This window comes from Elaeis guineensis, chromosome 12, assembly GCF_000442705.2.
Source record: "Elaeis guineensis isolate ETL-2024a chromosome 12, EG11, whole genome shotgun sequence".
NCBI lineage: Eukaryota > Viridiplantae > Streptophyta > Magnoliopsida > Arecales > Arecaceae > Elaeis > Elaeis guineensis.
The window spans coordinates 3,870,814-4,014,992 of NC_026004.2; the positions used below are offsets into that span (position 1 = coordinate 3,870,814).

Below are 144,179 nucleotides of genomic sequence, written 5' to 3' on the forward strand. Positions count from 1 at the left end.
GGTTAAGGGTATTGGTAGCTCAATTAGGTCTAGTTTGAATGGTTGATCAAACCGAATCAAATGTTAATTAGAATTAGATCAAATATGCTCATGACCAACCCAATTAGTTATAGTTTAATCGGATCGATTAACAGTCACATATTATTAATCAACTTAAGACCTAATTAGGCTCACTGGATCAAGTCCAGATCAATAGGCTAACCTGATTGATTCTAATCAACCAATTTAGTATCTAAGGCAAGTATGTAGATGGTGGTTATTTAATTGATTTCGTTATCTGATCTGATCAATTCATTGATATCTAAGAAAAGTAATGGGAGGATCCCCATATATCTTAACTTATCTGACCATTTGGAGAGATTATATTTCGTATTAGGTTACTTGTTGATTCGAGCTAGCCTATGCCACTAGATTAGTCATAATCATTATGACTAATTAAGGAAGAGACCTGAATCTAAATCTTCTCAATCAAATATGAAGTTTAACGGTCTTCCACCGTTGTAGAGATGCGAATGCCTTCCTGGCATTGATTGTTCTCAACTGATCATAGTGGTTCAGTTAAATCGAGAGGATACAACCATTCTATGACATTAGATGTCTCGGGATAAAGATGGGGTCAGACCCAATAACTATTAGGTGAGGGACCCAATGAAGATTTTGCACTCGCTGGTGTACGGTGGGTCTGATTTAATTAAAAAATATGTCAATAATTGTTAGGTGAAGCCACAGGACTTAGAGACTGAACTTGCTACATCTTGCTTAGTGATTCAATAGATAAAGTATTGTCCACTCATCGGTTCATGCATCACCAATAACTATTAGATGAGGTGCACATGGATCAGTGGGAGCACAGTACCCACTAGAAACTGGTCACGTATATATTTTCGTTTCTCCACTCGAGGAGTGTGGGAGATTCGTAGAAATAGTGGGAGCCTTGTTTGCTTATTAAAGTCCCTATAACAAATATATACAAGTACAAACATCTAATTAAAATTTATTTTTTTCTGTAGTTAATTAATCATGTCGAGTTCAAATCTTCTAGTCCGAATTATTGATACAAATAGGTTGACCGAGATCAACTACAAAGACTAACTTCAAAATTTATTCTTAATTTCAAAAAATTGACTCATGCCTAGATCAGGAGATGTCTGTATTGCCGGCTCGTCCATCCCCTGATCAATGAGCTACACTTGACAAGTGGATTGACGAAGATAACAAGACTAGGTGCTATATTCTTGCATCCATGTCCAATGATCTTCAGTGTCAGTATGAAAATATGAGGACTGTCAGACAGATTCTGACTCACCTGCAAGAGTTGTATGGTGAGCAAAGTCGTACGACTCACTGTGAAGTCTCTCGTAGATTTTTTAGAGTGAAAATACGTGATGGACAGTCCATGCACAATCATTATCTGATAATGATCAAGGATATTGAGGAGCTTCAGAAGCTCGATTTGGTGATGGACAAAGAACTGCAATTGGATCTGATCCTGCTGTCTCTTTCTGGTTCATATGGGTAGTTCATTATGAACTACCATATGAATAAGATTGATTGCATCTTGCCCGAGTTGTTGAACATGCTAGTAATAGCTGAAGACACCTTGAAAAGTTTAAAGAAAATGATTTTTACATAGAGCAGATTTCTTCCAAGATAAATCTACTAAAAAGAAGAAAAACAAAAAGCCTATGAAAAAGCAAAAGACCAAGAGCAGGGAGAAGAAGAAAGCTCCAAAAAAAGGCCAACGACAAAGAAAAATATTTTCACTGTAATGTCGAAAGCCAGAGAAGAAACTATCCTGCATACCGAGCCACAGTGAAGAATAAGGAGAAGGATGCCCCTTCTAAAGGTACGTCTGAATTGCTCGTTATTGAAACTAATGTAATAATTTTCTCTTCTTCTAGTTAGATTTTAGATTCTACTTTGAGTGCTCATTTGTGTACTTCTATGCAGGGTCTAGAGGAAGTTAGAGGACTAAGAAAAGGCGAAATCACTCTCCAAGTCGGCAATGGGGCAAAAGTTGTTGCTGTGGCCATCGAGACCTACTCTTTAAAGCTATCATTAGGATTTAGTTTATTTTTATAAATTATTATTTTGTATCTATAGTCAGTAAGAATTTGATTTTCATTTTTGTATTGGCACAAGATAATTTTAATTTTCATTTTAATAAAGATCTGTGTTCAATTTATTTTAAAAATAAAATTATTGCACGTACCTATTTGATAGACAGTCTTTATCATTTGTATATAGATGTAAGTGTAAACGTTAACGAGCAAATTGTGAGTGCCATAGAATCTAAGAGACTTAAAGATAGGATTAGCCAAAAGTATCTATGGCACCTTAGGCTAGGCCATATTAGAGAGAACAGACTTAACAAATTGAAGAAAGATGGTCTTGTTGGGCCATTGACTTTCGAGTCTTATCCAATTTTTGAGTCTTGTCTTCAAAAAAAGATGGCCAAGCTATCCTTTGTAGGACAAGAGAAAAAGGCCATTGATATATTAGCCCTAGTTCACATTGACGTGTGTGATCCATTTGATGTACAGACCATGGATGGCTATATCTATTTCATAACCTTTACTGATGACTACTCACGGTATGAGTTTATGTATTTGATGCACCATAAATCTGAAGCTTTTGAAAAATTCAAAGAGTTCAGACATGAAGTAGAGAAACAAACTGATAAACCCATAAAGATTTTTTTATCAGATCGAGGAGACGAATATTTGAGTGAAAAATTTCAGACTTATCTTAAGGATAACGGTATAGTTTCACAATAGACACCTTCAGAGATGCCTCAGCTCAATGGGATATCCGAAAGAAAGAATCGAACCCTATTGAATATGGTCTGATCCATGATGAGCTTCACAGATCTTTCAATTTTTTTCTTGGGACATGCGTTGCTTTCTACTATTCATCTTCTGAATCAGGTTTTCTCTAAATCTGTTCTTACCACACCATTCGAGTTATGGTATGATAAGAAGCCTAGTCTTGATTATCTCAAGATTTGAAAATATTCGGCCCATGTCAAGTAACAGCAGGTGGACAAGTTAGAGACTAGGTCACTTAGAGCTTGTTTTATAAGATATCCCAAAGAATCCATGGGGTACTATTTTTATCTTTTAAAAGATCATAATGTGATTGTGAGCCATTATGCCATCTTTTTGAAAAAGGAGTTTATCTAAGACAGAGGCAGTGGGAGGAGGATTGAGCTCGAAAAAAAGATTTTTGAAGAGCATCGAGTCCAAGAGCTTGAACCCATTAGTGAGTCAGTTGATGTGGTACTTCCTCCATCTCGTAGATCTAGTAGGATCTTTCATCCTCCTGAAAGATACTTAGATATTTTTACAGAAGATTTAGAGAAAATATTCTTTGTGGGAGATAGAAACACTAGAAATGATCTCAAGACCTATGATGAAGCGATGTTAGATGTAGATTCTGAGAAATGGATGGAAGCGATAAAGTCAGAAATTGACTCTATGCATTCCAACCAGATTTGGACTTTAGTAGATTCACCTGAAGGTATTGTACCCATTGATTGTAAATGAATCTACAAAAAAAAAATTAAATTAGATAGTCAGATAGAGATCAATAAGGCAAGACTAGTAGCGAAAGATTATAGTCAATACGAAGGCATTGACTATCAAAAAATCTTTTCGTCAGTAGTTATACTGAGATCTATCTAGACTCTGCTTGCTGTTACAGCTTACTACGATTACAAAATCTAACAGATGGATGTGAAAACTGCCTACCTAAATGGATATCTTAAAGAAGATATTTATATAGAGCAGTCTATGGATTTCACATCCAATGATAGTGATTATAAAATCTTCCAGGTGTAAAGATTCATTTATAGACTTAAGTAAGCATCTTGGAGTTGAAACACCCACTTTAATAATGTGATCAAATCGTTTGATTTCATCAGAAATAAGAAGGAGCCCTTATAATGATGCTTATTTTTTGCATACTTATAATGATACTCTGCAAGCTTTGCTACAAATTAAGGAATGGATGGCTGAGATAGATCACTATTTTTTTTTATTTTTTTGGTACAGACAAATCACTCATACAAATCTTGTATGAATACATCAAAAAAAGTCAGAAAGCAAAATGCCCCTAAATGGTCTAGGGGCCATCCTCACGTCCATCCAAAGCATCTTGCTAGTGTGCTCTGCGACAAATGCAGTCATCCAATTTGTCAACATTTTTACCTCTATGAAGGTATGCTTGATATCTAGTGTGACACACCCAGCCAATAAGATCAAAAGATCCTGCAAAAGGGGGTGGGCAGTGATGTCCCGTATACACCCCTGAATCCAAGCCACCACTATAGTCGGATTACCCTTAATGACTAGGTGATCAACATGTAGGATCCATCGTGCATAGATAATCCTAACCCATGCATATGAAGCTCTGCACCAAGAACAATGGGCTCAAAAAGAGATAGCTACCCCCCACCACCATAAGTCTAGACGAAGCCGATGCCACCATATCGATTCCTGATACTTCCATCGAAGCTGACCTTAAGACACATCGGAGGAGGAGGCTCCTAAGAAATAAACACCCACTGGGGTACTATTTGAGCAGGGTGAGAGTCTCAGATCATTGGATATCTCGAGGTCATATTACTTATCTCCGTTGCCAGTGCAAAGGTCCTTTCCAGAATAAATCTCACCGACCATCTCCTACACTCAAATACTAGGCTATTCTTGGACAGCCAAATCTAATTGGCAATATAGGCAATATGAACACTACCCACCTTGGTCACCACAGTCTCGGTGCTCCACCTGAGCAAGTCCAGAATGGTCAGGATCGAAGCCTTGGTCTGAGAGATAAGATGGAGCATACTGGCCAGATGCCAAATCTATCGAGTCCTCATACACAAAAAGAACGTGCTCTGTAATCTCATCCTCCAAATCGCAGGACGGACAGGCTGTCTCGATATCCATACCTTTGTCCCTCAAAATATCCCTGGTCGGAAGCTATCCCCAAGCAACCTTCCATAGAAAAAGAATAGAATCTCGGGCACACTTTGGTTCTTCAAATCCAACCAACATCTAACCATCTAGTGGGCTCTCTCCAGCGACAACTAGTAAAAGTCAGCTGTCACCACCCTCGAAGAGCAGAAGGACCTCCAAACCATGATGTCCTGGGTACTATGTATAGGAAGCCCCAAAGATTGCATGCGCTTTGCCAATTACTCTCCAAAAAGTTCGGCCACCCTCACTGGGTTCTAGCCCCTGCCATCAAGGTGAAAAAGGTCGCATATCCTAATCGAGTCTCCCATTTTAATACTAATAAAGGTCAGTTACCAACTCAAGGATGGATCGGTGATCCACAAGTCTAGCAGGAGGTTTGCAGATTGGCTATCCACCATAAGCCATCTTATCTGAGAGATTACATGAGGGGCACATGTGCAGATCTCTTTCTATAGGAAGGAGCAGCTCCAACTCATATCTCACCCCCCTTTCTACCTGTTGACCATGTCTCATACCTGGCTCCATCATTATACATCACAAGCTGTCGGAGTCAAGCAAGAATCTAGCTGCATATCGAGCAAGCAGAGCCTCTTGAATGGTAGCTAAGGACTAGATATCAAGATCACCATCTCTTAGCGATTGGCACATAATATCCCAGGCCAATATGTACACAACATTACCATCTGGATGCAAGCCCCAAAGCAAACTCGAAAAGTATCACTCCAACTTTCTTGCTAGGGTCTTGGGCAAGACTATGCTAGAGAGAAGGTAAATAGAAATAGAGCTAAGAACCGGCCTCACCAAGGTAACCTTGTCCATCATCAAAAGATCTATAGCTTGCCAGCCCTCCATCCTCTCATGAATTGCCTGCTCCACTCCGACCCACTCAGCCCTCCTCAGCCTTCTGCCAGTCATGAGGACTCCCAGGTATTGTAGTGCCCCACTATGCTCTACAATGCCAGGTATATCCCTAACTATGTGCCGCATCTGAGCTAGTGTCCTTGGGCTAAAGTATAAAAGGGATTCGAGAAGATTCATCTTCTAGCTCGATGTAGAGCAGTACTCCTCTAGAATAATCCTAAAACCAACCATATTTCGGATAGAAGCCAAACCCACCCGCAGACAGTGATATGCAAAAAAGTAAATACAAAATTAGCTGAGCCCCCGAAGCTGGAACATAAGGGTCCAACGCCAGCCTTTGAACCGCAGTGCGCAAGGCTCGCAAAAGAGTATTAGCATAGAAATGAAGAAGTAAGGGGATAGGAGAGCAGAAGAAGCCTAAGGGCATCCCGTTAATAAGGATGGCAAAGGTGAGACTGATAATACACACCATAATCCAGCATCCAATAAGGATGAAACCCATACTCTACTAGAGCCTGCTCAAGGAATTGCCAACTTATGTGATCATAAGCTCAGTCCATATCTAATTTAATTGTCATGAGACAGCATCGAATGAGAGTATGACAAAGATCATGCATAAACTCCTAAGCAATGAGGATATTGTTGGAAATACTGTGGCAGCCAACAAACAGCCCATGCTTCAGATAGATCAATTGAGGAAGAATCGACTTCATCTTAAATGCCATCGGCTTAGCACAGAATTTGCATAGAGTCGTGCACAATCTAAGAGGTCTAAGATAGATCACTGTTTGATGTCGGATGTATGCGTAGTTAATCAGAAGGTTTTTTATTTTTTCTTTAAGGGCGACTTGTTGAGAAGATTGTTCATAGTTTTCATTGCGATTTTGCTTAGGCTTCGAGCTTTTAGATACGCTTTGTAGAATCATGAATGAAAAACAAAGTTCATTTGCATTGCAGAGGAAAAGGAGCGAGCGTATTCTTTCTACTATGTTGCAGAACGCGGCCAAAGGTGGGCTGCCTAATTGGGTCCGTCGTCATAGAACTGGAGCATCACACCCAATTCCAATTGGGGACCGAACCTAAGCCGACTTATTGGACTGGTGTTCGGGCACCTAACAACTGGGTCCGTATCGTTTGCCCAGGACCGCCTCGCGGTCTAGGCCTAGTCCTGGCGGGAATGCACGGCGAAGATTTGCTCTCCAGGAAGTTTCATTCCACCATCCGACCAAATGAATGGCTGTGATTCTATCATATGCGCACGTGCCGATTTGCTCAGAACCGGACACCCTTGGGCCACGAACACAACGCCACCGATGATCATCGGCCCTCCAAAGTCGATCCAACGGATAACCCATCATCGATGCGTCCTCGAGCCGTTTTTCTTCACCTGCCTCTTCCGTCTTTGCGCCACCACCTTCTCATCTATCATATGCTCTTCTGCAAGCCTGCTCCGATCGCTTTGGTTTCACAAACCCTAGATCCTATTTTTCTCTCTCCCTCGCTGCGATCCGAGATCGAAAAAGTTTAGACCTTTAGATTCTTTTGTTTCTTGATTTCACCCATGACTTAGCTCGGATCAATCTGAAAATCCCGATTTCTTGATTTTTCTTCCGTTATTTAATAAGAAAGGCTCCATCTTTCGATCCAAACTAGAGAAGGCGTTGTAGGTGCCATATCCGACCGGTCGGATGGGGAGACTTGCGTAAAGGTGAGAGTTTTGAGCCTCTGATCCGATCTTTCATTCAAGATTTTTTGAGGTCCTTCTCCTTTCTTGTGGTTCTCTTTTTAGAAATATGGTATCTTTGTTCTGGAGGAAATTAGGGTGTTGAGGATGGTAACGGAGAGTTCCGTCAAGATGGCGCCAGCAACCCTAACGAATGGGAATTTCGATGATTTCGAGAAGGATCTCGAGGCTTTGCTTCGTGAGCAGCAGCAAGGGAGAGCTGCTTTCGATCAGGAGCGGGATGAGATCAATATCTTCCGGAGTGGCAGCGCTCCTCCGACGGTGGAGGGTTCAAGAACCGCTTTTGGGAGCTTGTTCGGGCACGCCGGACTTGCCCAGACCCGCCTCTTTGATGGCCAGGATGGCGGAGATGTGCTGTCTGAGGATGAGATGCGATCGCATCCTGCCTATTTATCCTACTATTACTCCAACGAGAATTTGAATCCCAGGCTTCCTCCTCCCGCGGTCTCGAAGGAGGACTGGCGTGCGGCACAGAGGTTTCGTGCTGGTTTGTTCGGAGGGATTGGTGATATGAGGAGGAAGGAGTCGGGCGATGGTGATGGGAGCAGCAGCTCTCTCTTTTCTTTGCAGCCGGGACTCCCAGTGCGTGATGCGGAACGGGGGATGGTTGAGCCAAGTAGAGGGGTGCAGCAGAAGCTGTCCCAGCAGCAGTCAGCGGAGTGGCTCGAGCGGGGCGCGGATGGGCTTATTGGGTTGCCAGGCGTTGGGTTAGGCACAAGGAGAAAAAGCTTTGCAGATGCCCTGCAGGTCCTTTCCCCTTCTTCTTCCTTGCCAGAAGTATCGCATTTTATTATATATGTGATTTTTGGCTTATAGCTGAATAACTTAATAATAAGCTATCTTCTTCTATTTTAATGATAGGCCATCTTCTGCTTTTTATAGTTGGGAAAGATAATTCTGTTACAGGCTAGACTGTTGACTGATTGCACGATCTGTATTATAGGTGTTAAGATTAAGTTTCTTGCAGTCGGCTTCTCTGATGGAAACTAGGATGAGTGAAATTAAGATATATTTGAGACTGATGGTTTTTGATATGTGAAAATTTCTTTGCATGTCTGTGAGGCTCTAGGGAGCACTTGTTTCTGTTGGTCGCCTGAAGTTGCATGGTGTCCTATTCTTTGTCGCTTATGTTTCTTTCCTGGAATATGTTCTGGTATATTACTGTCCATCTTGGATATTTTTCTTTGTCTCAAAGATAGTTGTTGATAACACCATTGTGGATAATTTTCTTGAAGTCTCAAAGACAGGTATTGATTATCACCATTTCATTAGTGTCTTATCATTTAATCTACCATTGTAATTGGTTGCCTTTTTTTTTTCCCAATGCCTGCTTTTTCTGGATACTTCATTTTAATTCTACCGATTTTACTCCCTTATTTTCTAAGGCTTTCTTTTGTTATTCCATTCTTGCTTTTAGCCCTATTCTCATTATAACAGTTAACACTTTGTCCATTGTTTTTTCATTTTTTATTCGTTCAAAGTTTCTTTTTAAGTTCAAAGAAAAATGGAATCCCAAAACTAGGGTCTAAAATTCACTTTGTTTTATATTAAGTTTATGGGTTTTTAGGCCATGAGTTCTCTTTCCAGTGTTTGTCTTTGTGCAAAGCTTCCTGTTTCTCTAGTTTCATAAATGGTACAGATTTCTTGTCTGTTGGAACTTGTTCTTTCCCCCTATAAATTGGTTTTCTCCCATTGGGAAGTAACTTATCCATCTTCTGATACTTTTCTCCTAGTAGAGTTCCACCTTAGGCAGACTCTGAAGTAGTTCTATTTTCTCTCTTCTGATATATTGTTTCATTATTCATGGTGATATGTGATTGCCAAATTAAAGTAGTAATCTTTGCTAGTGACCATAATATTGATTGCAAAATGTGAGGATGTATCCCAATAGTATAGGAATGAAATTTTTCTAGTTCCTCTTGAGAAAGTCTATATGCTCCAGGGACAGCATCAAAGACATGCACACCTAACAAGACTCATCAAAATCTTCTATCTTATTCTATTATATTTTTTCCAAGGTTCACAATCTCTGTGTTGGACCCTATATTGGTAGCTTGATGATACAGTATTGATACGCTAGATACGAGGGTCAGTTTGCAATCTTAGTATGGTACTGATATGGAACAAGGGGGCCGGTATGAGGTGGTCCACATTGGTATGGCAAACTTTGATTTCTTCTATCTGGTTGACAAATAATTAATCGCAAAAAGGCTAAAACACTATCTAGCAACGTCATCATCAATCTTACTTGGACACATAACATGGATGTCAAATTGTCAAGTTTCCGAGTGTCCGGAAGAACCCAATACAAGGATCTTCTAAAATTTGGATAAAGGGAGATGCATGTATCTTATATATGTATGTTTCACCATATACTGATGTGTTAGACCTGTGCATATAACAAATAATCTTACATATGCTGCTTATGTTCATAAACATTAATAAATTGGTTGCTAATTATTATGTTAGACATAATAACTTCCATGTAGAATTGCCAAAGGTGGAAATATAATGATGATGGCATTATGATTTGATAGTATGTAGTGTCATGAAGTGTCACAAGTGTCGAACATGTAAATAACCCCAAAACCAGAATCTCCAGGTAAACTATTCCTCAGCAAATATCATCTGCCATGACACTCGTTTAATGCCAAATTCAAGTTCATTCATGACAAATTTAGGCAGGAAAGAGCTTAGAGATAGCTACTACTGGCGCATCTTTTCCTAGAGCCGACCGTAGTTATTTCTCTTGGAAGCCTATTATGTGCTTTGAAACTGTAGCTATAAAATTTCCACAATATTTATCCACTGGTTGTCTAATGAAGAAACCACCTTCAAGATGTAACTTCATAGCTAAATTGTGGTTAGATATTGTGTTCAGGCACTGATTTTTTTTTTATCACCACCTTTAATAACTTTCTTGGTTGCCTAAGTTGCATAATAATTGGTGGAAATTTGGGCAGGCCACAATTCTCATCTCCAAACATGTAGATTTTTCCTTGTAACTAGAAAAACTAGTTAGCCAAATTATAACTTATGTATTCCTGACATATGGCTTCACATATGTAGTGGCTACTTTGCCTTATGGTTGAATATTATTTTTATATATTTTTGGGGTGGTTGGATGCTGGTTCTGCTCTCCAAAGCATTGTAGAATCCCAAAAAGAGTTATACAAAAATCTTATGAAAGTGTCCACAATTAAGTCATGCTAATATTATGCTTTGGTATTTTTTCATCAGTAGCTTAAATTAATGAAGAAAGCTTTGCCTGTGGACCTGGGATACAAATGCCAAGGTAGGGATCCAGATGTTGAAAAGTGAAATTGGATTGCATACTGTTCAAATGTTAAGTTTTCCTTCCTTTGTGATAGAATAGAATTGTAACTGTTTAGTACAGGCTCTTGCATTATAGCTCCATCAGCAAGGCAATATTTACTGGACTACATTTCTGTTCTGCAACATTCTTCCCTCAATGTTTCTCCTCGTTTTTCCTTTTTGTTTATGTTTCACTCTTTCCATCAAAAGCCAAGCTCTCTGAAATGAAAGCTGTCTCAATTCTCTTGTTCTTGAAAAGCTTCTTGATCCATTCCCCCACCTTTTGCATTTTGATGACTTCATTAAAAACAGTATTTTGTATCAAACATGCTAAACATTAGTTTTGTTTTGTGCTGCTGTTCGACTCAGGAAACACTGCAGTACAGTTGGCTGTGTTAGTTGCTTCAACCATGTGGCTAGACCACAAGTTTGACTCAATGGTGCTTCAGATTAACCTTTTGCTTTTGATTTTCACTTTATTCAATTCTTTTTCTGCATGTTATCTGGATCTTAGTGTGATTTTCCATAGTTTTATTCCTATGTTGGCTTAGTAACACGTGCCGGTTCTGAACTGAATTTTACCATTAGTTTGGATAGTTTTGATATTTTATATCATTGATCATATGAAAATTGTTTTACTTGCAGGAAGAACCTGGCCACCCTACTTCTGTGTCTCCGCATATTTCACGCCCAGTTAGTCGTAATGCTTTTGACAATGTTGATCCAATAGGAGTTCCTGATTTGCATCTAACACAGCTTCATAATGCAGCAGACACTATAGATGGCTGGCAATCTGGAGCAACTTCCTCTGGTCTTGTTAGGGTCCAAAGTCTTGGTTCATCAATTTCTCATTCCTTTGCATCTGCTGTTGGATCTTCTCTATCCAGAAGTACAACACCTGATCCTCAATTAATACAGAGGGCCCCAAGCCCCATAGTTCCTCCTGGAGGAGGAAGGATCAGTGATAGTGATAAAAAGACCGTAGTTGGATCAAATGGCTTAGGTGGTGTTTCCTCTTGTTTGACTGATGGTGGTGATTTGACAGCTGCTATGTCTAATTTAAGCCTATCCAAGAACCAAATAGCAGATGGAGAAAGTCATGTTCAAGGACTGCTTCATCAAGAGTTTGCTGATCAATCTGAATTGCTGTTCAATGTGCCTAGTGATCATAGACAATATCTGCAGCAGAAAATCACAAATAAGTCTGAGGCAGAATCACTAAAACCTCCATCTATTCCTTTTCTGGCATACAATGATCTTTCCAAGAAAAATGGTAGTGTAACAGATCTGAATTCACCTAAATTAACTTCAAATGGACAAATCAACTTGCCAAAGCAATCACCATATCCAAATATTTATAAGAAAGCAGTTTCTATTGGTTCAACCAGTTCCACAGGCTCTAATAATCCATATCAGAACTCTAATATGGCAAATGTTGACTTCATTGGATCTAATTCAAAAGCTTTTTCTGTCAATCATGGAACACCAACAATGTTGAACAGTCATCTTGATGCAGGTAGACTCCCTCCTTCCCCCAAACCCTATGAAATTATAGTTTGTGCTACTTCTGTGACCCTAACACCTGTGCATATGCTTTACTTTTGCAGGTGTAACAGTAGCAGGAGCTGCAGAAGGACCATATCTGAATATAAATGGAAACCAAGTGGGATCTGGTTTCCAGTTACCAATTATGGACCCCCTATATGCACAATATCTACATAGCAGTTCTAATGCTGCCATACATGCTGCTGCAACCTTGGATCCTTCTTTAGGGAGGAACTATCTTGGTACTTCACACATGGATTTGTCCGAGTATCAAAAAGCATATCTTGGAGCATTGCTTACGCAGCAGAAATTGCAGTATGGCATGCCATTACCTGGAAAATCTGGTAGCTTAAATCATGGCTTCTTTGGCGGTCATGCTTTTGGTCTTGGCATGCCATATCCGGCAAGTCCACTATCTAGCTCTGTTCTCTCTCCTTTGGGCTCTGGGAGTCCTGCAATGCAAAATGAGCGTTTGTCACGTTCCCCCTCCTTCATGCGAAGTGCCGCTGTTGGATCCATGGGATCATGGAACCTAGAAAATGGTGTTATGGAAGAGAATTATGCATCATCATTGTTGGAAGAATTAAAAAGCAACAAAACTCGATCTTTTGAACTCTCAGATATTGTAGGTCATGTAGTTGAATTCAGGTACTATTTTGTTGTTCCCATATATACTTTCTCATTTTACATGTCAGTGAAAGTGATTATGGGTGGATATTTGATTATTGTATTCTCCTTCTCTAGTGCGGATCAGTATGGAAGTCGTTTTATTCAACAGAAACTTGAAACTGCCTCAGTCGAAGAGAAGAATAAAATTTTTCCTGAGATACTTCCTCAAGCTCGTGCTTTGATGACTGATGTTTTTGGAAATTATGTTATACAGAAAGTATGTTGTCTTTATTTTTTACAGTTAGCTACATACATTTATAACTTAAAAGTCTGAACTTGTGGATCATCACTTGTATTGGCAGTTCTTTGAGCATGGTACTGAAATCCAGAGAAAGCAGCTAGCAAGTCAACTCAAGGGCCATGTTTTGCCTCTCACTCTTCAAATGTACGGTTGTAGAGTAATTCAGAAGGTTGGGTCATAATCCTTGTTCTGCTATGAAATTCATTAGTCTTGAGTTTTGACTAGGATGTTCCAACAGACATGCTTCTTTGTGATTTCCAGTTTGCTTGAAGCTCCATTTGGCTTATGTTGTTTCTGAGTCATCTTTTACTCTTAATCATATCTGCTAAGTGTAATTTGTTTATGTCAATAGGTTTAAATGTCCTGACTCAAGCTATTTTATCACTTGTTGCTAAGTACCGACTTCATTTCTAACAAGTCACAACATTTAGTTATTTATCAACCTTTTGTCTTAATATAATTGCTCTTCCTGTGCTAGTGTAAATGGTTTTAAAATTTGTAAATAATAGCCTGTATGGTGGCAGGTATTGGATTTCAATTAATTAAAAATCTTGAGATTTTTGTTTGTCAGGTACTTCTCTGTTATAATCTATCCCTTCATAGAACTAGGATTTTGCCATCTTTCAACTTGTTAATCTTCCAAAACCCAATAAAAGGACCCAAAAAGAGGCCAAAATGACAGGTTAGGATATGACTGCAACCACGTGAAGTGCCCGATGCATGGAAGATGGTCCTGCATCACTAGCTTTCTAATTTAAACAACATTTAGATTAATATTTTCAATTTAGCAGTTTTAAAGACTCCCTTGGTCATCCTTTGTCTCTTGGAGCTTCCTTTCAGGGTAGAGGTAATACATCAATAACTTTAACAAGTCTTCGGCATTGCTTTTATTGTATCTAATTGTGAATCTTGCTTTGCTTAGTTCCTATTGGTACCGTCCATTGTTTTTGATGCAAACTGTTGAGTGGTGTTGCATGGTCTCTTCAAGTTAATTATGATGAATGAAAGATTTTTAGTAAACTTGCATGCACAATGGATGTAAGACTAAATAATAAAATATTAACTTCTACAAATTTAAATTAATTTTCTTAGATTACTAATAGCAATTAAGTATAATTGATTAGAAGTGTTAAAAAGTATTAACAATAGCATTTTGTGCTCATAAGATATTTCCTATTAGTATTTTGTGTTGCATGACGTCGGGTCCTGGACAAGCAAGATGAAGTCCCATGTTCCTTTGCACACACAACATCTTGAGTACTTGGAATCATGTTCAACGCTGTAATAGACTGCCCCTTAGCATCTTTGGCTCCTGCCTATGTTCAATTATATACTTGTTACTCAGAAGCATTGACAGTCTATGGGAATGAAATAATTGTGCTTTTGAAAAGAACGAAAAATAGAAATAAAAGAAAATGAGAGGGAGTATAGTGAGTATAGTGGCTTCTATTGATGTCTGGTTTCTTCAGTCAGTTAATTGCTATGTAGCATCGGTACTCCTATTTCAGGCATGTACCAGCATTGGATACGTTTTCGGTGCGGGTATGTTTCTGATGTGGCACCGATACTCCTATCTCTGCATTTTTAAGATTGCAAGTTTATCCCTTGATGAATCAGATATGGAGAAGTTTTTTGCTGATGATGCAGAGAATGAAGCAGCTGAAACTATTATCTTTTGATTATCAAGACTTACTATTTTGATTTCTTCTACTTATTTAGACTGCTAGTTTTTTTCGTTAATTGCAAATGTTTGTTTGTTTTTTATGATGATACCTATAAATTTAGTTGAGATTTGAGAACTTAATTTTATTGATATTCAAATATTATATATATCATTCAGTTTTTTTATATAATATTTATATTAATATTGGAATATTATATATATTCAAATATTAATAAAAATATAAAATATTTAGCCGTACCTGTTTCGTGGCTTTTTCAATTTTTTCCGTATCGGCGTACTCATATCATAAAGGACCCGTACTGCATACCGGTATCTATGCTTCCTAGGTTAATTGTTGACTAAGAATTTATGGAATGGCTACTTATGGTTATATGTATAATGCCTAGTTGTATGGCCTTATGAATTATATGAATGGTTTGCCAGCTGTCCATCTAAAGCTTCTGGTTCTTGGTTGTCTTAACTTTTCGAAGGCGGCAAGCACCTAGGCATCGGTGTGCAGATGTGTATGCTCATTCATTTACCCCTAGCATCATGTGCTTTCTGAACTTATATTCCATTCTACACTGATGAAATCTGCATTTTTCCATCACTAAACTTCTTTTTTTTCTAGACAACTACAACCTGAAATATTTCCTTTATATCGATATTCATATTGATTTATATTCATATTGATTTTTAAATAAATGTGCATGTGTATCTAATGTTGGTAGTTGCATGTTCTACTTGCTGGTGGCATACCATACCGTATTGTGCTGAACTCTTACCATTGCTTGTGTTCTGTGGTTAATTGTGTCATGCAATACTATTTCTTTACATGATTTTTCCTACTTAATTATGCTTTAGATCAATAATGGGTCCTGAGACATCTGGTATCACCTTGAGGAAACTCAGTTGTTTGCTTTTCTGCAGGCATTAGAAGTCGTTGATGTAGATCAGCAGACTCAAATGGTGTTAGAGCTTGATGGATCAATCATGAAATGTGTTCGAGATCAGAATGGTAACCATGTAATCCAGAAATGCATCGAATGTGTTCCCCAAGAAAGAATCCAGTTTGTTATATCATCATTCTATGGGCATGTTGTTGCACTTTCCAGCCATCCATATGGTTGCCGGGTCATTCAGGTGCAACAATTACTTATCGTTTATAGATCCTATAAAATCCCTTCATTCATTCATTTTTCTCTAATGATTTTGTTCTTTGATGGATGTTTAATGCTGGCAGAGGGTCCTGGAGCACTGTAATGATCCAAAAACACAAAGCATTATGATGGATGAGATCCTCCAGTCTGTGTGTTCTTTAGCACAAGACCAATATGGAAATTATGTCATTCAAGTAGGATCTTTTTCCCTTCTTGCTTGATATGTTTGTCTTATTGTTTCTCTGTATTCTGTTATCGGAAAGAACATTTCTCTTAATCAAAGGTTATATTGGCTGGGTTGTTTTTTTAGCTTCATGCTTTACAGTAAGGTTATCATGACAACATCAGTTTGTTTCTTCTCTGTCTGTTTTTTATATTGATCACATGTTCTCCACATTGTTGCTTTGACATGGAGATTACTTTATCTGGGACAGGATGGTGAAATTGGTTCTACCGTTCCTTGTGTAAGCTGACATATTGATGATGCTAGCCAAGTTTGTCATGCTGTCTTGCTTGCTAGAACACTAATAATTTTATTGAAGTTGTACAATCAAGCGGCATATGACTAGGATCATAGTAGTTTTCTGCTTTCCTTGAAGTATTGTTAACTATTAATCCTTCATAGGGCTTAGTAATGTTGCTTTCATTGCATAAATGGTCAGGTCATTGTCATCCTAACCAAACTAGCTGCCTTTCTCTGTCATTATTTGCTGGGCGTTCAGTTTTAGTAGTTTTCATGTGCTCTTTCGTCATCCACATAAATGGTCCACCATCGATAGTTTATCAGATGTATAGAGAAGCAAGGTCTACAAATGAAGGTTCAATTTCCAGAATGTCTTGACCACTTCTTTGAAACAGGATCCTATGGTTAAGAGCCATATGAATTAGCATTCAGATTTGCAGAAGCTGAAGGGTGGTGGGATAGAGAGGAAAGAGGTACAAGAAGTAAAGATGACTCGGAGTTCTATGTACCTGCATTTGCACATGAAGATATATGTGTAATAACACAACCATGATCAACAAGTGTTTTTCAACTATGTCAGTGTTCATTTTATATAGATTAACTTACAAATAAATCACTTGTGTTAATAGCGTTAAATTAAACTATATTATTTATATATCGGAATACCATTTGAATTAACTTATATATATCTGAAAGTTTTGAAGAAATGGGTTAAAAAACCTTCATTATGTTATTTGGGGTTATCAAGATGATTCTTGATAACAGATAGTGAATCTAATGATTTAGATTTCAACACTAGCTTAATCACAGAAACACTTCAGCTAATGTTATGCCCACGTTTACTAGACTGAAGTTTAAACCTAACAGCAGAAATACTAATAAAGAGAGATCGGGAGGGATTCCTTATTTTCATTCTCCAACCACAATAATGTAATATATCAGACTATGATGGCACAAGCATAAATATAATCTATTAGGGGAAACTCTTCTTTTCTGCAGCCATTCATTGAGTTAAGATAGTGGCTGCTCAACTTTGGAAGGTTGAGGTTTTCCTTGAATGGTTAAATCTCACTCTGAAACCTGTAGAGACATCTGATTCTGCATTCATGCATTTCTGAATTAAGTGAGCAATTTGCTTCTCTGGTTTCATATGTATGGAGAACTGTTAAGTAGGAGATATATTGGGTTGAGAAAAGTCAAAAAATTGAATTATTGACAATTCAATATGTTTTGACAGTTCCTTTTGTCCACGACACTAATTATGCATCTAACTTCGCAAGGTTGGTTCCTGTTTATTTTAGCTGCAAAAATTACCCTAGACAATGTAATGGGGCCAAATTTTTCTATGTTTTTGGTATAGCTTATTTTCATGTACAGGTTTTATTCAGTAGATTGTATTTCTGAAACAAGTATCTGTTGAAAGGATTTAGATCCAAAACTTTCTCACACAAATTGATCAGTTGTCTGTTTGGTACATTCAAAATCTGTTTCTATTCAACAGTTACTTCGCCTCTTAAAGTCCTGAATCTCGCAGCCTTTTTCATTGATCATTCTCCATGTTCATGGTGGCTCGTTTTTGTTGCTTCTTAGAAGTATCCTAATATAAACACTGTTGGCTTGCATAATGTAGAACATAATCAACTATGACGTGTGAACCTCAGAACCGATTATAGCTATATTTTGTTGCTTTTCAAGGTTATGTTATTCATTAGTGTTGGTTATTGTTTTATAGTCTGAGGTGCATGGTATTTTGCTCTCTCTCTCTCTCTCTCATGCCTGGGCATGCATGATAGTTATTTGAACTGTTTGATGCACAAGATTTTGACTTCTTGCTCATGGTTTGTTCCATGATTGTAGTACCTTTTCTAGTTGTGTCGTTTCTTACAAGTGCTTGTCAATCATTGTGTGGGAATTTCAGCATGTTATGCTTCAAGCTATGGTCTGCCGTACTGACCCCTTACCACCCAGTATGTGGCTTATCATACCATACTAGTATTATACTAGTATACTGTCTCATACCATACCAGCACTTAGTATGTTGTCTCGTACCGTACCGAATTATGTACCGACACTATAATAGAATGATAGTAGTAAGGGATCCAGTACCGAGACGGCGAACCTAGCTTCAAGCCTCTCTTCTTTCAATACTTGCCATGATTGTGCATCAGTATTCCTAACAATCTAAGTATAGCCATTAGGATTGTTTTATTTAGATAATATTCATTTGGGGTGTTGACTAACTTGGTTTTCCTGCTTGGTTACATTAGCATGTTCTGCAACATGGTAAACCAGAAGAACGGTCTGCTATAATTAGCAAGCTTACCGGGCAGATAGTAAAGATGAGCCAGCAGAAATTTGCTTCCAATGTTGTTGAAAAGTGCTTGACATATGGGAGTCCAGAGGAACGCCAACTCCTAATAAATGAGATGCTTGGTTCAACCGATGAAAATGAACCCTTACAGGTACATATTGCAATCTTTTATTGGGAGCAGTTATAGATTGCCAATTTTTAGAATGATATCTGTATGAGAATGCCTTAGTGCTTGTTTTTTTATTATTAAGAAATATCTTATTTTATAGTTGTGCTTTGATCGAAGTTGGTGTCACAAGACCATGGTTTGGAGTATTTTGTAATGTCAACTTGTCTTTGAGTCACCCACCCCACGGAAGCCCATTGCTAATGTTAATTGAATGAAAGTTTTTGTAGAACTTGTTATCTTTCACAAACAATTCTTCAGCTATTTGGAGCTACCGGTGTGTGCGTGTGCTTGTCGGTGTGCACACATGTGCTTGTGTTTGCATGCATGTATGATATTTGATCAGCAACAACATGCATATCTGAGGCTATTTGATAGTGTTTTTCATATGTTCTCTGTGTAAACTAGCAATGTTTGTTAGCAGTAGCAGCCACCTGGGAGACTTTCTAGTTTATCATGTATGCAAGGGCCAAACTTTCCATTTCAAAGGTCATTTTTATATTCAGAATATAGTTTGACTGAAATCTGTACCATTTTCTAGATATATTCTAGCTTATCAAAGGTTTAGGTTTCCTAATATGCCTTTTACGACCCTTTATCTATCTTTACATGAAAGTCTAATAGTACTCAACATTACCATGTTACAGTAAGTTGTGCATGTTTTGTAGAAAATTCTACATTGAAAATTCTACATTACTTGAGCCTTGACTAGACTTGCCTTACAATTTAGCAATGTGGTCCTCATCGCTGGAGGATACACTCTTCCTTCTGGTTGAATGATTGTCAAAACCCTAAAGCACAACCCTCGTACACATGCTGATTCAACCAAGCAATGGAGATCTCAACCTTGACTGGCCTGGAGTTACGTGACAATTGCTCCATACCATTGGACCTTACACTTCTAATTGAAAGATAGGAAAAAACCTAAAGCATGTATACCCAAGTTTCAAAGCAGTGCAGTTCGCAATGATGAAGGGCAACAAGAGTGCATTAAAGCTCCACCAGCAAATCATTTACTGGTATATTCTCACCATTGCAACGACATCCATGTAAGAGAGCTTGAAAAACATAGGACATTTAAGCTGGCTGCAAGCTAACCAGTTGTGTCAAGATCTCGACACCTCACTTCACATGATGGTTTTGTTGATAGAAGTGTGAAGTTACATTGGGTTTTTATTCACGCCCTGCAGTAAGCTCAATTTTGTTCTATCCAATTGCAGAAATCAAGGACTTGCACCTGTGGCTAAGGAAGAAGTATATAGGCCTCTTGGTTAGTTGTGGCTTTAATCTCTCGTGCTGCAGCTCTGAAACAACAAGATGTTAAACAGTTGTGCGGATCCTTATTAAAAATAAGCTGGTTTGCAGTTCTATGAAGCCACTGTGATTTATCACTTGAAACTATATGCGAGTAAAACTCGTAGCAAACCACCTTATTCTAATAACTTGAAAAAATAAACCTATTCTGGTCAAGATGCTTGTGTAAGCTTGTAATGTGGTTGCTTTGTCAGGAGAAGATGACAATATCGAGTCTACTGCAGTTTCGCTTGAAGCTCTAGATAGTTTTTTAATACAATTTAACAAATACATTCACGTTTTTTTCTGAGAAACAAGCTTAATCTGCTGCAAACACCTATACGTAATTTTGTTGTGTGATAGTGGATTAGTTTGCTGGAAACGTGCAAACTTGGACTGAGAGAGAAACTAGAACAGGGAAATGAGGTCATCAGATTATTTTTATGCTTTTGCGTCCTCACAGTCTCTCTTAGGCTAACATAATGAATGTTACTTGGTGAAAATGGTGCCCTTATTCTGGCAACTGATTGGTTTGTTCACTTAACGCATATGGTTATTATTATATGATAACAACAAAAATATGGTAATTCTATCTCGTGTAAGTAAATCTCAGCAGCATACCAGTGGTTTTCGTGCTCTGGTCGTTCACAAATTTCACCCTCCAACTGATAAACTTGAATATTTGAAATGGCTTGACAGGTGATGATGAAAGATCAGTTTGCTAACTATGTTGTACAGAAGGTTCTTGAGACCTGTGATGATCGAAACCGTGAACTGATCCTTTCACGCATTAAGGTTCACTTGAACGCCTTGAAAAGGTACACGTATGGGAAACATATCGTTGCCCGTGTTGAAAAGCTTATTGCCACAGGAGGTAACTTGCTGACTAAAATTTTTTGACCACTCGCACTGCATGGTCTGTGTAATCAACAGTCCCAGTAACTACTGTCTTAAATTTTTAACTGAAACACGTATGTTTTACTCTGCAGAAAGGCGCATTGGGATCTCTTTGCATTCTTCATGAGAAACAGCAGGAGTTAAAGTGATGAAACTTTTGTACAGATAATGAGGCTAGCTTTACCAGCTACTTAGTCTTTCTTTTCAACGTAAAATGGGAAAGTTTGTCTTGTGGCGTTAATGTAAATAAATCATAGGCCTGTCTAAATAAGAATTTTGATTCTCTTTATGTATATTTGCTCCTATATTCAAGTTACACCTAAGGCAACAGCAATGCCAGTAAAAAAACATATTTAGGTTAGGAGATGGAGAGCAGAGGCCTGTAAATGTTTATTATCATTGAAGTGAAAGGATACGTGAACTGCTGTAAAGATAACAATGTCCGATGGAACTACTGTGAAGTGCGGGATGCTGTTTTCTTGAGGTGGTGCCTGCATCTATTGGAAGATATTTGTCTCTATGATTTGCGTCTTTGTTCCCTTTTGCTGGTGATTCAGGAGGTTAATCTTTGCATGGCAATTCTTGGATAACTGGTTCAGACCAGTCAGTTCTGAAATGGTGCAGTGGTTTCATGAATGTTTAACAGGATTTTGACAAATTATAATGCTTACATCGGGTCAAATTCCATTTGAAAGATTGATGTGCAATTTTCCCTATGCTTCTGAGTTGATATTAATATAGGTTACTTTCTTCAATGTTTACCCCATCTATCATTTGAATTTTTGTATTTTAAAATTCATAAAAGCAAACAATTTGGATGATGACTTGTTTTTGACGAGCTTTCTTAATGGGGTAGATTATTTGTAGTTATTTTTGTATTATTTTAAGAAAGTCGTTTCCACTCGCGTTTTATTACTTAATCGTGCCTATGGTCTGACCAGAGCCATTATGGATGCTTATTTCTGCAAAACTGAAAAGTATCGCATGACTTATTTTTGCATCAATTTCTCTGTTAGCTGGAATATCATGTTCACGATTTTATCCACGCTTTTTGACGATCATTTAGCCAAAGAGGACTCGAGATGCCTCTAATGTTGGAATTGCTTGGGTTTAACTTTCAAGGGCGGGGTTGGAGAATTTCTTGACTCAGGATGCCATTTTCTTTTAAAAAGTGCGCAGAGGCCCGTTTCCTATTGTTTTTTTTTGCTTTTAGCATTCAAAAACCCAAGAAACCAAACGGAATGCATAATAAGATATTTTTGTTTTTTTGAAATTGTTTGCTAAATCTTTGCACTTCTGATGGTAAAGGCAAATGCTGTAAATCTTCGTGTGATATTTCATCAAGGATACCAGATACACCCTAAGGTTCCAAGGAATCATCACTAATTAGGTGAACTGAGTAATGGCCGTTCCGCATTGTACTACTTCAACTTTTGGATGGTACTACTTCAAATGCGCCCCGTCGTCTATATTACCACATGATTCTCTTCAGTGCAGTAATCTCCAGACGGAGTGAACGGCGTGACCAGGGACACGCATCATGCATTGCTTTGCATTATGAACCTGTACACCAACCATTAACTAGACGGACCACCAAGATAGCAAATCTTTGAGGCGATGGACCACCTAACTGCATGCTCATACATATCACCCCATTGTCAGTAGAACATTCCGAGAATCTTCCTCCCTCTTTCGGCACAACAGAGAGCTACGTGATAAGGTGATTGGAACCCGGGAGAAATGCCACAGAAGAAAACCGAAAAGGCAGACAAGATATATAAATACATAAAATCTTCTACAACTCATGCACCCATTTCAACCAGCAAAACAGGACAGAGTAACTATCTCCTCAGGCTTCCAGAGCTCGCTCTACAAAATCCTCGTCAGGCTACCTACCTCTGAGGTGCTACTGAAAGGACCGGCCCCCTGTACATCGACCCAGACTCACCTACAGCCGAAATGCTTTGCGTCCGGCCTTGGAATCTCAAAGAGTCACTCAACGAACGTTTCCTCATTTTCATGTCCGAACTTTTCTCAGAGAGCAGGGAGTAGGAATATGGCGGTTCAGTGGCATGCTCACTTATCTTCAAGAAGAGATCAAGATTGTGTTGGTACTTCTCTTTCATTCCCGAGCTGTCCACTGTTCTCTTTTTCTCATCTGCTAGTTTCCTTTCATTGTTTGGGCCCTCATCATCGTCCGACCAGTAACCATTCTCCAGGCCATCTCGCATGGCCAAGTCATCATACTCCTCATCAGACTTGGTTGAGTTCTCATCAACAGAGCCTTCCATCTGTGAAATAGAAATCGATCAAAGACTGGAAAGATCACTCACACAAAAGAATTGGTACTCCTTCGAAAAGGTTCAAATAATGTCTGGCATGTCCATCCAAAGCACAAAAACAATTAAAAGAATTACGCAGGCAAGCCAATCATTTGCACTGAAATGAAAGGGTGAAAGTTGAATTTAACAAAAGAAGCACATGTTAATTTGCAGTCACATAGTTCATTATTTTTTGATCTCAAAGCCCTGTACGGTTGAATATCTTATTATTTCATATCAGTCCTGTAATAATGGCTTCCTTTTTTTCCCTCTCTTTCTGTAATATTGGTCGTGGTACATACAACAAAAAATAAAAGCAGACAATCCAAATATTCTGAACCACTTGAAATAAGCTAATGCATAACAAAATAAAAGGTCTTTTTGAGTTCTTACCTCTTCATGGATCTCCTTGTTGTCACTTAGGTCCTCATCACTGTCCACATCAGGTGGATCATCAGCTTCTTCTTCACTACCAGACACTGACTGTTCCTCCTTGAGCTGGAAGATAAGGATAAGAATTAGCCAAAAATGAAGACAAACCTATTATTCCAGGTACACAATATACTTTAATAATAAGATTACGGGCATACTCACATCTTTCATGAATATATAAATTATTACTGCCAGATGAATGATTAGATTACAATTTAACAATCTTAACAAAAATTTGTTTAGAGTCATAACAAAAATTTGTTTAGATCTTAACAAAAATTTGTTTAGAGTCAAAACAAATGGCATTTTAACTTATTGCCAGCACACACTTTAACATCTCAGTGCATCAGTAAACAGGAACCTGAAATGCTGTGACAGTTTTTTTTTTTTTTGGTTATCCAGAAAATTCTATGGCTTCTGAATTCTGATAGTGGGTAATAAGTTTTCCAGGGGACTTCAGAAGCCTAGATAAAGGGATGAAGATAATGTTTCATATGCAGAACTGAAACCACCCAAGAAAGGTGAGCACATTCCTTGAACGATAAGAACTGGGGTAGCTGACAAAATAGGAATTTCCCAATTTGGTTGAGAGCATCAAGTTTAATGTATATACCATAAGGCAAATAAAGTAGTCAAATTGGCCATAAACATGGGAAAATCCTTAGTGCTTAAATGCCTACGAGCACCACCCTCGTCTGCCTAATCTACAACAGTATTTTGTTTTGATGCTTCTGCTAGATGAATTGAAACACAAATGTAGTGCCAGAAAAAGTTCTCTTAATCACAAAAGGATGGGGAACTGCAATTATATCTCAGGCAGAAAACTATGATCGGCTGCCTAAACAGAATCCCTGGCTTTGTCTATGTAAATATGCATTATGAAATCATAGAAGAAAAAACTTGACAAGATTGGAGTGAAGAAATCATTCTTATCATCAGGATTAAAAATGGCTCAAATAAACCAGAATAAATTCCATAGTTCACGAAAGTGTTCACCAGTATGTCATTGATCATCATTAAAAACTGTCTTCATCCTTTCTTACTTAGCTCAAATATGCATTCAGGACTAAACTCAGACAATAGAACATAGCTCCAGTTGGCTTCAATGAACTAGAAATGAAGGAAAGTCAAACAACATAATATGAGTTTTGCAGCAATCATGCTATCATTCCACCAAGAAAATCAGATAATCTTTGGATTAAATTATTGGTAGGTTTCTTTGCAAGACTAACTGCAAGTCAAGAATTTTTTCCCAGCCAGACAGTATACTAGAAATAATAAGAGTAAGATATACCTCTTTAGCAGGTCCATCTGACATCTTTGGAGAGCTGCAACAGGAAGAATAATATCTACTACCAGTATCAGTGCCATCAGCCCTCGAGTCATCAATGCTTCCTGTATGACTTGTACCCCCAGTATCACTTGGCCACGCACTGATCCCAAAATTACCAAACTGAAGATTAACAGGCTCTGCCTTCCCAATCTGCAAGGGGCCATACATAGGGTTTCCCACAAATTTCTCAATGCCCTTTCCAGATGTGGCCTTCCCATGCCCAACAGACTCGACAGGCCAAGCCTTGGCCACAGATCCATCTGTATTAACAAGCGCCATCAAATGCCTAAAAGACCCCTTCCTCTGGATCAATTGAAACATTCCCTTGGAACTCAGAGAGTTAGCAGCACATTGGTTTCTATGCTCTTCATGTATTACAGAAACTGTATTAGTAGTTGGATCATACAGCTGCTCTCCTGCCTCTCGTCTACGTAGGCAACCAAACACAGTCGCATGAATGGCTGCCACACTACGGTCAACATTTGTATTATTTATTTTTGGCACCAGATGCTTGTCAGCTCGATTGCAGAGATACTCCTGAATTTTTCTGATATTGCGGATGTACTTAACATACTTATTTTTGGCTGGATCCAGGGTCATGTATTTTGCACGTACTGCAAATCGTTCCATGTGTTTGTCCTCGTTTGTAATGTAAATCATGAAAGGAATAATTGAAGGATGCTTCTTCATGAGTCCCATCTACGAGATGAAAATAAGATAAGCCATCAATTAGCAATTAAAAGCAAAAAGAAATCAAATACAACATTTGAATGAGCTTATGCATGTATACTTCCATGCCCTTATATCAGACCAAATACACTTGAGGTGGAAATAAGTCCAACAGGACAATTTCCCAATAACTAAAACGTGACAGATATATCATCCAAAGGGACTATATAAGGAAAAAAAGGAAACCAACCTGTTGCATGAATACCTACCACAAAATTGAGGCTTAGGTGGACACCCTCAACAACAACAGATTCTTTTCGCTCTTCCCATGCGGTGATCAACCGATCAAGGCTTTCGATAACCATTTCACTTTGTGCTTTGAATCCCTCAATAGCCATTTGCTTTTTGCCAATCAACTCAGTTCCAGAGACAGGATCTGTGGATCGACCATCAGATTTTTCATTTAAAGTAAAATCAGATAATTCCTCTTTAACCATCGGGTGAGAAACAACATCATGTTTTTTTGCTTTTCGTTTAGCCTTTGCTTCAGCAACCGCCACTGGATCTAAGCATTCACCAGCATGATATGTTGAAGCCCAAAGAAGTGGATTTTGCTTTTCATCCACAAAGCTCCTCATCATGTGGCGTATCGAATCAGTCGAAATTACAGTTGTGACACCCAATCTGCTTCCCTGTTTGGAAATATTCATGGACTCTAATCAAGTCTAAACATACAAGGAATTTCTAAATGCACTCAATTATTCCAACATTTTGCTTGTCTAGGATTGCATATGTATCTAAAATTTGCGAAAAAAAACCTGCCTATAACAAACATGTACTGAAAGACATGATGAAATCTGCAGCATAACACAAAAAATAAGAAAGAAATGAAAGGGAAAAAAAAACAGAACTACATCAGATATAAGGCCCTATGCAGGGAACATGTAAATCAGTGCCAAAGAGTATTGTTTGCAATACACTAAAGTTGGAATGACAACTGATAAAAATAAGTAATCACGACACCTACACAAATCAAGTCCCTTTTACCCCCTTGGTTTGGACAGTATACAAGTTCACACTCCTCACGGTATAAAAAATAAATGAGCCTCTATCTGAAGCTTGTCTTTGCATTCAAAATCTAAAGAAATTAATAAAACTATGAACAATTAACGAGGTAGAGGTACCCAGAGGTGGTCCATACAACCTATATTTCTGCAAGTAACCCTATCCTGTAAATGCTTATGCTCACACAACTTAATATGATGATTGGGTGGCAAGCATATAATGGCCTGGAAATGAAGATTCAAGAAACAAAAATAGACAGTGCTGCTAAAGATATCCATTAAGAAAGACAAACTTTTATAATCAGGATAGCTCTATTAGGAACTTATAGGGGTGTATAGGGAGCAGTCACGTAGTGATGACCCCAAAAAGCAGCCTACACCAAGCAGAATTAGCGGAATGGGGCAGAAAACAAAGCAAAATGCCAGTCTGATTTGTTTTTTGACTAAAAGGAAACAAAAGAAAAAAAATGATATTCGGAAACTGAACCAAAGTGCAACTGCTAAATCAAAACATTATTTCCAGAGATAGTTTTAAATGTGTATAGATATGCAAAAATTCTAAAAATTCTATATTATAAGGTCATATGCATATACCAGCAAAGCTGACAAAGTAGACTTGCCACACCCACTTGTGCCACACAAAAGAACTGTCACAGATTCCTTTCTTTCACGAATTCTACAAAAAGGGGGAAAGAAGTAAGTAACAGGGATCGCATGAAAGTAATTCAAATACAACATGTAAAAAAGTAAAGCAGCCAATATGATGCAGCAAAAAAACGTTTGTTAAGCCTAAAACTCAAATACACTTTGTGCATTAGTTAATCAGAAGTATGGAACATGGTACGTTGACTGTAGAAGGCATCCGCTCTGAACTTTGCAGCAAAAGGCTTTGAATTTAGTCAAACTCAACACAGCATGCCAAACAAGTCAACGTTAAAGAAGGCATGCCAACATCACTACATGTAAGATCTTTATCTATCAGAAAATTTCAATGTTGGCGGCATCAACAGTGAGAGAATTGTTTCACACTACATATGATCTTGGTCCAACCAAATAGGACTTTTAAGTAATCAATTCAGAAAACTGTAACATGAGTGTTGAAAATATGGTTCTCAAAATCGTCCTGAACCGGTCAGTTCGGGGCGTGCCAAACCAAACTGACGGGGAACCAGGATGGTTCCGGCAAAGAAAACAGCACACACCGGTGCCGGGGAAGAAAGAGAGGGAAATAAAGGGAGAGAGAGAGAGGAGAAGAGGGAGAGGCCGATGGCCCTCTATGGAAGTCGGCAATGGCCCTCTGTGGCCGCCGAAGGGTGGCGGAAGCCATCGTGGCTCGGTTCGCCCGATGGGGCCGCCACAACGAGCGAGAAAGAGAGGGGGGGAGACCACCAGAGATGGGAGGATGGGACGGCGAAGAGACCATCGGAGGTCTCTAGGTGGCTACCATGGCCACCGGATGGCAGAAGCGACGCAGGCGGAGGCGCAAAAGCGGTGGGCGTCAGCCTTTTTTAAAAGGGGAAGACGAACGGTGAAACTGGCACTCGGTTTACCGGCTTCATTGTTTTAGGATTTTTTTTAAAAAAGTTTAAAAATAGTGAAGTCGGCACTCGATTTGCCGGCTTTACTATTTCAAATTTTTTTTAAAAAAAATCTAGAAACAGTGAAGGCAAATCCATTGCCAGCTTCACTATTATCGAATTTTTTTAAAAAAGCCAGTGAAACAGGAACGATCACCCCTATTTCACGCCGCGGAACCGCAGGCGGCGTTTACGCCGCCCAATGACCACAACGGCCAGCCGGAGGCCCTCTGACGGCCTTTCCGGCAGACCCCCTCCCTCTTTCTTTTCCTCTCTTTCCCTCCATCGGTTCGCGTCAGTTCGATCCGGTACAAAATCATACCGGATCATGTCGCCGGCCGACCAAAACGGCCGCCGGTACCGATATTCAAAATCTTGATAGAAAATGAAGACTTTGTTGCTGCAAAAGGCACCGTCCATAATGTGTGCTTATGCATATGTGCTAGTAGAAACATGGAACGGAACAGGGAGATCTAAATCTCTTATAATAAGTATGACCTCCTGGTTGTTAGCTATCCTTGCCAACTGTTTTACAAAATAGATGCATATATAGAATCCTCAACAGAAAAATGACTGACCAAAAAAACAAAAAAAGAAAAACAATGGTCAATCACCTATATCTGGAGGTTTTTCTTTTTTATTTTTTACCTACATATGAACTTCTAGGATGGATTTATCTATGCAACAATTTTGATAATTTATACTCTCTTTTTTCATGCTTCCCCCTTGCTTATGTTCTTTGCATTTTTAAAGGCTCTACATTCCATATTATGAATCTCCATCCCTGTTGAATTAATCTTGAGCAGCAACCCTACAATTGCACCTCTAACAAGTACCAATAGTATGGAGAGGCTTGAGGATAAAACTGGATAATTCTGTTAAAAGGCCTGTGTAGTAAACAGGAACACACCCTGACTTTGAAGAAAGTGCCAGGTAGCTTCTCCTTTTGCATGTGTCAAGTTTCCTTTTTACCATTATGCCTATCAACCATTCGATGGATCCAAGATTGCCACGATTGGCTGCTTAGGCCTAAAAGATCCAGCCTAGTCACTTAGACAACCTAACCACCAGGGCAATTGGCATTTTTTATGTGAGGCAGCCACCCAGGCGCCTGGGTCAGCACTTAGACGGGCATCTGGAAGACCAGGCACCTTGTTCATTGATTTATTAAAAGCATTGTATTGTTTCCAAGTAAATAATTTTTTTTAAAAAAAAAAACTTCAAGCAAAGTTTTAAATACCAGTAACAAACCCCACACCATGTTTTCATCAAAACAGCACAAGTCCTGGCATTTATGGTACATGCCAAAATTGAAAACTTCAAAAAATAATAATAATAATAATAATCAATTTGCACCGGTGTACTTGATACAATACCGCCGGTATGCACCAGTTTGAACTGGTAGGACTGGGATGTACTGATACATAAGGTTTTGATTTCCCAAGGCATTCATACCAATATCGAGAACGGGGTGAATTGCCCCATTTCAGCAGTTCTCGATAAGGGTGGGCACTGGGTGAACTGGTGGGATTAAGAAGTCAGGTTCACTTAGGCCATATCTCATGGGACACTAATTAAAGCTTGAAAAATGTTATGTTCCAAGAAAAGTTAACACTCTTCAGAAAAATTATTATGTAAATCAAATATATCATTATTATACAAGTTAAGTAGCTGGCAGTAACTTTTTATTCATATGACATTCTTTCATGTACCTTTAATGAACAATCTATGACTTTATTACAAAAATATACATTTTTTATTGATTTTAGATATTACATTTACTCAAGTGCCCACCCAGTGGTGGAGCCAAGATTTCAGTGTAAGGGGCCCACAATAATGCATTATTCAAATGATAAAAGTTCAGTTGTGTAGAAGTTAATTTAACTCATAAAAAATAATGGTATGGTATATTGAGGTTGTGCTAACATCAATTGAAGGAACTATACTTGAATTTTTATGGCAAGAATCGTCTATCCCCCAAAACAAATTATAGTTTATATCACTGAATATTTTTATTTTGATTATTTATTTTAAGAAATTTCAAGAGACTACGAAAAAAATTCCTTTAAAGTAAGGGGAAAAAAATGGAATCAAGGGATGGCCAAACCATGTCAATTCAGTGGTAGGTTTTCCTTTATTTCCTTTTTTTTTTCCAATTTCTGTTCTCAATGCTTACACCTAGTACTTTGAAGAAGCATTTACTAAGTCAGAAGGACATACAACAAGCTAAAAAACTTGCCATTAAATATATAATTAAATTAACATATGCGTATTTGATAGAGATTTCTTAACTGCCACACCAATATAGATATGAACAGGAAATTTAACAGAGAAACTTTTTGAACAGAAAAAAGACCAATAAAAACCAAAATCTAAAGTGATAAAAATTAAATTTCTCAAAAACAAAAGCTAAATGGAAACACAATCCCAAAAACTGATTTAGTTAAGTGGTGGTGCTCTGCACCATTTTCCTCTAGAATAAATGAAATCATAAAAGAAAAACTGTAGGTGTTTAAGATGTATTCCTAATAAACTGTTGGTGCTACAATTTAGAGGATATTTACCTACAATGTTTTATTACTTAGGAAGGTAAAGAAAGATTTTTTTTTTTTCTCATGTTAATGGTCCCATGTCTCCAGTAATTTCCCCTTTCTCCAAATTCCTCAAATGGCGCCATTCCGCAACTACCATATTTCCCTGTCTTTTCCTGAAATAGAAAATCAAAGAGAGCCCTACATGTTAACTATAGCTTTGAAGTCAGAAGTGGGAGAGGGGCATTAGCCCTTCCGAGCCCATAAGTAGTTCCACCGCTGCACCAACTAGCCACCTAAACCCTTAACAGGGTCAGTGCCTAGGATTCTTGTGTGATTTGACACCCTTTAACGTATCCTAGCTAGATTGGATTGTAATATATCATGTGATGGCATTATTACTTGAATTTATTATGACATCGGTAGTGGGAAGATTTCTGAGTTCTATTGTCATTCTTGGAAGCTCAAAGAAGCTTGACAAAGATAGAAATAATGGATCGAATGATATATACAGAAAATAAGCAACAATCTTATGAGAGAAAAAGATGCTCTGGTTACCATATATTGCAACAAAAGCAAGCATAGCTAAAACAATACGGCAAATAATGGTGACTACCAACTTCATTAATTGCATGATATAAAAACAAAAGCACAAAGCCTATCTGTTTATCAGAATTCAGAAGTCAGCTTAACCATGACATGCAGAAACAGCAAACAAATATTGGTCAATAAGCAGATGTGATCAACATTTAATCGAGACTGGAAAATTAGTTTTGGATCAACAATTTGCTGCCTCAGATATTTAGGGGCATTTTCTTTCCAATTCCCAGAGTAAAAGAAAGTAAACATCATGGATTTTCAATATTCACCCAGAATCGTCAGAAACATCAGGAAGCTTGATCCAATCATGATTTTATCAAAAAAACCTTACATCAGGGGCTCATAACAATTGCCTAGTTGTTGTTCAATAATAAGAGTAAATTAGCCACCTTTGAGGAAATATATAATAACCCGGTACAACATAACCAATAATCAGGACTGACATGATTCTGTGTGCCGTATATGAATTGTTAATGCAATCAAACAACAAGTAGTGATTTGTCATATCCATACAATACTACATTGTTGCTCAGATGATACAAACCATCTCAAGCTAAATCCATTAGCATTCTCAATTTTCAAAGTCGAAAATAGCATTCTATGAAAGATAAAGATGACGTGTTACCTGCATGCTAGGAGTAAGTCTGCTCTTTGATTGGGACCAACATACTTATACATGGACAGTGCATCACAAACAACGTTTAGAAAGTTCTCTCTTGTAACAACAACAGTTGTTAGTCTTTTGTACAACTCAAATGGCATCGTGCTACTTGTATCTACAGCTTCTTGAATCGAGTGGCTGCTGACTTCCTCCTGACTCGAGCAACCAGCTTGGTGATGTTCATTTTCTTTGCTAGATGAGCTTTCCAAGGCGTCAGATTTTGTTATGTGTTCACTCCTCATCACTTCAAATACTCTCCGGCTAATCTGATGAGAAAATGAGCTGCTTTTTAGAGCCTGAGATATTAACAACTAACCAAAAGAGAAGGCCCAGAATGAGAAATATTGCTTAGAAGAACCTTCATACAAGTTTCCTCCCCAGGAACAATAAATAAGCATGACACAGGAGGAGGCAAATTTCCGGGTATAGGGGGGAAAAAAAGAGGATGGCTATCTTAATCTAACAAGGCCTACATGCAATTAATAAATCCCAGACCTAGATGTTAGTACCAATCTAACAGAAAACTCAATTTACGAAATACAAAAAACATGGATCCATATAACGAAATAAATAACAATTGTCGATATCCTTTTTAATTGACTGGTGAACTAAAGTATGTCACCATCACTCTCATTCGGGGTTTCAACAAATAATTATAATTCCTTTGATCTCACTAGCTCAAGCAGTTCATTGAAGTGCATAAACTAGGAGCAAAACAAAAACGCAAGACATAATTTGAGCATGCATGCATAACTACAACAACAGAAAATCAAGAATTTGCTACATAGACCGCAAACCTAACACAAATATCGAGAATCAAGGAGCACAAGCATTCAGATCGCCAATTTCAATTCTTTTCTTCGGAAGAAAAAGCAGGAAGAAAAAGAAGACCTGGAGAAGATCACAAGATAAAACAAAACCGAACCGAACCACCGGATCTTGAGAGGCAAACCTTGAAGGCGTGGCGCGCCTTACATCCCATGAGCTGAAGCGTGCTCTGCAGCACCGGCCGCGTGTACCGGAACGACAAGCTCTCCCTCTCATCCCCTGTCCTCTCTGCCTCGTCCACCACCACAATGTACAGCAGCTTCGGCACCTCCGCCATCTACAAGAACACCTGCAGATCCCAAACCACAACACCCACCCAAGAACCCATCAATGGACCCCCAAAACCAAACCAAAAACCAAGAAAACAAGCAAATCAACCAAGAACACCCCGCATTCCGAACCGCAACCAAGATCACATCCAAAAGATCAAAACCAAAACGGACGTGGAAAAACCCACGAAGGACAGCAATGCCGCGGGACAGAGGCCCGATCCAGAAGAAAGAGAAGAAGAGAGAGATCGGCGGACGAACCTGAGGGGACTGGAAGGGGGAATGGCAGGAACGGAAGAAGGGTAGGGTTAGGGTTTTTGTAGGAGGTGGGGCTCGATCCGCCATGCCCAAAGCTTCCAACGCGACCTCGCCATCCCTCTGTCACCGCTTCCACGCATCGCTCCGATCGAGGCTCCACATGTACTCCCCCCGCCCCCCTCTCACCCCCCGACCTGCTAAAAATAAGCGGTCGCGTCCGACCCGGATCTCCTTCAGGAGCCCTCGTATTCTCCACTTCAACTACCGCTGCATGAGAGCCACGTGCATGTGTACGACACACACGAGCACCCTTTCAGTCTTCGGGACGCGTGGGGGGAGCAGGAGTGGGTCGGAGCGAGGTATTAAATCGAAGGCGGTCTCTTTTTCTCGTATTAAAAGACCGGAATAATCGGTAAACGAAGCGACGAGGAAACGACGGAAGGGTTCCCCTTTCCGCGGGTCTCCGCAAAAGGGCATGATTGTAAATTTACCGTGGAACACGGAGGGCCGATGCGACGAGGTTTTCTCGTTCCGTCCGTTCAGTTGTTCCCGCGGATAAAAAAAAGGAAAAGCAAAAAAAGTGATGGGGACCCGACCGGGGGAACCGCCGTAGCGCACGTTTAAGGGACTTAAAAAGGGGAGATACGTGAGCCCCGCGGGCAAATAACCAAGAGGTGTCCCAAGTTTGGGCCCCAGAGAGGCAGAGGCAACGGCGTGTCTTGAAGAAGAAAGGGTCCGCGCCTAAACCCACGAATGCGTTGGTGAGAAAAGAAGGGATGTGGTCCGCCCCATCTTCCGTGTTTCACATTGTTTGATTCATGAGAAATGACATTTCGAATGCCATGTATTTTTTTTTCTTACCTGCTGACGATCCTATTAATTGGCACGTCCATATCACGTGATTCATTTAATTGAGGAGAATTTTCTCGGTGATTGAAATGTTGTGAACTACCATTTATTTCTACCCAAAAGAAAAAAAAAAGTAATGTTATGAGAGATTCCCTGTGGTAAAGTTAGCAAACGTCTGGATGGTGAATTTATGTTTTCAATTCTTATTTTTTTAAAAGTTGATAGGAATGATATCAAAAGTGCCTATTTCAGAAGGGGAGAAAATTTGAAAAAAAATTGTTTGCACTCCATGTCAATATGATAGGGCAAGATTATTCTTTCTACCTGAGATTATGATGAACTTTTGAGGGGACTGGTGCTAGCTAGGTCTGTTTGAGTTTCCTGTATAATATTTCATGTTCTTGCAAAAATCTTGGATTTATTTGTGCAGTAATTAAAAAATGAAAAATGAGCTTTAATCGACATGCATAGGAGCCAAATGGTTAGCCCACACCTTACTTTATTTCGAAGATATAGTTGATATACATTCATACAAATTATTAATGATTAGCCTCATTTCTTCAATTATCCTAAAAGTATTTGCTACGAAGCCATATGATAGTTGATTAATCCGTCGGTATATTCTCTGCTTGCTAAATCATATGCTTTCTAAACTATGATTGATTGAGCTTTACACATCAACATGCCGGTTCTTGATTAGGTTAACATCATTTTAACATTAATCCTTGAGATAGGATTTTTTATGATTGAACCATGTAACAGGATTCAGAGTAGATAGAAACCAAGAAGTTACTCAATCTGATGAGTTAAATCTTGCAAAATAATTAGATATTAAATAGGGTGGTGACCAAATTGTATAATTTGCTTGCACTAAAAAGATATAACTAATTACAAAAGGTTCATATAGTAATTCAAAAATTTCCATGATTACAAATATTAATCTTTGTTACATGCATCGCATGTGAGAAAGTGAGATAGCTTGGTTTCTTTGGAAATGCATCAAAGTATATAACAAAAATCATTAAATACTAGCCACATGTGCTAAACCTCAATCCCTAGTATTATAATATAACATATATAATAATATGCTTAGTGATGATCCTCCATCAGTGAAGCAATAGACAAAATAAAAATACCACATAGTCACTATAGTGAAAATGGCCCAAGCACATTGACAATATCTTATGATAAATTATAATCGTCTATCATTTTCAGTAAGGTAAAGTAGCATGATTGTGCTTTATCCGAATTAGTGATAAGAAAATTTCAAAAAGTAATATACAATATAAAAGAAGATAATTGTCTTTATTATCTTATATAATCATCTCAGCGGGAGCATAACCTTGGTAATCTTATAATTAAATTTCATCATTTCTTGTAATTTGGTCTATTTACTTGATTGCCATGATAATTATGGTCTTTCATAAAAGAAAGAAAAAAACATCATGCTAAGAGCCTAAGCTAGAAGGGGTCTTGAAATATTCGAGGATAAGAGAACAAATATCTAAAATATGCTAGACCCACTCCACCAACCATTAATGACATAAATTCTTACACCGTGATTGTGATATTGATTTAAAATGTGTCCTTGAAACATTGAGACCATATTACATCAACATCTATCGAGAAATTACTCCATCCTTGCTAACTATTAGAGCGGATCAAAATCCATCAGCAAAGATGATTCTATGAGTTTTTTTATAATATATTTCATGCATCTCATGCTTCAAATACATCACTAATCCCATAATTGGCTCTCCACAATGGTCAAAAAGAGAAACAATCCCTTTTTCAAAAATTTTTTGTTTTAAATAAATTGAAATCATTGTGCATTCACATATGTCTTTTAAGAAAAGCATGCATCAAAAAAAAAATATAGAGAGAGAAAAAAAAATTACTTACGATCGAAAATAGAGAATATATGCTAAAGTTTTTTTTTGAAGCATGGAAAATGATAGTAGTCAACTTAAGAATAAGAATCTTATGATTTATTACCAATAATCGATTTGATTTAAGCCAAAGTCAGCCACTGCTCAATGAAGATATCAAATCCCAGCTTTTCCATGGAGCAAAGTAAGTACTATATTCTAGAAGACTGGGGGCATTGATTTGATGAAAGGTACAGTTTGATCAATGTACGATCTGTTGGACACGTTTATGGCGAATAATTTAATAAGACAGTCGGCACTCGACACGTCAGCTCACAAATCGAGATCTTGTCTGAATAAATAAATCTAACTGAGGTTTGCCTGCCTCTCGACATGGATCGCAACAATGACGTTGGCCGGATGGTGGTCCCGTACGTGGGCCCCACTTGCTCATCTCGTTGTGCTTGTGATCCTCGTAGTGGTTTTAATGGGGAACACTTCGATGGGGACCCGCACTCGTTATCGTAGTTGCGGTCAATATCCACCCCCAGGAGGGCGTTATGTTAGAACGTGCAAGGTCTCCATCGACCATCATACACACCATAATGTCACCGACTAAGATCCGGTAGGAGGGGAAGGAATTCTTTTTTTAATTTCTCTTGGTAGAACGAAGAGGAAGGGGTTGGAAAACAAGGTTCCTTTGTAGAAATCTTTTGGGCCTGAAGCAGGTTTTGAACGCGTCAAGCCGTGGGAGTTGGGTCCTTTGGTTGAATTCAAGGCTTCCTTTCAAAGAAACATGCCGAATTATTACAAAAATTTCTCTCTCTCTCTCTCCGTCATGGACAAACACACACAGAGGTGAAAGGATATGATTTTACTTTGAGCAAGAATATGTTGTGCGATTTTTTATTGGTAATGCTGTTATATATATATGATGATATATATTTAGTAACCATTAATTATAGAATGATATGGAGAAGATCAATCGTATCGGTCTAAAATCCAAAATAAATACTAAATAAAAAAATATTAAAAAAAATTATGAAAAAAATTAAAAAAAAATAAATTTATTCAAAAAAATATTAAACTTTATAAAGAATCTCCCTGAAAGAGCCTCTACATACAAAAATAATTTCTCCTATCTCTTTCTTTTTACATCTTTTTTCTATAATTTAACATGCCAAATATCTCTTTAAATAAATCATTACATAGATGAGATATTTGACTCATACTCGAACTCAAAATAAAAAATTTATTAAAATACAAAATCTAAACTAAATAGAGCATCTTTAGAAATAGAGTTCTATTTGAAATAGAATACATAAAGAATAATTAAATCGAATCATAAAGTCATTAAAACTAATGCCTAACCAAAAATTGAATCCTAATTGGAGTATGACCTAGCTTTTTTTTTTTTTAATTTTTGACTTTATCTATTCTTTGAAAATAATTTTAATTTATCTATATTGTGAATAGTATAATTACCTACATCCAATATTTTCATACAACAATATTATCCGAATAAGATGCCATGTTGAATGAATGGAAAACTACCTTTTATTCTTTAAAGAAAGAAGATGCCACATGCAGAGCTCTAGAGGTATGTCCATTGTTTGCTCCAAATATAAATAAAAATTTAATAAAAAAATCAGACAAAATATAACATAGCCATGAATTCAGCAAAAAATAAGATTTCTGGTAAAATTATCAAAAATTCATCAAAAATGCCCCGAGAACCCAGGATCATTACAGTATGCCAAAAAAATAAATAAATAAATAAACGCAAGTATAACCCTATCATGCACGTGAGGCTGCTGATGGTTGCCAACTTTCAATAAGAAGTATCAAGAAGAAGCACGCATCAACACTCCTTTTTTTTTTTTTTTTTTTGGGTATCTACAGATACATCTTGCAAGATAAAGCATTGTTATTAAGCTAATATGGAATAAATTCATGGTACATTGGTGTCACATCATCACATGTTTCACCATGATAACATAAATGAACTCAAGTACGATGGATAAAATTCCAAAATACAATCCTGTGTGTGAACATAATCTCTCCTATGAACAAGTCCACCGAGCATGCATTTCCGAATAAGTACAATTCACTCTAGTTTTCTAGGGTCTCTTGACCCAAGAATTTCCTTCAAAAGATGAAAAGGAAAAAAAGACAATATCTAGTTGACTAAGTTGGGTGGCAGATGATCCTGATCCAAGTCTTCCCCAGCTTCAAAATAATACAGGTTCGGAGAAGACTCCTTGGGTATCGATGTTGACAGAATAGGATCCCACACGAACATAGTTTTTTTAAAAGTCCAATCCGAAGTCAATCCTGGCGAAACTCATGGGGCTCAGTTAAGTAGGTCAGATACGGCTCCAAAATAGTATATATATATATATATATATATATATAAAAGAGTTGGCTTAAGGTTTGAGTGACCGAGACCTAAACCAAACCTGCTTGCACCCCAAGGAACGTCAATAGATTCCCATTTCGTTTTACAAAATAATGTAGCCAAACCCCCTGGGATAGCTTTGACTCGACCTCTACTAAATTCCGGAGTGCAACTTAGCCAAGCAAACCGGCATCTAGATCTATGGGTCAAGTCCATGTTCTGAAAAGTCCGATTGGAAAAAGAACAGGTCAAATTTGATCTATAAGATGAGGTCCTGCACATGGAATGTTAATTTGACCCGGACTGATGGCCAGGCTTCCTAAGGAGCAAGGTATTAGGAAGAATCCAAGAACCGCCCGAGTACTTTTTTAAAAAGAAAAAAGAGAGAGAGAGAAATCTTCCTCTATCTCTTCCAAAGGTGCAAGGGATTTTTCCACAAACGCTAATAAATAAGTAATAACAAAACAAAGAATAGATTACTAGATAGCAAACCCACGTTTTAAAATTTTTTTTTAGAAATTGTTGACTTGGTCATCAGGAGGAGTGTGAAAGCAACTAAAGATTCACATCCTCTTTAAAGGTGGCAATTCCAGGTAGAAAGCGAAAGATGTAAGACATGGTCATACGCCAAAAGCATAGAAGGGCTGAGCCACGGAAGGAATAAGTCTTGGGTTACCAGGAAGCGGTGGCGCGGTACATTGACCATTTTAATGGCCCGATCTAAGCCAAGTGGAGGTCCGGACGGACGGCTGCTAACGCTCGCAGCATATGAATGCTAGTGATGGAAATCGTGCGATCGTTGATTGCTAGATTCTCTGCTGCAAAGTTGCCAATTGAGCACCCTTCTTTTTTGTCATCCATCACAATCTCCATTAGTCCATTGTGCTTTCTAAAAGACTACTCTCGATTCTATTCACACAGATAAAATGTGAAAGATGAAGATTCTTAACCTTTTCCAGCCTGGTATGGGGTCTCACCTGTATATGAGTGCTGATCCCCTGATAAGAATCTTCGCCCATACCTGAGGCAAAATCTTGAGAGGCGTCACCACTCGGGACTTGTATACCCAGCTTACTAAGCTGCAGCTCATGGGCGTTGAGCTTAGGACTGAAAGTGGGTTCGGACCCATCGTGCTAGATTTTGGATTTAGTCTAAAAACATTTAGACCGGACTCGGATCAAAAAAATAGGATCCGTTTTAATTTCAGACCGGACTCGGACCTATCTTTGGCCCAGCTCTGACCCAGCCCGAGCCCGAGCTCGAATATAAATAAATCGAAAGGCGAGGTGGAGAAAGGCAAGGGGGATGGTATCAGCCAAAGTTCAGCTGAGGTGGTGAGGGGGTTGAGTAAGAGGCTCTTCACCCATCCGCCATGGTCGCTTCCTCCTTGTCTCCAGATTCTTCGTATTCCTCCTCTTACTCATCCGACTCCTCTTCTGTCTTTGATCGCTGCTGCCATCGTCGTGAGGGCAAAAACGCCGTCGGGGTTCACAAGGATCACCGATCTCGAGGGAAGTAAAGGCGGAGACACCGATCTCCCAGCGATTTCTCTTCTTCTTATACAAGTAGTTACAGGCGAGTAGCTTCTTTAATCTATTCCGTCTCCACAAAGAATTTCTAGGATTAGGATTAAGGCACTCGCACCACCACGTGGCAACAGCGGCCGCGCAGCAGCAGCAGCCGCCGCCTCCCCCACTGCTGGCTCTGTCATCGACTTCCGATGGCGGGGGGTATACCAGGGATGATCGGGAAGATATTTTAAACTTGATGATGGGCGGCAGAGACATCAGCGTCAACGACGAAGGGGACACATCAGGGTGGAAAAAGAATTTGAACGAAGGACTGCTTTCCTAGAGGTGGGGCAACCTGATGCTAGGGACAACTGGGGAGTCGAGGAAGATAGAAGAGCTGCGCAATGGGGCAACCTGATGCTGGGGGTAGTCGAGGAAGATAGGAGAGCTGAGCAAGCCAACGAGAGAGAAATCAAGCCTAAGCTCAATTGGACTCGAGCTGAACTCGAACCTGTATTTTTTTACAAAAAAATTAAATCTAAACCCGATGCAAAATTCGAAAAATTATTTCAAACTGAACTCGAAAAAGGATATGATCCGACCCATCCAGACCCACTTCCAGCCCTAGTTAAGCTAAAGCTCAGGTCATAAAGCATTAACATATAATCCACGGGCATCCCCAGAATGTGATAATCACAATAAATGACACACTAAGGTTTTGATTGATTATTCCCTGACATTGAGTTCCAACGTATTGCACACTTGCATCTCAGAAATAGCGCAGATCAGAGGCCTAAATCCGAGTCAAATTGCATGTTGGTCACTATCAGAGAGTCCAGTGCAAACTGTAATAATAGAACTTCAGGCTCGTCTAAGATACCATATATAAAACAGTAACTGGAAAAGGATTTATAACACATTCTCATCAGGAGCTAAGAAGTTGGGGTGACAAGGCATTCAAAGGCTTGCCCCGTTTTCACATATCTCGCGCATCAAGCTTTGCTCATTATTGTACCAAGCAAGTTTTGATTCTGTTCAGCATCTCAAAAAATCTATGAGAATATGGAAACACAAACTGAATAGTCCGCTTAACAGTGCCCGACTCCAAACCTGATAACATTACACTTCCTTCAATGGCACTGCCATTAGTATCTGTGATTTAATCTTAGACTAACACTGGAAGGGCAAGAGAACCTAATATGCTCAAATGGCAAGGCCTTGGGGTGGCGCAGCAGCAGGAGCCTTTGGCTTCGGCTTCTCCACCACAATGGCCTGCGTTGTTAGGACCATTCCAGCCACCGAGGCAGCATTCTGTAGCGCACATCTGGTCACCTTTGCAGGGTCAATGACCCCAGCTTCTACCAGATTCTCAAACTTGTCAGTCATTGCATTGTAGCCAACCTCCCACTCGCTGTCCCTGATCTTCTCCACCACAACCTCACCCTCCACTCCAGCGTTATGAGCTATCAAAGCTGAAGGTGCTACTAGTGCCTGCTCAATATAATTTAGAAGGAAAAAGTGAGATTCACTCAACTATTCTTCAGACTTAAAGAACAAGGACAACGCATGGTAATTCTGCTACGAGTCATCCAGGCGCAGAGCTAAGTTATATATTAGTCCACTTCAAGTAATTAATAAAAGAGATGAATCAGATAACTCACTTTCTGCACAATGTCAGCGCCCAGGCGCTCATCCGGGTCTTCCAACTTGTCCTTGATGGCAGGAACACTAGTGGACAGGTGAACAAGTGCAGCACCACCACCAGGTACGATCCCCTCTTCTATAGCTGCAAATGTAGCATTCTTGGCATCTTCAATCCGGAGCTTGCGGTCCTCAAGCTCCGTCTCTGTTGCGGCACCAACTTTTATAACTGCCACACCACCAGAGAGTTTTGCAATTCTTTCAGCCAGCTTCTCGGAATCATAAACTGAGTCTGTCTCTGCGAGCTCTTTCTTTAACTGGGCAATTCTGGCGTGGATCTCATCTTTTGTTGCCGTATCTGCAATGATGGTTGTAGAGTTCTGAGAGATAATGACCTTCCTTGCTGTGCCAAGCTGCTCCACGGATGTGTTCTCAATCAACATACCAAGATCTTTGGCCTGGAACTCAGCACCTAAATGGACAAGATAAAGCATTAGACCTAACAAAAGTTAATATAAAGGGATCATTTTTATTGATACATTTTTATTGATAGATTTCTCTGACATAAACGCTCACTAAACTAAGGAAATGGAGTACAATTTGAATCATGACAAGCATGAACTAACTTGAACCTGTCATGTCATGAGACATGGCATTATTCAGTACTCAAACACAATCATGATTGAAGTACCATTGACATTTGAAATCCTCTATAAAACATAATAAGCAAAAGGTACATCATTCTTCTAAAATGCGACTCAGATCATACAGTGCCAAACTATTCAATTTCTTAAACTATAAGATCACACTTCTGTGAGTGTGTACACAGCAGAAGGCAGATGTTCCACATTCCCGCGTATAGGTGTTCCAAAAAGCAGCTGCAATGTGCAGGCGGGTCAAGGGACTGCATAATGCATATATGGTATGTATGTTACATATGCAGGTGCATGTGCGATTAATATTTTTTAACTATTTAAAAATTAATACAATACATTAAGTATAATAAAAACAACAATAACGAACGAAATTTTTTATGGATGGATAAAATCAGTATTAACAGCATCTAAAAACTAACAATTAATTAATGCTTAGTATCTAACACCAAATAGCAATAATTATAACATAATCAATATTAGTATTGATATCAAGCCCATCTAAAACTCATACAAACTTAATCATCAGCTTGAACTCACTTCACCTACATAGGCCCCCATAAGATGTGGGCTGTATTTGTAGCTCCAAAATAGTTGGGACTAGGCCTAATGGCTATGGTTGTGGTTCAATCTAGCTGATTTATTTATTCTGAGCAGAATATGTTGTTTGATTCTTAAAATTCTTTATCACATCCTCTCAGACCCCCTTCCACATGCATCAGCCAACACTGACTCCCAAGCCTAATGGTCAATTGGACATGCAAAGAGTTGTTCGTGCCATCAAATACCTTGTAACATGGATCTAAGTACCCCTGAGGCATCCTTAAATCTTTGCTGCAAATGCACATACTATCATTTTCTCCACAAGTTACATTTGCATAGTGCAAGAGATAAGTCTATAAGATACTCATTCCTCGCTTTCCTTCCGAGCTTTACCTCCAACATTTTCTTTTATATCCTGTCAATCTTTTTATTTGAATACTCTTTATTGCAAAACATTTTAAATACAAAATGAAGGCCTTATTGCTAAAACAAAACTTGTTTTGTTTATCATGTATGTCTTGTAACACCCCAAAAAGCACCTCTACAACTTATCCACCCGTCTCTAGCATTATTAGGCTTTTTAAGAATATCGGGAAAATAGCCTAAATGGTCCAACTTTAGGATATCAATGAATCTACAACCATGAGAAGACAATTTTCATAATCAATCAAACAAAAATAAACTCATGGGTTTGGGTTTCCCTACATATACTCCCACCAAAGGAAATTCTTACAACCAAACAAGCTGCCAACAAAAATGCCATGCTTAGGTTTTACTAAACAACCATAAAATCCTCTCCCAAAAGACTCACTCCAATCCAATCCCATCCTGAGACCATAGACCAACTTATGACCAACATGACAACAAAACTACCTAAAGTTCATCACCAAAAACTGGTAAAAAAACTCTAAGATTTCAAACAAATACACACATAAAGGAACCTAAATACTGCTATATATGCCTTAAAAGCATCTCCATTTAATTCAACAATTGAAAATACACACAAAAAATCCTCAAACATATAGAAATTTTTGATGTGCAATATCTTTCATTTGTTGGATCCAAGACAAGAAACTGATCACAATAAAGAATCTTGTGACCATCAAGTTTAACTACATCAATCTCTGTCATCATTGATTTACATTTTTCTAGAGAACAACAGAAGCAATTCATATGAGTAGGGCGATTACACCTGTCAAACACTTGGAGAAACACCTCCAAGGTTTGATTGTAAACCTCCTCTCATAGAAGATGGGCAGAAACACTGGATTGTAACCCCATTTGCAAAATAACAATGCATACATTATATGCTGATTTACAGAGTTCAGTCCCTCATAAAACTTTCCCCCATAATTCAATTGAAAAATAACCTTTCCCTGACATTTCCTCTGTATGAAGCATGTACACCATTATACAACTAGATCAAACATTAAACAAAATCAAGTACATCTGGGCAACCAAAATCTAGTTTCGCTTTACAAGTCTACATAAAATTTGATGGAACTGAATCCCATAGCAAATTCATAAGTAATGCAGAATGAATTGACCAATGACAAGATTTCTTTGTAAAAATAGGATGGAACACCACTTTAAACCTAATGAACTTTAATGACTTTCACAGGTTGATGTGAAATCCTCATAAGAGCAAATCTAAAAGATATTAAAACTCTGACATGTGCAGTTCAGTATGGCTGCATCATGCGTGGAAAAAGAAGCATGACATGATTTCATCATGAACAATGCACAATTATTTCAGAAAGAAACAAAGCCTTCCAAAGATACCTGTCAGAATTGCAATATCTTGAAGAATCGCCTTCCTTCTCTCACCAAAACCAGGTGCCTTGATCGCAGCAACATTGAGAACACCCCGAAGCTTATTCACAACAAGGGTTGCCAAAGCTTCCCCGGTTACATCCTCAGCAATTATGAGCAGAGGAGCTCTCAATTGTGTTGTCTTCTCCAACAAAGGAATAATTTCTTTTATTGTTGAAATCTTTTGATCGGTCACTAGAACTTTGGCAATTTCAAATTCCACAGTCAACTTCTCAGGGTTCGTGACAAATTGTGGGGAAACATAACCTCTGTCAATCTGCAAGCATGATTACCACACCACATGAGACACGAAAACAAACTCATAGTATTTAGAAGAAGAGCAATTTAAAATATTTCTAACATGACTCACCTCCATTCCTTCCTCAACCTCAACAGTTGTCTCAAATGATGATGAAGACTCAATAGACAAAACACCATCAGGGCCGACTTTATCAATCGCATCAGCAATCATGTCGCCCACAAACTCATCATTGCCAGAAGAGATAGAGGCAACAGCTGCATAACAGATATATAATTTCAACAGTTCTTCACTAGGGTATTAATACTTCTATATCCAATTTAAAATAATACCAAACTTTGTAAACTGTTCCATCTGTCTAAAGATGACATATTCAGGTAATGTTTATCCAAGAATCTAACACCACATAGGTTCAGCTCAAACATCAAAAAAAAAGGGGGCCGTCAATACCTTTAATATCACCACGTCCTTTAACAGGCCGAGCTTTCCTTTCAAGCTCCTCAACTAGCCCCTGCACAGTCTTGTCAATTCCCTTCTTGATATTAACAGGATTTGCACCAGACGTTACACTTAGTAAACCAAAGTTAATGATTTCACGGGCAAGAACTGATGCAGTACTGGTGCCGTCACCCGCTGTGTCATTTGTCTTGCTTGCAACCTTCAACAAAGATAATGACGCACATAAACATGACTCCAGTATACAATTTCACTTTAAAATCAATCAAGACTTGTTCTTCAAAGAAGAAAACACCCCAAAATAGCATGAGTCATGACACCAGGGGATAAAGAACAAAAGAAGGATGAAATAGAACAAATTGTATACCTCCCGTATCAAGGCTGCACCTGCATTCTCCATGGGATCAGCAAGCTCAATAGCGCGAGCAATTGTAACCCCATCGTTAACCACCTTAGGGTTTCCAAATTCATCCAACACAACATTCCTCCCTGTTTATTGCAAACAAACATCAACAGACAAGTCCCCAGATGTAATCTAGTGAGTAGATACATCCAACCAGAAGCGCAAGACTCGATCTTCGAGTAAATGCTATCATATAAATACCAATACCTTTCAACTCCAAGAAGAAGATTATTATCTCGTATAATGATAGCAGAAAGGCAAGACACAGCAATCGATCTTTTTGCGAATCAAAATGGAGACTATGGAATACCTCGGGGCCCAAGGGTGACACCGACGGCATTGGCAAGCTTCTCAACGCCAGACTGGAGAGAGGACCTGGAGGTCTGATCAAAAGCGATCTCCTTGGCCTTGGCGCGCACCACCATCTGCCTCGGCCTCTGCCCCGGGTTCACCCTCCTCAAGCCCTGCGGCTGCACTTCCCAGAACGCAACAGTAATATATTGAAAGAACGAAAAAAACCATAAGGAACTTAAAGAAGAGAAAGATTTAAGAACAATGCCGGATCACCACCAACTATGCTTTTCCTACAAATCTCACAACAAAAGAAAAATAAAAAGATCCAATCCAAATCCGAAACCCTGGCGAAGAAAAGAGAGAGACTTGGCAAGGGGAGCGGAGAATGGACGCCGAGGAGATCGCATTCGCCGTCGCCATTTTCCGTGAAAAGTATCGAAAGGGTTTTTTACCCCTCTTCTTCTTCTTCTTCCTCCTCCTCCTCTTCCTGAGAGGAGTTTTAGAGTGCTGGAAGAAGAGGAGTTTTTTTTATGGAAGGGCTTTTTACGACGGGAGACTGGGAACGGAGAGTGCAGGCCGGAGCTTCCAGAAGATTCTGAGCTCTCGATGCTTCTTCAAGAGAATTAAATTTTAAGGTTTGGCGCACTTGGATGGCTTCATGGGTGAATGCTGCCCCGAATGCTGCGCTCCTGAACCGATCGCGACGCACCTCGAGCCCAACCCCCAATGCTGGCTACAGCTTTGGTTGAAAATAAGTAAAATTGATCCGATTCGATAAATATATATTTTATTTAAATATAATTAAATTTAAAAAAATTAAATTAAATTAAATTTAAATTTAAATAAAATTTAAAAATTATAATACAGATATGGATAGGATATGAATACTGTTTTCTATCCAAATTCGAATCCGAAACCGATGCGAACCTACGGATATGAGTAATATCCAAACCTATACTCAAATATATATATTTATAATTCTGTTTTGATAATTCTATTTTGATTGATAATATGTATAAAATTATTTTAGTTATTTATATATTCTATGTTGAATTGTAATTCTATTTCTATATTTAATTTTTATAAATCTGAACTTATAAATTATGTTTTATATTGAATTGATAATTTTGTTTTGATTGATAATATGCATAAAATTATTTTGATTGTTTATTTTTTTGGATATGGGATAGACATGGGGCAAATATAGATTGGATATGAAAAAATGGGTTACTCGTGGATATCTCCGAATCTATTGGATATGAGAATATTATCTCTTTTTTTATCCGATCGGATATCGAATAGGATTTTGATATAGAATATTAAGTTAGAATTTGGAGATGGATAGTACAATATCTGATTCAAATCCTACTCATCGCCATCTTTAGTTTTAGTTCGCTAGCAATGAGCTTTGAACTGATTCGTAGATATGGATTTAGCCTCGACCCTGCCCAAACCGCTCATACTCGTTTTCATGAACAAGTGTTTCTCTAGAGCCAGACCTGATCCAGACCAATAGTTTTATCCCATAAGTAATATGTATAAAGAGAAAATCATTATGCACTGTATGCGGTGCAATAAAACTAACGTGGAGTGTACCGCTCAATCATATTGAAGTACATAGCTATCATTTTTCAATGCATATTTAATACCTGCAGTTTCACTTTTTAATTTGCATCACACCCTTCGCATATCTTGTAAAATTTACTAATTATCTTTTAAACTCTATATCGTTAGCAAATTGTTTATTTTAAAGGTATTAAGGTTTATGAACTTAATATTGTTACCCTTCAACGGTTTATCCATACCCAATCTTAAACCGACGATAAAACTCTAACAATACTTGGACGCCAGGTCTCGCGAAATCTCAACTACTTGCATCTGACCCCAAAGCAACTCTTGGATCGGCAAAATTTTTGACCTAGAGCCCACCCAAGAGTATAGATATAGGTTAGCAAGTACCCATCTCAATCCAACTTGGCAATACACTTAGGGGGTGTTTGGTTGGGGGGAGTGAGGGTCTCGAATCGGAATCAAAATGGGTGACTCTCATTCCAACCGTTTGGTTGGGAGAAGTCTCATTTTGATTTCTATTCTGGGGTGGAATGAGAATGGCTCAATCTATATAGAACTCAATCCTTACTCTTTTATATGGATTCAATTTTCTATTCTAATTCCGATTCTGATCATAAATCAAACGTTTCGAGGGATTTGACCATTCCGATTTCGGTTCTAAGCCATTCCAATTCTCATTCCCATTCTGATTCTGGTTGCGAACCAAACATCTCCTTAATTAACAAAAATTTTGTAAGTCCCCATATGCTGTTCTTTTGTACTTATCATATAGAATAGCTTGTGTCTACATACAACTAAGGTTGTTAACAAATCAGACACGATCGAACACGTCACTATTTGGGATCGACTGTTACGAACTACTATTTAGTTCATATTCGATTCGGATTCAAATGTATTCGAGAAAATTTTGTTTGAGATCGATTTCGTTAAGCTCGTTATGTCCGAATTAGGCTCAAGTTTAGCTTGTCTAGAATAACATAGAAAATAAATATTTGAAAAAATTTAAAAAAAAAATCATGCTGACTCTGTGCAAGACGATCGTTCATATCTTGCTGGGCTTTTTCGACCACTCCATCGAACGCCTGAATCCTCCCTACCTCTGTCGAAATATCTCCTCCCCCAACATCGACGGCCTGTGCTTCCTCGTCGGAGACACCTTCAAGCCATCGAACATCGTCGAGTCCTCCGCTGTTGGCCCCACAAGGAAGCCACCGCATCGAACCGACCTCAACGCCTGTAGCTTCTATGACCCCGACCCCAACCACGATAACCTCCACCTCTGCATCGAAAACCTCGGATCCGAAAGCTGTGACGATGGTGGATTCAGGATCGAAGAGATCGGAGGATAGACACCAAAGGAGAATGATCAAAGACTGAAGATGCAACCGTGGGGGAGGAGGAGGCCGCCATGGTGATGGAGGACGGAGGTGAAGTTTCCGCTGCTATGACTAGTGGGGTGGGATGGACGGCAGAACCGATTCATGTATGTAGTGTGAGAAGATAGTAGAATCGTACTCACGAAGATCCGGATTGAGCAATCAAAGATCTTCCACACCTCTAGCCGCGAAGAGAGATGGAGAGGTCGAGGGATGAAATGAAATAAGACTATTTGAGAGTTAGAATTTGAGTGTAAAAGAGTATATATAAACTAGGGTTAATTGATCAATTGATCATCACCGTTGGATCATTGATCCAACGATGATAAACAAGACCTCCTTCAGCTACGGAATCAATGATCCGATGGTGATTATTAAAGTTTATATATATAATATTTTAATATACAATATATATATTTAAAAAATATTAAAAATTTATAAAAAAATAAATATATTAATATAATATATATATAATATATATAATATATAATATATTTATTTATTTTATCGAACTTTTATCGATCCGAATATGATCGAATAAAAATTTATTCTAATTTAAATCGTTAAGATATCGATTTTAAAAATTTTATTTATATTTTATCTTATAATTTAACAAATGGATCGAATATAATTTAAAAATAATTTAAAAATTTTAAATAAATCAAACAATGAACTAGACTGACAGTCCTACATACAACCACACCTCAACTGACGGCACAACGCAGGCTACAACAGATCCCAAGACTTACGGGCATGCTTTACCATTACGCGCACCCCACCACATCCTTTCTTTCAAAGAAAAAGGATGTTCACCCAAAAAAAAAAAAAGAAAAGGATGCCGTCGACATTCACGTCCTCTAATCAGTCCAATCAAATGCTGACACGGAAGACATTAATTTAATCTAATACACAAGCAGCAGCAGGCTCCCAACACTGCTGAACCATATCCTAGCGTAAATGAGTACCAGGCGAACAAAAAGAACAAGCATTTTTATCTGGTATTATATAGATAAATATAGCAAAGAAATATTGGATAAGAAAAAGGAATGTCCAGACCACAACCCACAGGGAATGTACATGCAAATGTGAATCAAAAGGGTGGATAGCGCAGGGATCATGCCCTATCTTGCAATGTGCTTCACCCGCTACATCACTCAAGACGGAAATAGCTTGCTCTGAGAATCTCTCTAGAAACAAGAGATGTAAGTGAAGGCAGACTCGCACTCCTAATGCTTGTTTCCAAAGTGCCACCACCTTTTCTTCTTCTTGGTTTCCGATGTTGGTAGATCTGCACAGCCAAAGAAGAAAATTAAAAACATGCTTTAGACGCCATGCAATTTGAACCAGATCAATAGTTTTGGACCCAGTCCAAATGATTCTCCAGAGATTTTGATCACACTCGGATGTAGGTAGAAATATGATGACTGAAAATGTGAATAATCTCAAGGTTCTCAGTGCTGGCAAAAGCGTCAAGTGATAGAAGGGCAGATGTAGCAGTTAGACATAGAGAGCATCCTTTACTTACCCCCTTCAGGATAAATGGAATTGTAGTGCACCTCAGCCCAAAAGCTCAAGAATATTACTGCCGAACAGAGGGGAAGTTAATATCGCAGTAAACAGCCAAGCAAGTGAAGGGAACTAACTATTTTCACTCCATAATTCCAATACTGAAATGATTGAGTTGTCCATATGCATACATGATTACATTAAATCAAATCAATATTCTTGGTTAAGAAAAATCTTGGAGCCATTTGCACGACAGAACGTTATGACAAACTGGGCTTGTATTGAACAAGTAGTCAGACCTCTTAACATACACACAAGAAGCTCATAAAGCCACAGTCATACATATACACTGCAGGATGGCAAATAGCAATTCACATCCATCCTTTAACAATGAGTTTATAAAATCCTGACATGTTGTTCCAATAGCTCCATTGCGTGCATTGCAAGCATGTACCACAACACTCACGGGACGCATTATTAAATGTCATTCCAGTGAAGGAATAAAGATGGCAGCAAATTTTCAGTTTCTATGAGCTGCATAGATTGCTGATAAAGCCCCAGAATTGCCACTACACTCATAAGAAATCAGTGTTTTGATAGTTAAAGGAAATATCGAATGGACCAAGCCAGACTAGTAATTGCCACCAGGAATGCTTACAGAAAGTCGAGCAATTAAAAAACCAGGTTCCACTTAATTGCAATCAGTTTAGAATTACTTGTTAAAGGTTCACTATTAGTTTAATGAAACTCCCAATGCAGAAGAAATATGATAAAAAAACTACAAGCAAGCATTTGTTCATACCTCGTTTAGATTTCTGCACATTTGGCAGAATCTCAATATAGCAGGTATCCTTGAATGATGTTATAACAAAAATTTTAACGCCGTACTGCATAAGATCAATAAAAACAGATCATCACTAAAAAACCATTTTTTTACATATAAAAGATGGTGATCACCGTGCTCTGCGTCATGAAATATCAAGGGAAACTGTTTACTCATAAACTTACAGGTAAAAAGCATACTCAACTAACATTTGAGTAATGCAACATGGAAAAATATCAAAAGAAGCATGAAACAACCGACATAAGATAGAACAAGTATGCTGATAACAATCCCTAAGTAAAAGGTCAGAGCATAAGAGAGAGATAATGTTCATATTACAGAACCGACCCTTTCAGCCTTTCCATTCATCAACATTGCATTCATCATTCAATATACAAGTTTGCCTAGTTTGTTTTTATGGCTGAAGCTCAATATCCAGCCAGTGCAAAAGGTGGATTAGATCACCAACAGACATGAGTCATTATGACACCCACTCAACCGAACAAGAACATTCATAGACTCAAAGAGGCATTCATCTAACTGCACTTTCAAAATGTCTCGTGTCATGCAGTTTTTGCTCTATCTAATAAGCTAAAATGAAATAGCAATATGTAATTCCAATAAAACAGTTCCAACACATGCGTTTTGCCACGTTACAATGGGATATAGCATATAAGATCTCCTGGATGTGTCCCAAAACACAGATATCTTCTAACAGAGAAGTGATCACTCTCAGATTTATCATAAGTTCAGGGAGATGAAAGCAGATGTCATCAAATAATAGGTTTGAAGCCTAGTACAAATATTGGTAGTAAATAATGCACGCAGCTGGGCCTTAAAGCATACACCACAAGAAAGTACAAGCTTGACAAGATATAGAACTATGGCAACGTAAGAAGATTGCAAAGAACTGCCAAGCCCGTGTCTAAATCAAAAATTTCATCAACACATATTGATGCTATTAAGTATTGATTTTTTAAGCAAACAATGCAAATAAAGGACAAAGGAAAATTGTATTCATAGAGTTAAATAACCAAAAGCCAATCAAAATAGCGTCAAAAGTTCATATCACCTTTATTAAAAGCTCAACATGAGATAGAAGAACAAGCTAGCTAGGATGCAAGACAATCATGACGTGCCAACTCAGGAAAAGGATCAAACATGCACAGAAGGTGAAAATGTTTACTCCATGAAGTCTAAAACAAACCTAGCCAAAATGCAAGGAAAAGCACCTCCTGATGGATTGAAACACCAAAATCCCAATAATGCTATAAGCACTTCAAACCGAAAAACGAGGGTGGTTGAAAGTTGCAAAATGAAAGGATACCAATAGAAGCTGTCGACGAAGTCTCCAAGAGAGTTCTCCAAGACAATTTAATAGACCCCAAAGTCCATGAAAAAAGTAGAGACCACAAATATCAACAAAGCCAAGTAACAATTATGCAAGCAGGCCAACATCTGTTAGTACAGTTGGTTGGCACCTCATCCCCAAGGGCTTGCCTTTAGGAGGTCCAGGATTCAAATCCTGGGTGTTGCTCAGAAAAAAAAGGCAAGCCAGAGAATTTGAGAGATGCAAGAAAGGCAAAAATGATTCTATTCAATATTTGATGAAGCAAGAAATGCAAGTCATAAAATATCAAAAACTGCTCATTTTGAGGATTTGGCTATTGATAAAGAAATTTTTTTTTAAAAAAAAAAAAGCACAATCAGATCAGATTAGAACAATCTTAGTTCATAAAAAATAATGGCTAGCAGTTCTTTCATAATCTTTCTTCAGGGAGAGAACCCTTGACAAATAACCCAACAAAAACCTAACCAGCAATACATCTTACCTCGAAGCAAGGTATGAAGTAAAAAAGATCAAACTTTCTTTAGCAACATGAACTTCCATTTAAAGGGACTAACACTAAGTAAAGAGCACTCCCAGTGAAAATGGTGGAATGTGCATCAGCTCCAATGGTATTGAATTCTTGATGTTAGTCTTGTGCATTGCCATCCAGTGACAAACAAGTGCTAAACAAAACCTACTGTTCTAAATTATTTGTCAAATCTCATTGATTAGTTACTATGTGGTATTAGCTAGAGACCCAAGACTGAGTCTATAATAATAAAGGATAACCAAAACAAGCTCATAAGGTTTAATTCGGTCCAGAGAACTAATTCAATAATCAAGGGCAATGGTTCACTTGATCCTATCAATAATTCAGCAGAGGGATGCCAATAGGCTAATTTACAGGCCTATCTTCGTAGTCATACAACAGGTCACTGGATCAAGCCTATTCAAAATCTTGTGAATCTCTATCCAGATCCGGCTCACTAACATCTGAAGTCCAGCTTCAGGTGACAAAAATAAAAGCTCGTCAACAAACCTAGGATAATGACGATATAAGACTGCTCAAAAATGCCCCCAACATTGATCATTGATTTGCAAGCATCACTAATATTGACAGCATGGAAAGAAAACTGATCAAGAATTTCTGATCATAATGTCTCATTCACAATTGATCCAGATATATGGTTATAAAAAGTCAGACCATGCAGGCAGGTTGGGATGTGCTTCCAGAAACCACGTCCACCTTTTCAACATCCATACCTTGTATGGGCTATTAAATCACAAACATAAGCAAAACCAAACTGTAAAAATATTATTTTAACAATTTATTCTTCCTTTTAATGGCTAATTAAGCTTATCTCAATTAAGTCCACCTGTTTAAAGGTAAACTAGCAAAAAGGAAAAGAACCTGTCATTTTACATCTCAAATTTGTGTGCATGTGAAAGGATGGGGAATCCCAATAAATTCTATAAAATAATCCTGCGAAAGTTTCCAAAACCGATTTATGTAATTGCCATGTTATTGCACTTCATTCTCGTCACAAATAGAATATACAGCTTAGGATCCAACTGTTCTCTTGGAGAAGCTCCTGACTCCACAAATCTACACCCAACATTATCATAAAAGCTAAGATATCCATAATATAGTAAGCCATCAAATTAAGTGAAACATGTAGTACTGACCAGAAACATTAAAAGCCAAACAAGATATTAACAGAAAAGAAAAGAAAAAATAAGGGAAGAAGGAAAGAAAACATACTGAATCTGCAGCAGCCTGTAACGTGACATGATCACCCCATTCCCCACTCCTGTTATTCACGTTAATATGAAAATATTACACGCTTATGCGTTTCAAAATGGCATCATGTATGACAAGATACAGAGCATACTTAGAAAGCTTTTTCAAATAGTCACCATATGCCATGGGAACATATCCCTCGTAGATCTCAGGGTGAGACTTCAGCTGGAAAATGAAACAAAAATACATGGATTCATTAAGCATGTAAAATGCAGATCAACATAAAAACGAAAAAACAAGATACTCAAGCAATATCAAAAGATGAAGATCAACAGAAATTTTAATAATGATACTAGCATTAAAGGACAAACCTGATTAACAACTTGCTGCCTCACAAACTTGTGGTGTTCAGGGGTACGGTAAAATTGATCAGACAGAGCTCGAAACTGTGAAAGACATTAAATTCAAATTTGTTATTTCCAATGATAAGAAGAAAAGGTAAAGAGCATGCATGCATGTGTATAAAAAGCCTTGTTCCTTTTTAGCTATCTTTACAGCTATTTTGGAACATATGCTTGCACAAGTGCAAACAGATGAGGCCACCCAATCTAAGCTGGTTAAATCCAATTCAGATGATGCAAGCCTTTTCAGAAGCTTCCCGTGTTTCTATCTCCTTCTAACAAATTGGGGAGCAACAAGATAAAATGGAAGCGTGTGAGAAAAATATTCAGCATCAGACTCCAAAATCTAGTAAGTTAGAAGCATGCATACTCTTTTACATTCTATTGCATTTAAAAGATGTACTTCTCTTCTCATGTCAAAAGTTTAATTTATTTTGGAAAATTCTGGACTCCTTTTATGGTCATTGCTTAATTCAATTGACCATGCATGCATATCAGATTTGATATTTGAATTTTATGCTAATTATTTTATTTACTATGCATTAAACTTGAAAAATGATTGTATTAAAAATTTTAAAAATGTGATATAACTTTTATATGAGTCATAAATTAAAATGCGCATGAATCCTATAGATATCAAATCTAAGCATGTCGAGCTTAACCAACAAAAACATAAGGTCGTGTTTTGGAGACAATTTTTTTTCTCTAGATTTTTCCTATTCTCTCAATATTTAATTTTGATGAGTTTCATGTATGTTTGGAGAGGATGAGCCTTGGCACAACGATTTTCTGACCTAGAGGTCACAAGTCCAAAATATGGAAATAGCCACTCCACATGCAGGGGTAAGGCTGCATACATCCGACCCTCCCTAGACCATACAATGGCGGGACCCTCATGCACTAGGCTGCCCTTAACAGTTTCATGTATGTTTATCGCATTCATTACACTTATCCAAATTATGACATATAAACTGTTGCCAACAGTTTACCAGCCAGAACAATTTAATGATTCATACATGGGTATATACCTGACAGTGGACACATTAAGATGGCACTACGCAAGATCTGAACCCAAAACCATTGCAAAGTGGGTGAATTTGAAATCAGCCAATAAAAGATCATATCAACATTTCATAAGCTGACTATGGATTTCAGTTTTCAGCTATCCAAACCGGTAGATAATCAAAATGCACTACGCTATTTATTACCAAATACAGAGTAAGAAATTAACTGATGTGAGAAATTAGTTACATAAACAAAATAATAGTGTGGACATATCAATTCTCATACAATGTTATTACTAATAGAAACATATTAGGAGAGAAACCAAAAATAGCACAGTAAGACCACAAGACACTATAGTAGCAGCTGTCCTCCTGAAACCTGAGTTGACAAACTGAAGAATGAGACTAATCATTCGCCGAACAGAATTTACATATTAGCTGCAATCGACAAGCTTATGTCCTAAATAGTTTCTTCTGTACACATCTATGTTGTTTAATTTGAAGGAAAAGGAGAAAAGAAAAGAGATCCATCACGCAACTAACCTGACAGTTACCATCTCCTTGAACCTTTAGCTCAACCAAATCATACAGTTGCAACCTGTAGTGTATAGCAATCAGACAATCATATACAGAAAAATTTACAACATTAGAATACAATTTAACACATGTAGATAATGTACTAATGAATAACTATAACCATCAAGCCTTGCACCAAAAATTTAGGTCAGCTTTATGAATCCTTAATAGCCAGTCATTGTATCAAGGGCAATTAAGGTATGTGTGTGTGTGTGTGTGTGTGTGGAGAGAGAGAGAGAGAGAGAGAGAGAGAGCAAGACTAGGATATACCTGAGTGAATCTCCACTTAGATATGGTGAAGTCCAGATTGGACGATAGGGATCCCACATAGATGATTCAAGTCATTAGATATGATCAATTATCTATAAATTACTTACATACCAAAAATCATATGATTGGAGATGCCTATGTTATGTATCAAGAGCTCTAAAATACATATTCTAAATGATACTAAATTATGTATGTTTTATTGATCACTTAATACATAGGCTAGGGGCTCCAAATTACATGATTTTTAATATGTCAGTAGTTTGAAGGTAGTAGATCACATCTAATGGCTCGAATCACCGATGTGAGATCCTCATCATCCAATGTAGATCTAATCGGATTGGAGTGGAGATCTACTTAAGTGTAGCCAAGTCTAGTTATATATTAGAGCTGATCATTGGTCGGACTTGGGCACAAACAATGTCAAATTTTGAATAGGCCTGGTCCAAAGTCCGACCAAAAATGAATATCTTTGGGCTCAAGTCTCGACCCATGATCGGCTATATTATATGTAGGGCTGAAACCAGATCGAATATGGATCGGATAGCAGTATATCCATATCCATATTTATTTTATTTGATGAATATAAATATAGATACAGATATTAATCGGATGCAAAAATTCATATCATATTTGTTTTAGACGGACACGGATTCAAATTAGATACTAAAAGTATGGATATAAGTTAGATAATTAAACTTTATAACTATAAAATCAAAGATATTACTAAGTAGATGGTAAATTAAATTAATAGCATATTAAGATGATTATATATATATATATATATTTCTTTAAAAGATAATGAGTGCTATATAAAATTAAATAGAGCTACAAATAGAATCAAAAATTCGGATACGGACCGGATAACTATCTATCCATATCCATATCTATTTTTCTTTGATGGATATGGATATGGATAGTAGTCGAATGCTCAAATTTCTATCCATATCTGGATAAATTTGGAGATGAAAATAGATTCGGATGGATATTATCCAATCTACTTTCACCCTTAACTCTATGTGTGTGTGTGTGCGTACTGATGAATTTATGCAATCTTCTACATACATTGACTAAAGTACATTACATATTCTTGATCAAGAAGGTAAAATTTATAAATGAGATAAATATATTCCAATACGAATCCATGGAAACTTCTATGTTCCTCATGTAGCTTGCTAGGAATGTTAAGCTCATAACAAAAATTATAACTTGTCAAAACCAGTGCACTTTGGAGATCAGCCACAACGAACCAATATATCAACTTTTTAACATATTATGCTGCTTCCATGGTGCAAACCTAAAGCTGCTGAAGGTTTTCATAATATGGACCAACTCGAAACATAAATAATAAAAAATCCATCCATGCGAGTCCTTGGAAACAGCTTTTGGACTACTACCGTTGTAACAGACTACCCTATCAAAGTGAGATACATCTCACAATAATCATTTGAAAGTATAGGGCTACAGGCCATACCTGTCTATAAGCCTTTGATGATCTGAAGTAGCTTCATCAACAGAAGGAATTTCTCCATTGATTCTCGGTATATGCTGCATGAACCAAATAATTTATGATGTGAGAGAGAATATGCACGCCAATTTCTTACATTTCAAGAAAATGTAAATATACATCATTCATATATGGAAAAGGTGAGAGATAATGACGATGACATATATGAAATGATGATGATTTATAAGAAAAAAATATATTTTTCATAGTTCATATTTCAGCCGATGACAGGTAAAGCTGTTAATGTGGTGTTACTATAAGGAATATAGGTGGTGGAATTCTTCAATATGGAGTGTAATAGCAAGAACCCAAAAAAAGTGATTTCTCGGGCAGTTTAAAATATCAAAGACATATAACAAGTGCCTAGATAAGCAAGGCACAAAGGGGTGTATAAAGTGTATGCATGTGTGTTGATGGTGCAGGGCTGTCATTCAGTAGAAAATGCATACCAAATGAATATTCATGTGGGTCTTCTTTGGTAAGATACCATATGTCAGTCTTGATAATAGGTAAGTCCAATTTATTTCGTTAATGAATTAGAATGGACCTTGTCCAATCCTTTCTCTCAAAGGAAAAAGATATGTAAGCCGAAGGGCATCATTTTACCAATATGCCATTAACCAGAACAACCAGCCGATCAGCAAAAAATAATCAGATCAATTTCTATTGTCAATGCTATGCCGAATGCTTTCATCCATATCCACTCTAGTTGCATATATGCTAGAACCTGAAACTAAGAGCTAAGCTCAACAGCTTATTTTCATGGTTTCACCTAAGCAATAGGAGTAATGCATTGACCGAAGAATTTTCATATTACAAGAGAGTAGGACATTTTCTGATCCCCCACAACATTTTCCAAAGGAAATATTTCTCTAATCTACCAGTGATTTAGTTATATATCTGATAATGTGAGCTTCAAAAGTATGCATAAACTTACAGGAATGGGAACCATCTGATTCAACCTCTTGCCTACTTCACCATCTATGTCAGAAAAGTCATCTGTGAGCTCTAATGACCAATCCTCCCCTTCATATGAGTATTCCCCAGGACTTGAACATGAACTGGAGGGTTCCATCTCATCTGCCTCTTCCTGACCATCTTCATTCCCTACATAAAAATGGAATACACAATAACAAAAACGGAGCACAGAGATAGGAAATGAGAGAAAAAATGGACAATTGAACAAGAAAATTCTCATCATCTGCTTGCCTGAACTATAGTTTCTCATTGATGGACCAAACCAATCTTGTGCCAGAACAGATGCTTGCAAATGTTCTTCATCTGCATGCGAAGGTCCAGTTGCTTCTGCAACAGCAAGTTGTGAAAATTCTTCTTGAAGAGCATGTGCAATAATCTCATCATTCTCTATAGTAGTACGGTCTGTGCCAGTATTACCTTCTCCGACATAACAGCTATCATAAAAGCTGGCATCATGTTGAGTAATTCCTCCACAATACCCAGTGTTTGAAAATGGATCACCATGAAGAATATCAAGACCCCAACAGAGAACGTCAGAATCTTGCTCGTACATAATCATCAGCTATAAATACTTCCCTAGCAGAATACTGTGCCAGCAACAAGAATCCTGAATATCTCGACTTGCACGGTTATCTTACTGTAGCTTGAGAAGATGTTTTACAGGTAGCATAAAATCATCCCTGACAGTCATTCCCTGAACATACATGAAATTAGCCTCACCGGATTGGCAAGTGAAATATAGATAAAATCACCAACCACATGAAGAAGAATTCAAATGATCATATCAGAAACTAAAAAGAAATAGATAGAAACAAGACTGACAAAGATGAAATAAAAGTAAATCAAGAGAATGATCAAAATTTCATACTTCAGGAAAAAAAGGTACCTCCAATATTACTATTATATCACATTCTTATGAGCTGATATTTTTGACATATTCTACAATATATTATTGGAACTTAAAAGAAGAATATATTGATTATAAAACAGCAAAAATTTACTTACAAGCATTGCAGTTTGAGAAAGTAGTTCAGCCTTTTTAGATATATTAACTACTAATGTGACTACATGATGGACAATAACTACAATTTGGTTGAAAGCTGGCATCAATCATGTAAGGTTCAATTCAAGGCCAGATGAAGAAGATTAAAACTAGATGATATAGACTTCCAGTTAAGAGTTTAAATGTTAAATCCAGTAGGAAAAAGCGGACATTATGATGAGATGGTCAGCAGAAAGGTTTATTCTTCAGAATACAGATAACTTCATACATATTGAAAAAGGATAAGTTCAGTTATGCCCTTCACAATTTAAAAAATAACAATAATAAAGCACTATACATTAAAATCATAATTCAAAATAATCTGCTCAGATTGCCAATTACAGCAATCAGAATATCCTAAAGGATGGTCGACCCACCACTTCACTCTGAACAGTCTTATTTCCTGCTTATACTTGGAAAAGAGTGCCACATGCAAGAGGCACCAGATCCAATTCTAAGCCCCCCGTCTACCATCCACCCCATATTGCAATGGTAATATGTGGAAAAATAATCAAAAGGAGACTTCTAAAATCACAAGAACAAGCTCCGCTGCAGTCAAAGGATTATAAAAGGATGTCCGCCAAACATAAGAAGATCCAGAACTAGGTTTCACCAGGAAGGAAAGTACAAGTGTTCTTGTCCAATTTGGGTTGACGCAAGAAAATCTAGTTTAGAAAGCACAATTTGATAAAACAGGACTCCAGGTTTGGTGCTGATGAGTACAATGAACTATGCATGTCGCTCAGAGCCCTCACAAGCCAGGGTCAATGACAAAAATATCTGGGCACACTTTACTATAGAGCTAATAGCCCCTCATGTGGGCCTCCTGCTTGAATGCCTGAACTTTTCTAAAGTGCTGAATATAAAGATGGGGCAACTAATGACTTGTTGAACAATCAATCACACTATGTCAGTCATCTGATTCTGTATGTTCCAACATAAGCAAGGGACTTGACAAATGACAAAATAGAGAAAACTTCCAAGAATTCACAAACATGCAGCAACAAATTGGAAGATAATCTGTGTGCCCATTTTGCACAATTTCCTTGGCCTCACTTATGCTGACTTGGAAATTTAACATTCAACCACTCCTTGTTTGATACCAGTTCCAGCAAGTCACACCACTCCCCTCATGCCACGTGGCTGGATGAACTTTCATATGCACAACACAAGCCCCTCCTAGCATGTAGATAGATATATAAAAAGGAGACAAATCTTTCATGAATGTCATATTAGTAGGTCATTTATCCACATTTGACTGCCAAAATATAATTGGTTATCCTTTTAACTGTTTTGTGGAAATTCTTCTTTGCAGTCTTAAAAGGTTCTAGATGATTGGAAACAAAAAAATGTCAAAATTAGCAGGATTAATGAAGATCAAATTTGGATTTAGGGAATTCAAGACTTCAGCATATTGTAGGCCTAATGGTTATTGCTCATAGCTTCTATCTGCATGATTCTAGTAAAGATTATGGATCATGAACTCTATAATGCTCTTAAAACACAGCTGCACATATTACCAGGTAGGAAATGTGACAAAAGTAAATGCTAGTCATCATGAAATATAGCCCGAGCAAAACAAGAGCATGCAAAAGAAGCAAAAATCTCTCTACAGAATGTGGTCTGCGGCTGGAGATGAGCCAAATTCAAGCAACGCAGACATTGCTCAAGCTCGCTCAGCAAGTTCTGTTCAATTAATTTCAAGCTAAATTTAAGCTGTTCAGGAATAGGTTTTCGAGGGCTTAACCAGTGAGAGACTGAGGTCCAGGGTTTTCACTTATGTCTAAATATTTATTAAATAATAAATAAGAATTCATTTGAAATAATACCTGAAATAATATAAATTTATATTATTTACTTATTTATATTTTGAGCTTAATCAAGCGAAGCATGAGATGGCTGAGGAAATTTTAAGCTCATTTCATCTACTAAATTTGCACCAAACACAAGATGCTCATGAATGTCCACTTGTTGGACACCAACACCCTTAAATTGGTTTGCATCAATTCCCTTTTTCCTAAAGAAAGTATGGAAATTAGACAAAAAGAGGTCGCTGATGCATCAAGAAGCAACATCTAGATTGGTTTGTCAAAGTTTGAAACAGCCAAATCACTGATTTCAATAATCGCTACTGGAATATGGAATCTGTACAAGGACTTCGATAGATAAAAGATTATAATATAGATGACAGCTTTTGGCGTCAAATAGCCACTTGATAGCCTCAAAACTAGAAGTCCAGCGATTTCAGATCACCATGAACAGGATACGTCTTTACAGATCTTCAAGATAACAAATCCTACGTAGATAGAATTAACTCAAAAAGCAAAAGATACCAAAAGCGAGCAGGTAACAATACGCTCCAACAACCAAGATTATATCATCGCACTAGTAGAAAAGAGTAAGCACTATTCTGCAATCTGATCACGTCTTGAAGTTAAATGGTACTGCAATTCAATCACAAGAACTGCATCAAATATCCAAAACAACGACAGAAAACATAAAACAAAACAAAGAGACCAGAGACGTCATCAAGAATCCGAGATTTCCGAGCTGAATCCTCCGTCAGAGACATCAAGAACAAAAAATCGAAGAACGATATCAAGACGATCCATCAAACCTCCATGATCGGGTCAACCCTAAACCATGATGATCCTTTTCAAGAAACCAAGAACACTCCACTCGCTAAAAAACAACCCAAAAGGTCTCCAATTTTTCCACGAATCGGAACCAGGACTTACTTCCTAACGAAGCGAACGACCAGATGAAGAAATCTCTCGGTTTCTTGAAACGAAGACGATCGAACGAGCGAACAAGCCAGAAAGAAATCAAAGAGAACATTAAAATAAAAAGCGACTTCGGGACGCCACGAAGGAATGAAGAGCGAGAGTGAGGAATCTCGCGCACGTTCCGGTTTTAATATGCCTGATTGGAAGCGGCGCGCAGCGTTTCGGTATCGGTCACGGATCGGGGCGTACCGCCGGGGAGCGGCGAGGCGGCCGTACGCGAATCTTCCACCGTCGGATGCGAGGGGGAGTGTACGCTAGGGATGCATCCAGGAGCGGGCACTGCGAGACGCCCTGTTTGTTTCTATCACGGGGGAATCTCCGCCCTTGGTAACCTATCTGACCGCTGTCAGTCGTGGGACCCACCTCTCCTTGGAATGAAGGGCCCGAGTCTGGCCTCATCTGACGGCAAGGGGCGGTGGGTATGTACCACTTGATCTTCATTGGACGTTTCTGATCGGAGGATCTTGTATCGTTATTGCTGCCGCTTTCCTTGGTTGGCATTTATTCCAACAACAGAGATGAGGACGTAATTTACCTCCTGGGTTGTTCAGAACTGATGAAATTTCCCTCCCCTAGGATTTCATTTGGAAGTTTTGGAATAATTGTGATGCAATTTGACTGGTCAACTGCACCATGTCACGGACGGATAGTGACCAATTTGGACTGGAATTGGTTAAGCGCACTCTACCATGATCTGGACTGGGTTAATATCTCTCAGATGGATTAGATACAAAGTTTTAAAAGAAATACTAGAATCGTATGCAAATATCTCATGCAAAATTGTTATAGATAAAACTTATCTATTTCTACATTTCAGCATTAATACACCGGATTCCACTGGAACTTACCTATTTTGCTTTCACCAATAGTTTATGTTATGTTATTAACTAATGTATAATTATCAATTGGTACAGTTGATAAAATTATTTGTCTATATCTGGCAACCTCCCTTCAGGTCTCGATGACTATGCAGAGGAAACTTTTTTTTTTTTAATATATATATATATATATATATATATATATAATAAAAAATAAAATAATTATCTATCCACGACATTATTTGTTTGTGCGAGATCAATATTTTTTGACTTATAACAACATCCAATACAGTATTACAACCATTTCTATGACGATCTCCCAAATCTCCTTCAACATTATAAATACTAATCCATACGGATTCATTATCACCATCTTGCTATCACTTTATCACAGCAGCTATTGTCAACTTTTTCACTATTCATTTAAATATTGTTAAATTTAAATCTCTGTAACGATTGTTGCAACATCAATAATCGTTGGTGGGTTGTCACTGAGGGACAAGTAATGAAATCATGCTTAGATGATGGGCAATTGCCGAGAATGACAAATGGATGTGACGTAAAATGAGGGATAGGGGTGGATGTAACCTGTTGGAAAGCTAAAGGTTAAATAAAATGCACTGTATGTCCCTATACGTATTCCAAACGCCGTGCTGATGCGGCGTCTTACTCTGGATTTTTTTTTTCTTTTTTCGATACAGACGGACGATCGTCAATCTGGTGCAAGAACAATCCCAAAATTCAAGATACACAAAATTCTATTTTGAATTTTAGTCCTCAATTCTTAATTATTGCAGATAAAATATTAGCATGCCTGATGCAAGAACAAAAATATTTACAACTTTTTCATTAAATTATTTTATATTATTTGTACCACTTGATAAATATACTGTTGTATTTATTACAACACTTCTGTTATTTGAAATGAATCAAATGCACCGTATATTTTTTTTTGAAAAAATATAGTGTATTTTGAAAATTTTAAATATATAAACAACTTAATAGAGATATCAGATGCAAAGGGCCTCCGCGGCTACACATACTGCAAGCAACAACATTAGCACTAATTCGTTCTTTACTTCATATTTCTGACAGTAATAGATATATTTATAATATTTTAAGCTTTTGTTTGTTAATAAACCACTTTGATGTCTAGAAAAAATTGAAATTTGAATCTTCAATTAATCATCTTAAATTTCTAACAGATCTTAAAACAGCTTCCTATTTGAAAAGAAAAAAGAAAGGAAGAAGAATCATATATATATATATATATATATATATATATATATATATATATATATATATCCACTTTGATGCCTAGAAAAAATTAAAATTTGAATCTTTAATTAATCATAAATTTCTAACAGATCTTAAAACAGCTTCCTATTTGAAAAGAAGAAAGAAAGGAAGAATCATATATATATGTATATATATATATATATATATATATATATATATATATATATATATATATATATATATATATATATATATATATATATATCCACTTTGATGCCTAGAAAAAATTAAAATTTGAATCTTTAATTAATCATAAATTTCTAACAGATCTTAAAACAGCTTCCTATTTGAAAAGAAGAAAGAAAGGAAGAATCATATATATATATATATATATATATGATTCTTCTTTCTTTCTTTCTTCTTTTCAAATAGAAACCTGTTTTAAAATTTGTCAGAAATATATAAATATATATATATATTTATATTTATATTTATATTTCTAACAGATCTTAAAATAGCTTCCTATTTGAAAAGAACAGATTTTAAAATAGCTTCCTATTTGAAAAGAAGAAAAAAAAAAAAAAAAAAAAATATATATATATATATATATATATATATATATATATATATTGAATGCAGCAATTTATAGAAATCAATGCTAGTGAGAATATTAACAGCCACAAGGTGCATAGATGCTGCTCATTGTGAGTTCATGGCTTGTAAGGTTTGACTTTTGAGTCAACCTATTAGGGCTCGCTTTGGCAAAGCCAAACTCACAGAGATCTCATAGGATCCACCTCAGATTTTGTTGATCTCTTGGTGTGACGTGACTAAGCAGGGTACAATATTAACCAACCATGCATTCTACCCTTGGCTTCGTCCATCAATGACAATTCACTAGACATAAACATCTTTCTACCAATTGCTAAGGCTAGCAGCTGACATTGACAACCTCATTTATCCAAATAAGAAAAGATAAGAAAAGACGATCACAATTTCAACTCCAAAAAAAACAAAGAGAGAGAGAGAGAGAAGAATAGCGTGTTCATCACTGTTTGGGCAAGCATGCATGGTTCCTTGGTCCACAGAATAGTACGAGGGATTTGGTTGCCCGCCCTGAATCCATGGCTACCTGCCCTTGGAGCTCGAAGTGACCTGAGAGAATGGAGGATATATTATCATGAAGGAAAGTAATGGAAAAGTTGGACACTTTTGAGGGGCCAACCAAAGGGATGTGGAGATTGAGATGAACAGTGCTTTTCTCCTCAACTGATAAAAACTCCACCAATAGAGCACTTTCGGCTTCTTTTCTGAAATATGGAATCTTATGTACAAACTTTCAAGTTTCTATAACATTGTACCACAGCCTCTCCTTCCCCTCTCTTCCTTTCACCAAGAGAATATTGAGATTTGAGAATATGCAAACGATTCTGGATGAAAGAAAAAGCAGCGGTCCATGTTAGAAAGTCTTTGCTTTCTTCTCTACCCAAAAGAAATAATGCAATAGCACATGCAATGTTGTGCCCGCCCTTCCTTTCACCTCATTTTCTTTTTCAGAGCAGGGATCTGCGTCTTCTGGAGTGATGCATGGTTGAGTTCAATTAATATGACTGATACACCTAGATGAAATCAGAAGTCTGGCTCAATGCATGTCTGGGACTTGACTAGGTGAATGAGCTCGATCAAAGCAGCCGGGCACAAAACAATTCATCTCTCGAGTCACTTTGCCAAACTAATAGAAGGTGACAGCTAGTGTTTAAATAGATCCTCTGGCCTATTGGTGAATTGTTTTAGGGAACAAGGATCAGACTCGCAGTCTTTTTAAGCCGTTGTATTCTCATTTTTCTCATACATCATATTATATCATCAACTCGACTCAACTCACCTAAGCCTTAATCCCAAACTCAACTCACCACGTAAATTTTTTTCTTCCATTCCGCTCTATTTGGACAAATCTCATGAAAAATGTCAAGAAATCGAGTCCTTTTTTGCTATTTTATCTTATATGATTTTTGGTCTACCTCTATCCTTCTTTTTTTCTACATGCATGTATCAAATCATTCTTCTATTTAAGTGAATCCTTCATCAATATTATACATATATAAAATCATTCTTCTTTCAATTTATTCTTGTACTAGCTCACATCATTGTGTGACTGCTACTATTTTATGACATTCATTCATCCACCAAAATTTTCAGAACCTAAAGCAATATTCTTTTGAAGCATAACTTCTCAGTTTTCAGCCATCGTCATAATAATAATAATAATAATAATAATAATAATAATAATATTATTATTATTATTATTATTATTATTATTTTCTCAGCTCAGATATCTTCACCCTCACAGATCTAAGGGTAGCTTTCTTTTATTCATGATCAAGATAAGAGTAAGAACCTCTAGAATAGGATCAAGACATTAAGTAATTCAAGGAAATTATTAGCATTTTAAAAAACATTACGATGTTCATGGAGAGAACAACACAAATCTCTATGAAATTTGTTTGCCACCTCTATCCTTCCTAGTGTTACTTACAATCATCATAAAAAAATTAGTGGACAAGATGTCAGGTTTTTCAGCAGGAATCATGCAGCACTCCTCCGGCAAATTCTTACCACATGGTCGATAGCTTAGATTTATGGCTCTAGTTGAGGTTCTTACATAATCTGGAACGACCTGGACGTAAAATCCAATAGCCACCACTGCATCGTTCAGAGTGAACTAGGAGATTTATATAATACAAGACAATTCATTTTGGCTTCAAACCTCTATACATGTAACAAATTGGACATAATGATGTTCTTTGTACAAAAAACAATGGATAACCAATCCTACCTACCAAAGCAAATATGTAACCTGCCAGTTGTCTCAATTCAGGCTCCTAGTACTCTGGGATCTAATGTAATCAAATATTTAACCTGGATAAGCAAGTAATTGGTAGGGGATCAAAGTTTTTCCTCCTTTTCTTTTTTTTTTGGTCTAAGCAATGCCAGGTTTACTTGCCACCCCAATCCAATAGATCATTTAGACACTCTTACATTGAGATTAGAAGATAGACTTCTAGTGTTTTTGTAACATCCCGGCTCAGGATCAAGCCCAAAACCCAAAAAAAAAAAAAAAAAAAACAGAGCGGAAGGAGACTCCCGAAGGGAGTCTTCTTCTTCTCCGGTGAATCCCGGATGAAAGGGGAGTCCTAGGATCACCCGAACTCTAGGGACCCCTATAAATAAGTCTCTCCCTCTCTCAGGACCCTCCACCGGTGATCTTCGAGCCCGATTTCTCTCCTTTTCTCCGAAGAAGCCGCGGCAGCCTCTTCTCGTGTTCGTCGAAAATTGAAGATCAAAGAAGCCCCTGGAGTTCAGGTAAGGGTTCAATCTTTCTTCCTCTCTCTCTTCTCTTTCTTCCCATGTTTTTAAACTCCTCACCGGCCGTCAGGATCGTCGGAAAATCCTTGAAAATAGTGAATCCTGTTTTGCTCTGTTTCGGCCGGACCTTTTCCTCTCTTTTCCGGCCACCGGCGCCGCCGGTTGCGGCGTCCCATCCCTGAGACCGGACTCCCATATGTCTCTCTTCCTTCCCTGAAAGCCTTGGCCGCCGGCGACCGGCCAATGGTCGGAGTTCTTGAAGAAAGGGGACGGATCCCCTGTTTTTCGAAAAAAAAAAAAAAAAGAGCCGCCGGCCGTTGTTGGATCTCCGGCCAGGCCGCCACCCCGCCGGAGCCCGAGCCACCGGGGGGGGGACCTCACGGTCCTCCCCTGTTTCAGCCAAGGGAGGCCGCGGGAAAATGAAAGAAGAAGAAGGAAGAAAAAGAAGAAGAAAAGAAAAAAAAAAGGGGAAAAAGAAAAGAAAAGAAAAAAAGAAAAAGAAAAAAAAAGAAAATAAGAGAAAGAAAAAAATAAAATAAAATAAAATAAGAAGAAGAAGAAGAGAGAGAATTTTCCTCTCTCTCTTTTTTTCCCTCCTTTCTCTCTCTTTTCTCTCTCCTCTCTCTACATTTTCTCTCTCTAGATTCTGTCTCTAGACTTTTCTCTCTCTTTACGGATTTTGTCTCTCTAGGATCTTTTCTTCCTCTCTGATTGCATCATGAACCCTAGAATAAACTTGAAGATGAAAATAAGATGATTTGAGATTGCTCCGAAATTCGTGCGATAGATCTGATCCCAACTGATCCTATTCGAAATTTGTAACACTTGATTCATATTGAATCATCCTGATAGGACCTCTGATGGTCTCGACCATGATTGCCTCATCTAAAGGATACGAAGATTTCTCTCTCCACTTTCTCTCTCTACTTTCTCTCTCTAGAATTTTCTCTCTCTTCATGAATTTTCTCTCTCTAGAAGTCTTATGGATCAGTGGAGGATCCAGATACATAGACAAGTCCTAATTTTGGTTAATCCTAAGAGAGATCCTCGATTTGTGTATTAGGATCAATTATCGGTAATTTTCTCCATATATGTGATTTTTATATTGATCAGGGTTATGAAGAGATGATTGTCTGTATATGATATCGAGTGGAATATCTTGTTAGAGAAATTCATAAATCAAAGAAGAACATTGACTTCTGTGTTTGGATCAGTCACCGGTAAAGGTAAGAATCCCTGTACATGATCACTATTATATATATGCTATTTTACTGTTGGTTTTGCATCATTGGTTTTGCATCGTCGGATTTGAGATCGATGAATTTATTATACCTGAGATACTGTTATTTGATTTTGAGCATGAGTATGTTATGTCAATATATATGTATCAGAGATTGATGGCATGATTATATGGATATGACATATCTGAATTGATCATAATGCAAGACAGAATTGATTGATGAATACAACACATAATGATTAAATGAAAAAAAAGAGATATATGGTATGGACTAGCCTTGTCATGTGGAACAGCCGGCCAGGAGCTTATGCCTGGGACAGCCCGTCAGGAGCTTATGCCTGGGACAGCCCCCACTGGCTTACAGGTGGATCAGCCGGCCAGGAGCTCATGCCTGGGACAGCCCGCCAGGAGCTTATGCCTGGGACAGCCTCTCACGGGCTTTGGTACGTGGGACAGCCGGCCAGGAGCTCATCCTGGGACAGTCTTGAAAGACTTTTTAAGTGGATTCGATCCGGATGATGATTGAGGTATAGATTTGGATAGTCCAGAGCCAGAAGGAAACTGTTAAAAATCATGTGATTATGAAAGGAGAAATGAAAGATAAAACATGAAACAATTGTTGAACAAAAGTGTTTCACCTGTTAATATATGATGATGCATCTATTTTGATAAGACAGAAAATTTATGAATGTTTGCATTATGCTGGACATTGAACATGAGATTTTATATTTTATTGCTTATCCTTATTTTCAGACTATATTACTATATCAGTGTGATATGGGAATTCTTACTAGGCTGTAAAGCTCACACCCCTTCATCTTTCTTTTTCTTCTCAGAGTTACAGGATGCTTATGATTGGCTATGGCTTAGATTTACGTGTGAGCAGAAGGATAAATAGAGTGTCATAGTATCTGATCAGAGAATTAAAGAAATTTAAATTATAATTATGCAAGATTTTATGAATTATATTTGAAATTAATTGTTATGGATGTTAAGATTGTAATATTTATTTTGGCCTTGCATATTCTTTAGGGCTTGCTCTAAGGAGTGTGCGGCCATCACGTATCCGACCCGGGTGTTGGGTTCGGAGCGTGACAGTTTTTCCAGCAATCATCCATCCTACAGGCGAATAGTCAATTCACAAATTGATAGCTTTAGATGGCTCTCACTTCTTGTGCTCTTCATTTTCTTAATGGAGTGATGGGGTGCAACTAGTACCTTCCCTTATTTTCTTTTTTAATCCAAAAAACATATGGATAAGAGCTACTTAGAGTAGCTTCAAATGTTTCCTGATTTTGTTCTTACTTCATTGGGTAATGGACAAATCAACTTGCACTTCTTGAGATATTTGCCTCATTATCACAATCCTTTCTGGCTGTTTCAAGCAGACCACCCCACCTATATTTGGTCTATCACCACTAGGAAGTGCTAGGTGTGACCCAAAAAAAGGGCCGGTTGGGTTTGTCGTCTGCCAATCTTCTTAGTTTGTCCATTGGAAAGATGAAAGCAAAATCTTGACCTTTTTATAATGCATATGTTCATAACTTCTAGCAGGTCTTCCTTTGCAGTGCTTTGACACCTCTGACAAGATTGGACAATAAACCATTTATTCCAGAGTCCAGAGTGTTGTTCTAATCCATGGCCCTAAAAGCATGTTCCAATTTTTCAGCGAACGCATCTTTAATGAGCCAGACTCCCATCTCTCATTGCCTGAGAAATTTGTTACAGTAGAGGCTGGTTGGTAATCCGAAAGTAGTATGCCATGCTCCCCATCATTCTTGGAAAGAAACTTTGTTGCCTTCCTATAGATATAATCCATGGTTCTCTTAGATGTATTCAGCCCATTCTAGTCTCAAAGCTTCGATTACCCAGATCATCTTTCCAGGCAGGAAATTTTGAGAGTACCTGCAGTGTTTTGCTTGCTTCACCTTGCCGATAATTCCCCTCTAGGTTCAAAATTTATCATTTAGTCAGCCAACCCATTTAGCCCTTGCACTGCTTTGCAACCTCTGAAACTTCCTTCTTGTAAGCATTCATATGCCACTTCATATGCGGCATAATATTAGAGACCTTTGAGAACAGCAGGAAACCAGATGCTCCATTTCTCTTATCTGCTCTTACAGTAAGCAGCATAGGAGATTCTCCCTGTAATTTTTGTTTGACGAAAGGCTGTTTAACCCTTGGTTCTCAAATGCGGACTGGACAGAACAATATCAAGAAAGATCCACCAAGCTACCTTAAATTTCTTCCTGGAATATGGACCTTTGTGAATCACTCCTAAATAACTAACCAGCTCTGAAATCCTTCAATTTGCTGCAACCTGACAGGATGCAAAAGTACCTAAGAATCACTATCATGTATTAAGATCAACAATCCAACAGCACTTGTTGTCTTTGACACAAAAATCATAATCAATAACTGCCTTCTAAACCAAAGATAGCTGGATAGACAACCTCCTCTGGCACAATTGACCTAGAAATCAATGGACATCCCAATGATAAAATACTCCTGCAGAATAATATCAGCCACTAAACAATGATCAAGCAGAAGAGAACAAATTCAGTTCAATCACTGCAAGAAAATTTGCCAGCATGTGAAACCATAAGCAACAATTATTTCAATGTGAAGGATGAAAGCACGTCAATGAGATCGACCATTCTCAATATTATCATTAGAAAAGAAGAATACAAAATGTACTTGGTTAAGCACGATGTTTGCATGTTACAAACTCCAACATTTTTTTAATGGAATTAAGGAGGCAGGAGGTGCCACTGTTACAACCTCCAAATTTGCCGCCGCTAATTCCCTCACTTTCACCTATTGGATAACCATGATAATTCCCAATAACAGGAACTAACTACTAAATTCGAGCACACACAAATGCATCATACAAGATATATACTTTTTCATCATCGTTATCACCACTTTCATCAATGTGTCCTGACAAGTTTCGGAGTCCATCCCTGCCACACCAACCGCATTCCTTCTCCCATTTTCCAATCCACAATCCTTCTCTTTAGGTTTAATCCTCTCTTTTTCCTTGTTCCTGAAGTTTCTTCTTCTGAAATGGAACTTTTCAGGGGAGGTTGCGGAGCTCCAGTCTCCATGCTTTCTACAATCCTTTGCACCATCTCCAACACCTCGCTCATCTTGGGCCTAGACTTGGGATTTCTCACTAGGCATCTATTTGCCACAGAGCCAAGCTTGGTTGCAGATTTCAAGGAATACTGTCCTTCTAGCCTTGGATCTAGGATAAGTCGGAACTTCTTGACATCAGATATGTAGGGCTTGACCCATTCCAAAAGTTTCTGCTCACTTTTTGGGCGGTTTCTATCAAGTGGGCGACGACCTGTAATAAGCTCATAAAGGACAACACCATAGCTCCATACGTCACTCTTGGCAGTGAGATGACCGGTTCGCATGTATTCCGGAGCTGCATAGCCAGCAGTTCCTACAACCTGTTTAGATAAGTTTCCACCAGAATTAGATTTGAATGGAAGGCATCATTAGCAGATGAAGCAACACTATTTACTCTGTTGCATACATTCACTGTCAGTGGCGCATCATACTGATTTAACTACAAAATTTTATGAAAACTATGTATTAGTTGGTATGAAAATGATTTTTTTTCCATGCTATTCCAAGTCCTGTAGTCAACACCTGAGCTTAAAACAAAAAATTCTTATTTCTCAATGACTGCAGCACTAACCCCAAGTTACAATTAGACTCACTTGTATTTAATGAAAACCTGTATATATAAAATTTGATCAGTGTTTCTTCTGTTGTATGGTATATTCCAACCATCTTTAACCAACATAGAAAAATTGTATAGCTTCCCTATCCACAATTATATCTTGTCAGAGAAGTTTGCACTTGAAAATTAAAAGCTGGAAATTACAATAAATAATAAGAAAATTAGCATGGCTAGGAAATATATTGCGATAGAGCCTTGTTGATATCAATACCCAAACAAATTTCTAAAATGAAAGAGTTCTACTTAATACCTGTCTCTGAGATGATGCTTAGCTTATTTCCAGTTTCCTCAATCACTTACCAAAGTTTTTTCTCCTAGTCACCTGTCCATTCAGTCTACCATCGCCCCCATCTTGATTGCTTAACTTCTCTCAACAGTTTCTTGACATTTCCTAAATCATCACTTGCATCTTCTTTCTGCTTTGTGGTACTAAAAACTATTTTCATAATGTACTTAATGTGATAATTACCGATAATCTAAAAACAACATTTCCTAAATGTAGTCGTCAAAATCAGCCATTTGGATACTTGATGTTCCAATAAGGTATATGCATGTACTTCATATTAACCCGCTTACTTCTTTGTCCTCAAATCTATAGGCCTATATCAGCAATTAATTGTAAAGAATACTATATGATTGTTTCACAGGCTTCTACAATTAATTGGCAGCATATCCATAAATGTATGTGGGAACTATGGACCTTCTAGTTGCCCTAACAACTGAGATTTAGATCAAAATTATGGCTTCCTTGAACCTTCCAAGCATTGCATACACTTTCCTAGAATTAGCCAGAACAATGCCGCAGATGCTTTTTACACATGGCAATACCAAAAAAAAAAAATGCAGGAGAGCTAACAAACCGAAAAGATCCACAGAACTATACATACCGCTGTTGAAACATGACTTAATCCTTCTGATGGTCCATGTCTAGCCAAGCCAAAGTCAGACAATTTTGCATTCCAGTGCTCATCCAAGAGAATGTTGGATGTTTTGAAATCTCGAAAAATGATCTGCACATATATTAAAATGTCAGGAAAAAAAATTCCATCTGCACCATCAAGATCAACTTCTAGAGGTAATAGTAGGTTAAGACATCTCATCAGATAACAAACTTTGCATTTATTCTTTGTTTTGAAATATGACGGATAAAATCTTTTGAAAGCCTATAAAAACAGAAAAAACAACAAAAGATAATGAGCATATGTAATAAATAATAATTGGATTGCGAGGATTTGGAAGAAACAAATCAAAGGAAGACTTTGTCCTCGATACCATTATCAGACTGCCATCTCCTGTATATGATATGAAGCACTATCTGAATGCATGTGTGAATATTATTTGCAGCAATTAGCAAGAGGTGTGGTAGAATAACCATGCAAAACAGAAGGAAGCTGCTAATGATAAGATGATTCAAATATGACATTATCAGACACCCTGAAGGCGGTAATATTGTCGAGAGGAAACAATTCACATGTTCCACAAGGAGCCTAAACATAAGGAAAGAAATTTAAAAAACGGCATATGTTTATCTCTACATGTATCCGCTCTTATAAAAAACCATCCTTCCATGTAGAATTACTGAAGCTGCCCCTAAGGTGAAGAGGCCTATTGGTCAATCTCTAACCATCATCACTGACATTGAATTTTACCTAGATGGAAAGCATAATCAAAATTTTCATTGAGTTACATAAGATGGAACAGTAGCTACACATCTTCATAAGTGTGCCAATAATGTGAGCTAATATAAGAGCAGGTAATAAACAAAAGCAAAGAACAATACAACATACAGGCAGGATATAGGACAACTGATCATAGACCTCCAAATGTCCAAATCATTTTCGTAAAAGCACTTCTAGTTCATAAAATATCTCAAATATATGGTGAAGCAAAGCCATCATGTAAGATTCTTGACCTTTCAGCATGTAATATGGACAGTGCAGCATGTATGGAAGATAGTGCTATTCTTCGAATGGTTCAGTAGTACATACATTATAATTTAGATGCACCATTAACATCTTAGTAAATTCAAGTGATGCTTCTCTAACAAATTTTACACAACTGATATTACATCTTATGACAATGACAAATAACTGAGCTACCAAAAAGAAATGATATAGTAAATGTGAAGGTTTTAATTCCCGTGGGACAAGACTATCCCATTTTTCCCATGAAATGGAACACGCTACTATCGCACTCCGTCTCGACACCTGGGATAGGGGCTGTTCCAAGGCATGCCAATCAACATGTCAGGACGATAGCAATATGATCTTGTCCCAACATATGGAATGGTACCTCATTCTGGTGTCCCACGAGATGTCCCGCTAGAACTTAAATCCTTGATAAATATGCTGTTGCAGAAATTTACATTACATGCCAGATGCACGCATTTGCAAACATAGATACATCATAGTAAAGCAATAAACGCCACTTATAATTAGATTCTAACTTGGCAAGGACTGATAGGAAAACTAAGTACCTGAAAATCCATATCTTCATGCAAGTACTTCAAGCCGCGAGCCGCATCAATCGCTACTTTTAACCGCATAGGCCATGTAAGAGTTGTAGTTGATCGAGGTGACAAATGATCCTCTACACTTTTGTTAGGCATATATTCATATACAAGAAGTCTTTGTATTCCTCTTTCATCATCATCAGCACAATAGCCTACTAATTTGACAAGATTTGGATGTTCAACTACCCCAAGAACATTCACTTCTGTCAACCATTCTTTGTGCCCCTGAGAGAAAATGTAGGATCGTGAAGGTGAGTAGCAGTTATCTGCATCCCATACAATAGAATTTGACATGCATTCTGAAGCTAAGAGAATACATCATTTACTTAAGAAAATGGCCATAAAAGTTAGCACTACAGCCAGAATGGTGTCGGCAGATTTTCACTAAATAAACACTAGTAACAATTTAGATTTGCAACTCCTACATATGTTTTTCTAATTCCTGAGAGTGCTGACAAGAAAAAAATATATGGTCTCAAAGCATGATTTAGGATGAATATTCTTCCCCCTAGTGTTGCTGACCAGTCTAAAAGCTTTTACCACTTCAGAATGAATAAAGAAAATGAAACAAATAGTCATACAGTTGATGACTACTTCCATATCAACAACAAATTTGAAGAAGTTTCTTGTAATTTAAGGATTTGAACTATGGAGAAAGTAGAAACTTGTTATTCTTTCTCCAATGATAAGGACAGGATTGTCCTTGCTCGTATTAAACCAAATAAAACTAATATATAGCATGCAAATGATAGCAAGACACCTACAAAGCATCCACATCATGTTAACATCTCATCTGAGTAAGATTTTGTGCTATGCCTACTTCAATTGATCTCCATGGTCAATGAGATGCTGTTGGATGGGAGACACCCAATTTAGCAAACATAATTTCAGCTAAATTGGATTATCAGTACTTTTAGTATAATTACACCAGATACCTTAAAAAGGGCCAAACACTAAGCATCCTGTCCCTGAGTTGAAACTAATTTTAATCCAAGCTTCTGCAGGAGACCAATGAAGAAGAATGCAGAACCAGCACTCCAAATCTTATTGGAGCAACATCAGGATTCATCAATTAAATTGCAACCAGAGCTGAAAAATAATCTTGATTGTCCTCAAGGAACAGAACCTACAATTTGTAGGAAAGTAAAATTAAATATTAACAACTATTCCCATCAGACCATCTGATGCAGCTGCAAAACAAGACCGCAAGTTGACAAGAAAGAAGAAGCAGAACAAGAGAGATAGGACTCTTTCCATGAAGTTATTATTAAAAACTGAAACAAGTCTGCTCAAAACGAATCCTTCAGTCGCCTTATATAGACGAGCCTTGTACAGTCCAACTTTATATAGAATTGTTAACCTAGAAATAAAAGGTAATATTCTTAAATTGTGGAGCTAAAAAAATATAAAATTATGGTGAAAACTAATGATGCCTCTAAGGGAAAACTACTAGAAAATTTCCCATCAGAGGAACAGAACCGACAACTTGCAGGAAAACTAAAATGAATATCAGCAACCAGTCCCATCAGACCATATGATGTAGGCTTAAAACGAGATCGCCAATTGAAGAGAAAGAAGAAGAACAGGGATAAGAAAGATAGGGAGGAAGAAACACTTCTCCATGAAATTATTATTAAAACAATACCAAGTCTGCTCAAAACAAAACCCTTTGGCTGCCTTATATCAACAGGCCTTACCCCATCCAACCGGGAATAAAATTTCTGACCTAAAAAAAAAAGGAAATATACTAAAATTATAGGGCTAAAAAATATAAAATTTTGGTGAACAATAATGATGCCTCAATTGGAACACTAATAGGAAATTTGCTCAAAAACCTCAAAAGTTGAATTGTTGGGTCCCGGCTGCGATTCCACTGGCTCCTATGAGATTTGGCCAGTCCAATTGATCATAATATCTACCAGTTGCATCCTGCATTGCATCACGATCTGATGGTATTCTGACATCCAAATATATTTTTTTTCTGAAAACTTTAATTTTCTAAACTCAAAATGTTGATCAAAGAAGCTATTCATGATTTGATAAGCATAGAGATAAAGGAGGAAAATTTGGTTCACCAACTCATTCTTCTATGGATAAAAAAATCTTGTCTAGTCAAATAGAAATATCACTTTGTTGTGCCCATCAAGGAGCACCTTGGTCATGCATGGGCCAACAAAAGCATGAACTTGATTAGATAATATGCGGCACAAAGGAGGTATGCCAATTAATAAGGCAAAAAATGACTCCTGAAGGGGACATTAGTAACAAAAAAAAAATTAAAACAGATACCATATTATTTTTTCTACACAAGTATCATCACCCTACGACTCTGAGATTTTATAATGCCATAAATTATTAACTTCACCAAAAAGCAGGAAAATCCAGATGCCTAATATGGCATGAGCGTCAGCACCCAAGTCCTAACCCACTTTCATGTTAAGAAAAGATCAATGATGATGAACTTCAGACCCTAAAAGTACCTTGCAGAATGAAATGAGAAACATTTGCCACAGTTAAAACCTACCAGGTAAAATCTTTCCACTCACTTTTATCTTATATTATGCTATTGCCAGTTAATGGTGATCTTCACGTTGATCACAAAACCACTCTTGCTTGGAATGTATCATGATAAAGCAAGCTGGGAGTGTTATCACATGGAGGTGATATATCTGGTGCATCAAAGAATTATATGGGCATTAATTTAAATACTGGAATAGAACAAAAGTGTGACTCAGTTTTGGACAACATAGTGTGAAGCACCTGCCTCATGCATCTGTTCCTGGTGCTGCAACAGTTTGTGATTCTGAAATGTCAATGTAACAACTGAGCAAACTCATCGACATAATGAATTGCATGGATTATAACCACGTACTTGATGAGTGTCTATCTAAATTGCATAGTTTATAGCCATGTATTATAATTTCTAATATCTACAATGACAAACCAGATTTAATTATCATAAAGCTCTGATGCATGAGAATACACCTATGAAAGCAATTAGACTGACAGTTTAGTGTTTAGGCAAACTTATCCAATTTAATGGTAAGGAAAGGAAATTTAAGTTATACTTGTTTAGATAGAAATAGAACACACATATGTAATGAATAACTTGTGCACATCAGTTAGAGGGTAACCAGCAAATCTTCTTTTTTGTTAAAAAAAAGTTTCCAGTGTTCGGTGAAGGAAATTTAAGTTATCCTTGTTTAGATAGAGATAGAACACACATATGTAACGAATAACTTGTGCACATCAGATAGAGGGTAACTAGCAAATCTTCTTTTTTAAAATGGAAATTTTCAGTGTTCGGTAAAGCAATAACTAATTTAAATATGTAATGGATATAAAGCAACAGGTTTATGCCAAAGGAACCTTGCCTGCAGCCCTTTGCGATTTAGTTGTTTAACAGCAATCTCGAGCCTCATATTTGGATCTTCAGAGCTCTTAATTGTGCCCCTGTAAACACATCCAAATCCACCTTCACCGACCATCAGTGAACGGCTGAAATTCCTTGTAGCAGTCCTTAATTCTGAAAATGTAAACACCCTAAGATCACTTGGCCTCTGGGAGAAGCTAGGGTACTGACACCTCCCAAGGGAGTCAGCGCTCATGTCTGAAACATTCCAAGAGTTGAACTCAGACCCTGATCTCCTCACATCACGGTCAGTCGACGTGGTACTGTTAGACCGTGCTGATGCAGAGAATGTGGAAAGGATCTCACTCTTCTTAAGTCCATTTGGAAAAGGAAAACACTTCATGGCAGCAGTATAAAGGTCCCCTGATATTTCTTCTGTAGATATTCATTTTAATGAAGGGAGGAAAAAGGGTACTTAGAGCTAGAATGTGTCAGTAAGAACCCTAAATGATGTGGCTGTTTAATGACATAAAAACAGAAATCCAAAATACCATCAGAAATTCAAATTTAACTAAAAAGGGAATTGCAAAGAAAGACCTGAATAACATGACCAAAATATACAAACACAACAAAGTGCAGAAGGAAATTGAATCCAAAACTTGCTTCACAATTCACTTTCTGATACTGAATTCAAACCCAGTTCTTAGGCTTCTTCAAGGGAAATCATTTCTTTTATGTAGGTCATCTTCTCAGGATTATTTTTAATTCGAAAAACTGAATGATTGGTTCTTCAGATAACTCGCCATTCTGCTAGCTTATTCCGGGCTCTGACGAACCAAAACCTACTACTTATGCCATAGTCCATAGAACATATCCAGCTCTCGCAGTCATACTATCACAAAAAGAAAACACAAGCTACTTAGTTAAAAAACAATTTTCGTTCAACCTAAATTTTAGGTAGCATGCGTCTGTGCATAATCAACTCATATAACCCAATAGCCGAAGCAAAATTAGCCAAAAATCCTAGGTTTTCCCTCCAACCCAACTCAACGTTGCTTTCTTTTCTTTTTTTTTTTCCTTCCTCACCAAAGCTATCACTTTATCCCACCAAATCTCTCACGCTGAATAAAAGAATGCAAGATAGATATGCTTATCTTGAAGAAAAACTTCCTTAAAAAAAAAAACACAAACGTAAACCTAACATGATCTTCCTTTTCAGAGAGAAACCCTAAAATCCAGTTCTCTTTTATTCAAGAACTAAACTTTCTAGCAGTATGAAACGAGCCCATTAAAGAAAGAAATCAAAGAACCAATTTTCACTTAAAAAAAGAAGATATTCTCTAAATTCAAACTTACCTTCTCCAATTATTTTAGCGAAGACCCGAGAACTCCACTTTCCTTGAGATCTTCGACAATTCTCAAAGCACAGAATGCTCTGGGATCGACAAGCGACGGGCATCCATGCTGTAATCAAAGACCGAAGACTAAGTCAAAGCACCGGGGATGGCTTCAGCTCACCCACTAAAGGACACAAGACACGAGAGAGAGACCGAGAGAGAGAGAGAGAGAGAGAGAGAGATGGGTACGGGGAAAGAGGTGAGAGAGCTCTCGCGTAGTCTCCCCCTCACAAAGAGGCGTGAGGAGGGCGCCTTCGAAGAAAGGGAGACCGGTAGGAAAAACGATGCCCAAAAAATATAAGATATAGAATAGAAGGCCACCATGCTTGATAACTACTACTAATCGGACGCTTAGAGAATTCCTATGCGGAGGATGGCCATCTGCCATTCACTCACGCGCGAGATTCACGAGCACGAATCTTTACATCATGGATATTTACCCGCACAAAATTTATATGCACCATTAGTATTTAAGCTGCCCGATGAAGGACGGACATTCGAAAGGGAATTTAATTTAGGAATGAGAATTAATTAATTAAATAATCATCATTATATTATATTAATTACGGGACGGCGGTCTGGGATACAAAACAGGATGCAGGAAGGAGACTCACGGAGTGATGGCTTTGCGTGGTTTGAGTTGGCGTTTGCCGAGCAGAGTCTGCTACTTTCCAGCTTTGCCGGTGACAGGATAAGGTTTGGGTACTTTTGGCATTGCACTCCATGAATAGGATCATCAAGGCCATCCATCTGATGGAGAAATTCTTGCATGCACCGGATGCAAGTGGACCAGAGTAAAACCCCGCGCATATGCACGGTGGAGAGCGCACAATCGAGAATCGATGAAATACAAAGGACAGCACGGCGTATTATCCATTGTGGGATTGGCACGATCCGATCGAACATGATGCATGCAATATGGAGGCCATCTGATGGTCTCTCCTCAATCCTAATTTGCGGCCATATGCGCTACTTAAAAAAAATCTAGTCTCTTTGTGCCGTTTGTGTTTTGAAACGTGGCAATTGCTTTAAGATTAGAGTCGGAATGGAAATCCGTATGCACGCCTCCGAAACACAGGATCATCCTCATTAATAAGGGACAAAAGCATAGTGGCTACGTATATTCACAAATTATTGTACAAAGTTTGTTGTTTAGTCATAATTGCTCGCGTGATGTTCCTTTTTCTCCAGAAGCTTGGCATTCTGTCATGCAAAGCATGCTAACGTCTCTTAAAACATGCTAATGTCTCTTTGTTAATGATAAGTAATATCTAATCGGATCCGACAAGGTTCGTAATTTATTGCAGAATTAATTAAAGTACTAACTGGGCTAAAGAAATAGCCCAACTATAGGTTTGTTGGGCCCTACCTCTAGGCCATCTTGAACTGGGTCCCAGCAGCGGGCAGCCGAACAGTTGAGGCTGCCCCTCCCTTTTGGAGGAGGTGCAAGATGAAAAAGAGAGGAAGATTCACTCAAAATTAATAGAATAAGTTCTTCTTGTAGAACATCTCGTTGGCTTGTAATTGCTGGAGATGCAAGGCTGAGCCAAGTCTTTTAAATATAAAACATGTGGATTAAAGTGGCTGCAGATGGTAAGTCTCGGAGGATCATAAGTCTTTGCAATCTCAATCCCTATATGCGTGTCTTTTACATGAGAATGTCATGAACAATGACCCTAATATTCCACTACAAGTCTCCAATATTTACCTAACATCTATCATGTTCCTCCTTATAAAATTACTAGCGAGGGCACGAGGTCCTTACAAATTCTCTCTCTTTGTCATCATGTGAAGGTATGTTGCAGTGGACTCTAATTTTTTTTTACAAGTGTATGGAGTTGTCGTGAAGATATTTTTTTGCAACTATTATCTTTTCACAATAGATTTGAGATAGATTTGAGATTTGGGATTTGTCTCTCGGATCCCTCGAGATTATTGAAATAAAAAGAGAGGGATTAGTTTAGGCAAGGGTTCAAAAGAGGGATGTTTCAAGAGAGTGGGTCTTTTTTTTTTTTTTTTTTGTCTAGTATTGCTCGGTAATATATTTTAGACTTGTGAAACTAATGAACTGAGTGGAGGCAGTTTGAAAATTACAAAACGTGGACTTGACTCAAACTAGGAAGAATTTGTGAGCTCAATTTGACCCATAGGTCTTAAAAGATGGTTAGTCCACATCTAACTATCTTGAGGTCAGGTCGGGTCCCATATTAGGCCAACCCATTTGCAACCCTTACCACATATAATAACTTATAAATATAATATTTTATATTCAGGTAAGATTAATTATTATAAATTTGCTATTATTTTTATTCATAATTTATTTCCATGCATCACATGAGTCTTTTGTTTATATCAAATTATTTTCGCTCTTGCACAGCATAACTAGCATGGTGTGGACCTCCAGCATTATTTTTCTCTCGAACAACAACATAATGGATGGCATCAAAGTCTAGCGCTAAGTGGATGGTTCCTACTTGGAACCAACATGTCATACAATGAGGATTTTGAGATGCAAGAGTTGCTCCTTGGCAAATTTTTGGAGCAATATTTAAATATATGATACCAATCTAAATCTAAATCTACTCGACATAATATAAGGACCGGCAAGTTTCCGCTTTACAATCAGAGAGAGAGAGAGATGGAAACCAACTTCATAGCCAATCTAAACTAGGTTTGCAACTTGGATGGGTTGAGTTGGATCGAGGGCAAACCCTGACCCAATCCTTCTCTAAATTTCTTATTCTCAATCCAACCCAACTCAATTTCGGATTAGAATTTCACTAATCCAACCCAACCCCATCATATGCTAAATTTGGATTGTGTTGAGCTAGTCAGGTAAGATTAGGTTAGATTGAGTTAAGTTGTGCCACATTACTAGATTAGATTGGATTCAAAATTTTGATATAAGAAAAAAACTTGAGATATTTTTATTGAATTAATCTTTATTTGAGATTTTTTTTTTGAATTAATATTTATTGGATTTAGCCAAAATCATATGCAAATTTTAATACTACACTTACATAAATTTTAGTAAAACAAATAATTTAATAAGACTAAAAGTAATTATATGAATATATAGGTAACTTGTATGAAATAGACATATAACTTTTTTTATTTGTTCATATATCAAATCAAGTCAAGTCAAATGAATTGAGTTAAGCTAGGTCGATTTCAGAGGGGAGTGTTGGATGTAAAGGTCGATCCTAACCTCATCCTACTTGAGAACAGATTGGAATTTTTGAGTTTAAGCCCAATCCAATCTATAAAATTTCAATCTAACCCATCCCATGAAAAGGAGAGAGAGAGAGAGGTAGGTTAGTCCGTATTGGGTCAATCCAATTCCCACCCTAAAGCTTGACTGGAGCTGGTGCGGAAGAGTAACCCCGCGAGACATGCGCTTAACCCACTCGACCGTTGGGACCGCTGGCTCCCCGCGCTACTTGAACACCCCGAGACCAACGTCTCTCCGTTCTCTCTCTCTAAATCTCCATCATCCCTTCCTCCCTCAACCTCGCCGCATCTGTCTCCTTTCCACTCCTTCTCCCATTCTCCTTTCTCCTCCCCCCTCTCCTCTGCCCCTTCTCCACAACCCCCACACCACCACCTCCTAAGCTCCTCCTCAATCCCCACCTTCCCCACGCCCAGAAATCGCCCCATCCATTCTCCAATCCAACCCCTTGCAATGCAACCATTCCCTCCCATTGAAAAGAATTGAGATGCTGACCGCAAGGTCCGACCAGGGACCGAGATGGGCCTCCTGCGCTACTCTCGCCATTCTCATGGCAGTCCTTCTTGGTGGCCTGCCCCTCGGTCGATGCCAGGACAGCGACAACGACAGCCCATTTTTGCAGGGTGCATTCTCCAACTACTTCTTGAACTTCACCAAGGTCTTTGCGAGCGACATTAGCCAGAACCTAGGATACTGCATCAAGGACTCGTATGTCTGTCGGAATCTCTCAATCTGTTGAATTCATAGAATGCTTGTTGATCCGAAATGTTGTTTTTGATCATGAGTCCATGTTCCTCTGTTTCAGTGACAAGGATTGGAATGAGGCGTTTAATTTCTCGAAGGATATGAGTTTTGTGAACAATTGCCTCCGGGAAACAAATGGTATGAGCTACCGCTCGTTCTTTTTCATGCCTTTTCTCTTTTCTCCATGGTGATTGGATATGATATTAAGCTTATTGGAAGGGGGGAGAAGAAGAAATGTTAATCTTCCCTTGGTTTAGCACGAGAAATACTGAAATGTTCATCGATTACCAATGGATGGATCTCTTGTAAATGGTGGAAAGGTTAATATTTAAAGATTTCAACTTGGTAAATATTTGAAATTAAAGAATCATAAGGTTGTGGACATACATGTAAGAAGACAATGACCTTTTTGGCCGAAATGTGTTACTTTCTTCACAAGCACTACGGCTTGATCATGTACTTCAGCATATTTTTCTTAAATACTTGTTTTTAATAATATAGGAGAACATGTGCCTTGGCTTACAATCGCCTTTATGCCTAGCATTCTAATTTTGGACTCAAAACTGAAATGACAGATCTTTCAAGACGCATATGCACAGCTGCGGATATTAAGTTCTACTTCAGCAGTTTATATGGTAGCAATGATGAGAAGGACCAGAGCAAAACAAAAAAGAATTACTTGAAAACCAACAAGAACTGCAACTTGACAACATGGTTGAGTGGATGTGAGCCAGGATGGGCATGTAGTGTCAGTAAGGATGTGAAAGTTAATATGAGAGATACCAAGGTCATGCATCTTAGAAATCTCGACTGCCGTCCATGTTGTGCGGGCTTCTTCTGTCCTCGCGGTCTCACTTGCATGATACGTAAGTATCTAATTCCTTTGTTTCGCTCTTCGAGTGAGGTGTCTCTTTTTTTGGGATGAACCAAAACCCAAATCAGATTAATGCTGTTCTCCTAATGATATATGTGTATGAGGATCTTTTTTGTATGGGGCAACAATATTGCATGCTTAAGTTTTGCTTGTACCAAATGGCTTATTTGACCTGGCAAGACCTTTTCCACTTATGCTCCAATTTTATGAAAAGAACTTCTGACCTCCTTCTGTAATTTCCTTTTTTCATGATATGAAGCTTGTCCCCTAGGTGCATACTGCCCGGTTGCGAAACTAAATACAACTACTGGCGTCTGTGAGCCGTAAGTTGGCATATTCTTTTTAAGTTCCTTCTGTTTTCAAAAGCATGGCATGCCTGATTATTGAAGTTAAAAATTGATGCAGATACACTTATCAAATACCTCCAGGACAGCCAAACCATACCTGTGGTGCTGCTAACACATGGACCGATGTTTTAAGCAGTGATGAAATCTTCTGCCCGGCGGGATACTATTGTCCAAGCACTACAAAGAAAATTTCTTGCAGTAGTGGGTATTGTTTCTTTATCCTCCCTGTCCAGTGGTTTTTTATTTACAAGCTCTTAACCTTCTTACTTTCAACTTGACTCTCCAACAATTTCAAGAACATCATGTACAATATTGTTGTATTTTCAAGTCAAATCTTGATGATAACCATGCTAATGACTTTTATAAACACCATGTATTTTAATGACTCTTAACTTTTATAAACATCAAATTGACTATTCCTATTATATTCCAATTTGCAGACATTACTGCAGGAAGGGTTCTACTCAACAAATAAGTAAGTTCCTATCTGTTCATCTGGTTGTATAGCCATTTCCATTTTTTCCAGTAATATGATGTGGCCATTTCTCAGTAACTGAAGAACATTCTGCTTTGCATAACCTGCCTAAATCATGATGATCAGATAAAGAAATCAATTAAAGGCAGAATTTTCTATCACATCTAGGAGTTCCTCATAAGCATCTGTCCTTTCTGCTTCCTCACTGGTGTTCACCTGTCCGTTGTGCCACAGCAGTCCGTTCCTATAAATATATATATTTTGGCAAGGTTATGTTTTCTGCGGTTCTGGCCTTCAGACTGTTCTTAGGTTAGGAATTTGATGTGTCATCTCATGCTTATGTGCTAAATGGATGTGGTATGCCATAGGTAACTCTTCTAAGATCATTTCAATTCTTATGTCCTCTTACAGATACTGTTGCCACAAAGATGCACACCACTTAATCTATTTCAATAGCTGGAGTCCTAACTAATAGTTGTTCATGTTGCTGCCAAGTTGGTTCTCAATGAGCATACAATCATATTTCTACATTCATTTTGTTCATCACAATTCCCATATGAAGATTTTTTTTTTCCACTATTTCACATCTCTTCCACCTTTGAAGTCACAAATCACACGGCATATCTTCATGCTTATTAGCAAAAATGGTCTGGTTCACTGCATATCTGACTCCCATATGCAATGTATATTGTTTCATAATTAAAATGACAGATCATAAAATACAATTTCTATGTGTGAAAATCCTAGATGTTTTTTATATCCAACAGCTCGTCAAAAGAAACTAAAAAACCTTGCTGTGATTTTTTTTTTCTTTTCTAGACAATCTTGCATTGACCTCAATGTCATCAAGGCATGCAAAAGGAAGTGCAGTTCCATTGAGCTAAATGCTCACAGCTTTGATTTCTGTAACTGAAAAAATGAAGAAACCACTCTGAAGCTTAATGAGCTCGGAATAAATAGAGAATGTGCTTGTCCTTGTGCAACATCAAAAATGAAGTGGATGGTTAAAAGATAATAAATATACAAAATCAGAAAAAATGACTTAATTGATGCCATTTTGTTAATCAAAATCAGAAAAAATGACACAATTAATGCAATTTTTTTTCATGTCGGTCCTGTAAAATAAGCCTTTTTATTGGGTCACTAAGAAAGGTAATTTGATAGCCTCTGTCTTCTGAGGAGTTATTTTTATATATGTTTTTTTGGTTTTAATTGTTGCTTGATTGAAGCTTATAATGAACTTGCAGGGTGCTTTAAGAAGAGTTCTTGTAAGCCAAATTCTGTAAATCAAGATATTACCATTTTTGGTGCCTTACTGATGGTAAGCATTCTTTTAGTACCTTCATTTTCTTTTTTCAATAAAAAATCAAATCACTGTCATGACCAGGTTTATAAAGTGCAATTAATTTATGAGCAGTGACTGCACAATTGTGATTATTCTGGAATTTTTGCCCATTAATATTAGTTTATAATAAGTACAACATTTGCTTATTTTAGTCCAACACTTGCTCCTTGAGTTTAATAATTATGTTCTCTCAAAAAGTTTAATAATTATGTAAAATTCGATCCTGGTCAATCTTAAGTTCTCATGATGAAAGTACTGGCAAGAAAAGTGCAAAACAATATCATCATACATCCCCCAGCACCGAACCTTCCCCTTTTGCAATAGCATGGACAAGCTCTTGACAATAAAAACAAAAACCAGTTTAATTGACAGCTACTAAATGACCACAAACAACTACGACAAGAAGACCACCACACGTCGAGCACCTCAGGAGAGGAATGACAAGAAATCTCTAGTGTAAGATATCCAAAATATATTCGGAAAAAAAAAAAAAAAAGAAAACATAAAACATTCAAAATCAAAAGAAAGTGCCATGATAACATATTCTTTCTACCACCGAAGACCTTGAGTCTTCTCCGGCGTGAGCCACCTTAGTTAACACGCATGCTCTCTGATCCTTGCTCGATTGCTCATATTAAACAAAGTAATTCTATTGTGCTGGAATGGAATCGGAGACCACAAGCACATATATGTGCATACCAAGTACAGCATTAATCTTATATGATCTTCAGATCAGCTTTAGTTACCAATCAACTTTATAGCTTGCCAATTGAAAAACTTAAATTACAGTATGACTTAATACATGTTTTTTGCCTAAACATAACATCGTTTTTAGGAAACCATGTATCTTGAACACATGGAGGTCTTCTGTCATTATATTTTTGCCCTTAAGTCTATAGTCTTCTCATATACCTTTGGAACTCTTGGGGATCAAACACTGTTTTCTGACCATTCTCCCTGCCACTGCTTTAAAATTTTCTCATATCTCCCTTTTCTAAAATAAAATTTACATTTGCTAAGAACGCAAAATACCTTGATATCATTACGATCATATACCTAACAGCACATAATTGTGAAAATGATAAGATGGTATACAGACTGTCTACAGGCATCAAGAATAATCTCTATTGCAATATATTGCTTGATGCAATGGCTGATGTTATTGAAACATTCTTGCTGTAGTTCAGTATATTTTTGGAAATAAGCTGCATTGGATATGCATAGTTCGAATCCAAACCAACCAATAGCTAACCTTTCTTTTTATCCCTGTAGGTGGCACTGAGTTTGGTTCTATTGATCATATACAACTTCTCTGGTCAAATTCTCACTAATCGTGAAAGAAGGCAAGCCAAATCCAGGGAAGCAGCTGCAAGACATGTAAGAGAAACCGCACAAGCTCGTGAGAGGTGGAAATCAGCTAAAGATGTTGCAAAGAAACATGCAATTGGACTGCAGACACAGCTATCTCGTACATTCTCGCGCAAAAAATCTGTTGCACATGCAGGGCCATTAAGGGGTCTTGGTCATGGATCTGATGAGAATACATCAAAATTACCAACAGCATTGCCACCCAAGAACAAGGAACCAAGTGGACTTTCTAAAATGATGCAATCGATCGAGGACAATCCCGACAGCGATGAAGGCTTCAATCTGGAGATTGGAGACAAAAACTTGAAAAAGAATATGCCTAAAGGAAAACAGATGCATACTCGTAGTCAAATATTCAAGTATGCATATGGCCAAATTGAGAAGGAAAAAGCCATGCAGCAACAAAATAAGAACTTGACCTTCTCAGGAGTAATTTCTATGGCCACTGACACTGAGGTTAGAACAAGGCCTGTAATTGAGGTTGCCTTCAAGGACCTGACTTTAACTCTCAAAGGGAGCAAGAAAAAACTACTGAGGTGTGTGACTGGAAAACTTATGCCTGGCCGTGTGGCTGCAGTCATGGGTCCATCTGGGGCTGGGAAGACCACATTTCTAAGTGCTCTAGCTGGGAAGGCAACTGGATGTTCTGTGACAGGTTTAGTACTCATAAATGGAAAGGTAGAACCCATTCGTTCATACAAGAGGATCATAGGATTTGTACCACAAGACGATATTGTTCATGGGAACTTGACAGTAGAGGAGAATCTTTGGTTCAGTGCAAGGTGCAGGTACGAGATTGAGTCTTATCTTTGTGCAAATACTTCTCCTTTCCGGTTCTCTTTGCATTCGATTCAAGTAAGTATCCAGAAACAAAGATTTGTTTCCCAAGTTGGCATTAACATAATAGAAACCTAGCATGTTTCTAGTTCGTCTTGGAATCATGCATTAACAGTGAACAAGAAAGAGGGTGAAAATTTGTAGGCTTTCCTCTGTTGACTTATCCAAGTACATGCATGCATATTTATTGCATGATATTTATATGACGCATATAGTTTTTTTCCAAACTTCGCGTCGCATTCATTCTACTGAAGTCCTTCATTTGTTTTGATGTATTTCCAAAGGACACAGTCTATTTTTTATGCTGCGAATTGACTGCCTATTTTTTTAAGATATCACATTCTCCTCTTATTCGATCATCTTCTTTATAATTTGGAGCTCATATATGTATCCCTACCTTCACCATGATATATGTTGTTTGTTCGTCTCGTAGGCTTTCAGCTGACATGTCCAAAGCCGACAAAGTTCTAGTTGTAGAGAGAGTTATCGAGTCTTTAGGATTACAAGCAATACGGGATTCATTAGTTGGCACTGTAGAGAAACGTGGAATCTCTGGAGGACAGAGGAAACGAGTGAATGTTGGTCTAGAAATGGTTATGGAACCCTCTTTGTTGATATTGGATGAACCAACATCTGGTTTGGATAGTTCTTCATCTCAGCTGCTGCTTCGAGCTCTTCGTCGTGAGGCTCTTGAAGGGGTAAACATCTGCATGGTGGTTCACCAACCCAGGTTGTTTAAAGATTCATGAGATTGTGAATTTTTTTTTTTTTTCGATTTCAAGTATGGTCTTTATCTATTTCCTTATCTTCAAATCTGATGACATCCTCATACATCTTTTCAATTGTTATCACAATGGAATAATCTAGGAGGTGGGTTTTCTTTTTGCAAAGACATTGCCAATATATAAGTTGGAAGTAGAAATTATGGATTAATGTGATAACATTTGCTAGGCATGCACATAAGTTAGTTGCTTATTAAATGTTGAGAAACATTTTATAGTGGCAATTTTCTCCGGCATCAACATGCATAAATTACTAAATATTAACATTACTTCTGCAGTTTCTGACAGGCCTCCACAAGTTGACCTCAGAACCTCTCCCTTGTTGACCCGGTCTATTGTTAACTGCAACAGCCGAATTTTGCAAGTTTAATTTATGAAACAAAAGAACTTTAGAACCTCTATTTTCTTGCAGGATAACTCTCATGCAACCAAAATACAGATTATAATGCTAAAGCATAAATGCAAGATTTTTCTTTTCTTGCTTTTTCTGAAATGACATTTGTTGAAGAATTATTGAGAGATTATTGCTCATAGTGACGTACACTGAGTGCATGTCATCATTCTCTGTCACTGATGGTGAATATTTTTCTGCTTCAGCTATACCTTGTACAAGATGTTCGACGATTTGATACTTCTAGCAAAGGGAGGTCTTACCGCGTATCATGGACCAGTGAAGAAAGTCGAGGAGTACTTTTCGGGCCTTGGGATCCATGTCCCTGAGCGTGTGAATCCCCCGGATTACTACATTGACATCTTAGAGGGCATAATAAAGCCAAACACAAGTACAGGAATCAACTATAAAGAGCTGCCCCTCCGATGGATGCTCCACAATGGTTATGATGTACCACGAGATATGCTACAGAATGCTTCTGACCTTGACTCATCAGTCAGGGGAAGTGGATCAAATGCTGCTGAGGCTGGATCTGATGAACCATCTATTGCTGGAGAAGTATGGGATAATGTAAAGGATATTGTAGGGCAGAAGCGAGATGAATACGAGTACAATTTCTCGAAATCGAAAGACTTATCTAATCGCAGCACTCCTGGTGTACTTCAGCAATACAAGTATTATTTGGGAAGGTAAAGTTTAGTGGTATCTCAACTTGTAGATTGCACTTCGATGGTCTTTGTGAAAGTAACTTGCACATTCAGAATGTTAGAGAGGCTGGTCTCATGTTTTGCTGAATCATTGTTTTAATGCTTGGAGATCTTTTGTTTTTCATGTCCAGGGTTGGTAAGCAGCGTCTTCGCGAAGCTAGAATACAGGGAGTCGATTTTCTTATTCTGGGTCTTGCTGGAGTCTGCTTAGGAACACTTGCTAAATTGAGCGACGAAACATTTGGGTCGCTTGGTTACACCTACACTGTTATTGCTGTCTGTAAGTTGGAGATCTTACCATACTAAGTTACCCTTCCACAGCTATGCTTTTTAGGTCACTCCTTTACTAGAAACCATTCTGACTGCTCTGTAACTTTAACCAGTGGCAGTAATTTAGATGCTGCACGACAGAGATGAGCCAAAATCATTATCTGAGCTATTATAACTGTTGTAAGCATCAAATATAAAACCGTGCAAGTAACAAGAATGTCATGCATTATTGCCCAAGTGCTTATTTGCAAGCTCTGTTTTAAACTAAATGTCAACTAGTTGAAAGTTTCAAAAGTTCATGATGTCTCAAGGCAATCAAAGATTTCAGCAAATATTACAGATTCCTGTAATGTTTATTTGCTTATGCAAGGCGAGGTTCTCTTTCTATATCAATATCACCCCATCAAATGGGAGTATCATGCTATTAAAACTTCAAATTGACTATGTAAGGAGTAATATATTTTGAAGCGTGCTCATGCATATATGCATGTATTTTTGAGTGTGCACCTAGGAATGACATATGCATGCAAGTCATAGATTTTTAGCAACATGAATAATTGATGTTCTTCTTTTTTATTTTATACAATCTGTAAGTTCTCCGCATAACATTAATGTCTGCATTTGCCCAAAAATACACCAAAATGAACATTATTCATGCTATTAACAGTGTTGATGCTTGGACATATGCGCTTGCTGAACCAAATAATTGGGACAGGGCCTGACAATTATGATGGTTATGCTGTGTATGGATGCATATTACCAAACCAAAAGACAGCTTGTGGAGGAGCAAGTCCATTGAAATTAGAATATGATTTTGACACTTGAAATGTGAGAACTAATTATATTTGCATCCAGACAATGCATAAAATAATTTATGCGCATCGCTAAAATTGTTCCAATAAATTTCATAGCAAGAGGGATCTGTAAGTAGCAGTTTTCTTCATTAAAAACTAGTTTTTATTGCATCCAGCAATGGTGCTCAGAGTCTACTGTATACTGCATCTCAGAAGACCTTGTATTTGCCTTCCTTGTTAGCCAATTCTGCATTTCAAATCTAACTCTCAATAAACTCTTAAGTACCTTAAATGCCGTTCTAGTGTCATATCATATCAAACTGAGAATTTGATCTGTTTTCTTCGCATTCTCTTCTTGCTTTTGATGTATATGGAAGATACAACAAGCATATATCTATTTCTTTTCTTTTTTTGACATGAGGGAGGCATTGCCACCCATTTTATAAAACTATGTAACAATTACATTTAGAGATTACAATCTATACTCGTTTCCTTAGTTGGAACTATTTGTTGAGTTGCAGCTCTCTTGTGTAAGATTGGAGCTTTGAGATCGTTTTCACTTGAAAGGTTGCAGTATTGGAGGGAGAGAGCATCTGGCATGAGCTCACTGGCTTATTTTCTAGCAAGAGATACCATTGACCATTTTAATACAATAATCAAGCCAATAGTTTATCTTTCTATGTTCTATTTCTTTAACAATCCCAGGTCATCGATTCTGGACAACTATGTCATCTTGGTTGCACTTGTTTACTGTGTGACTGGTATTGGTTATACTTTTGCTATCTTCTTCCAACCAGGGACTGCCCAACTGGTGCGTATAGTTTCAGATGTCATTGCCTTCTTTTCTAACTTTATCATCACCTAACAGGCCTTATACCATCAATATGGATTTGGCCACATTTATCTTGCTTTTGCTAATTATAAGCTATTATTTTCCATGCAGTGGTCTGCATTACTCCCAGTTGTTTTAACTCTCATAGCTACTCAGGAGAAAGTTTCAAAAGTCATATCTAACTTATGTTATACAAAGTGGGCACTGGAAGCATTCGTGATTGCAAATGCTGAAAGGTGTGGTTCACTAGCCATCTCCTCTTCTAAGTTACCATACACTCAAATTTACTGGAATTCTCAGCCTTTATACAATGCTTAATTTAGTATTGTTTTATATAAGCCTACTAGGACTCAATTTTCACCATAAAAATTCTTAGCTGCAGCAACTTAAAAAAAATGAAAAATGAAAAAAAAAATGGATGACAACAACAAGAATACCTGTCAGAGTTTCTTGCAACAGGACACAGAGGATCAATATACCTATCATTAAATATATTTCCATTGCAGATATCTTAAACACATTCGCTCTTGAGTACTTTCACAGCTCTCTCATTCATCTATTAGCAAATCTTACTTGCATTAGCATAGGTTTGACCTTGTGATCATGCTCAAGCCTCAAATCATAGGCTATAAGATAAAGGAGTCTTTTACTTGTTCAGCTTAAATTAATGAATTTTCAGGAGAAAGCCAGCAAGGGCATTTGAAGTGTAGCATACCCTATAAATGCACATGGACATTGATTAGCATTTGCTGATACAAACCTACTAATATTCTCTTTCCTTTAATTAAATATTATGCAAAAATGTCATCTTGCTTGTGTTAAGCAATTATGTATGATTGATATTTCACTCTTGCATTCATTCTGCAGGTATTCTGGAGTCTGGCTAATTACTCGGTGTGGTTCACTTCTGCAAAATGGATATGACATTGGTGACTGGAATCTTTGTCTATTTGTTCTCATTGTTAATGGTATAGTTTTCCGCGGCATTGCCTTCTTTTGTATGGTGACCTTCCAAAAGAACTGAAGCTCAGATAATTTACATTTTCTCTCGTTGTATTTGTGTACAAAAGCTTAAAGCAGTTTTGATATGCTTTTACTGTAATAGGGAATGTAAAAAGGACAGCAGTTATTAATTAGATTAAACCTTATGACACCAATTTCAGGATGTTGTTTTAGATATATGTGAGAATCTTGTGGGTTATCTGGTCAGACTAGCATCGAGCTTTCTCAGGTATCAACATTTACTTGTGTTGTAGCACATGGTGCTAATTTGAATTTCACAGGACATTTGGTCATAGAAGAGATGGAAATTATTTCATTCCATTCTCGTTGAATAAGATTGATAATTTTTGCTTTCTATTTAAAAAATCACTGTAGTATCATGCAGCAGAATCATCATAGTTCAAAAGAACTTGGAGAAAGTTTCATCTCTCGGTTACATCAGACCCACAACACCGAGCATATATGCCAGTCAAACAGTTGGACTACTCATTTCCTATATGTATATTAACATCAGCAATGAGCATATTTCAAATTGGGATTGGTTTTTTAACATCTGCTTTTTGATAAGTTCCTGGCAGAAAGCCAAGTCCTAAAAATCAAAAATCTCTTCAAATTATTATCCTCCATTCAAGATATCTAGTGGTTGTCTTTTTTGATTCATCATCGCCATGCTTTATAGACCTCGTTTTAAACTATCTAAAAACATTATTTGCCCCTTTATCTTCTGATGGTGTCCCTCTCCTGACTTTTGTAGAATATACTTGGATATCCATCCCTTCTAGTTTTATAATGCAATGAAAACATCATCATCTGTAGGGTATATATCTCATGTTTCAGCGCCTACACCACCACCTAGAAGTATAATTTTGTACAGGATGTTCTGATTTTTAATTAGGCTCACCTGTATTGGAAGAAGATGGGACAGCACTCCAAACGTCCATCTTCACTTCAACCACTCCAATCCTATAAGAGCATCTGCTTCTCTCTATTATTCAAGTAAACAGATCTAAAGACCCCGAAACCAATTTATTTGGCAAAGCTCATCCCCTTGTCCCTGTTACATCCTCGACTGCTTCCATATTCCTACTTCAGGCCTCTCCATATGGTTGCTTTTGGTTTAACAAAGTCTCATGCTTTCCCTCAGTAACTTTCTGCATCCAATCTATTTAACAATTATCCTTCTCTATTCCATCATTTGACACTATATTTCAATTAACAAGCCCAAAGGCCCTCTATGCCACTCAAAATGTATGAAATATAAATTGTATATGCAGCTGATTTATAAGAATTCAACATTCTTTGCTTGAAGTGATATGAGATAGTATATGCCAACACTTCTAATGCATATCAATATGATTGATGGTAATTTTTCAATGATGAAAATGTCCTTCTCTCTTTATAACATTCTGTGAAAAAATTATGACATCCAGTGTAGAAAGTCAAAATTTCAATGTAGAATGTTATAATATCAGTACAGGACGTCATAATTTTTTCAGAAGAAAAGAGATATTTTCGTTATTCAAAATTTCAAAGATAAAAATATAACTGTAGATATTAAATAGACATTAAATGCGCATTGAAAAATAGGACCACATGGTCTACCAGGACGAAGCAGTGCACTCCACATCAGATTTTCTATATCGCAGGTGGTGCACAAAGAATTTCGCTCGAGTCGAAAGGCACATGGGCCCAACTTATACCACTTGTCTCTATGTATCATAGAAAAAGAGTAACTCTGTATGCACCGCATATGGTACAGTAAAATTAATGTGAAGCATATTGTAGTAGTCGATTGCTTCATATAGTACAATTAATAATGAGACAGACATTTAATACCGTATAGCTTTTTTTCTCAAATTTTTTTCTAAAGAAAATATCTTTTCCTTATATAGAATAAAAAAAGAACAGTATTATTATTTTCTAATGCTTTGTATGAGTTCTTGTGAATATATATGACATTCTGAATAATATATATAACTTTCTGTATCTTTATATGACATCCTAAATAATATATATGATTTTTTAATATCTTATATAACTTTCTATGAATATATATGATATCCCAAACAATATAAATGACTTCTTGTGAATATATATGGCATCTTAAACAATATATATGAGTTATTGTGAATATATGTGACATGCTGAATAATATATATGGCTTCTTCATATCTTATATAACTTTCTGTCAATATATATGACATCTTGAATAATATATATAACTTCTTGTGAATATATATGACAGTCTGAACAATATATATAACTTTCTGTGTCTTTATATTAAATCCTATTAGTTATTATGACTTTCTGAACAATATATATAACTTTCTGATGCCTTATATGGTTTTCTATTGATTATAATAACTAATAGGATATTATATAAAGACACAGGAAGTCGTATATATTATTCAAGCTATCATATATATTCATAGAAAATCATATATATTGTTCAAGATATCATATATATTCATAGAAAGTCATATAAAATATCAGAAAGTCATATATATTATTCACGATATCATATATATATATATATATATATATATAAGAAGTCATATATATTATTCAAGATGTTATATATATTTACAAGAAGTTACATAAGATATTAGGAAGTCATATATATATATTGATCAGAATATCATATAAAGATACAGAAAGTCACATATGTTATTTAAGCTGTTATATATATTCATAAAAAGTCATATATATTATTCAAGATATCATATATATTGATAAGAAGTCATATTAGTAGGATTGAAAATGGACTGAGATGGATTCAGCCATATCCCTATTCAAGCCCAACCTGATACTTTTTTTTCAGCTTTAGGCCAAGCCTAGGCCCAAAATTTTTTAAAAGACTCAGGCCTGATCCCGGGCCCGAGCTTGGTCCGAACCTGAGTGGACCAGCCCATGATCCATATCATCCCTCTTCTCTCTATTAAAAAAAAGAAAAGAAAAATCCTTAGCCCTAACCCATTTCAGCCATGATGATGATGAGGACTGGGTCTCCGACGATGGCGTGGAGTTCCTGGTGGTGCCGCACACATTGTAGCTCCCTCTGACAACCTCCAGTAAAAGAGATTTATATAAGATATGCTTGGTGACCTCCCACTCCCTCTCCTCGATGTAGCTTTGCATCTCTCTCTCAGCCTGTCCTTCATGATTCGATCCTGGATGTCTGCATGTAGAGCCTCTGTCAGCTCCTTCACAAACTTATGCACCACCGCCTTGATCCTAAGCAACATTCCTCCATCCCACGAGTCCTGCCGGTTCGATCTGATGGCTAAGACCTAACACCTAAGACTTCGATCCCTTCTCCTCTTAATCTTCTAGTTTTCGCCAAATTTCTCGGTTCTTCGGTGAGAATCAACGAAAAAAGCCATGTTTGTCGGCTAGGGTTTCAAACCATGTGAGAGGCCAATGATGGAAGTTATTATGATAGTCTGACCTCCAGAGCCGATCGACATGGGTAGCAAAGAGCCAAGCAACGAGAGGCAGTAGAGGCTGCGGTCGAGTGACCGACCGTAGGCCTCGCCAACATCGTCGAAGAGCTCGACAGAGAGCTCAAGGTGACAGGTCGAGAGAGTGGGAGAAGAGACTTGACCAGGGTAAATCCTGGAGCATATGCATGGTGGATAGTGCGCAATTGGGAATTGGTGAAATACAAGAGGTAGCATGGCATGTTATACACCGTGGGATTTGTCAGGCTGAATTTCGAGTTGGATTTTGGACTCAAGCTCGAGTCGAGCTAAAGATATACTTGAGTCCAGCCTGAAAGATAAACGGAGTTTATAATTAGGCTCAAGCCTATCCTGAACTATTTCAGGCCTAGTCCGAAGTCGGACCAGCCCGAGTCTAATTCCAACCCTACGTATAACCCTACATATAAAGTATCAAATATCATATATATTGTTCAGGATGTCATATATATTTACAAGAAATCATATATATTGTTCAAGATATCATATGTATTCACAGAAAATCATATAAGGCATCAAGAAGCCATATATATTGTTTAGGATGCTATATAAAGGTACAAAAAGTCATACATATTGTTCAGAATATCATATGTATTTACAGAATGTCATACAAGGTACCAAGAAGTAATAATACTTTCTTGCTTTGTTTTATGGAGGAAAAAGATATTTTTGTCTGAAAAAATTTGACAAAAAAGTTACACAGCATTAAATATCTATTCCATTATTAATTGTAATGTATGGTCTAATATGATTAGATGGTGCACTCTACGTTAATTTTGTTGCACCACACGCGGTGTATAAAAAATTTCTTCATAGAAAAGTGATTCGTTAGAACCATTCTACCATGTATATATTGGACCATCTAATAAAATATCAACACATCATTCATTATTAAAAATTTTTTTTACTGTTATCCAAATTTAATTAAAAATTTTGAATGAAAAATAATTCAGTGTTGATCATAATTAACTAGCTGGCATCTTTTGTTATATTGGATAGAAAAAAAGTTATTTTTTAAAATAATATATTATTTTTTAATTAGATAATCCTACGCACACACGATGGAATAGTTGCAACCAATTATTTCTTAAGCGCCGCATCTGGCACGAGCTGCTATATAAAATTATTAGGAAAAGATCCAGTGATGAATGAAGAGATGATTTGCCACGGTACTCACCTGAAAAGGATTTGCCATGCAACTTGTATCTGAGCCCTTACGTATGGATGATGGTTGAATAACGGGTGAGAAAAGTAATTTACTTGACCAGTCAAATATCTCCTTAAAAAATAATCAATAATTTTATTCTATCATATTTAACTTGGATAATTTATTCCAAAGAAGATGAAATAAGATTAACTATTCATAGCCCTGTCTCTTTCTCCTTTTCTTTTTTGCTTTAGCAAGAATCCCACCTCACTCACCATTACAGCTCCCAACCAAATACTGAAGAACTTTATCCGTTTGTTAGCCAGGTAGCATATGATTATATCCTTTTAAAGGGTAGTTAGCCATTCAGCATATTAATGTAACTAGGTTGCAAGTGAATCGAGTTGAATTATGGACAGGCACAGTCTAGATCCAATCCATATTGGAATCAGATCAAAAAAAAAAAAAAAATCAAACTTAGTCTAACTCTATTCATATTGGATCAGATTGGATTTAATATTAATTTATTATATAATTTGGTTCATAATCACAAATCATTATAATTAATAACATAAATCATTGGCAAATTTATATCACCAAAAGGAGAATAATTTTTTATATTTAAGGAGGGTTTTGAAATATATAGTATACTAGCTTTGAATATATTAAGTTTAGATTGGGAATTTTAGGATCCAAATCTAATCCATATCCAAAAATGATCATAATTTCGATTAGATCTGATTAATATTGGATCAATTCCAGATTCGAAGCAGATCAACCCAATCCTCTTGTAGCTCTAAACACAATCTTAGCTTCAAGGTCTAGTGTGGTAAGAGGGAACTGATACGATCTAAGGTTTGTGAGATTTAAGATGTACTAGAAGATGATTCATCAGACATGTGTTAATACTAAGCATGATGATGAAGAAAGTGGTGATGAATACTAATTCTAAATGGAAACATAATATGAAAATGATTCAATGGGACAGCTACAACTCTTCACACCCTTTAAAACACTTTTCCTTCTTATCACCTTCTACTTCCCTCTCTTGTAAATATCTCATGTAACCTTCTTTCCTATCAATAAAATTTGGGGGTTGCTTCTGGCAACTCTTATTTCCATCAAAAAAAAAAAAAAAAAAAGAGAGAAAGAAATTCATTTGATGCTAGACCAGGCAGAGAAAATGGTTTCCATCAAGATAAGCAGTGAAATAAGCTATGAAAGTTAGACACTCGAGCAACGCTGTGATGTATATGTATAGGCATATACATATATTCATGAGATTGCATATATAGATGATGTCATTAGGGAGAACAGCATACCTATTAGCATGGTAAGCTAGCTTTTATCATATTTTGATAGATAAGCTTTAAAACGTATGCACTCTTTTCTTGTATGTATGTATAAACAGAGTTATAAAATAATGTATGGATTATTTGCATGTATATTCTTCTATATATATAAAATTATATAGACATCCTTACAAAATTACTATTTGTATGTATATTTTTATAATTTTTTTTGTATATCAATCTGTTAAGCGTATTTCAGTTATTTCAATTTTAACCTTTCATTTCTTAATAGCATTGATAGCATGGATACATATGCAAAACAAAAAAGCAAAAGGAAGAATATATATATATATATATATATATATATATATATATATATAAGGATAGATTTGGATAAGATCGAAGGAATTTGGGCTCAGACATGGTCAAATAAAAAATAGATAATAGGGATCATACATCTATGATTCAGATCGTTGGATGTGATCTACTATATCAAAACTACTTATAAATCAAAATTCATATAATTTGAAGACCCCTATCCTATGCATCAAGTAATCAAAAAATATATCTATTTTAATTTTATTTAGACTGTCTAATTTTTGACTATTTAATGCATATGTTAAGAGTTTGCAAATCATATAATTTTTTATATACAAGTAGTTTTGAGATAATAGATCATATTCAACGATTTGGATCATTGATGTAGGATCCCTATTATAGAGTTTTGATTTGATTGGATTTGAATTCAAATTCGATCGATCTGATTCTAATCTAACTCATATTTATATATATATGAATCAAATTTTTTTATGAGGGTATACAAATAAATAGTAATTTTACGATAATATTTGTATAAATTTAGATATTTAAGAACATATACGTGCTAAAAAACCCATAATGTATCCACCAAAGAAAGAAAGGAACAAGGAAAGAATAAATATATCTATAACCCTTGGGTCATTAGATGCATCATAAACCCAATCCTAGCTCAAACAATGGTGACATATTTATCTTCAGTGTAATCCTTCACATAGCTGATTTGGACGTGCTTTTCAAAAGCTCGCACGCATGGCCCTCCACCCAATCCCATTCAGGTCCTTACTAAAGACTTGACTCTGACTAGCTGGCTCGCTTGACGCCAATCAAGCCGGTTCTCAGTTATTCTAGGATAGGCTAAAATATTATGACAAGATTCTCTCCAATCTAATTCCAAATCCTGACAGTTATTGTCCAGGATTGAACATTCATATGAAGCAGACAAGGTTTGGTGGTCCTATGACTGTGAAAATACCCTCTAATCAATTTTGTTTAGGGCCAATTCAAATACCTTTCACCCATTCCAACCCAACGCGAATGATCGTGGCTAAACTAACAAGTCTAATAAATCTACCGCCTACCCTCCACTGATAATAAGTTGAGAAGTACTGGTCATGGAAACAAATTCCCTTGTGGAACGGGAATGCAAAGACGGAAGTGTCAAGAGCATAATCTAATTTGGTTGGTCATGAAAATAAGAATTGATAACTTACATCATGTATTCGAATGCGATCATGCATCACGTCAAGCATCTCATTTTATTTCAGAAAAATTATCTATAGATCTCTGGATGGATTCGAAATTACTTTTTAAGTCCTTAGACTTTTCAAATTGAATAAAAAGTTTCTGAAATGTTAAGAAGTTATTTCTAGATCCCTACCATCTACACAGATTGGTTACACAGGTCCATGTTCAGGTTATACGAATTTTTGTTCAAGTTACACAGGTTTATGTTAAGATTACGCAGGTTACTTAGTTTCAATATCTGATTATGTGCGTTCATGTTCAGGTTATACAAGTATGTACTTTAGTTATACAGAAATAACTCTTTAGCATTTCAGGAACTTTTAATTCAACTTGAAAAGTTCAGAGACTTAAAAATAATTTTGAGTCCATCTAGAAATCTATAGATAATTTTTTTAAAAAATTTTTGTGAATCAATCACCTAGCATATGATGAATGAGATCGGGGTGCATGGCCACGTAGCGCATATCGTGTAAGACGCAATTTTCCGTGAAAACATACAAATTTCCTCGAAGTCGCCTGGCTTCACACTTTGACCTGATTCCTTCGACCGCAAGCAAGTCTCTACAAGCATTATTGTCGCGAATGTAGACCAACATAAAAACGTGGCAGGCTAGCATCTCGGTCTGGTCATTAGCAGCTTCTCACGTGAGGCCTAGACATGAAAGAGGCAGAAATAAGCTGACCATCTACTCTAATCCGAAACCGTTCCACAGCCCACCCGTCGTTCCCGCCTCCCAATAAAAATGGTAAAGCTGCTGAATTTCCAATGACATGGATGACACGAACATGGCTCGACTCATCGGAGTTGTAATTTTGCACCTGCTGCACTTGGATGTGTTGGGATAGCCCAAAGATAGTTTCAGACTCGATCCCAGTTAAACAAGGGTTGTTGCCTTGTTTGAATCTAAGCTAGTAATGACTCAAGTCTCAGATCTTACGGCAATAAAATTACTATCAAACTATGTATGTAGTTGATTGGATTGCTTCTTATGTTGTTCATCATTTTGGCAGCATCACATGAAACTCTTATCTCCATGATCCCTATGGATGGAATAATGGGATCTTTTACATGTGGATGCCTTGATTGTATGTGCACTAGAATGATATGATTCATCTGTTTCACCAAAAAATAAAGTTAAGTTGACATTAAACTATAATTTGAACGAATCTATTTTCTGCAGCATGGGCAAGGGATAGGAGTTGGATTCCAACGGGTGTTGACCCTCCTTTCACACTCGCATTACTTAGCAACCTAAGGTTCCAACCCAAGTGAAGAGAGGGCGGTATAGAGCAGAGGGCGGAGTTAGATCCCCTCCTCAATCCTCATTCTGTATGAACTAAAACTAATAAAGTTATTCCGGTCATATTTGAATTCTAAAAGCAAGTGGGTTTGACGAGCTTTGAACCGAGGACCATTAAGGAAGGAAGAGTCACAAAGCTAGATTACAAGCTTGGTTATGAAGAAAGATCTAACTCGCTTATCACTAAAACAATGGCAGGCTCAAAAAAAACAGATACCATGAAGAAAAATTTTTCTTGTTACATTTGACCCGTCTATCTTACGTTGAGGTTATTGCACCATGCGACGACAAAAATAGGTCTTCCGAGCCCTCCAACTCTTAATTTTTCTCCCCACAAAAAAATTTAGCCTGACATTAATAAATGATTGAAATTGAGAGAGATGTACTGAAGGTAGATGAAGGCTTTCAGTTGATAACCCACCAGCCGTCCTAATCATCTGCTGTTCAAAATCTTGAAATCATCATGATGGGAAGCTCCATAGTTTCTCCTGCCCTATAGACCCAAACCCCAACTTAGGCAGCACGGATTTGGACTTATACACCTAATTGTGCATCCCCACCGAAAGTTATCTCCAGTATCTGGCCGCCTTTTTTGATTGAAGAGTATATCGATCATGCATGAAAAGTTCCACCCTTTCTCCTGCCCTATGGACCCAAACCCCAACTTACGCAGCACGGATTTGGACTTATGCACCTCACTGTGCATCCCTAGCTACTGGCCACTTTTTTTGATTGAAGCGTATCTGGCCATTCATCTCATACATTTCTTAATTTTCTATCATTTTTTAGAAAAATAAAGAGGTTATTTCCATCCTGCCATGCAAGTGCAGGGAGGACTCGAAAAACTTCTCTTTCCCTCTCCCTCCCTCCATACGGCCTCATGGGAATTGCAAAACGGATGCATCTAATAATTAGAAGCATCATAACTCTTTATGTAACCAGATCTATGGTGACACTAATTTTAGCTCTTAAAATTGCAATGCGCGCATGAACAATTTAATCATGGTTGATTTAAGTATGCTGCTCAAAACTGCTATCATATTCCAACCCATCCCATTCAATTCCGGTTGCCAAGGCCCTTTTTTTTTTTTTTTTTTTTTCAGCACAAGAAGCATCTCAAATTTATATATAGACACAGTAGAAGTAATAGTGTGAAAATAACATGCAACCCCTCAAACCAGCCCCCTGAACATAACTGAATATAACAGTCTATCCATACCTCTGATAGAGAATATTAAATCAAGCCAATTCTTTCCCGATCAAGGATTGGCCAGAATTTCAAACCAAATTCCCCTCCAAATCATGTGACAGCATTATATCTCAAATCGACTCATTCGTTCCAAGGAGTTAACATCTCATTGATAAGGTTGATCAACTAGCACTAAAATATGCCTCCCAAATGAATCTCGCTGAGGGCCAATTCAGCTAGCTTTTACCAACTCCAATCCAATGCGAATGATTAGAGACAAAAAAAAAAAAAAAAGTAATTATAAAATAACTCAATTAACCCAATAACTAGAGCCAAAACAACTCAAATGGATTTGCCAAGTGAATTAAGTTGATTTAAGTATGCTACGCAAAACTGCTAACTATCATATTCCAACCCAACCCATTCAATTCTGGTTGCCGTGTGGGTGTTCAAGAATTATTTCAAATTTATGTACAACCAAAGAAGAAGTAACAATCAGAAAAGAAGAAGCAACCCATCAAACTAATACCCTGAACATAACTGAATATAGCAATCTATCTATAGAGAATATTAAATCAAGTCGATTCTTTGCCGATTGAGGATTTGCTAGAATTTCAAACCAATTCATCTCCAAACCATAAAACAGCATTTTATCTCAAATTGACTCTTTCATTCCAAGGAGTTAACATCACAGATAAGGCTGATCAACTAGCACTAAAATATGCACCCATTGAGGGTCAATTCAGCTAGCTTTTACCGACTCTAATCCAATGCAAATGATTAGAGCCAAAATAAGTATTCTAAAATAACTCAATTAATTTGAAGCCAAAACAACTCAATTGACTTGCCTCGCGTCCGTCAATGGCACATAACCCCCCATCACGAATACGCAGTTTCCTCATTAAATGGTGGGAAGCGTGGGGCTTCCTGGTGCGTGATGCGTCTCCAAGTTCAAACCCTGTGATGTTACAGCTCTGCTCGAATATTTTTACCACCTCCCCTGTTAGTCCCCACGTCCATTTTGTCATAGATTGTATAGAATAAAAGTGTGGGGCCATCCTTCCTTCGTAGTATGTGAGTCAGTGGTCCGGGAGTTCCTTGTCATCAGTATGTCAGCTGCTTTTGTGGGAGTTTGAGGATTATGAGCAACCATTCGTGCTACCATTCGTAGAGCCGTGGGGACCGGCGCTGGAGCAAGGCCGCCACCTATACTGAAACCGGCACTCCTCCGGGAATCACGGATCCCTGTGTATCCCCATCAGAGCTGGGGCATGTCGATGGTTTAGGCGAGGCAAGTGGTAGAGACTTGGTCCTTTTGATAAAGATGGCTTGCATAAGTTGGCAAAAGACACAAGCAAGTCGGGAAAAGGATCTATTATGGACGACTATCTTGGTCTCCATCGACTATATCCTTGATCTTTATAGAGGATTCGGGCGGCTTGATCCTCTATCGATACAAAAACAATAAGAGGTTAGTCCTAATTGATCTGAAGGAGTCAAACGTGGAAATCCAGACCGGCTTATCTGCTTCAAAGCTATTACCCCATGGACGGCAGTTCGTATCTTGATTATGGTTGAGATTGAAGGTTAGTTATAATCGACCTGAGGAAAATCCTTCATAAAAAGCAGCTACTCCAATTGGGAAAGAATCTGCCACCTTCACGAATATGAAAAGTTTGGATAAGAAAGGAGATTGCCAAGATCAAATCACGCTCAGAGTGGAAACTAACAGCTGGCTCCACATCACAAATACGGAAGTGATCATAGCCAACTTAATCCACGCATAATATTCGAAAATCGATTAGTCTCCGGAATGTGCACAACTCTAAGTCCCCCTCTATAAATAGAGAAGAACGGGAACCCCAAGATAAGCTCTTAAAAGGTCTTTCTCTCTATTTCTGTTCTTCATCTCTCTATGATTTGAGCATCGAAGGGTCTCATCGGAGAATACTCAGGCCAAGACTTTTCATAAATCTTGTTCCAGCTTCTGGCATCCTCCATATCGACCCCTCAGTTTTAGCCGAAGATTGGAGCTCTCTGTCTCTGCCAAGGAGATCCCATCGGAGGAGATCATCTCGGACCTCAAGCATAGAATTTGGCAACAACAGGATCCAATGAGGATAAAGTTATTTTGTTCATGCTCTTTTGGGTTCTATTCACAAGCATTTGCTTGAAATGATGTCATTTCTCGTGACTTGAGCAAAAAGATGGAGATTTTGAATTTTATTAAATTATTTCTTAAAAAGTAAGATTTGTAAATGATAGAAGGTGGAGATTAATCCCTTCTAAGTAAGTCTAGCATTCATCTCTTTAACGATCTGTGAACATAAGATTGTCATGTGAGATAAATTTAGATAAAAAATTTTATCAATACCTTTATTAGTTAGCTTAGAAGAATTGTGCTTTAGTAGAAATGAAAATTTGAGAGTATATTAGTAATTTTATACTTGTAGCGGATAATATTAGAGCTTGAATGGATGTATGGGTCACATTGCAATCAATTTATTATTTTTAGGGTCCAGTTGATAAAATTGAAATATTTGAAATATCCATGCGAATCATGAAAACTTGAAGGGATATTTGTTTTATTTTTTTCAAAATACTATTTTCAATTTTAAAAAAGAGTCAAAGACATTTTGAATTTAGAAGTAGATTCATGAAAAGTGTTGTTACGAGACTCAAAATCTGAGATTGAGGCAGATCGGACGAAGCTGAGTTGGAGATAGATAGTAGTCCGATCTAGAACACCTTCAAAAAGTCCTGCAAAACAAGTCAAAAATTAATGGGTATCTTTTGGTTCTTGACCCTCTGATGCTTAAGTCAGTCTTGAGTCCGAGAATAGGTGGTGGAAAAGAGTAGTAGAGCAAGAAGAGGGTTTATGTGGAACTAGAGAGATTAGACTTTGTAGGAACTAGATTCTTTATTCAAAAACTAACAAAATTTTTACTGACAGAGTCTCACTCTAGTTTGAACTTAGAACTTATTAGAGGAGGATCTCTGATCCTCTATTTATAGAGGGGCAAAAGAGATCATTACAGAGTTTATTAGACTGTTAGAGGAGTTTGTTAGACGATTAAAGTCAGTTATAAGTGAGCTATAGTATAGCTGTATGTATTAGCTGAAAGTGAAAATATATTTAGCTGTATCGATCAACAGTGTATGAGATTGTGGCCAGCTGTCCACATGGATAATGAGCTGGAATACAAATAAAAGATAGTTGCCGCTGAGCTGGATGATAGCTGTCAGATAACCATCCGTACTTCTGATGGCACGTCGATAATAGACTGATATGAAATGACTGATATCAATAAATATCTGAACTGAAAGCCATACCTTAAGTGTCAGCAATCAGATCAGTGTGCAGCCGATCTGATCCAGAAGTAGACTTTGATCAATATAATTCTCAGATGATTCTCTTTGATATTGCTACATGCCAGAGATGGCTTTCTAAGAGATCGGTCTTCTATTTTTCGATGAGATCGACTTTATAATGATTTCAACCTTCCGATGAGGTCGGCTTTATGATGAACTCCACAGTTGAGCTTCACATCGGTATTCTTATTAATCTGAAAGCTCCTAAGTCCCGAGGACATCAGCTGAGATGGTATAACTTCATAATACTTATCTCCCACTTTTGAATTCGAGGAAGTTACTTCGGACGAAAGAAATAGTTCATGAAAAAAAATTTTAGCTTGTCCGAAGTGACGAATCTATGCCATTTGGTTCTTCAAGTGAACCACTACATCTTTCTACTTGAACTCGGAATAGACAAGTCGGACCTCCTATATGTCTGATAGGATTTCAATCTTTGGTACCTCATTTTCTTTTCTTTCAAGGACATACTATCTGAGAATTTAAGTCAAAACTTGTTAAGTTGATATTTCACGATGTTCAATATTTTTTGATGAGATCTAACCTGGAGATCGAATATTTCACTTTTGATCTTGATCCTATTAGAACTTTGGTCTGAGCAAAACTTTAAAATTTTGTGAGGTTCAATCCGAAGATCGGATATCTCATTTTTAATCTTGATCCTTTCAGAACTTAAGCTCGATCCAAAGATCGACTTTTTATCTTAGTCCTTTCGTGACTTAAGCTCGATCCGAAGATCGACTTTTCCTCTTGATCCTTCGAGGCTTAAGCTCGATCCAGAGATCAATTTTTCTTCTTGACCCTTTCGGAGCTTAAGCTCGATTCAGAGATCGATTTTTTATCTTCTTGGCTCTTCAGAGCTTAAGCTCGATCCGAAGATTGACTTTTTATCTTCTTGATCCTTCGAGGCTTAAGCTTGATCTAGAGATCGATTTTTTATTTTTTTGGTCCTTCAGGACTTAAGCTTGATCCGAAGATCAATTTTTCTTCTTGGCCCTTCGAGACTTAAGCTCAATTCGAAGATCGATTATTTTTTTTGACCCTTCGGGATTTATGTTTGATTCGGAGATTGACTTTTTATCTTCTTGATCTTTCAAGACTTAAGCTCAATCTGGAGATCGATTTTTCTTTTTGGCCCCTTGTGACTTAAGCTCGATCTAAAGATCGATTTTTTTATTTTTTTGGCCCTTCGAGGCTTAAGCTCGATCTAGAGATTGACTTTTCTTCTTAACCCTTTGGGGCTTAAGCTCGATCCAAAAATTGATTTTTTTGTCTTTGATCCTTTCGGAACTTAAGCTCGATCTGAAGATCGATTTTTTTCTTAAATAATACATGATGTACAAAAATGAGCTACATGGAGCATTTTTATTGATAATAATTTTGGAGATTTTCAAAATTTTTAAAATGGAGAATAATATACCCATCCAGATTTTCAATTCTATAAGCTTCTGGGTGAATTACATTAGTGATTCGATAAGGTCTTTTCCAATTTGGAGCAAGTTTACCTTGTTCATTTGGTTTAGAAACTTCTGCTCGCCTCAAGATGACATCACCTTTTTGGAACAACTTCGGTTTCACTCAAGCATTATAATATTTAGCAACTTTTTGCTTATAGGCCATCATTCTGGTACAAGCTTACTCTTTTATCTCCTCGAGAAGATCTAGATCGGTTCTCAACTAATCACAATTGTTTACTTCATAAAAATTTCTTATTCTATTAGATGGTAGACCAATTTCAACTGAAATCACCACTTCGGCTCCAAAAGTAAATTTAAAAGGAGTTTCTCCAGTTGAAATTCAATATGTAGTTCTACAAGCCCATAGAATACTATAAAGTTCTTTAGCCCACAACCCCTTTGTTTTTGTAAGTCTTGTCTTTAAGTCTTGAAAGATAGTCCTATTCGTGACCTCGGCTGCACTATTTGATTGTGAATGCCCAACAGAAGTAAACCAATGATCAATGTGAAGTTTGAAATAAAATTCTTTAAATTTGGGGTTGTCAAACTGTCGATCTAATAAATATCCGAGATAAACCAAAATGATATATTATTGATTTTCAGATAAAATTTTGCATCTTTTTCTCAGTAATTTAAGCCAAAGGTTCCACCTCACCCACTTCGTGAAGTAGTCAATGGCTACCACTAAAAACTTCCTTCGACCTACTACTACTAGGAAAGGCCCTAATATATCCATTCCCCAAATTGCAAAGGATCAAGATGTAGTAATAGAAATGAGTTTTACAGCAGGTTGGTGTTAGATATTAGCATACCTTTGACATTGATTGCATTTGTTGACAAGATCGACTGCATCCTTTTAGATGGTCGGTCAGTAATAATCTTGTCCAATTACTTTATAAGCAAGCGATTTACCCCCCAAGTGATTTTCACATATTCCTTTATGCACTTCTCGAAGTGCATAGTCAGCTTCATATAGATTCAAGTACCAAAGTAAAGGAAGTGAATAAGATCTTTTATATAACTGATCTCCTTGAAGAACATACCACGGAGCTTGACTTTTAAAACTTCTAGCCTTAACGGGGTCATCAGGTAAAATTTTCTTAGTCATATAGTCCACTAGGGGGTCAATCCAACTTGATTCATGATCGATCTAAAAAATAGGGAGGACTTCAATGTTAGGCTTCTCTAATTACTCAATCAAAACCTTTTCATTAAATTCTAAGAATCTCGATATAGTAAGATGTGATAAGACATCAGCTCAAGAATTTTTCAATATTGAGATTTGTAGGACTTCAAGCTCTTCAAAATTTTTAGATAATTTTTTTATATTTTATAAATATCAAGCCATTATGAAGTATTTAGCTTCAAATTGACCTCGTACTTGATCGATGATAAGCTGTGAATCAATAAAGACCTTCAGCTTTTTGACTCCAAGTTCTTTCGTCATCTTTAATTCCACAGTCAGAGCTTCATAATCAATACCATTATTAGAAGTGCTGAAATTGAACCTTGGGGCTTGCTCGGTATAAATCCTTTAGGACTTGCTAGAATTTAACCAGCATCATTTTTTTGAGAATTTGAAGCTCCATCTATATGTAGGATCTAGAATGAATCATTATTAACATCTTCAAGATTTTCTGAAGTTGATCCATCATCGAAAATAGTACATTTCATAATAAAATTAACTAATATTAGGTCTTTTATTATAGATCGAGGTCAGTATTGAATATCAAACTCACTGAGTTCTATAGTCTATTTAGCAATCCGATCTGATGTATCAACTCATTGTAATACCGATCTCAATGGCTGATTAGTCAACACAATAACTGGGTGAGCTTAAAAATACGGTCAAAGTCATTGGATCGATGTGATCAAAGCATATATCATCTTTTCAACTTTTTTGTATCGGATCTCGACATCCTGCAATAATTACTTATGAATAAATTAGCCTTTGAATAACCATATCCTCCTATATAAGAACCGAGCTAACAGCACTGGGTGAGATAGATATATACATGAATAATTCCTTCCCTTCAATTGGCTTTGAGAAAAGAGGTGTAGAGCCAAGATATTTCTTTAAATCTTCAAAAGCAATTTGGCATTCCTCTATTTAGTTGAAATTTTTAATCTACCTAAATATCTTGAAGAATGAAAGATACCTTTCGATCAATCTAGAAATGAATCGATTGAGGACGGCTACTCATCCAGTGAGCTGTTGGATTTTTTGATGGTAGTCGGGCACTTCATCTCAAGTAATGCACGAATTTTCTTAAGATTTGCTTCTATTCCTCTTTGATTTATGAGAAAATCAAGAAAGTTACACAAGGTCACTTCAAAAGTATATTTATTCTGATTAAGCTTCATTTGATATTTTCTAAGCTCCCTAAATGCTTCCTCTAGATCGATAATATGTCGATCTTTCTCAATACTTTTGACTAGCATATTATTAATATAAACTTTTATATTTTGATCAATTTGATGTTTAAAGACTTTGTTGACAAGATGCTGGTATATTGCACCTGTATTTTTAAGATCAAAAGATCTCATTTTATAATAATACAAATCTCTTTTAGTAATGAAGGCTGTATCTTTTTCATCTTTTGGAGCCATTCTGATCTAGTTATATCCTGAAAAATCATCTATAAAACTGAAGAATTTATGATCTGAAGTGACATCCACTAGTTGATCGATTATTGATAAAAAAAATTATCTTTTAAGCAAGCTTTGTTGAGATCGGTGTAGTCAATGCATATTCTTCACTTGCCATTAGACTTTTTGACCATAACAATATTGGCTATCCACTTTAGATAATAAGTTTTTCTGATAAATTCTGCCTACAAGAGCATATCAACTTCCTCATCAATTATCTTTTATCTTTCTGAAGTAAAACTTTTCTTTTTCTGCTGAACTGGCTTAAACTTTGAGTAAATATTTAATCTATAAATAATTACATCGACAGAAATACCAGGCATGTCGAAAGCCGACCAAGCAAAGATGTCAGTATTTGCCTGAAGAAAAACTTAATTATTTTATCCCTTAAATCAAATTTAATATTTGACTCAATTTGAACTATTTTACTTGGACGTTCTCACAAAGTAATAATTTTAAGTTTTTCAACAAACTCATCTCAGTTTTTTCTGACCTCGTCTATTGGATCTGGCACTTCAACTGGTGTAATTTTCATGGGCTGCTTTATCTTGGAGGCAATCATAAAGTATTGTCGAGCTACTGTCTGATCTCCGTATATTTCTTCAGTTCCTTTCTTAGTCAGGAATTGCATCAATGGATGATATATGGAGACAATAGCTTTGAGAGTATTAAGATCACATCGGCCAAGAATAGCATTATAGGCATATGGAACCTTAAGTATCACAAAAGTAATCTATATTGTTGACTGTTTTGATTCCTGCCTTCCTGTAACTGGTAGAGTAATCTTTCTTTCAATAGCTATTGGATTTTTCGAGAATCCGATGAACGGAGTACCGACCTGCTTCAACTGATCTATCAAATTTATTTTTGAGAACGCATCGTAGAGCAATACATCGACAGAGCTTCTATTATCAACTAAAATTTTTTTACATCATATTTTACTATTATCATAGAAATGATGATTATATCATTATGAGGGGTTTGAATCTCCTTTATATTATCTTCAAAAAAAAAATATTTTCAATCTTCTGTCTCTTAGAGGATGGATCATCAGTTTGTGGCGGTATATCAGATATCATATTGATGACCCCAGTCGTTGGTCGATTCTGATTTTTTGAATCATTTTTTATTTGAGACCGATATTCTACAGCTTTTGTTGGCCTCACAAATTTGTCGAGGTAGCCTCGATGCACCAAGATCTCTATTTCATCCCAAAATTATCTACATTCTTTAGTATCATGGTCATGATCCCGATGGAAATGATAGTATTTTCTTTTATTTTTTTACTGATGGAGCCATCATAGGATCAGGCTTTCGGAGATATCCCTCTCCTTCAATTTTCATAAGGATCTATACTCGAGGGACGGACAAAGGAGTGTAGGAATCAAAACACTGAGGTGGCTTCTTGATCTCGAATTTTTCTAAGATCGGTTGGAGCCTTTATTCTGTTGAGCTTCATTATCCTCTCTCAACCATTTCTTTTCATTTTTATCCTTTTTGACCTGTTTAATAATGGCTTCTTTTTCCTCAGCTTAAGCATACTTCCGAATACGATCAAGCATTTCATCATAGATGTCCGAAAAATTTTTATTTAAAGAAAATGCCAAGCGATTGCTTCGAAGCCCTCACTTTAAGGTAGATATGGCAACAACCTCATTCAAATTTTTAACTTCCAGAATGACTGCATTAAAACGAGCCACATACTTTCGAAGGGTTTCTCCCTTCTGTTGCTTGATAGAGAACAGACTGTCCGTATACCTCAAATGAGGTCGACTGTTATCAAAGTAGGTAACGAACAGTCTCTCGAGTTGCTTAAAAGAAGAAATGGATCTCTCTGGAAGTCCAAAAAACTATATCCTCATTATCTTTTTGAGAGTGGCAGGAAAGGCGATACATAGTCGGGTATCGAAGGTCCCTTGCAATGCCATGAGAGCTCTGTAGCCCTCAATATGATCGATTAGATCAGTGAAGCCATAGAATGATTCAATGATAGGCATCTTGAATTTTCTTGAGATGGGCTCACTCAAAATTTCTTAAGAGAAGGAAGATCGAAAATTAAAGCTATCTTTATTTTGAGATCGACCTCCTACTTGAATCTCGATCAGATACTTCTCAAGATCTTGAATCTTGTGCTCCCGATCATCTCCTTTCTGAACTTTTATATTATTTAGAGCAGATTCACCCTCAGCCTCATTATCAATGTGGTGTTCATCTTGATGGATGATTGATGGATGTGTTGAGAAACAACTTTCAGGAAGGTAACTTCTTTTTGTTGTCGCTCCTCATTCTTTTGAAGCTGTTGAACAGCTACTGTCAAGGCCTGAACCTGCTGATCAAGCAGGCTGAATTGTTGAGAGTCAACAGTGACTGTTTGTTGCTAGAAAGCTTCTGACGGAATGTCCAGAGAAGATGGAGATACTAAAGAATTGTTTGATACTCGTACTCTGACCATCTTTTCCATAAAAAAAATTAGTCAGCCCTTTCTCTAGTGCCAATTTATTATTGTGAGGCTCAAAATCTGATATTAGGATATATCGGACGAAGTTGAGTTGGAGGTAGGTAGCAGTTCGATCTGGAACATCTTCAAAAAATTCTGCAAAATAAGTCAAAAATTAGTAAAAATCCTCTAATTTTTAATCCTTCGATGCTTAAGTCAGTCTTGAGCCTGAGAATAGATGGTGAAAAATAGTGGTAGAGTAAGAAGAGGATTTATGTGGAACTAGAGAGGTTAGATTTTGTAAGAACTAGAGTCCTTATTCAAGAACTGACAAAATTTTCATTGGCAGAGTCTCACTCTAGTTTGAGCTTAGAACTTACTATGAGAGGATTCCTAATCCTCTATTTATAGAGGGATAGAAGAGGCTGTTACAAAGTTTATTAGGTCATTAGAAGAGTTTGTTAGACGGTTAAAGCCAACTGCAAGTGAGCTGCAGTTTAGCTATACATATTAGTTAGAAGTGAGATCATACTTAACTGTATCTATCAGCTGTGTATGAGATTGTAGCTAACTGCCCACGTGGCGAATGAACTGAAATACAATTGAAAGGTAGTTACGACTGAGTTGGATGACAGCTGTCAAATATTCATCCATACTTTTGATGGCACATCAGTAATAGACTGACGTGGAATGACTGATATCAATAAATATCCGAACTGATATCGATAAGAATTTTCACACATGTACACCAATATAAAATAATAAATGAGAAATCATCGAATGCCTTTGATTTAAAGAGCTTTCGTGCCATAAAACACTGTATTTATGCATAATAATATATATCAATTAATGTAATACTTTATTATACAATTATCTCAACATAATACACATCAGAATCGATCATATCCAGGTGCTCAGCTCTAAACTACAATAGCCACATTCTAGCCCATGGCAAGACACTAACATCGTGACTAGTCCTATGGACTACCACAATCATATCTATAGCCCATGGTGGGGTACCAACCATGGCTAGTCCAAAGGACCACAAGCGTTCAATCCCAACTACCACAACCACATTTGCAATCCGTACCAAGGCACTCACAGTGGCTAGTCTGGAGGACCACATGTGCTCAAGTCTGAACAATCACGGTCATGTTTACAGTCCATGGCAAAGTATCAATATTGTGGATAGTCCTGTGGACTACTATAACCATATTTACAGTCTGTGGCAAGGCATCAACAACGTGGTTAGTCTAAAACACCAAAACCCAACACACAGTCGCACAACTCAATTATAATCTTGTTAGATACTATAATTCAAGATCACGTTCTTTTGGCAAAATTTAATGCACATGATTTTCAAAATCTATCCAAGTTAGAATCAAATATTTCATGCAGAATCAAACATACACTTAACAATAAGTAATTAGTATGTAAATATCAAAACCACATAAATCAAAATCATGGATGTACAAAATAAATTTTTTTATATAAATAAGTGAATAATATCTAAAAATTCTTACCTCTATGGCCATCACACCAAACTCACTAGATTTATAATCTAAGTATTAAAAACCCTGCTCGATGTCTTCTTGTTCAAGAAATTGTTCTCCTACAGATCTAAAATTAATATTAATATAAATTTATGGTGTAACAATTATCTATCAAAAGCTTTCCATCATGATTCACTAAGGCTCATCAACCCATCTCCTGAATCCTTTTTCCCCTATAGACCTCTTGATCTATCTAAAAAATAAAATAATAAACAACACACTAAGGAAGATAGAGAAAGGATGGAAGAAAGAGAATAACTCTCTTCTTCTTCGAAACGAGGGCATCCTCCTTTCCCTCTTCTCTACCAAACACGACCACTGAAAGTTTGAGGCCGGTGACCCAACGGCCCTCAAAATAGTGAAGAGAGATCTCACCAATGGCCACGACCGGCAAGACAAAATCAAACCCACCCAAAGAGAGCTCAGAATAGGAGAGCCCTGTTCCAACCCTCAAACCGACGGCTCCTCACTATAAACCACATGATGGTGACTGCTGGCAATGAGAAAACAAAAGAGAAAAGAAAAGAGGAGCAGCTACTTTGGTCCGATGGCTCTAACGAGAGGAAAATTCGGCGATCCTTTCGGCTAAACGCAATGAAAATTCAAAGAAAAAGTTTGAGAGGTTGGTGGCAATTCCTCGAGAGATCAAGGATGGAACCTAAAGGAACAGCGGAGGTCTTCTTATAAAGATATTCTTTTGGTTACAAACCTAGTTTGGCTCGGATTAGATATCTCTCCCTTACTAATTTCATCGGACACGAAAGAGAAGGAAGACTCCGATTGGGAGTCCCCTTCCTTCCGCCAGCTCACGTGTATTTCGGTGGAGGTGGGCCTGTTATTCGGGCTGGGTCCGACACAAGTTTGGGTTATCACATTCCTTCCCCATGTTACAACAGATCAGGTTCAATCTTTCTCTCTCACCGGTAATTCTCAATTTCTTTTTCTACAAAACTTTGATTGACTTAAGCTATACCTATAAAAAGTTTAGAACACTTAGATTAATCAGAAGCCCTTTCATAACTATTTCAAGTTGACTTGACAAATCCTTGTTAATCAAACATTTTCATCCAATCATTTTTAATTTTATAATTTTTTAAAAAATAATTTTACTTGCAGTATTTAAGATCTCTCTAATTCCCCTTCTCTATTCCACTGCGCTTTGTAGAGTTTTTCATATTCTTTTCCCGTATATACTCATTATCTTAGAATTGATTTTTCATCATTTTGTACAGCATTTTCACTATAAAAGTCCGATCCATCCAAAGTTCAAAACAAACTCATCGAAGGGCACAACTCAGGGCCATATCCAACCATAACAAAGAATTTCCAAGGCTCAAAGCCATACATAGCTGCATTGATACCGGTCTTCAGTTTTCCTGTAGAGTCCACTTCTCCCATCGAAGGCTCGACCAAGACAAAGAAGGCCAAGTCATTTCCAACATCCCGTTGCAGAGGATTCCTCCGACGAGTGAACTCACTACCCTCGTGTCGGCATCCACGTGGACGTGTCAGACCCCAGCTTCCGTTCACACTCAAAAACCACCCAAGCCGCAAGCGATCAACCCCTTGGTCGCCGGGCTCGCGGTCTCCTTCGTTCCAATTCCGCCAAACTTTATTCCTCTATGATGGTTTCGAGACCTCCTCCTCCTCCACTCCTACCCCTCGTCCTCCCATGTGCAAGTCCCGACTCGCCGTCATGGCATCCCGCCCCACCTCCCGCTCCTCCTCCAGCGTCCCCATCACCGACTCTGGTGGCTACCCCCGCACCACCGCCTCCAACTCCTCCTCCCCCTCGGGTGCCTCGCTCGCCTCTAAGACCTCCTCCTCCGCCTCCCTCCTCGCCCTCCGCAACTCCCTCCAGGAGACCCGCGACTCCCTCCAGGAGACCCCCACCCTCTACCCCTTCTCCGAGATTTCCGCCGCCACCAAGAACTTCGTCGCCTCCTCCTCCTCCTCCTCCCGGCCCTGCTCCCTCCGTGGCAAGGACGCCGTCGTCTTCCGGCGCCCCTTCCGTGGCGACCCCGCCGCCCTCCCTGCCCGCCTCGCTGCCGTCTGCAAGAGCCACCACAGCAGCCTCGTCCGCCTCCTCGGCGCCTCCCTTGCCGGCGGCAGCATCTACCTCGTCTACGAGCACTCCCCCAGCGCCCCTCTCGCCGACTGCCTCCGCAACCCCCGCAACCCCAACTTCACCCCGCTCTCTTCCTGGATGTCCCGCATCCAGGTCGCCGCCGACCTCGCCCAGGGCCTCGATTACATCCACCAGCACTCCGGTACCATCCACAACCGCATCAAGGCCTCCAACGTCCTTGTCACCGAGCCCCACTTCCGCGCCAAGATCTGCCACTTCGGCGCCGCGGATCTCGCCGGCGAAATCCTCGCCGACGCCGGCAGGGAGGAGGCGGCGGCGGACGCGGAGATCTCTCCCTTGTCCTCTCCGTCCCCCAAGCTGAAAAGATCGGACAGCCGCCGGATGAAGATCGAGGGGACGAGGGGGTACATGGCGCCGGAGCTGCTCGCCGGCGGGAGTATCTCGCGGCGATCGGACGTGTACGCCCTCGGCGTGGTGCTCCTGGAGCTCCTGTCCGGCGAGGAGCCGATCAAGTACCGGTTCGACAAGGGGCACAATAGCCTCCACAAGGTCTCCCTCATCGAGACGGCGAGGGAGGCGATCGGGCCGGTGGAGGACTCCGCCGAGCATGAGCGGCGGGGGCGGGTGCGGCGTTGGGTGGACCTGAGGCTGCGGGACTCGTACCCGGTGGATGCGGCGGAGGACCTGATCCGGGTAGCTCTGCGGTGCGTGGAGGAGCAGGCGGCGGCGCGCCCGGACATGACGTTCGTCGCCGGTAAAGTATCTCAAATCTTCTTGCACTCCAAGGCGTGGGAGGAGAGGCTTAGGGTTCCGACGGACTTCTCGGTGTCCTTTGCTCCGCGGTGAGAATAAGCGGCCGGTCACGGTGGCGGCGGGGATGTTGACGGGAGTCACCGGACTGGATGAGTTCCCCTATTTTTTTTTTTAAAAAAAAATATTTTTAATTTTTTTTCTCTTGGCGTGTTCGTAACTGCGTTCAAAAGAGTTCATTATTATATATACCCTGGCTGGAAGACGCACAATGCAGCTGAGATCGCGTCTTCTGGTGAAATATTACACTGATAAAAGGATTAGGCGAGCAGGGCGTGGTTGTGGGACTTTTGGGGTCACCGCGTCATATTTTTCATTTTTCTGATATATACAGAAGAAAAAAAAAAGGGGTAGACTGGAGCATCCATCTGGCATGGTAGTGGTAGTTGTTCATATTCATGTTTCAGATGCTGTGCAAAGGAATTCTCTTTGATTTTAACCCCAAAAAGAAAGGGAATGTTCTTTTATCATTATTCCATACCTTATTTTATGTGTTCAAAAACCATTTGTGGTAGCATTAGATTTTTTTAAAAATTTACATTGTAGAGGTTGCGACATTGCAGGTATAGACCAGATAGACTATTATCCGTACTCATCCGATCCACATGCTTGTATCTGTTTTATGCTTCAGGGCAGGCTGGGATGAGTCGAGGCAAGTTGGGATGGGATGGGATGGGATGGGATGGAATCAGTTGAAGTCGGCTGGGGCAGATAAAATTATATAAATTATTTTTTTCATTCAAATCAAATAAAAAATATAAAAATAATCTTAGTGATCTCCTTAATATTAGGTAAAATAAGAGAAAAAAATATAGAATATAATAAGTTATTTTTTTGATGATAATAAAAACAACAAAAAAAGTATTATCCTCTAAGAAGCGAATTCCGGAGAGGAGCGATAGAAAGGACTTCAGATGCATGTATTTCTTTCTCTTAAAATTTATTTTAATTTTAATTATAAAAAAAATATTGGGATTTGAGATTTAGATTTTTTCTCTATTATAATCTTTTCTTCTCTCTCTATTATTTTTTAAGCTTAATTATTCAAAAAATTTTAAAAGTTTTTTAAAAGTTTTTAATTTCATCATGAATTTTTATTTAGTACAGTCAGATTATCAAATTTTTAAATTTTTTCAATACATATCATGTCTCTAATTTACATAGAGGTTGTTGTAACTGAGTTGTCATATGACACATATGACCTTCTTATACGGCTTTCTTTTGTTGATCTAAAAAAATTTTTAAAAGTTCTTCTTTTTTCTTTCTCAACGTGAGAAACTCTCTTTTTCACTCACCCAAGATCTCCTTTCATTTTTTAGCCAACAACCTCTTCTTTCTTAAAGGCATCTCCTTTAAACTACTTCCTTATGGTCAGAATGGGAAGGTAACCTCCTTCTTAATTGAAAGTCCCATACTTTAGACTTGTATAGGCTCTATATCTTTTATGCCTTTCTCAAGACTAGTCTTACGGGCTTCCAATCTAATCCATTTATTTCTTTAGATCTTAAATCTTTTATTTATTTATTTTTTTTGTTTAAATTAGTTTTTGACGACTCTCTATTGGTTGCTTCTCCCTACCTCATCCTACTATTTATATTATTGTTGTGTTTGTTTGGCAGAAGAGGAGAATGGTAGTGCTGGTTTGAAATTTTTCAAGTGGATTGAGAGCTTGTAAGGGAGATCAGATTTATAGGTTTGTCTTTTTTCTATTGATTTCTTCTCTTATGCTTCGTTCACTATGAGATTCTGATTGTTTAAACTAAATGCTTTTATATCAACTTCTTTTACTATATAAACAACTGTTTAAACTAAATGCTTTTATATCAACTTCTTTTACTATATAAACAACTTGATGCCACGTAAGTAAGCGACAAAATAATTCCATTATAATAGGACAATGGAAATTAGAGCCAGAATTTGAATTGAAATAATCTAATTGTACTAAATAAAAATTAAAAGTGAAATTGAAAATCTTAAAAATTCAAATTTTTTTATATAATTAAATCTATTTCATATGACTTTATTCTACCTTTGAATTAAAGAAAGAAATATCAAAACTCAGTAATTAAAGTTTTGAAGGAAGAAAACTATAAATCAAAAATTAATATCAATGATCAAAGACTTCTGTGAACATGAAAAATTTAATAATAAAGAAATAATAAGCATCCAGCACTTGTCAATCAAAACAATGGATACTTGAGCAAGAGACTTGCAGGTATTGGCATCAAGGGTTGGGTTGCTACTAAACTCCAAGATTAGGCTGAGGTCGGTAAGATCAAAGTAAAATTGTGGATAAGGTTGCTGTCATTCCGATCGACTGTTGGATTTGAAATAAAATTCTCTTATCGGAGTTTCCTTGATGGAAGATCCTCCGATGTCTAAATTAGTTAAAATGCAAAAAATAGTGAAAGAAAGAAAGAGAGTTGAGAGGGAGAATGGAGCTCTTAAGAAACTTATCTGAGGGCTCATGCACCTGTTCCCATGACAAGCAAGATGTACAGTAACTGTACAATAATAACTAATTTATGATTTAAGTGGGTCATAATGGCTATCCATGCACCCCTATAATTATGACCGTTTTAATCGTGTGATAATAGCTATGCACATAACTTTCACAGGCATTCTCGAGCTAGCATGACCATATCTTCAAATCATCCTTGCCTGAGGTGATGAGGTTGGACATGCCAAGTGGGTGCAGCTATGATTTAAGAAAGAAGGGGAAGAAAGTAGAGAACAAGTAATCAAGGCGACTAGGGCATTGAATCGCAAGATCTTCAGGAGGAGAATCGATGCGAATAATAAGATTTAAAGAGGGAGGGAACAAGCAGCCGAATCAAGTAGGCAACTAGAGCATCAAATCATTTGGGTTTCAAGCAAGGAGTGGGGAGGTGAAAGTTCATATAATATCGGATCATTTAGAGTCCAGCATTGCCATTATGGACAGCCACCTCGTATAAACATTGGAAAAGGTAAATTACTAAGGGATAAAACTCGCTTCATCAACATCGGATCAAAACATGAGGTAAATTGTTACCCCTAGCATGATCCGTCTCTGTATCTAAGTCCAGTAATATTGCTTTTGGATGCTGGCTGTTGTTGCGATGGTGCTGTATGACGCATCCGTCAGCGTATATCCACTGCGCCTCTGGCTGCCCGCCAAAAAAAAAAAAAAAAACTGGTCAAGCGAAGCCTCGGGATATCCAAAATGTTTTCCTGGTTATATAATAAGGCCATGACTTTGTCTTATCCGCTGCCTCGCCGACTTGGGAGTTTCTTAATCTTTATACTGCCATGGAGGGAGCGTCAGGTGAGTGGGATGTGATGTGATTTAACAACTTCGTTGGTAAGGAGACCATGAAGCCTTAATCCATCCTCGACGAGAGGACCCGAAATTATGCGGTGTTTATTCTCAAGGCTATATAACGGCATTACGATCAAAAAAATATGATTACCGATTGATTCAAGATTCAGAATAAATATTAAATATAAAAATATAATTTAAAAAAAATTATAAAAAAAAATTATTAAAAAAATAAAAAAAATGAATATAAATTTCAATATGATATATAAATCATCTTTTTTATCATTGATTTATACATGATAAATAATTTTATAAAGATTTAAATTTTTGACAGTTACATTTTTATTATTAAAAAAATTTAAAAATAAAAGAATTATTATGGTAGATTAAATTTAAAATAAAAAAAAAATTGATTGCTTATAAGGAAAAAATTATGTCTCAATTTTTTATTTCTATAATGGATCTTTCCTCCATACCTATATAAATAGGATCAAGAGACTCCAAAAGAAATATATTTTGAAGGAGAAAGACTCTCACAACTCAAAGCTCTCATGATGAGCAGCTCAGAAATTCTCATCTATCATATTCTTTTTTTTCTTTAGTGTAGATCCACAAGTTATCAGAAATTCGAGAAGGAAGGCCAAGAAGGAAAATCGAGAAGGAAATTCAAAAAGGCTGACAAGGTCGAGGGAGAAATTCGAGAAGACTACAAGATCGAGGAGAAAATTTGAAAAGACTGACAAGACCGAGAAAGAAGGCCGAAGAGGAAATCTAACATGACCGAGGAGGAAATCCAACAAGACCGAGAAGGAAGGCCGAGAAGGAAATCCGAGAAGGTCGAGAAGAAAATTCGAGAAGATTGAAAATGCCAAGAAAGATCAGTCTGAGAAGGTTAAAAAGGTCAGAAGGCCAAGTAAGTCGATCTCAATAGAAAGTCGAGTAAATTGATCTCATCAAATTCTAAAAAGGCCCAGATGAACCGATCAAAATAGGATAACATTGTATATTATAATGCTTTATTATATTCTTTTTATTCCTGTTCTTCTAAAATTCAATCTGATTTAAGTATTGGAGGGCCCAATCGGAACCAATCCAACGAGCTTTTTTATTTTTTTTAGTATGCAGATCTGTAACTCTAAGATAGATCGTATTTCACCACTGCGGATCAAACAACGTCCTCCAGATGGTCCTATCGGATCAGATTTTGGCAACAACAATTTGATGCACCAAGTAAGAGAGGTTGAACCTTCCATCCTTCAACTTTCGATATATATTTCATTCTCTTTATCTTTCTATTATAGAAATGACATTCAATATAAGACAACAAAAGATCCACCGTGGACTACATCGACCTACAATGAACATTGAGCTACAACAATTGAAGTCGATCTCGGCCAACTGAGAAAGGCTTCGACTTGGTCAGATGAGAATCGACTTACGACACATACGAGCTTCAACTCAGATGATTCGACTTGGTTGGCTAAATACCGACCTAATGAAAGATACAAGCTCCGGCTCTGGATGATTCAATTTGGTCGAATTAGATCTGACCTAATAAAAGATATGAGCTCCGACTTTGGTTCTAGCTAATCGGTTACGAAGGAGCTAATCCTTTGGAGACCCCACATAGCCACATGATGGGCCAACATCGATGATGACATTGATTTGGTAAGATTTACTGTCAAGGTTCAACTTATGATCTACTTCAAATATTTTGATTTTTGATCTATTTTGAATATTTCGACTTCGAATATTTCAATCTTTGATCTACTTTAGATATTCTTCAGATACTTTGATTTCAGATCTATTCCTCCAAATAGTCCTAATCAAATCAGATTTTGATAGCAACAACTCCTTTATATAGAAAACCTCATTGAAAAAGATCCACGTACCAAAAAAAAAAAAAATTCACTGCTTTACCACAAAAAACATCTCATCAAACTCTTCCTCCTGTTAACTCTTTCCTCTTATTTATAAAACCATAACCACTTTCTTGCCGTAAGATAAAAATACAACTATCTCACTCCAACTAAAAAGTAAATTCAAATATATTGAATTTAAGGTTCAATGTAATAAAAGTAAATTAGCACTAAAAAATATTCCAATGAATATTAAAATAAAAAATAAGAATAAATCAAGAATAAAATTTTAGTATAAGTAGGATAGGCAGTGGGCTTCCAATTGTTCTCCTTTCTAGGTTTTCAAATATCCTACCCTTATATATATATATATATATATATATATATATATATATATATATATATATATATATATATATATAATGCAGTCAGGGCGGATGGAATGGTTTCTGAGTGTGGCTTCTGAACCGAAATATAAATTATTATAAGGAAAAAAAAGGCGTATTTAATAAGTCAGCAAGAAGAAGCAAGGAACAAATACATGGAAATAGCCAGAATTGTAGCCGTATGGAATCGTCTGAAAAGATGTTCGTCGACAGAATTTTGCCTGCTGTCCGGGCATTCATGCGTGCCAAGTTGTCAACAAAGCTATTCTTCCATCCTTGACTTCCGCCATGGTAAGATTCCCTGAAGAATTTGGAACAGCATGACAAGACATAGGGCACATCAAGTAAGAAATCCTGAAAACCAATGCAGTTCTTCTCGCAAGGAATTCAGGAAACAACATAATGTTTGTCCCTAGTATTTTACACTCGAGCGCTGCGCATGCTTGTGGCTATAGCTCTGGTGGATGCACATATACTCACATCAATGCTGATAAATAAGTTTTGTAACTCCAATAGCAATTCAGAGAGCACCATGAAGCTAATCATGTTATGGGGCTCCACATTGAGCAACCTTATCCCTTTTTTTTTTTTTTTTGGTGATTGAGCAACCTTACCCTTTGACACCAACTAGTTGAAGCCCATAGTATGATATGGTCAAACTACTGACCTATTTGTTTTCAATAGCTGGTTGTGTGACTTAATTATTGTGGCTCAATAATCATCCTTCAACTTTATGGTGATGATCAATGTTTGAATTCGAAGTCCTATCATCGAAAATAATAGTTGTTGTAGATCTATACCTCGGCCTCAGCTGCAACATTTTTGACGCCAGTAGAGCTACAGGAGATGGACAACTGTCAGATCATGTGTATATGGCAGACATGAAGGTCATCGGACACAACCCATTGTGTTAGCGGTGGTTCCAGATTCTTCGGCCCTTGCCTTGTTCACTTCAGAGTTGGACAATTTACCATAGCTCGTCCATGGCCGAGTTATATTTTCTTTCAACACAGCCTGCCTCTTTCAAATTGGAAAAGCTCAGATGGAGTGAAATTCCTCCGCAATCGAGTCTTTCGTAAAAAAGAAACGACTTTTCCGAATCAATCTACACCGTAAATCTGAAAAGTTATCAAGACTCCAAGACAGATACGACTCCAAATCCTCTTCTATAAATAAAGGGGCTCTGGGATCTTAAAAGTAAGTTCTCCACTCCTCGCTCTCTCTCTCTCTCTCATTATTCTTTATCTCCTGACTTGAGCATTGGAGAATTTTCACTGAAAAATATCCCTGAGAGGACTTTTTGTAGGTATTCGAATGGAGCTCCAGTAGCGGTCTCACCTCGATCATCTCTACTTCGGCATCCGACCTCAGATGGAGAGATCAGAAACAATAATAGTGAATCAAGATTTATAAGATTTGATGAGTCCCTGCCTAGTATGTGAAGGCTTACTCTAATTAATTGATGAGTTATGTGTGATCAGCCATCAACCATTGCCATCACCCCCAGTTGGAATTCGTAGCCTAAACCAATTGGAAAGAGCCCAGAGTACAAATTTCTCCCAAAAACCCCAGGCCAGAAGGCCGCAAGTTGAGGCTTGCAAGCAGACCCGGCCCATTACCAAGACATGGACCAACCCCAATTTGGACGATTGAGAAACTCTTTGTGCACCGCGGGTGGTGCAACTTAGCCGCACCGCCCACGGTGATTGATTGGGGCACAGGGTCGAATGAAAAAAATTTTTTTTTTTTTTCCACATTGCTCTCCGGCCCCGTGCTCAAGTCAATCACCGTAGATGGTGTGCACACCATCCGTGGTGCACAAAAAATTTCTCTTGGGCGATAACTAGTTGGTGGGCCAAATCCAGATTTGAACTACTCGAGTCCTGACTTGCATCCTTAAAGATGAGTTTGTGATCATATGCTTCATGGTCGATAATAAAATGAATTGTTGGGATTGATCTAATGATTGGGTAGGAAAAACCTTATATTTTGTATCATAGTGATTCCCTTGTATTTTGTGGAGCAACGAAGGAGTACTTGGGCGGAGTTGTGCTAAACTACACTCGGCCATGTCAGACCGCAAAAGAACCGCTTTACCGCCAAACAACCGCTTCACATCTTGTGGCAAACGGCATCACACCGAAATGCGGCCACCGCACTTTCCAGCTGAGCTCTAAAACTTGGTTCACACGATGGTGAAAGAGCAACCCAAGCTTGAAGGCCTGGACAAAGTCCCCTAGCTGAAAATCTTAACCTGAGTTTGTGCAAAGAGTGGAAATATAACCACACTCTGACCCAAGTAAAAAGCATTGAAAAACCAGGCTTCATTTGGGGTTTTCCATTGGGATGGTTTGCTTGCATATTTGTGTGTGCAGAGGGGGAGGGATGTATTCATGTATGACAGGAAAAAAGAAAAGGATAAGGAAAAGAAAAAAAAATCTTTAGATTCAGAATTTTATTAGTTAATTGGAACTACTCATAACTCGTTCTTAGAAAATTATTGTTCCACTATTCATTTGGACAAATCTATCTTACTAAAACTTAACATTTCGGTTATGAATTTGCATTTGGCTTGTATGCAGAGGTGAGCAAGCAAACCAACCTGGAGCCAAATTGATTATTTTGGTTTGGTTTGGTTTGGAATTTTAATCTACCTGATCAAGAAGCCTAGCCTACCTGGCATACACGTAGGAAGTTGGATGCCCTTTGCCTGTCATTTAAATTTGGGTAATAGAATTATGAAGTCACATGGCTTTAATAAATCTACGAACATAATAAGGGTAATATCGTATTTATATGAAAAATCACCGATAGAGCTTGGAATTTTAGTCCAGCTTGTCCAATATAAAATAAGTTCGAATTGTCCGATCCATCAGCACCCACCAAGGTTGTATAATTAGTTGGGCAGCCGACGATCCCCTACTTCATTCCACCCTCGTGACCAATGAGTCTTGACATATAATTAAGTTAGAGCTAGCAAAATATGATTTGATCCATCAATTCGATTTGTGTTCGACCTATCATAAACAGATTTAAATTTAGACTAAACGAGTTTGAGTCATAAACGGATCAATCTATTTAATCTGTTTAATAATTAGATCAAATTTAAATTTTAAATATCTGATCTGTTTAACCCGTTTAACCTATTTAATATTCAGATCGAGTTGAGTCAGATAATCCATTTGATCTATTTAACCTATTTCTGATCCATTTAATCCGACCTGTTTAATTGGTTTAATCCATTTAAGATCTGTTTAACCTGTTTAAAATCTGTTTAACCTATTTCTGACCCATATAACCCGACCTGTTTAATCCATTTAACCTAATTTGACCTATTTGATAAATGGATTAAACGGATCGGATCGGATTACCTGTTTAATAAACAGGTCGGGTTCAGATTTGAATTTTTGATCTGTTTAATAAACAGATCGGATTTGAATTGATGATCTGATCCGACCTACATTGATTTGATCCATTTATGATCCGACCTAATCTGATTGTCACTACTAGATTAAGCAGAGCAAAGTTTAAACTGAACTTTTTTTTTGCCCCTTCTTTGCAAAATTCTAATTGCATCATGCAGGGTGCAAAATGAGCTACACAATGTGCGGTGATTGGCGTGGAAACCCCCAACCCCCATTTTTCCCTCTTGGCCAAAGGTGTGCGTTCATGAGTCCATGCTAAAGTTTAAATCAATTCTTGTCAATATTCATGTTTTAAATATTTTTTTTATACGTCTAATCTGCCCTTCATATCTTATACTCTGTTACATTTTTTTTTTTTCTACCAATGATTTAATTTTTTTTTATTAAAATAAATTACATAACATTTATAATCTGATAACAGAAGGCCTAGTCACAGCTTTGATCCGGTTGAAGTACCCATTGAAGCACCCCCCACCCCCACGTGAAATAAAAAAAAAAAAAAGAAGATTTCCCGTCTCCCCACTCCCCCCGTCGCGGTGACCAATCACCGTGCGCGGTGCACAAAGAATCGCTCTGTCTGTCTGTTTTAAGGCCAAGGCTTTCCGAGGCCCGGTCCAACTAATAGATGGTCCAGCCGGAGTTGGAGTCAGACATTCCGTTATGGGGCACGACTGTGTTGGATTAGGCTCGAGCTAACTTAAGTCTGTGTATTTACTTGGATTGAAACAAAGTTTTAGCAATTTTAAGCTAGGTTTCACCTCTTCTCAGCCTGTAACCAAATGGATTCCGATGGCAATCATGTGTGCACATGCGCGACGGTGGAAATTATCTTTATTGATAAAAGGCATGCCCACATTTCATTTATCAATGAATTAGGAGGTAGGTACCGCCACTTTGTTCAAATAAAAAAATTATCCATGTCAAATATAGCATGTAGGGTAAACAATGAAAAGAGCTTAGTAGCGTAAAGAGAGAATATATTTTTAAGATGAAAATTTTGGCTCCTGAAATTTTCATGCAATCATCTTGATCTTTCTTGGTACCAGTGTATCGAATATCATTCCTTCTTCCATTGAAAGCCTAGCATCTCCACTATAATAAAGATCTAAATCTATTCATATATGCCACAAATCTGACTCTAGATAGATACTGTAGTATTATCTAGTCCACATAAGTCATGTACGAGATCCATTCTAATATTATTTATAACAATTCAAAATCTCATCTCATAAGACTAATTAAAAGATGTTATTTGGATTCCTCAGTTCTTTATAAATATCCAAGTATCCAAGACTTATTTCTTGTATAGCTGATATAAGACTATACACATACCCGTACAAGTCTTCACACTCTAAATTTCTATAATTTAGTTGCATAAATCTATCACGATATAACCTACCATCTATTCAAATAAGTGCAAAGTCTCTTGGTTATCTACTACAATAGAGATTTATCACATTGCGAGTATGCAGCCTAAAAGTATCGACATGAATATCATTTCTCAAACAAAATTTACAAGTCTATGTGTGAGGTATTGCAACCAAATTCTGATCCAAACAAACTAGATGAGCTAGTGAATAGTGATTGGTTAGTCCTGCTCGGATTACTGTGCTCAAATTGATTTACTCGGACAAATAAATCTACTCAGAACCATGAGTCTAACTTCAAAATAGGAGAGAAAATATTGAAGATTACTAAATTTTGTTCGATGGAGAATCTCTCGATGTTTAAATTAGATAAGTATTTTGAAGATTTGAAAAAAATAATGAATAAGTGTCGATATAGGTATGAATGTACCTAGAGATCCTCTAAATATAATTTATATAAAAATATAGACCATAGTTGGTTATTAAGAAAGATGAATGTGCATAATTACATGTGTCATGAGGGTTAACCATATAGGATACAAAAAAAATTTTATGCACTGTGGGTGGTGTGTGTGGTTGCGGGCCTAATGAAAAAAAAAAATTTTTTTTATGTATTATATTTTAATTTTATATGTGAATCAACCACTGTGGATGATATATATGATTCTGTACCATACAAAGAATTTCTCTATGAGATGTACGTTCGTGGGCCAAATTTTAACTGCCGTTCGTTGGAGAAGTTTTTTAAGTGATTTTAGTGGAGATCACATGGTGAGCTTTCGGCTTGATTAGCTCAGCAACAGTCGGATTTAAGGCCCACCATTAAGGCATTCTAAAGTTGGATAGGAAGGGTAAATTGGGATGATTGCGAGATAAAAGTACGTGATATCCAAGAAAGATATTCTCCCACATCGGCTTCTCTCCAATGAATGATTTAAAAGGAAAAAAAAAAAAAAAAGGAAAACAATTAGAGTCTCGAATTCCAACCCTCACCCATGTCCCTGAAGGCAGAGTTAGGTGATGGGTTAATTAAGCCACCGGAAAAAGGAAGGGAGGTGGCAGGAAGAACATGACAAACTCCACCTCCTGCACCATGATCCCTTCGACGTCAACCCATCTCCCCCTTCCTCACGTCACTACAGCAACCCTATCCTAACCTACTAAGATCTATGTATATATTTTATTGCATGCAATGCGTCACCAACGGACCACTCCTTCCCACTTGCTAAAGGATTTTGCGTGCCAATGATGGAGAAGGACTATTGGACGGTGGCTTACAAATATATTGGGGAAAAAAAAGGTTCAAACAATTATACGGGATTTGAAACTGTTACCTGATAAAAGTTGGTGATCGAGTATGGGTCGTTTTATAAAGATTTAATTCTATTTTTGACATTCAACAAAAAAAAAAAGAAGTTGACAAGAAGTATCTGAGTTTGATGATAAGGTCACAATCTTGGCTGAGTACTTAAAAGAAAAAATAATCCAGATGAAAACTTCGGTAAAAATATAAACTTTGTAGATTAAAATGTTATTTGTCTTCAAGGTACATGATATGCTCCAAGAATTGTACATGGTCCAGACAGATTCTATATATATAAAGAATATTTAGAGTTAATAAATAATACAGAACCATTAAGAAGCCTGCATCCCGGTCTCCCCTACACCATTTGAAATAAAAGGAAATAATCCAGAACCCTTGAATATATAGGAGAACTTATATCATGCATCAACATGGCTCCACACCATGCTAATCACGTTAGTTCATTTCTGCAGGCTTCATTCATCATGTGATTGGCCCATAAGAATGAGCCGAAGTGATTACTTTGGCGTACTGCCGCATGGTGTGCGCGGTATAAGATATAATTTCTTCATGAGTGATGCATGGTGGTGCACAGGGTGTAGGGTGCAATATCTCCATGAGTAGAGGAAGGCTTGTTACATGACTTGTTTAAATGATGGGTCATTTGGAGGGAGATAAATTAGGTCTTGCACAGATTCCAGTATTATTGTTGTCACTGGAAACTACCTTTTCGAACTCTGATGTTGATTTGAGATGCAATTTTATAATACTGCTGTTAAGTTGCTTGCGGACTAATTAGGATCATAGTTGCTCTTGCAAGAATCATACGGCTTTTTGATAAAAAATGGCCGTTAAACAAAAGGCAGACAAGATTGCGGTGCTGTCATGCTTATAATGTACGTGAAAAATAGGAAAGACGGATGTCTGCCTCTTGATCTCCTCAAAAAACTATGTAGATTGGGATGTGACTCGTTACCTCCGTGCTACTTGATGTAATATCAAACTGGGTACCAATGCATGGAAGATGAACGGCAATTCAGTTCAAGAACAGTGATTATTATTAGCTCTTGGTGCAAAAAAAAAGAAAAAAGTAGGTGATTTCTTTTTCTTTTTTTTTTTTTGTCATTTTGAAGCCATAAAACTAAGCATAAGCTATGTGTTATTGCAAAGTGGACAAATCAAGCGTCAAGTAACATTGAATGTGGTAACAAAATAAAAAAACTAGTTCTTGGAGATGGATGGTTTTAAATTTTGTTTTGAGATATCCCGCGCCCCTTCCACCGCATGCATGTATATATGAGCAAGCTACGCAAATTATTTGTTGTCACGATGCTAAGAAGTAGACCATTTATATGAATTTAATTGTTGTCATGATAAAATGTATAATGGATTGGATTAACAAAAATGTAACGTAATCATGAATGATCCACCCCTGGACTCTATTTGATGCCATATCTTACCTTTGATATATATGGTACCATCCAGGTAGTTGCAAGCACTCTTCCAGTCTAATAGGGTTGAAGTTGGAGGGTCAAAACTTCTGGGTGCAATCATGCGCTCAAGCTTTCATGCCAAACGTCAATGATTCACTGACAGCAGCAGGGGATTAAAAACCGTCGGCAATGTTTGCACGCAAAAGATATGATAATTGCATGCAATACAAACATGCGTAATTCACACATGCAATAATTAGATCACCATCCATCACCTGTGCATGGGCTATAACAATAGCAATCATAACATATTAGAATCAAAACTGCAATCCTTATCTCAATTATATACAACTACTTTATATGAACCTTATTCGATGTCGTCCAGGTCTCTTGAGCAAGTCTGAGAGTCTTTTTAAAGTTTCTTTGTTTCCTTTTTTTTTTTTTTTTTTTTTCTCTCTCTCTCTGAGGGTAACAAGTCTGAGAGTCACAAATATCTCCTGTTCAAGTCCGGACAACCAAGGTCATGATTGGAACCCCAACTCTGCATATGCACACACAAATATGCATGTATGTATGGATGCAGGGTTATGTATTTATGCATGTGAATGCTCTGCAGTCCAACCAAAGCTGACGAGGATCTGAACTCGAGATCTGAAAAAAATAAAGCATGCATACCTACTGTTCAAGTAACAAGCATCAGAGGGGTGCATTTCTAAGGCGCGATGGCTGCCCTGCAGCACTACCCTACAATACCTAAAACGGGGTTTTGAATATTGGAAGTTGGAACTGCGGCCGTCAAAGATCCAACGCATCCAAGAAAGTAAAATATGCCGGACGTTCCGCTCAAAGGCCTTGGGAAGCACAAATACTTGATCTAAGTTGTATAGGGAGCTTATATCCGCTGAATATGGTCGATGCATGTATCAGAGACGTGTAATGTGATGCAAGACACTTGGTCTCCTACTGAAGTAAAAAAAAAAAAAAAGGGAGGCGTTTACGGTATATACGACATTTCTTGTCTAATATTATTTTCCAAAGTGGAACCATCTGTTTAGCATTTTACGTGACTAACCATATAAGACAACATTATGAGACTTAATGATGATTTTCTAAACATTTTATATTTTGATTCTCACTGAATATATCTATTCATATATATGGTATAATATTTTTGATTCACCAGACAAAAAAAAGAGGAAGCTACCACGCAACCATTGTCATTGAGATCTAACTTGACCTGAGCATCGAGTTAAGCTGACGAGGTCAATGGAAAGGTTGGTCTATCTGTTGGATCGGTCGGAGGGATCGAATTAAAGACTGCGGCATATCTTCGAAGCAAGGAGAATGAAGAAAGCTATGCTCAGCTGGTGGCTCCAATGCTGTGCTCGAAACACTATAAATAGAGAAAGTCTGCTCGCCGGAGAATGTTCGATAAGAGACATCTTTATATCTAAGTCAGACTCAATTTTAGAGGAATGATAGAGATGTTTGAGAGTGGCAGCGTAAGGGAAACAAAAGAGCATTCAGACAACTAGGAAAGATTTATTTGAACAATCTCCAAGAGTGGTTTATTTACGTGAGGGTTGCGCTTATCACCAAGAAATCAGACACATACATTGGCCATTTTTGATAACCAAGTGTTCCTTGATCAAAAATCATGCATGGGCATTTGCTTATGATGTGGTTATAGAAACCATATATGGTCATAGCCGATCTATCACCATTTTATCGGAATATTTGAAATTCAAAGGATTTTCTATATGCCTTTGTGTTCGGTCATATAGTAGATTTTTATTAATTGGCTTGTGGTTTCATGTTGAGCTCTTATTGGCTGGTTTGTATCTTTATTGTTGTAAGTTTAGAGGCAAGTCACGAACCATACTTGTTGCGGTCCATTTGGGCCGATTCATGGCATACCATCTTATGGTTTTTCCTTAAAAAGGTACCATATGGGAGAAAGCAGACTTTGATCCCCTATAAATTAAAGTTCTTTTTGACTCATAGTCAACGTGGAACTAAAGGTACCGTCCTCCTACAATAATAGCCCCTTCACTCAAGGGAAACAAAAGAATATTTAGACAACTAGAAAAGATTTATTTGAAGCATCTTCGAGAGTGGTTTATTTATGTGAGGGTTGGCGCTTACCGTTAAGAAAATTAGACACATGCATTGGCCATTTTTGGTAACCAAGTGCTCCTTGATTGAAAATCATATCTAGGCGTTTGCTTGTCATGTGGTTATAGAAACCGTATGCGATCATAGTTGAGCTATCATTAATTTATCGGAGTGCCTTTATGTTCGATCATGTAGTAGGTTTTTATCGATTGGCTTATAACTTCATGTTGAGCTCTCATTGGCCAGTTTGTATCTCTACCGTTGTAAGTTTAGAGGTAAGTCACAAACCGTACTTGTTGCGGTCCATTTGGGCCAGTTCATGGTATACAATCTCATGATTTTTTCTTTTAAAAGATACCTTACGGGGGGAGAGTAAATTCTGATCTGATATAAATCAGAATTTTTTTCAACTCACAATCGATGTAGGACCAAAAGTACCGTCCTCCCATATCAATAGCCCTTTCAATCAAGAGAGACTCTATGTGTGGGCAGGATGTGATTTTCATAGAACGTGCCAATGTTATGGTCAAGAGCTCGGATGGCTAGTATGGATCGGCTTTATGCTTGCTCACGTGAGATATTGCCCACTTTGATCGGTCCATGATATAAGATTTTATGATTTTGTCTTTTAAAAATATCTCATAAGGGAATAAAAAATATCGATCTTATATAAATTAAATTTTTTTTTGATTCATAATCAATATTATATAAAAAAAAATTTCGTAATCGATGCAAGGCTAAAGATATGGTACTTGCATAATAACACCCATAATGACTTTAACACGTTTCTAGGCTACGTAGGGAAAGGAATCAAGAGGACTATTGGGGTTGGATTGAGTCTTTCTTCTTTAAGCGGTGCCAATTAAAGTAACTAAACAAAAGGAGAATCCGAACGCAGTAGCTCGAAGCTGGATGACCGGTGGTCAGTGCACGTGGCCAACTCATCAGTTTCCATTCGAAGAAATCATCTTCCAACATCCTGCTTCAAAAGTCGAACGCATTTCCATTTTGATTTGATTTTATTTTTTTAAATAGCTGCTGCATCAATGGCCACGATGATGGAGTTAAAAAAAAGCTGATGCTATCTACAATAATTAAAAGGTGAAATTCCTGTCATCAGACGCTTCCTCTGGATGGTTTAGATAATACGAACATAATAATCAGGTAGGAGAATCAAATATGGTGGGGATTAGGGAGATAAGAATCTAATGAAATGGATGGATCTTGAATTGTTTAACCATGTATGGGTTGATTGAATTGGTAGATTATTTTAAAAGTACATGGACGGTGTACCAGCAATGTACTCGGACCAATTTCAATCTCTTCAATTGCTGAGACAAAGCCCTTGGAGCATGCATCTCCTGTTAATTAGATTCGAACTTTATGAGGTGTAATCCACGAGTTATATACAATGTGAACCAATAGGTCTGCTATTAAACCAACGAACAAGCTCTTCTGTCACACTAGTTTTGAAATTGGATCAAATCCAAACAATGTAATATTATCATACAGTTAGTCCACATCCCGAGTAATGCAAGATTTTTACGAATTCGGGGACGTAGATGCTGCAAGCTGTGGATTAAGTTTTGCAATTTTGTACCAGTTTTTATCCCGCATATTGTCAGACATCTACATGGTAGCCGGCGATTCTTGTAGCTATTTTCTGAACGGTTGGGGTGTCTTGTTAACATGCATCAAACAAGTACGTGGCTACAGACATGTCACGTACGTAGTCAACATGCCTAATTTGAATAGCCAGATCAACTGCAATATTCGTACCACAATGTTAAGGTTCTCTCTCCCTACGCGCAAGCATGCACGCATGCACATGTACATGTTCGCGCATTGGAGGTGAGCCATCTAGCGTGCATCATCAGTGTCATCCATCTTCCGAGAGAGAGAGTCCTTAATGCTTAAAAGACATGATGCATTAGACGCCATAATTATGGAGATCAACTTATCTAATAAATCTTAAATGCATGTGGAATAAAATTTTAAATAAATTATATTTTTAATTTTTAAACTATATCAAATTTTTTAAATAATTTTTAAATTATAAAATTATAATTTTTATCCTTCGAACTTTTTGAACTGTTTTAATATTGTCCTTCATCCATTTCAGACAACTTTTTTGCACCAAAAATTCTATGTGGCAGTCATCGATGCTTATGTGGCAGTCACCCGTGCTAATTTGAAATTAAAAAAAAAAAAACCTCTCTCTCTCTCCCTCATGACCCCCTTCCCTCCACAACTGCGCCGCCGCACTTCTCCGTTGCAGCCCCTTCCGGCCACCCCCCATCCCGTGCTCATGCCGTCGCACGCCCTCCTTACCGTCCCTCTTTGCCGCGACCCCTAGCCCCCTCACCATCATTGGTGCCCATCTCCGCCGCCCCTACCGTCCCTCTCTGTCGTAGGCCCCCACCGTCGTGTCCCCTCCCCAATTAGTGCTTGTGCCTCACCCCTCCCCACAATAGTTGAATTTATCCCAAGAATCGTTGAGTGCAGTCATGGATTCAACGATTGTGGCTATGTTATTCTTGGGTTAATCCCATCTCCCCCGCCCCTCAACCATTGGCATCCATCTCCGGCCTCCCTATCGACGTCCCTCTTCACTGTAGCCCCCACCCCCTCCTAACCCTCGGTGTCTGTCACCACCCCCCTTGCATCCCTCTCCACCGTAGCCACCACCCTTGGCCCCGCCCGGCCTCCAGATTGGCCGCCTCTCGCCCTCCACTGCCGTCCCCTCTGTCTTCTTCCTTGCCTCCTACCGAGCCTCTTTCCTGCCGCTACCAACATTCCAAAAATGAATAAGAAATGAAAAAAAAAAGCAAAAAAAAAAAGCTCCTGTTCCTCCGACGTCGCCTAAGCTTTTCTATTCCATTGTTCCAAGCCTCCCACACTGTTGAGCTGGTGGGGAGAGGGGGCGCAGAGCCCACTGATGATGACGGGGGGTGAGACAGGCCGCACTGGAGAGTGGAAGCATGGGGCACGTGAGGTGAGGTGGGGTGGGGGTAGGGGCGCACAACCTACCGGCACCGGGCGGATGGGGTTGCGGTCGGAGGGTTGGTCAAGAGGAAGGAGAAGACTTCTGAGTCTTCTTCATTCTTTTTTTTTTAAGTTGCTTTGCGATTCGAACTTTGCTACACAAGCACGTTAATGCTAACTCTTCAAAAAATAGTAATAAAAATAGTAATTCAACAAGAAATAACTAAACCAGTAAGTAAAAATTATCGAAAATCGATTGCGACGTTAAGACAATTCGAAATGGTCAGAGACAAAAAAAATTACGGTTTTATAGTTAAAAATTATTTTAAAAAATTTAATATAATTTAAAAATTAAGAACATAATTTATCTTAAAATTTTCAACGAAGTCCCAAGTTTTGACATCGTTAGCACCGTTCGGATTCAACGCCTACCGTATCATAATTATCATTTTGATAGATCAATGACTGAGTGACATACGGCATGTGGATGGTTTCTTAAGCGAATAGCACAGATGGTAGTAGCTCGATGACATTTCGAAATAGTAAACAAGAAAGAATGTAACAGTCTGATCGTTTGAGAATCTCATGGCCAGATTGCAACAGTCTCTTATCCTTCTCTTCACATAAATCAGGCTAGAGGATCTCAAGAATTAGAATTTTTCATCTCACTCATAGCTTATAGCCTTGAGCTCTTCTTCTTTCTTAAATTTTGTTTCATCAAAGTTTTATCTGATTTAGACTTCTGAGCATCCCATATTGGATGTCTCAGTGATCTGATCATCTTTTTGCTTGCAGGTCGGATTCCATACTGTGTAGGGCAACCTTATCCGATCAATCACGGTTACCAACATCAACTCCGTCAGGTACGTAGGACCATAGGAAGCAACAACTATCAGAGTTCAAACTCTGAAATTGAATCACCTTTACAGATTCGAGTGAGCTCACCAAACACAATTCTTTTCCAAGTGAGTAAAACAAAACACCAAGAAAGAGTTGGTCAGATCTCAGTTCAGGTGTTCCCAGCAAAAGAATAAAAAAGAAGAAGAAAACCTTCCGTCTTAACTGACTCCCGCAGCACGATGAAGAGAGAGAGAGAGAGAGAGCAGGATGGATGCGAGCAATCTGAAACGAATGCTGCCCCATCGTACCCCGTCCCCATTGGTCGAACCATTTAACGTTATATGACCTCCGGAAGACCACCAGACCGTGTCCCACCCTGATGGTCAAGCGGACAGCACGCATAAGATCACAGCCGTCCAATCAAGATTGGACGGCAACAAGTTTGAACCCCTCGCACCCAAAAGGGTCGCGACAAGCGACCTCGCATTAAAAGGGAGGCCTCCAATCTCGGCCGTCCAATCAAGTTCTGATGGTGATGGGTTCATTCAATGCACGGACATAGTTGGATGTCAGATCACAGACTCTGCTGTAGCAGCGGGATCTTCCCCCTTTAACTTTAAATCACACGGCTCACATTCCGAGGCCAAAGACCCTAATCATTGCACCCCCCCCCCCACCCCCCTCTTTCTCCATCTCTCTCTTCCCCTTCTCAATTTAATGCAATTATCTCCCCCTTTTTGTGGCCTCACCCCACACCATCCCAATTTTACCCTAATTCCCCGCTTTTTCTCGTTTTCCGAGCTATTTCAGTGTCTTGCTTTCTGGAGATTTCCGAATTTCTCTGCAGGCGATAATAATTTGTTAAGCAGTAATTGAGACTTGGTCTGGACTGACGACCGTTAAGTATCGTATGACGGGGAGCAAGTTAGGGATGTTATGCGGTAATTATTAACTCAGTCTTTTCCTTACCTAAAGGAATTGATGTTACTGAAACCTTGTTCGAAATAATTTTAGAAAAACCGAGCAACTTGTAGCTTGAGATCAATATGGCATGTTAGTGCTAGGGTTAAATTTCCCACGGTCACGTTTAAATTTAATTTTAATCCTTTGTACTGTTCTCTATCTTTCCCTTTTATCTACAGTGAGTACGCTGGTAATAGATTCACACGAAGCCTCGTTCTAAAGTACGAAAGTGTGTACTTTTTATTTAAAAGTACAAAAAAACTGTACTTATTCTCTTATGCTGTTTTTCTCTTGATTAACACGTTAGCTTAACAAAATTAGATATTATATTTTATTTAAATATAAATATTATTTATCTAAATTTATTTACATACAAACATTATTTTTTAGAAAAATTAATATCACCGTGCATAGGAAAAAATCCTAAAGAGATCAAGGCCGTTCATATTTGCATACAAATATCTTGAACGGATAATGAAATTTCGTTAAATTTGGGTCGCTTAGACAATAGCCATTGTCATTATACTGCTCCGGGAGACGGTTCCCGGCACCGTTAAAAAGAATGACAGTGTTATTTAAGTGTTTTTTCTCGTTTGCACCCATTTTAATAATTTTATATTAATAAAATATGAAAAGAAAAAAAAAAAGGGATGGGAGATAAAATTGAGAGGAACCGTACGTGTACGCAGGTCTGACATCTGGGGGTCATCGGTAATCGGTAAAACCATTCCCGCCCCAAGCAAAAGATCTGGCGGTAGCCGGAGGAAACAGCAAGACCCGCCCCCCGCCTGGGGTCTGGTGACCGCCCCGGTAATCCCGGCGCCAGGTCTGACGTCACCTTCTCCCCAGCACCGTACGGTCTCCTCCCACCCCACCGAGACCCCGCCTAACCGGTCCAATCGAAGAATGCCACGTCAGTCAGAACTGCCACCGTGGAACCGATCGGTGGCACTTCCGTCAATTAAGCAAGCTCGGGGAGATGGTTTCCATTATCTTCCTCCCGCAAACAGCCAGTGGCACGAGCCGTAATTATCGGTTCCTGACGTGCCCGTTTGTCAAGCACTTCCCCTCTGCTCCCGGCCTTTATAAACGAGGACGGGAAAGAGGGCGAAATTTTTCTGTACCAAAAAAGAGGGCGAAAATTTTCTCAGGTCGTCGTTGAGCTGTCTAGCCGTTGCTAGTAGGCGATCGAGCTCTCGGCCCGTTAAATATAACGCCAAACGCGACGGTGGCCATAACTCTCCGACGAAACCCGGCCGAGGAATTGGCCGCCGCGGCGATTCGGAGAACCCCTAGTTCCGACGCATGTGCTCGCCAGGTAAGGGGCAAAAGATCGTCGATTTATTTATTTATTTTTTCGTTGAGTTTGGGGAAATCCCGTAGGTTTCTTCTTTTCGTAAATCGCAATCTTAGCCGTCGATTCGTCCAATAATCGTGGTTCTCGAGAATAATAATAATAGTGATAATAATAATCTACCGCGGCTTGGAACGGAGACTTAACGGCATGAAGTAACGGCTGATGAATAATATTTGGGGCTGGGAAGCAAGAGAGAATACTTTTGTGCGGTGGGTCGCAATCTTTGGGGCTCCTTTATTTTTCCTTTTGGGATAACTTTTCGTCTTTCAAAAAAGCGGTTTATTCTCCGCGCTTTGTTCTCTGGTTCGTGTTGTTTACCCTCCCTTCCTCTACAGTACTAAAAGCCAAAAAGATAAAAGAAACTGTCAGCAAAATACGTTACCTGTTGAACATTTTTGCATGCATAAGGTATAATATACAAAAATAAAAGAAATACGAGAATAGTTTACTTTTTGTTAATTATAGAAGAAGATAGTCGGAGATGCACACAGTGAAGACCCCATAAAGGAGTTTGGTCTGCGTTCTCTATCCACTGCCTTTCTCTTCGGCTTATTTTATACATTTTAAGTGGTGTCGTGAGCTAGGTCTCAGTAAGGCATATAGCTTTCACGCCTTTTGCTCTTGACCTCTCCGCCTCCTCTCCCCCCTCTCTCTCTCTCCCCCCCCCCCCCCCCCCCCCCCCCCCCCCGGGTGGTTCATCTTCTCTCCTTGCTTCAAAATCCTCGCAACTCCTCTTCCTTCCCTGATATTCTGCTTTGTTTCCTTCTTGTTTACATATGCGTGTTCTATCTTCACTTAACAATCCGATCCTGGTTTGTATAGAAGAAAAAAAAAGAAAGAATGATGTCTCCATCATTTAAAATTATCGCGAGGCACCAGGAAACCTGCTGCTGCTAGAGAGAATCTCAAGGGAGGATGCAGGACTCGCAAAATTGGCTTCTCGGGATGAACAGCTTCCGGCCCGAATCCGAAGCCCACGTCGCTCAACAGAGCCGCCGCGACAAGCTCCGGGTCCAGCACATCGACCCGATCCCCGATCTCGTCCAGGTCCGGGACGTCTATGACCCGGCCTTGTTCTCATCCTCGGCGCACATCCATAATTTACCGTTGGGCGGCGCCGAAACCTCGATTACGAACCCGTCGCCGTCCAGCTTTCAGGAAACGCCCGGCCATCTCGCCCGCGCCAGCGATCCCCGGGGACCGTGCGTCTGGCGAGCGCAGCAGCCCAGCTGCGACTGGATCGTTGCGAGCCCCGCACCGATGACAAACAGTTTGGCTTCACCCGGTGCCTCCCACTTCAAGCCCGGCTTCTCGTCGTATCCGGATGCATCCACGGAGCTTTCAAGCCAAGAGAACCACGAGCAGCAGTGCGGGGACTTGCACTTCCCCTCTTCTCAATTCCACCACCCCGCTCTCCAAGACGTGGTTACCTCCGTGGGCGACCATGGCCTTGAACTGCCGTCCGTTCGCGAGCCCGGTCAGCCAGGCTCGTGGGTCGACAGTGGAAACGAATTGCTGCTTCTGCCGAGCTTCGCTGAGCAGCCGAACACAGTGTGGGTGAGCCGGCAGCCTCCACAGTGGAATGGGGAAGGAGGGTTTACAAGGGGCAAAGTCGAAGAGGGGTTTACCACCGTTGGGAGTGAGGGAGGGGCGCAAGGTCTGTCGTTGACCCTCTCGTCGAACCCGGCGTCGGAGCTCCATGTGGCTCAGCTGGAAGAGAGGTTCGGACTACCAAGTTCGAGGGCGAGTGGCGCCGGGCAGTCCTGCCCGTACCCCAGGTTCTCGATGGGTGATAGAGGTTATGGGGGCTCGCTTCAGGGTATGGTGAGCTCGCCGGTGGCGGAAACTCGTAGGGCCGTGGGGCCGCTGGGGCCTTTTACGGGATACGCCACCATTCTGAAGAGCTCCAGGTTCTTGAAGCCGGCTCAGCAGCTGCTGGACGAATTTTGCAGCGCTGTGAAGCAGTGTCATGTGGGTGGCAGCAGTTGTGGGGTTTCGAGTGCCAATTGTGATGGTGTGGTAGCCGGTGAGAAAGAGAACAGCGCAAGGGGAGGGAGTTCGGCGGTGTCGTCGTCGTCCACGTTTCATGGTTCTTCGACGGAAGCTGCTGTGGGTGGCGAGGCGGCTCAAATTCATCGCCCCGAGATGCAGCAGAAGAAGGCGAAGCTCTTGTACATGCTGGGAGAGGTTAGTTTTATATGAGATAATAATGCTTGCTTTATGTGTGTTAATTGTTATTATCTGCTCCATGCTACTTGTTGATTTCTTAGTCAAATTGTCTTTTAGAAGTAAGCTTAACTTTTCTGCATGTCAAATCAGTGACTTTATGTTTGTTGATATCGTCAGATTGCTTGCAGCAGTGTATATAGCATTTTCTATACTGGTGGTTCGGATTTCATTGATGATTTTTCTCATACCTATTCATATCTGCCTTTTGAACAAGGATATGAATGACAAATTGCTGTTGCTGAATTGAAATGATCATCTTTGGGATACCTTGGTTGATAAAGCATCATATGGTTGATTGATCTGAATCTTTTTTGTTCACACTTTAATGACCGCTACTACACTTTGAATCATTTACGTGATCTTTAAGGCTGAGTTGACACATAAGTTGTTTATGTGGAGAGGACCCAAGCCATCTTGTAGCAGTGGTGGGGATAAAAACTTCTTCTAAACTAATAGAAGCACGCATCCTTTTTCCTTCTCTTCCATATCTGGTAAACTAATAGACGACCTATAAATTTGAGTCAATTCTCTCCCAGCAGATTGAAATGTCTAATGATGTTAGAGAAATTCGGTGTTAAATTGGTTGACAGGATCTCCAAATTTTATGAAGAAAAAAATAATAGAAAATCATGTTAAATTTTAGTGTGCATGTGGACTATATGATTTCAAGTACGACCATAAATGTCAGATACATTCGAAGTGCCCATTTGTATACTATGATGTGCTGTTAAATTATTTGATTCTTGCACTTTTCTTATTTTCTTTAACATGCCCATTTTATTTTATTTAAAACCATAGCCACATTAACTGAGAGCTTGGGCATTTTCTGTAGGATATGTGCTTACAACTTAGGAGTTTGGATTTCTACCGGTGTTAAAGCATGCATATGCCCTAATTTTTTTGTAAGTAAAAAAAATTTTACTTTCAAAAGACAAAAGGGCAGGCGAGTTAACCTTCTTTGGGAAAATAATATTCTCATATGTTAGGCCTTGTTCATCTAGACCATAAGGTTCTTCACAACCCATGTAATTCAATATTGATTTCAATTTTGTCAATTTGGTGAATAGGGGGCAACAATTTGTTAATTTGGTTTCTTTTGCTATCTACTGGTTATATTCCTCTAGTGTTTCTCTCTGATGTCTTATATGTGTTCCCTTTTA

The 144,179-nt window shown here is 37.9% G+C and overlaps 8 protein-coding genes and 1 pseudogene across 15 annotated transcripts in view; 5 read left to right on the forward strand and 4 right to left on the reverse strand.

Moving 5' to 3' along the window:
• Nucleotides 1-7,237: 7,237 nt before the first annotated feature.
• On the forward strand, nucleotides 7,238-21,998 carry LOC105055573 (pumilio homolog 1). Of its 3 annotated transcripts, none has more exons than XM_019854172.3 (11): nucleotides 7,238-7,545; nucleotides 7,627-8,328; nucleotides 11,542-12,412; nucleotides 12,504-13,089; nucleotides 13,186-13,327; nucleotides 13,413-13,520; nucleotides 15,945-16,157; nucleotides 16,258-16,368; nucleotides 18,905-19,099; nucleotides 21,107-21,281; nucleotides 21,397-21,998. In XM_019854172.3, the coding sequence occupies exons 2-11, from the start codon at nucleotides 7,669-7,671 to the stop codon at nucleotides 21,429-21,431; spliced, it is 3,096 nt and encodes a 1,031-aa protein (XP_019709731.1). In that variant the 5' UTR covers nucleotides 7,238-7,545; nucleotides 7,627-7,668; the 3' UTR covers nucleotides 21,432-21,998. The 3 variants fall into 3 exon arrangements, with proteins under 3 accessions (XP_019709731.1, XP_073102437.1, XP_010935724.1); XM_073246336.1 differs by having other exon boundaries at nucleotides 7,651-8,328; XM_010937422.4 differs by having other exon boundaries at nucleotides 7,659-8,328.
• A 1,058-nt stretch (nucleotides 21,999-23,056) lies between these two features.
• LOC105055574 (P-loop NTPase domain-containing protein LPA1) lies at nucleotides 23,057-34,020 on the reverse strand. Its single transcript, XM_019854162.3, has 8 exons — nucleotides 33,851-34,020; nucleotides 33,445-33,609; nucleotides 32,457-32,758; nucleotides 27,718-27,799; nucleotides 26,329-26,751; nucleotides 25,352-26,089; nucleotides 24,019-24,123; nucleotides 23,057-23,595 (listed from the first exon to the last, which is right to left on the reverse strand). Exons 2-8 carry the CDS (start codon nucleotides 33,595-33,597, stop codon nucleotides 23,197-23,199), a joined length of 2,202 nt encoding a protein of 733 aa, XP_019709721.1. The 5' UTR covers nucleotides 33,598-33,609; nucleotides 33,851-34,020; the 3' UTR covers nucleotides 23,057-23,196.
• A 7,434-nt stretch (nucleotides 34,021-41,454) lies between these two features.
• LOC105055575 (ruBisCO large subunit-binding protein subunit alpha) lies at nucleotides 41,455-47,129 on the reverse strand. Its single transcript, XM_010937425.4, has 8 exons — nucleotides 46,901-47,129; nucleotides 46,551-46,710; nucleotides 46,205-46,326; nucleotides 45,832-46,039; nucleotides 45,493-45,638; nucleotides 45,093-45,399; nucleotides 42,135-42,586; nucleotides 41,455-41,964 (listed from the first exon to the last, which is right to left on the reverse strand). Exons 1-8 carry the CDS (start codon nucleotides 46,952-46,954, stop codon nucleotides 41,677-41,679), a joined length of 1,737 nt encoding a protein of 578 aa, XP_010935727.1. The 5' UTR covers nucleotides 46,955-47,129; the 3' UTR covers nucleotides 41,455-41,676.
• A 1,993-nt stretch (nucleotides 47,130-49,122) lies between these two features.
• On the forward strand, nucleotides 49,123-49,704 carry LOC114914676 (uncharacterized; annotated as a pseudogene).
• Nucleotides 49,705-50,453: 749 nt separating this feature from the next.
• On the reverse strand, nucleotides 50,454-63,647 carry LOC105055576 (OVARIAN TUMOR DOMAIN-containing deubiquitinating enzyme 12). Of its 4 annotated transcripts, XM_073246573.1 has the most exons (12): nucleotides 63,396-63,618; nucleotides 60,033-60,309; nucleotides 59,847-59,942; nucleotides 59,575-59,744; nucleotides 58,605-58,678; nucleotides 56,831-56,885; nucleotides 55,254-55,328; nucleotides 55,034-55,107; nucleotides 54,904-54,952; nucleotides 51,791-51,875; nucleotides 51,008-51,064; nucleotides 50,454-50,770 (listed from the first exon to the last, which is right to left on the reverse strand). In XM_073246573.1, exons 2-12 carry the CDS (start codon nucleotides 60,172-60,174, stop codon nucleotides 50,709-50,711), a joined length of 939 nt encoding a protein of 312 aa, XP_073102674.1. In that variant the 5' UTR covers nucleotides 60,175-60,309; nucleotides 63,396-63,618; the 3' UTR covers nucleotides 50,454-50,708. The 4 variants fall into 4 exon arrangements, with proteins under 4 accessions (XP_073102674.1, XP_019709805.2, XP_073102672.1 ...); XM_019854246.2 differs by having other exon boundaries at nucleotides 59,847-60,309; nucleotides 63,396-63,632; XM_073246571.1 differs by lacking the exon at nucleotides 63,396-63,618 and adding an exon at nucleotides 61,035-62,952 and having other exon boundaries at nucleotides 59,847-60,309.
• A 9,099-nt stretch (nucleotides 63,648-72,746) lies between these two features.
• On the reverse strand, nucleotides 72,747-81,409 carry LOC105055577 (serine/threonine-protein kinase PCRK1). 2 transcript variants are annotated; one of them, XM_010937431.4, is made up of 6 exons: nucleotides 81,311-81,409; nucleotides 81,081-81,188; nucleotides 79,747-80,159; nucleotides 76,337-76,597; nucleotides 74,748-74,870; nucleotides 72,747-73,564 (listed from the first exon to the last, which is right to left on the reverse strand). In XM_010937431.4, exons 2-6 carry the CDS (start codon nucleotides 81,181-81,183, stop codon nucleotides 73,037-73,039), a joined length of 1,428 nt encoding a protein of 475 aa, XP_010935733.1. In that variant the 5' UTR covers nucleotides 81,184-81,188; nucleotides 81,311-81,409; the 3' UTR covers nucleotides 72,747-73,036. The 2 variants fall into 2 exon arrangements, with proteins under 2 accessions (XP_010935733.1, XP_029123550.1); XM_029267717.2 differs by adding an exon at nucleotides 80,322-80,616 and having other exon boundaries at nucleotides 81,081-81,393.
• Nucleotides 81,410-84,716: 3,307 nt separating this feature from the next.
• On the forward strand, nucleotides 84,717-95,295 carry LOC105055649 (ABC transporter G family member 28). 2 transcript variants are annotated; one of them, XM_010937561.3, is made up of 14 exons: nucleotides 84,717-85,058; nucleotides 85,156-85,232; nucleotides 85,670-85,960; nucleotides 86,228-86,291; nucleotides 86,374-86,520; nucleotides 86,756-86,790; nucleotides 88,038-88,111; nucleotides 89,408-90,291; nucleotides 90,774-91,070; nucleotides 91,720-92,202; nucleotides 92,352-92,500; nucleotides 93,806-94,095; nucleotides 94,228-94,352; nucleotides 94,984-95,295. In XM_010937561.3, exons 1-14 carry the CDS (start codon nucleotides 84,838-84,840, stop codon nucleotides 95,138-95,140), a joined length of 3,294 nt encoding a protein of 1,097 aa, XP_010935863.2. In that variant the 5' UTR covers nucleotides 84,717-84,837; the 3' UTR covers nucleotides 95,141-95,295. The 2 variants fall into 2 exon arrangements, with proteins under 2 accessions (XP_010935863.2, XP_073102894.1); XM_073246793.1 differs by lacking the exon at nucleotides 84,717-85,058 and having other exon boundaries at nucleotides 85,162-85,232.
• A 22,816-nt stretch (nucleotides 95,296-118,111) lies between these two features.
• Nucleotides 118,112-119,923, forward strand: LOC105055579 (lysM domain receptor-like kinase 3). The gene has a single exon (XM_010937434.4). It carries the CDS (start codon nucleotides 118,230-118,232, stop codon nucleotides 119,490-119,492), a length of 1,263 nt encoding a protein of 420 aa, XP_010935736.1. The 5' UTR covers nucleotides 118,112-118,229; the 3' UTR covers nucleotides 119,493-119,923.
• A 20,623-nt stretch (nucleotides 119,924-140,546) lies between these two features.
• Nucleotides 140,547-144,179, forward strand: part of LOC105055580 (BEL1-like homeodomain protein 8) — a 10,162-nt gene continuing 6,529 nt past the window's right edge. The window contains exons 1-2 of the mRNA XM_010937440.4: nucleotides 140,547-140,751; nucleotides 141,613-142,977. Coding sequence (XP_010935742.1) covers nucleotides 141,706-142,977 — 1,272 coding nt within the window. The 5' untranslated portion in view covers nucleotides 140,547-140,751; nucleotides 141,613-141,705. The remainder of the gene's footprint in view (nucleotides 140,752-141,612; nucleotides 142,978-144,179) is intronic.

Coding starts and splice junctions, on each gene's coding strand:
- LOC105055575 (XM_010937425.4), bottom strand. CDS start 46,954: ATGGCGACGGCGAATGCGATCTCCTCGGCGTCCATTCTCCGCTCCCCT. Junction 46,711..46,900: donor TTCTCCGCTCCCCTTGCCAA/GTCTCTCTCTTT, acceptor TGGGAAGTGCAG/CCGCAGGGCTTGAGGAGGGT. Junction 46,327..46,550: donor TGTCACCCTTGGGCCCCGAG/GTATTCCATAGT, acceptor TGCAATAAACAG/GGAGGAATGTTGTGTTGGAT.
- LOC105055579 (XM_010937434.4), top strand. CDS start 118,230: ATGTGCAAGTCCCGACTCGCCGTCATGGCATCCCGCCCCACCTCCCGC.
- LOC105055574 (XM_019854162.3), bottom strand. CDS start 33,597: ATGGCGGAGGTGCCGAAGCTGCTGTACATTGTGGTGGTGGACGAGGCA. Junction 27,800..32,456: donor GACTTACTCCTAGCATGCAG/GTAACACGTCAT, acceptor CCCTTTTTGTAG/AATTCGTGAAAGAAAGGAAT. Junction 26,752..27,717: donor CTACTTTGTCAGCTTTGCTG/GTATATGCATAT, acceptor ATTTCCAAACAG/GGAAGCAGATTGGGTGTCAC.
- LOC105055577 (XM_010937431.4), bottom strand. CDS start 81,183: ATGCCCGTCGCTTGTCGATCCCAGAGCATTCTGTGCTTTGAGAATTGT. Junction 80,160..81,080: donor CGCTAAAATAATTGGAGAAG/GTAAGTTTGAAT, acceptor GAATATCTACAG/AAGAAATATCAGGGGACCTT. Junction 76,598..79,746: donor TAAATCGCAAAGGGCTGCAG/GCAAGGTTCCTT, acceptor ATTTTCTCTCAG/GGGCACAAAGAATGGTTGAC.
- LOC105055649 (XM_010937561.3), top strand. CDS start 84,838: ATGCTGACCGCAAGGTCCGACCAGGGACCGAGATGGGCCTCCTGCGCT. Junction 85,059..85,155: donor GGATACTGCATCAAGGACTC/GTATGTCTGTCG, acceptor CCTCTGTTTCAG/TGACAAGGATTGGAATGAGG. Junction 92,501..93,805: donor CTACACTGTTATTGCTGTCT/GTAAGTTGGAGA, acceptor GTTGAGTTGCAG/CTCTCTTGTGTAAGATTGGA.
- LOC105055573 (XM_019854172.3), top strand. CDS start 7,669: ATGGTAACGGAGAGTTCCGTCAAGATGGCGCCAGCAACCCTAACGAAT. Junction 8,329..11,541: donor GCTTTGCAGATGCCCTGCAG/GTCCTTTCCCCT, acceptor TTTTACTTGCAG/GAAGAACCTGGCCACCCTAC. Junction 16,158..16,257: donor ATGGTTGCCGGGTCATTCAG/GTGCAACAATTA, acceptor TAATGCTGGCAG/AGGGTCCTGGAGCACTGTAA.
- LOC105055576 (XM_019854246.2), bottom strand. CDS start 60,174: ATGATTATGTACGAGCAAGATTCTGACGTTCTCTGTTGGGGTCTTGAT. Junction 55,108..55,253: donor GGCAGCAAGTTGTTAATCAG/GTTTGTCCTTTA, acceptor TTCATTTTCCAG/CTGAAGTCTCACCCTGAGAT. Junction 54,953..55,033: donor TATTTGAAAAAGCTTTCTAA/GTATGCTCTGTA, acceptor CGTGAATAACAG/GAGTGGGGAATGGGGTGATC.